This window comes from Telopea speciosissima, chromosome 6 (assembly GCF_018873765.1).
Source record: "Telopea speciosissima isolate NSW1024214 ecotype Mountain lineage chromosome 6, Tspe_v1, whole genome shotgun sequence".
NCBI lineage: Eukaryota > Viridiplantae > Streptophyta > Magnoliopsida > Proteales > Proteaceae > Telopea > Telopea speciosissima.
The window spans coordinates 46,619,317-46,763,495 of NC_057921.1; the positions used below are offsets into that span (position 1 = coordinate 46,619,317).

General features: G+C 40.5%; 3 protein-coding genes across 3 annotated transcripts; all 3 read left to right on the top strand.

Moving 5' to 3' along the window:
- Window positions 1-696: 696 nt before the first annotated feature.
- On the top strand, window positions 697-9,293 carry LOC122665842 (tubulin-folding cofactor E-like). The gene is given in 4 exon segments (XM_043861975.1): window positions 697-1,240; window positions 1,242-1,261; window positions 2,910-3,080; window positions 9,211-9,293. Coding segments are annotated over 4 exon segments (549 nt in total). The 5' UTR covers window positions 697-965.
- Window positions 9,294-12,757: 3,464 nt separating this feature from the next.
- LOC122665843 (tubulin-folding cofactor E-like) lies at window positions 12,758-68,348 on the top strand. Its single transcript, XM_043861976.1, has 14 exons — window positions 12,758-13,115; window positions 15,470-15,588; window positions 16,689-16,781; window positions 18,651-18,809; window positions 25,728-25,837; window positions 25,928-26,070; window positions 26,168-26,229; window positions 34,494-34,601; window positions 34,703-34,737; window positions 39,569-39,634; window positions 44,891-44,982; window positions 45,072-45,148; window positions 45,232-45,309; window positions 68,210-68,348. Exons 1-14 carry the CDS (start codon window positions 12,758-12,760, stop codon window positions 68,306-68,308), a joined length of 1,599 nt encoding a protein of 532 aa, XP_043717911.1. The 3' UTR covers window positions 68,309-68,348.
- Window positions 68,349-82,906: 14,558 nt separating this feature from the next.
- On the top strand, window positions 82,907-87,050 carry LOC122665332 (cytochrome P450 86B1-like). Its single transcript, XM_043861449.1, has 2 exons — window positions 82,907-84,171; window positions 86,598-87,050. The coding sequence occupies exons 1-2, from the start codon at window positions 82,918-82,920 to the stop codon at window positions 86,964-86,966; spliced, it is 1,623 nt and encodes a 540-aa protein (XP_043717384.1). The 5' UTR covers window positions 82,907-82,917; the 3' UTR covers window positions 86,967-87,050.
- Window positions 87,051-144,179: the final 57,129 nt, after the last annotated feature.

Sequence of the window (144,179 nt, forward strand, 5' to 3'; positions counted from 1 at the left end):
CCAGTTCTCTTACAAGCATCTGAAACTATCAAGTATCTCAAGGTCCTACATATTAATATAAATGAGGATTCTCACACTGCTAACTTTGTTAGGAAATTGGCCATTCAGGCATTCAACCTATGTTAACCTAACAAAATTTTGTTAATTGTGGGGATATTGTAATTTCTCCTGCTGATATTTAATAAATTATTTTCTTTTTTGTAGAAAAAAAAATGGTGTTGTTGTGTGCGAGAACGCTTTTCACTCACGCACACTTTGAAGCATAGCTCATAAACACTCTGAAAATAGAAGTGAATGAGTACTCTCTACTGTTTCAATCGGATCGGCTTAATCAGCTGATTTGGATCGAAATGATTGTGACTGATCCCGATTCTGTATGTCTACACACATTGGCCAATCCCCCGGCAACAGGCTACCACCACGTCCACTGTCGCACTAAATGAATAGCCGACATCCGTTTTCGTATCCGTTTACATCCCTAGTCACAGCGGCCAACTGGCTTGAGACTGAGTGATGGCTGGCCCAAGGAGGTGAGGAGAGTGGGATTCGAACTTAGGACGTCGGAGTGTACGGCTGGCCATAGCTTGCTACTGCGCCAACACCCCTTGGATTGTTTTGAAGCAATTCATTCTAGCGTTTTTCAGATCGATTCCAACCGATTTGACTGCGATTCTGAGTTTAAAATCCTTGGTCCTCTCTTCCACAGTTTTGCTAAGGCCTAAGGTATCATGGTGGAAGCCCATCGTTTTTCCCCGGCAATGGCGATCTCCAGTACCTTGTCAGGTAATGATCGATGATTTTCTCTCTCCATTCCTCGCTTCTTTATCTCCACGACATCTCACGCGAGTCATAGGTCAATAAAAGAAGCTAAAATCTATGATAATCTAATCAAAGCCCTTGTTACTTTGTTCTACGCAGTTCCCCTACTAATGTGTCATTCAAGATCGTAGTGTTCTCTACAAAAAATGCAGGACTTCACTGATAAAGTTGGCGTTTCGGAGGAATCTGTGGCTTTTGAAGAGAATATCGGGTACAAAATCAATCAAAGAGTTCATTTTGTTGGTGATTCTCGGAGAATTGGTATTGTGAAGTATGTTGGACCTGTTGAAGAGTATCCGAGAATATGGGTTGGTGTTGATTGGGACAATGGAGAAGGGAAACATGATGGTTCCATTAATGGAGTTCAGTATTTTCAGGCGAAAGGTGAAAAATCGGCTTCATTTGTCCGGCCTTAGAATTTGATCCTCCAAAGAAGAAGAAGGTATGAGTAGTGTCATATTTTTCATTCTTTATTTATTTATTTTTTGATTTGATTATTTGCATTTTTATCATTTAATCTTTAATTGGGAGTTGGATAAAGAAAACTTCATGGTTGAGTTGAAGCTTTTATTTTAGTTAGAGTATCTAGATACTTTGAGTATCCAAAGCAGGCAGATTGGAGTAAAATATTGACTGAAAAAAGAGAATTTGAAATGCAATTGAAAATTGTGTTGGATATCTGAGCAATGAAAATTTTTGATGGGGAAGTATGGGTGAGTGCAATCATTACATTGAATATTATAGCTGCAAAAATAGTACCATAATACATAAGAATAAATCATCGTGAAAGGCATACAATCGCTGTATCATCTCTAACAGTCACAGAATACTAAATGACCCCATGTACAGCCTTTCTTAGAATCCAGTAGGAAATAGCTAAGAATCTCAATCACAATTTCTCTACATTGCTAGACTGCTATTGATCTCTGTAATGTATTGGTGGGCAAGAAGTTCTCAAAAACTTTCCATCTAGCTCCATTTGAATTCTCATGCAACATGCAAGTTGGAAAACATGGAATGAGCTGTAATTATTTTGTACAATCAATAAAGCAACAAAATATAAAAAAATGGCCATTACCCAGTGCTGGTTCCGCCTATGCGGGGTCCTGGGAGGGGTGAGTTAGGAGTCAGTCCAAACCTTTGGCTTTTTTACACAAACTGGCTGCCCTCAAGATATGATAGTATAATATGTCAGAGTGTGAAGAGGGAAAAGAAAGAAACATGTGTCTTAAATTTATGCAATCGGCAAGTGGGTCTTTGAGTTGCTAGTCAATTGTCCATATTTATGGAGTGCCCGAGTTCATTGTAAAACATGCATTATCATAAATCCTAGTATGACTAGGACCAAAACTATAAATTAGACTTTCAAACTCCTAATGCTGCTGGCAAAAGACTTAAAATTTGTGTACCCTTCTGGACTGAACTTTTAGGTTTTATAGTAGAGCTCATTATCATAGTTGTCACGGTATCTAGGTAATCCCAGGTGTTGGAGGAAGGAAAAGTCAAGGTGACACCAACAAGGTGCCTAGGCGGCGTCTTGACAAGTATGCTCATCTACAACTCAAACCTATAAAAATAAATGTCCATAACCATCTAATACCCCTGTGGCTGCATCAGTCATATTGGTGCACCTCTGGGTGGGGCTTTGTTGGGGCTTTGTTTTTGAGGAGTTTCCAAACTTGGCAGATAATGCTTGTGGAGAGCATTGGAGTGCTGATAGGGGAAGACTGAAAAAATCTTTCTTCTCTTTTCGCCACTACTAACTCATGACTGAAGAGAATAATTATTGTTTCTGTTGTTGGTTAGATATTCTTTCTTTCAGAATAAGAAAAAATATAAAAAGGAATATAAAAAGTGAAATTATTGGATTGGGAGCTAAGCAGTTTACTATGGTTTATTGGGTGGAGTTTGTATTAAGGATAATCACTTTTTTGATTTGGGTTGAAAATTTTATTTCTTCTGACCATATGTTTTTGTGACATCTGTTTGATATGAATAACAATCAATAAAGCATAATGTATTTTTGAATATTCCGTTTTATAATTATGTTGAGGGTGACATATAATAATGTGCCCCTTCCTATTTTGCAGAAGAAATGTATGTTCTTTCAGCAAGAAATAGACGAGTAGCAATCCAACTTGTTGATAAACATAAAGTTCAGGATAAGCTAAGTCGATTTGAAGAGTTGGTAGGTGCATCTCTATCTTATTTAGGTGTTAGCTCAACTGTACCCCCTGGTCAGATCAATGCTGTAGTGCCAAGTAAGTCAGCTGCCTTTTCCTATTGTACTACGATAGTTTAGTTCTTTCCCTGATTTAACACTTGCTTTGAACTTTAAATATGCTTCTGTCCATTGTAGTGCTTTTATTACAACAGAGTATGTAAAAAATGATGTTAATCTTTTTCTTTTTTATTGGGGGCATAGTTATCTTTGACTAAAGCTTGAGAAGTTGAGAAAAGGATTGACTAGGGCTACATTTTTGGATACAATAAGTTGTTTTCATGTTTTGAAAAACAAAAAAGAACCCTTTCTTGTAGTAAAAGTGCATGGTAGCAAGCAATGTTTTCAAAAATTTTGAAAATAAAAAAAAACAGAGAAAAACAAATATTTTAAACAGAAAAATAATTAGTTCTTGGAAACAGTTTTTGTGTATCTTTTAGGCCATATGTGCATATAATCAGGGCATTTCTGTCATTTGCCTGTAGAGTCGACTCTGGAGAGAACCTCTCGGCTCTCTCATCACTGTCTCGCCACAGAGTTATAAGTATTCTCAGCCTTCTTCTCTCTGCTTTCCTATCAAACTAGACATTCATTAGGAACTTAAGGATTCCATTGAATACTTGCCAGTTGGGGTACCTCCTGGTGGCTGAATTTCTGCCACCTTGGAATGGATTTGAGAGTAGGGGGGCAACTGGATTTCTGCAGAGCAAGCACATTGAGTGTGGATTAGAATCACCCTCTCTCTCTCTCTCTCTCTAGTAAGAAAACGGTTTAAAAGCTAGTAACCCAGTCAAGATTCCAGTCTAATCTTCTTAAAATCCATAAAAATTCAGGATAAGCAGGTTCTAATTTTAGCTATAATCTTTCATGTTAGAGGACCAACTTAAAAGTACTTGTCAACCTCTTGATGTATTACAGTTTTGTGAGTTCACTGATCTGCTTATTAAGACCCAACCATTATGCAAATCGATAATAAGCCTGTGAAAGAATAATTTAACATGTGGTAATGGTACTACTGACCTAAGATTCATCTTATGGTCTTATTCATTCATCAACATACAAATTTTAAAAAATTCTCCCAAAATATTATGTTATCAAACAATGTTTTCTGATTTTCTATTTACAAAAACACAAGTTTGGTTATGAACCGTGTTTGCTTATTGTGACAGTTTCAGATCTAGACCAACCAACAACAATGACTAGAAGAAGAAAAGAAGAGAGAACTGAGAGGGAAAAGAGAGAAAAGATAGCAAAACAGTCCTACCGATTGAAGACAATGACTTAACCCTCAATCGATTGTAGGGTATCCCCCTTGATTTAATTGGCTTGGTTTGCTTGACTTCCTCTTATATTCATAGGGGAAGGCCAAGAGTTCAGAGAGGAATCCTATAAGGAGTTCCCAGTCTCCATTGTACACTTTCTTTTATATTAATACATACATTGCTGACCTTTAGCAAAAAAAATAGTAGTATGTATTTATAATTAAAATATGAAGAAATGACAAGTATGCCCTCACTAGTTATGTAACACATTCATAAGACACATAACACCCTAATAAGAAAAGATATTCCAGGTATACTCTTGTGGTAGTAACTCTTAACACTCCCCCTCAAGTTGAAGTATAAATATCACCATGTCCAGCTTGTAACATTCTTGAAGAAATACATTTTAAAAAAGAAGGCTTTAATAAACAGATCACCAAGCTGTTGACCAGAGCTAACAAACGGAGTGGAGATCACCTTCCTTATCACAATATTCTGTACATAATGACAATCAACTTCAATTTTCTTAGTCATTTCATAAAAAAACTGAATTATTGGCAAAAAAGACGACAAACTGATTATCACGATACATGTCTATAGGCTTATTAGTTGGAAAACGAAGGTCTTGAAGAAAAGATCTTAACCACATTAACCATTGCAGTATGAGTGATGTATTTAGGCTGTACTAAAAAAATACAGCCGCAGGTGTAAAGATTCCCCTACACCAGCAGCACCGTAGGTGTAGGGATTACCCTACATCAGCAGTAAAATTGTGGACTGTTGATAGGTTTTATTTATTAGACTTTTATTTAGTTTCCTATTTGAGTTGTAATCCTAGTATTGTTAGGTATCTTAATTAGACTTTAGTTTCTAATTTTTGTTCATCCATTAAGCTATATATATGTAACAGCTCTTGAAAGCCAGCCACGATTGAATGAATACAGAATTTGCTTGAGCAATTGTTGAAGTCGTGAGAGAGGATAGGTGAGAGGCCTAGGGTGAGATACCCATTTCATTCCCCATCCCCTTCCATCGGTTCTTGATTCCAAACCTTAATTCTGTCCTATTCGATTGCAAGAGTTCTACAAAGTTGCTGGGATTTCTTTCAACAGATTGTTCTCATTGAGTTCTGTGGATTACAACATCATATTGATTGCTACCAGGGCACAACTTCATTAGCCGAACCTGCAATAATAACCCATCATCGATTCAAGGGAATCTAGGGTTTCAAAAACCCTAAAAGCTGTTCGATCTCTTCTTTCTCCTGTTCTGATCGAGTTCTTCAATTTGGGGATTCATCCTACTGTGGAGAAGATTAGTCAGCCCTAATTGCAGCTTCAACAGGTTGCTAATTTGTGGGATTTATTTATTACTTATCTTGTGCTTACCAACTTGAGATCTCATCATTCCCTTCCGACCAATTTGAGATCCCATTGTTCTCTTTCTTGTTCGCTGGAGGTTTTCTATTTGATCCTGACTGGGATTAGACCTATTTTGGTTCAAGTCTTACATTAATGAGCCATAACTCTATGGTCAGATTCAGCACTAAACCACACCACTGTAGTTTGTTTCTAACTCCAAGTGACGAGGTTACCACCAACAAATATACAAAATCAGTGGTAGACCTGTCACCTTTAGCACTAGCCCAATCAACATATGAGTAATCGACAGGATCAACATCCCCATGAGATTTGTATATTTGACTTTTTCCTGGAGCACCTTTAAGATACCAATAAAATGCGACACACAGCCTCCCAATGATCCAATTTAGGCATCTCCATGAACTTGCTTATGACACCCACTGCGAAAGATATGTTTGACCTAGTTATAGTGAGATAAATAAGTATACCAACTAGCCTTCTATACTGATGATTGTTTGCAAATTCCTTACCACCGTAGATTGCAAGCTTTTGATGAGGATTTATTGGAGTATTAATAGGTTTAGAGGTTAACATACCAGTCTCAGATAAAAATCAAGAACATACTTTCTAAGAAAGACAAATATTTTTTCTACTCCAAAGAACCTCAATGCTCATAAAGTACCTCAGAGCACCTAGATCCTTCATTTGAAAGTGCAGCTGCAAATAAACTGACACCTTCAATTCCAGACAAATCATTATCAGAACTGATAATATCATCAACATAAAACACCAAAATGACCACCCTGGAATTCAGGTGAAGAACAAACACTATATATATTCGAGTATAGTCCTCAGCAACAAGCGAACTTTAAGCGGCTCAACAAATCCACCACGGTGATACTGATTGGTATACACCCAAGGACACTTTATGAGATCCTTACCTGGAGGAAGATCGACTAGAGACCGTGTCTAACGACTTAACAGAGCATCCATTTCCACCATAGTTGTCACGGCGTCTAGGCGACCTAAGGCATTGGAGATGGTCCAAAAGCAAGGCAACACCAACAAAGTGCCCAAGGCGCCTAGACGCCTAAGCGACTATGATTTCCACATCCACAACTGATTTCTAGCTTCCAGGATGAGATAGCGTTTCTTGATAGGTTTTTGGCACTAAATGGGAAGATATTGATATGCAAAGCCATGAATGGAAGATGGAAGATGTGAGATAGAAACAAGCTGTTCAATATGAAGAGTGACAAAGATTGTAGAGTGCAAGAACATATACCTTTACGAAGTGTATTTGGTAAGTTAGCAGTGGTGGACGGATGGGCAGGAACTACAGATAAGGTATCAGACTGTATGAGGGGCGGTAGAGAAGCAACAACAACAACTGGTGCAGATGTCTTAGGACGGCGCTAATAACATGAATCTTATCAGAGAAATATGGTGTACTTTCAAAGAAGGTAACATTGGCATTGACAAACTGTTTCCAGGTTACATGATCATAACATAGATAACCTTTTTGAGTACGAGAGCATCCAAGAAAGATACACTTGACAACCTGATGATACAATTTATCAATGCCAGGACTCATATTATAGACAAACCAAGTACAACAAAAACTCGGGATGGTAAAGGAAACAATGGTTATGTAGGAAAAATGGCAGACATAGGAAATTGATTTTGAAGAACAGGCGATGGCATTTGATTAATCAAGTAACAAGCAGTTAAAATAGCATCTTCCTAGGAAACCTTAGGAACATTAAAATGAATCAGTATTGAATGAGCAGTCTCTAAAAAGTGCTGATTTTTCTATTCAGTTGCACCATTCTGCTGAGGTCTATAAGAACTAGTTTGGTAATAATACCGTGCTCAGAATAAAAAGATGAAAATTTTATATCGAGTATATTCAAGAGCAATTTCATAATGAAAATTTTAAAGGAAACACCAAACTGAGTTTTTATTTCAATATAACATTCCTTGAAGATAGACAAGAATTGTGAACGATATTTTGATAAATACAACTAAATTAACTGAGAATGATTGTCTACAAAAGTAACAAAAAAACCATACCGGCTTTTGACACAACACGTTCCTCTAATTGCTGATCCCGGGGTGAGCTACCCATCCACCGGTTAATTTGATGAAGGAGCTTTCCATTGGGCTCAAAATGTCACTGTTAAGACAATCTTGGTTTATGCCCAAATGTAAAAGTGACTTTTCCTATATGTACATTTTAATATATAATTATCAAACTAGGCTAAGAGTACAACTTATTTATTATCTAGCTAAGTCAATGGATTTAATTGATACTGCATGAGATAAGGCATTCCAACTGTTAAAAGGGTGAGGCACAAGGCTCATGGCATTGAACGTAATGGCATAGGTTTTCAAACGATAGTATTTGTTTTTCTATATTGTGCTCTTTTTTTTTGTGTGGTGTCTATCATGTTTTTTTTTTTTTCCAAGGTACAAAATGTAACAATATGCAATATAATCTTAATGGATCTAAGTAGTTAGTAATTTAGTGCTTTCTTTTTTTTTTTTTTGGTAAGTTAGCAGAGTTTAAAAAAACTCTGGGTAAAGTAGTAAATTTAAACTGGGTTTTAAATTACTATTGGATTATGGTATAAAATTAAGCCCAAAATGTACAGACTTTTAAATCAAAACCATTTGAGCTAAGTATGCTGAATTTATTGCCTTTTAAATCAAATCCGTTTGACCCAGTGGTTGTCCCACACTCCCACCATACTCCTATTGGCCAACCTTGTGAGTAGTGATCCACCACTCACCACTGAAAATGAGTCTAGCATACCAGGTTTCAGAACATTGTGTATTCCCCTTGGATATGATACAATTTTGTATACTCATGTACATCATGCATGTCAGCCATTCTGTGCAGTCTATTTGGCTTTTTTCAAATGAAATAAAAAAGGCCATTACCCAGAATCCGGATCAGCTACCCACATGGGGATGGGTGGGGACTGATCTGACCCCTCCATGCATGGGCATCCTAGAGGTGGGTCCCACATCCTAGAGGTGGGTCCTGCAACCCCATGGAGGGTTCAGATCTGTCCCCACCCGTCCCCATGTGGGTAGCAGATCTGAACTCCATTACCAAGTGCTGGTCCCCCCCTCTGTGGGGTCCTGTGAGGGGTGAGTTTGGAGTTGGTCCTAACGTTGGCATTTTTGCGCAAAGTGGCCGCCCTTAAGACTTGAACCCGGGCATTTGCCCTGGCTGCCCGAACCTTTTACTGTTGCTCTAAGCAATGGCCCTTGCTTTTAGAAAATGAAATGAGGAATATTATAAAGTATATAAATAAAATGAGTGAGTGGTTGATCAGAATACTTCTCTAATATAATTTCTCTTTCACTATCATGATCACTGTCTTCATCATCATGTATTTGTCTACTCAATACTGAAAATCATCTTCTTAAATTAGATGATTCTGTTGTCTTCAAGTTTTAAGTCTGTTCATATTGTTCAAAGTTCATGGATTGAGCATTTATACGACATTGCATTTGACTCTCTAATGCTTTATGACAGATTTGAAGGAGCTAGATTTGACTGGAAATTTGCTTTCAGACTGGCAAGTATGTTTCTTTGGGGGTTCCATATACTTGATTTAGCCTAGAACTTAAATTTGATAAATTTTCGAAATATTCCATATTGTCTTTGTACAAATTAAAAACCTGTAGTAGAAGGGAAAGGAAGGTATTTACAGAAGAAAGGGACATTTGAATGTCATTAATGCTCAATTGAGATATTCACTTAAACGAAGTAGTAGATGAAAATAGAGGAAAATACTTATGCAATATGCTGTGTGGAAGTCAATAAAATGAGATCCTATACTCTACACTTTCCTCAGGTTGGATCTGAACTGTCACACATGCCTAGCTTCCCTTAAATTTCTTAAAGTTATGTTCAATCAATAAGCTACGACTCATTGATACATAAATGACTCATTCAAAATGTCATATGTAAGTTGCAGAATCTCAGGGCGTTTTTCCATTTGAGTGCATCATTCAAATTATTTGTTAGAGAGTATGTATCGGTTGGAAGGTCTATGGCCCCTCATTAATGTAGTCCTAGGGAGGAGTAATCTCACTAGGAGCCAGGGTAATGGGGTCACACACAAGGGCTGACCGATTGGGTTAGGGTTTACTAATTTAGGGTAAAACTAGGGTTAGGGTTGGATATTGAGAAAGGGGTTTATAGGGTATTAATGGGCAGGTCTAGAGGGCTATTATGGTATAAAAAGGTTAGGGTTTGGATGAGTATTGAAATTCTGCAATTTTGGGCAGAATTGAATTTAGGGTTTTGATGGACAGATTGGGCTACAACTGAGATCGAGTGGAGGGATAAGGCTGGACAGATTTTAGAGTGAGGCTAGGGTTATGGGAATCGATTAGGATTAATGGAGGAATGGGGCTGTGAGTGATTCAGGGTTAAGGAACTCAAATAAAATAAAAGGGGGGGGGGTGCTAGGGTTGGCTGTAGAAGGTTAGGGGAAAAAGGGAATAACTAAATTAACAAACAACTCACCGGATCTGCAAATCTGTAGTAGCAGCAAGTTTTTTTTAAGTTTTTCTGTTTTTTGGATGAATAAAAATTTAATTATGAAGAAAGGAGGGGGAATGTACAAGCCCGAGGGCCAACAACAACAGAAGCTAGAGACTAGTTATGATGCAAGATGGAGGTAGGGAGACCCCAGGAGTGTCTCCCAGGAGACAACAATGAGCCTATTCCTTCGGATGTCCATAACACTAGCCAGGGGAAGGGAACAAGCTTTAGATGAAACATCAAAGAAGATGGCCTTCCAAATCCTGTCGAAAGAGCAGGAGTTGGACGTCCATCTTCTAAGGTTGCGCTCCATCCAAATGTGGGAGATAGTGGCACAAAATGCCAGCTTGCCAACCTTGTCACAAATTGAATTGCCTCCAAAAGTCATATCAATCCAAACCCATTCTCAGGATAGGGGCAAAGGCAATCTTCGAGTAGGCCAGCAATGACGAAGGATCCGGTTCCGGATGGAGGCAGCAAAGGGGCAGGTGAAGAACAATTGGTCTACATCTTTGTGCCCATTCCAGCATAGACAACAGCTGGGGGAGACTTGTATGTGGCGATGGTTGAGGAAATCTTGGGTGGGGAGGCAGCTAGCTAGGGCATGCCAAACGGTGAAGCTCTGCCGAGGGATGTGCCCTTTGAACCAAACCATTTTATGCCAAGGACAGAGGGTCCCTCTATGTCTAACCATGTCCCAAGCGATGTGGGAACTGAAGCTGCCAGAGGGGGAGGGGAGCCCATAGGATAGTGTCACCTCTGCCTCTGTGACCAGGGGGGATGGGGGGAGGGAGCTCCAAAGTTCTGTAGGGGGGGGGGGAGGGGGGGGGACCAAAAGCCTCTGGTAATGATGGAAGCCACAAGGGTAGATCTGTCCAGGCCAGATGCATAAATGGCACGGGGGCTGACAATGGAAGCAAGGACACTTGAAGGGTGCCAATTGTCAAGCCAAAGGAAGGTTTGCATCCTGTCGTCGATCCTGCAAGATATAGCGCCTCTGGCTATATGCTTCACTTGGAGGATTCTACACCAAACCCAGGAGGAGTCTGGAGAAGAGCTGACAGTCCATATGGAGTCTCTGCGGAGAAGCCCTGCATACACCCAGGAAGTCCAAATGCTGGATTTGTTGGTGAGGAGCTTCCATAACAACTTTAAAGAATCAGTCAAGTTGACATCTTTTATCCTTTTGAGCCCAAGACCTCCTTCAGATTTGGGGGAGCAAAGGGAAGACCAGCTCTTGGGGTGGAGGAACCTAGCTAAATCCACACCTTTCCATATGAAAGCACACATAATAGATTTGATAGCCTTGATGGTGGCCTTGGGGAGGCTGAAAACACTGCTCCAATAGATGTAACAGGGCTGGAGAACTGATCTGATAAGCTCGAAGCGACCTGCATAGGATAAAAGTTTGGCTTTCCAAAGCTGCAGCCTCTTTCAGAGGAGGTCAAGGATGGGGTTGCAGTGGTGGGTTGAGAGTCTGGCAGGGATGAGAGGGAGGCCAAGGTAGCGGACAGGTAAGGTGCCAAGTGAAAAGCAAGTTGAGGAAGCTTGATTGAAGAAGAAGGACCTCCCGATCTACATGATGTAAGGAGTCGATTGGAGATCCACCAATCCCTTCACCTTGATATTATTCACAAGGCACACTCACGATGGAGCAAAGGCAGCAACAAAGGCAGCAAGCATAAAGCTGAGTTTTTATTAATCAAAATTCGTATTCAATGCTGGCCTCCCTTACAAACTTATATAGAAGACTCAAAAATAGACTTAGACACTAAAAATGAATGGCTTTAACCCTATCCCTAACCTATTAGGTAACTTAAACTGACTAGGAAATTAGAATACTAAAGAAAATAGACTCAAAACATAGCTAGACTTATAGAGTCCTAATCCAACCCTTAAGTTGTCACATGACCACTTAACCAAGGTCACATGATCACTTAAATTGAACCAATTGGATGCAACCAATTTGAACCGGTTCAATTAAAAAAACATAAAAATAAACTAAGTATTGGGCTAATCCCGTATGCAACCTATGTACCCCTAGTTTAGGCTCATTAAAGTGGTCTAATACATAGAAAACCCTTGGGAACAAAGGCCCAACATGTATATAACCCAACCCTAGGCCTATTTCTAAAGAAAAAAGCCAATTTCTATGATGAACCTGCATCACTCATGGACTTCTCTACTGTGGGATAGTTTTTGTTATTTATTCCTTATCTAAGTTAGAGTCTTAGATAAGGAATAAATAACAAAAACTATCCCACAGTTGGAGTCTTGCCGCCGACTTGGAGCAGCCTGGCCATATGGCTAGGCTGCTCCCCACCTCCCTTCTCCCTTCTCCCTTCTCCCTTCTCCCTTCCCCTTCCCTCTTCCTCTCTCTCTTCTTCTTCCTCCTCCTCCCACTTCTTCTTCCTTCGTTCGGTGACTACAACATAGATCGAAGTCACTCGAACAATAGTCCTGGGTTGCTTGCTTTGTTTGGTCACTGCCTAACAGGTTGCCTCTTTTGCTAGGCCTGATGGTCCCTTGGATGTCGGATCTCAGGCTCGTTTGGCTTCACCCGCTTGGTAGCCACTTCACTAGGCAAGCTTCTCCGGCAACTACTTGTTTGAGCCGGATTCTCTCTCGTTCGTCAACTCTTCCGCTGTCGTCGTCTACATTATCGGTGGTCGCAACCTCCTGCCGGTTCCGCTTGGCTTGCTCAGTCGTCGGCTGTTTTGCTACAAGCTACAAGGTCGCAGCCTACAAGGCTGCCTTTTTTGCTTGGCCGGCAGCCCCTTCGTCGTCTTCCTCTGAAAGGCCGGCTCTCTCCGTCATGGTGGTCTCCTTCGCTAGGCCAGCTCTCGCTTTGGCCGTGGCCCTCCGCAAGGCCAGCGCTCTCCGCCTTGGTTGCCTCTTGCCGGTGGTTCCTTGACTTCGTCGTGGCTGCTAGGAAGATGATGTTTGAGATGTGTTGTCTAGGGTTTTAGGGAACCCTACCTGGAATTGTCTTTGTTGCCCTTCTTCTTTCTTTGGGCTTCATTGCTCTTGTTTTAGTCCATGTGGGCTTTTGTGTTGCATTGGTCAAGCCCATGTGGGCTTCTGTGTTGCATTGGTTAAGCCCATGTGGGCTTTTGTCACTTTGTTTTCGTTAGCCGTATGGGCTTGTGTAGTCCTAAATGGACTTTCTCTTCCCTTTTGGGGGCTTTAATGCATTTTATAATCACCCAAAAAAAAGAAAAAAAGTTAGAGTCTTCTAGCGTCATTAGTACTTTCCTATTGTAATTGTGTTTTCCTATTGCTATTAAGATTGGTTACTTAATATAAATAAAGGGGCTGGCGATAGGTTGGTTTAATCTATCGCACATCCCCTCTCTCCTTTCTCTCTTGACTTCTCCATCTTATTTCTCTCTTCTTACCTTCTCTGCATCTTGGTTTCTTGAATTTTGATTCCAATACATGGTATCAGAGCTTCAATAAACTGGAATAGCAACTTCTCAATTTCTGTTTTGAGAGGCCCTACGTATTCTCTGATTTAAGGTGTTTAGCCACCTTGATTTGCTGCAACTATTGCTTTGAAGATCTAGTTATGTAAATGGAGAACTAGAATCTTTTATTATATGTTAATGATTTGAATGATACTGCATGGAGATGATCAATTAATTATATTCTCTACAAGAGCTGGCTGTACCCTATTCTGGGTTTATTTTCTGGGCAAATTCAGATCTAGTTCCTCCCCAGACCCCACAGTGGCGGGAGCTTTGTGCACTGGGTACACCCTTTTTTATTCAGATCTAGTTCCTATCTCGGTTCAAGTCCACATATTGACTTACTATTTTAGAAACTTATTGGGATATTTGGTAAGCATACTCGATCACTTTTGTGGACCTGATCAGAGCCTCACTGGGTCTACAATTGATCTCCATATTATACAATACTCTATTCTGATATTTTTTACCCTTCTGGAATCGACTTGCTAGTTAGTGGTTACTAGGGATCTAATCAACAGATCCATCAGAGCTTTTAGGGCATTGTTGCCCGCCTACTACGGGAGACTCGATCCAGATTTGGTATCATTCTGACATCAGGATTGCTTACTTTTGAAAATCTCTACTTCTGGTTTCTGTGTTGTTTCAGAATTATAAACTTGCACTTACGTCCAACCTGTCCATTTGATTGGTATGATTTTTAAGGCCTTATTGATCTAGCCTATTGGTCAACTCGATTGTGTTTTGGAGTCAATCAGAGCTCCTGATTGAAGGCAATAACTTTTCTCCATTATAGGTTGTGGTACTTAGTTTTTTGAGGCTGTTTTCATCACATTTGCTGCTGCTGGTTTTATTTGTTGGTTAGTTAGATCAAGTTGCTATTTTACAGCTTTGTTCCCTTTTTACTAAGGGTCATTCGATCCACATATGGAGGTTATCTGATGTCAGGTTCTGCTGCTTATATAAAAAAAAGAGGGTGTACCCAGTGCATGAGGCTCCCGCCACTACGGGGTCTGGGGAGGGTCATAATGTACGCAGCCTTACCCCTGCTTTTGCAGAGAGGCTGTTTCCAGGCTCAAACCCGTGACCACTTGATCACAATGGAGCAACCTTACCGTTGCTGATATATTTTCTCCAAATTCTGGTTTTTCCTCATATTGGTTACTACTGTTGCATGATGGCTGATTCCAAATCCACCACTGACCATGTCAATGTGCAAATTACTACCATTAAATTAAATGGAGTCTCAAATTACCTGTTATGGGCTCAGGCTGTAAAGGTTTACATTAATGCTAGAGGGTAGTTGCAATATCTCTAGTCTAATCCTCCCTCTGCTTATGCCAAAGAACCTGCTGCTGTTAAAGCATATGAGGAGTGGATGCAGGAGAATGATCCGGTGCTTATTTGGTTATGAAGCAGCATGGAACTTGCCATCGCTGCCAATGTCTGTCTTGCTCTCTCCCTCTCACTCTCTCTGTCTTCAAATTGGGTCACCAACCCTATACTTCGAAGGATTCAGCCGAAAAGGTATGGGATTTCAGAAATTTTTTGGTATGATTTGGGATTTTTGTATGATCTGTAATTTTAGGGATTTTTTTGGTGTGATTTGGGAATTTTGTATGACCTGTGACAAGGTTCATGTTTCTGTTTTTTCCCTCCTCTTTTTATTTCAATTTTATTGGTTTTTTTATTTTGAGATTTGGTTTAAGAGTTGCAGATCTGTACGGATTCATTTTTGGTTCTCACTGTTCATTTGTTTCGGTTTTTTGATGCAGATGTGTTTCGATTGCAATGCGAAGAATCCGACATGGGCGTTCGTCACGTATGGGATTTTTCTTTGCATCGATTGCTCCGCTGTTCACTGAAGCCTGGGTGTTCACATCAGCTTCGTGAGGTAATTCGATTAAAAATGGGGGATTTTTAATTTGAATTTGGTTGGTTCTCAAATTATGCCTGATGATTGGGGTTCTTTTGGCTGATTTGATCTAGAACAAACCTGTATGGTTTGCTCAACATTGATTTATTTTGTTTTCATTATTAAATATTGTCGATTGGTTGAGCTCAGGTGTTAATCAATTGGTTTCTTTGTATGGACTGATATTATGTGATTGCTGGACTATGTTCTGTAAGATGCCAGCTTAGATTGGAAGGCTTGGCATAGTAGTCAGGTCTCTAGCTAAAGGAATAATTCTTACAGAGCATTTGGTTGTACTTCAATCTCTTCCCCCCACCTCCCCCTTTCTAAATGAATAAGCACTTCAATTAAGAAGACAAAGAAACCCCACTAAGTGGGACGACAAACCAGATATTGCTCTATACAATAAAAGGTAAAGCAACATAGAAATATGGTGTCCTTGATGCATAGACTCCCTTAAAGATACATCTATCTCTAGCACATTCACTTATGAATTTGTAGAACTAGTTCTCTATGGGATGATCATGATGAGATGTTCCTACAGAAGCATGAGGATCATTATGAATGTGTTTCCTTATTTTTTTTTTTTCAATTGCACAACATAGAACAGTCTGGTTAGTAATTGGGAATTAAAGTTTGGAGCTTCAGGTTAAAGCAGAGAATCAAAGAGATTTTGCATTATGATGCTGTGCCTAATTCCTCTTCTTCTACCCCCTCCCTCCTTTTATATCCTCTTGGCTTTCATTGTTTGTGTTTTTTTTTTTTTCCAGCTTCCTCTGATTTTGGTTTAGCGTTCCAGCTAGTGTTATTGAGTTGGGTTTGGATTAGAAAGGGGAAGCAAACCCTTCTCCTTAGCTGTTTTTATGGTTCCCTTGTACATCTCTTCTAAGCTGTACTTGAACTCAAATCCAAGATCTGTAAGCTTTTTAGAGGAGAAAACGACGACTTCCAGGCTTTCACCTGGGAAGTTAAACCTGCATGACATGTACCATTTTAGTATTAATGATCAAAGGACCTCCTAAGAACCAGACCAACAAAATATATTCGGTTCCATTTTTAATTGTTAATTTTGTTGTTAGGAGATTCTGGAAGTTTACTGTAACAAAGGAAAATTCAGGAAGGCTTTAGCAGAGTGCAAATCTGGGATTTGCTTAGAATTGAAGACAAAGATTGTATAGATTGGAGATTACAGGCCACACATATAGGGTAAAAATGCTTTCCCTTTCCACAGCTTCGTTGAGTGATTTCTTTTGTGCTTCTTGGGCCATTAAAATTCATTCATTGCAAATTAATTCAAAAAAGAATGGAGAATATGATTTGGTTTAATCTGTTGTGTTAATTCATTGACAACTTGATGGGTCTTTAGCTCAAATTGGTAGAGCACTTGGAACATGAGCATGTTCCAAGAGGATGGTGGTTCGAGTCCACCAAGGCCCTCTTTATTCAACTGTTCATAGCATAGTCAGTTATGCCACTAATCCACACAAGAACCCAATTTTAATGGCATCTTTGAAATTTGACATATTTTCATACTTACTTTAGTTATGTTAATGAGATATTTTAATTTTATGCTAAGGTTGGTAAGAGAAAAGGATTTTACAAGTCTTTTTTTGGTATAATTGACAAAGAAATGACATTATTGTAATTAACATCAAATAGGGAAGAACAGGTTTTACCAAACATCATTTTTGCTCTGAACGGCGTTCTTGAGACCGTTACCAAACGGTCATTTTCAGTCTCAGGACGCCGTTCCAGACTAGAAACGCAAAAGAACGTTTCTAGTCAAGAACGGGCGTTCTTTGTTCAGACCGTTACCAAACGCGCCCTAACAGTCTATCATGGGACCCATTTGGATTCTTCCACACAGATACGATTATGAAAACTAATCATTATAGGAATGTTATCCCCAGCAGATTTATAAAGCTTGCGGTTCCTGAAAATCAGGAAAATTATCACCAAGTTCCTGCTGTAGGGGTTCTTATTTGGGTTGTAATTATTTGTTTATTCAATGTTTTAGTTGTTCATGCAGGCCGAGGCATGTCCAGTCATGGTCAAATCTGTTTCTTTTATTTTATTAAGTTTCCTAGTCAGCACATGGCTCTTTATTGCATCCTACGATTGGGAGGTTTAGATAGACTTTATTTCTGTTTTTAGTTGAGTTTGTTTAGGATTAAGATGGTCTACTAACTAATGTTTTCCAGTCATAGTTTGTTTCTGTCTGCAATTTTATTTAAAATATGTAAAAGACATAGCCTACTCACGATTTTGAATGAATGGAATAGTTTTTTGGTTGGTTTTGTCTCTCTCCTCTCTCCCCTCTTTCCCCCATCGATTTCCTTTCTTCCTCTCTCTTTTTTTTTCCAAGTTACTGTTCATGGTTACTGTTTACAGTCCCGGAACAGCCCGTTATCTTCTCTTCCTTCTATTATTCTCTGTCTTAAGCCCACCATAGCAGATCCCTCTTTGATCTGCATCACAATGTCATGTTCCATACCACTACAATTGGAGTTTGGAATGATCTCAAGCAAACATTCTCTTAGGAGACAGCTGGCACTTTTGCCAAATAGTTGTTTTTCACATTTGAATTAGATATTTAAAGTTGGTTCCAATTTGTAATGGAGTGCTAGATACCTGTTCATAGCACCATGCATGCTTGTTTTAGCATTTCAATTTGGACTAATCTGGTTGTTCTAATGACTTAGTTTTAGATTTAAGTAATAGCTAATCTGTTTGATTTTATTAGTTCTTCGAAAAATATATGGAACTCCCTAAAGAACTAAGACTTCTTGCACTTTGTGGCTACACTTTCCCCAAGATCCTTTTCCAACATTCCAGAGATCTAGAGATGTTAGATGTATCACTTTCTTGACATGTGCGTTTACTATCATTGTTTTGTATTGGTTGAGATTTGAGACTAGAGTTTCCAAAATGTAAGGGTTACAGAAATTTGTCAGAAACCCAGTCTAGGTGGTCCATGTATTTGATAATTCATATTAAAGACATGGATTTCATGGACCTGAGTTTCTATTATCTTCATACAGTATGTGTGCCAGACTGGATTTGCATGGACTCATAATCCATTTGGTTTTATAGATAAATATACGATATCTCTACTGAACTATACATGGTCCTCCACATTTTCATCTGGGTCTGCAGTTGAGGAGATCCATTTAATGGGAAACAATTTGAAGGAAATAATGGTGTGCACTATTTTCTTGTAAGATTAATATGTATTTGGATGCTTAATCATTCGTGATATGATATTTTTTTTTGTTCTTTTCTAAAATAATTACTTCATGCATGGACAGTTTTGAAATACATTTTCAAGTTTCTGATTGTATCATCAGTTATCCTCTGCACTCCGAGTGATTTCTTTCCCTATTTTATCAGAATTGTAATTTGGTTGGCCAACCATATTGTATATTGACAGATAGAGTAGTTATTTCATTCGATTGGCATGATTTTAATTTGTCTATGTAAATTTGAGCATATAATGCTAATTATTCCATTTTTATTCCTCCATATCTGCGACTCGACTCAAGTAAGCCTTATCCCAACTAAATGGGTTGGTTACGTGGATCGTGTTTTGCCATTCAACTCTATTCAAAGCCATAGACATTGTTAAACCTAATCCATGCATGTCTTTTCTCACCACTTCTTGCAAAGCCATAGACATTGTTAAACCTATCCCTTGATCTTTTAGCTCTGTCATGAGGGGGGAACTTTGCAAGTTGCTTCATGGAACTGCATGAAGTTCTAAAGATGCAGGGAGTTGGTTGTGAACAGAATTGATAAAGTTTTGATAAAGATAATATGGAGAGTATACTCGATGAATCATAACCTACAAAGTGAGAGTCAGCTCATTTTTTACTAGTCCTTTTTCTCTCATCTAAGTTTGTGTAAGTTTTTTTTTCACCCACTCCTTTCTGTGGGTGACATCCGAGGCGTAGTTTTTGTTGTACATCCATAATTTCCATTTTAAAGTCAATAAAATTCTTTTGGTGGAACGTATGGGATTAGAAACTTGCAATAAATGCAAACAACAGTACATCACCACACAGTTAAACAGTTAAATGGTAAATTGGCAATCCCTCGAGTCCAAGGCTGTGGAGTTATTCAACTGTTGAATGGTGTAGTGGTAAAACCCTTAGTCCATTTCAAAGTGTGGTGTATCTTACCAGTTCCCATTTCTGATGGTTTCAAAATAGTGGGTTTTAGTTGTGTTTTAGCTTTGGCCATGGAACCTGTGTTTATTCTGTCACCACCTTGGCACCTTTCACAAAAGTCGAGTCTCAGAGATATGCCCCAAATCATGTAGAGGACAACACCACAGCACATATAAGATGGAGCATGGAGCAGTGCCAAAGTGGGTATCCTCCTCTTCTTCTTTCTTCTTCATCTTTGTCATGTTCTGATTCTATTGCTCAAATACCCCCTTTCTCTTCTTGGCCTTTGCTTTCTTATACTTCTACCGAGACATGGCTATTGCCCCATCTTCTTCTACGTTGTCTTTGTGTTCTTCATCTTCTTCTGCAGCAGATCGATCAACCTCTTACACTGATTTGACATTTCATTTGCTGTTGGTGTCGTTAGTCAATTTATACAATCACCAAAGAAGGCTCACTGGGAGGCAGTTTGTCGTATCTTAAAGTATCTAAAGGGGGCTCCAGGAAAAGGGCTCATGTACTGTCCTCATCAGAGTGTTGAGTTGGTAGGATTCTCTGATTCTGACTGGGCTGGTTTTGATGGTGATAGAAGATCTAACACTGGGTATTGTATTTTTGTTGGTGGCATTTGGTTACCTGGCGTAGCAAGAAGCAGACAACTGTGGCTAGGTCTTGTGCTGAGGTTGAGTATTGAGCTATTGCTCATACTGCAGCTGAATTGATGTGGTTGAGATCGTTTGATGTAGATCACAAGTCCATATGTATCCGCAGGAACAAGCCCCAAAACCAGCACAGCAAGGTTGTGGATTCGACTGCTATGAGAAGTAGCCTGGTCCGATGATGTGGAAAGCTTTTGCTGGTTCGATGGAGCATGAAGAAGTTAAAAGACCAAAACACTGTTGTGACACTGTTCACTTAAACAGTATCACAGCCCATATTTTCCTTGTGTGGAGATAGTTATTTTTGAAGATTTTGTGGACCCATCAAGTGGAGAAAGATTCTCTCCTAATGCTGCCCTAGTTGTGATTCCCCGAATTTTAGTTTTCGAGATATTCTTATATATATAAATGCATTATATTAAATTTTCATAGATATATATATTTAATACATTCAAATAGGGTTTTCAACAAAAGGGGAGAATGGGTCATGTAGCTAAATAGTTGAATAGATAGATATATTAATGAATATGGTTCAAAAGTCAAGATTATCAACTGCAACATCCAAATCTAAATACACTTCTCTTTATCTACACCTGTAGTTGTCACATGGGTGTGTCCCTTCATTGTTTTCTTCTTCTCTAAAACTTCAACAATATTTCTATCGAGAAAATCTCGCAACCACGATCCTCTCCGTCGAGAGAACTTCTCCAACCACTGCGCATGATTATCTCTGCCATACTTGTCTATTCTTCGTAAATATACACTTTATACAGTAAACCCCTATTTTGGAACCAATTCTCTGCAGAACCAAAGTCATCCGGGATTCACGCGAGTTCTACACCTCATTTTTTCCCGTTTGCGTCGGCATTATGTGATAGGTACGCGGCGGGTAGGATCCCCCTGTTTTGATTTTCTTCAATCAACTGTCACTCACATTAATACCTTAGCCGTTTAAATTATGGCCGGAGCATCCTTTCTGACTTCCCATTCCGAATTCCATCATCCTCCTCCAACGTACAGGAGTAAGAGAGAGTCTATAAAGCTAAGGTAGGGAAGGGAATGATCTTCATGCCATTCGCAGAGAGAGTGGGTCGTGAGAATGAGATGGAAAGAAGAGGTAGTTTGTGAGAAAGTGAGACAAAATAGAGAGACGAAGGTGAGAGGTGGAATAGGGTCAAAGTGTAAAAGAATTTGAGGTAGCTGAGTTGCTTTTGGAATAAAAAGAGGAGGTGCTGTCGCCCACGTAGCAGCTGCGGTGCAAGACTCCACCGTCCAGAACCAGCTTCGCCATGGAAGACGAAATCACCTGTTAACGTTTCAGGTATCCTTAGCCTCTGTAGTCCTCAACCTTGAGCATGAAATACCCCTGCCCATATGATCATAATGGACTAGATATATATATATATATATATATAAACCCACTAGTTTTATTCCCATTCTTTTCACCTTGGTCATGACTCCGGTCATCTTCTCAAGCCGCGGTGACTAAGTCACCAAGCCTAAACAACCGAATGCTTTTCGTCTTGAATAGTATTGGTTTCAACATATTTTTTAATTTTATATATTATAAGGCCAGTAGTGGATACTTTTCAAATCTATTACTTTATATATATATATATATATATATATATTTATGTTGAATAGTATTACATGACCTCACTATGTTATATTTACATTGGCTTTATTTAATGTTTTGTTGGTGTCATTGATGGGTGATGACCCCATTCCTAAATAGTATACCCTAATTTTAAATTAATATAGCCCAGCACCCTGTACGTATAATACTCAATAATCCAGACCAACTTCCGTGCTAAGCACAGGCTAAACCGATCTCCGACTTGAATCCATGTTTGAACCAGAGACCCCTGATTATTCCATGTACCCCATGGTTATAAAAGGAACACTTGAGTCGCATAATCATCCTAATTAGCTTTGGCATTCCAGAAGGGTCCATGAGAAGCTTACGTCCCATCTACCACAGCACTAAGCTTTCTATTATATTATTGCTGCTCCTATCTAACTCCCTATTATGTTATTGCTTATTGCATGTCTAGTAATTATTTTATGTTAGTTGCTTTATCTAGTTATTATTTTATGTATCTTTCCTATTCTTCTTGTAATCTCGTGAGCTCAATAGCTAGTTAATGGCTATTCTATTGGATTGAGAAGACAGAGAGAATATGATATTGATTTCTATTTTGGAGAAGACTCCATTAATGAACCTTGATGAGTCCTTGGGCAAGCCTTGAAGGGCTTCTCTACTGCTTACTAGGGACCTAGGAGAGTTGCTACCCCCTTCAACCTTCTTCTCTATCGATCTTGCACTACAAGTAAACAAACAAAATAATGGTTCTTTGATTGGGTGAACCAGAGTCAAATCGAGGAAATCGATAGTATATACAATGAACCAAAAACCTAAAATTAGGACTGTCTATGTTTTTAAATCATTAAAATTGAAGTATTAAAATGTTTAGATTTTAAATTAAGGAAGGATACCCATGTAGGTGACGTGGACGAATTCACAAGAAACGAGACAGAAAGGGTTTTCATAGAACAGACAGACACAGTGCAAAGTGAGTGGAATATCATCATATTATTGAGTTTTATCGCATTTTATGATCAAATATGTTTCATTGCATCATGATTTATGTTTAAGTGAAATGTATTATGATGTATGCCTTAGAATGTTTTAAATGATATATAAATACATGATCTTATTTATGATGAGATTTTAAGACTAATATGAATTACATGAAAGAAAGATTGAAATAAATGTTAGACTCATGAAAATGAAATGAAACGAATGGAATGGTAAAGAACCCATGTGACTACCACCCCTTTCCAGTAGGGGGTTAGGTACTGGATGAGGTGTACAGATACTAGAGTGTGATCCTTCCCGGGGTTACAATGCCCGGAATCAGGAGTAGATCATGCCTAGTGTAACAGATGTCCTCCCCGGGGTTACGATGCCCTGAACCAGGAGTAGACATAGTATATTCTGAGATAGCCCTTCCCGGGGTTACGATGCCCGGAATTAGGAGTAGACTATCCCTTATACACCGATGAGATTAGTCCCTCCCAGGGTTACGATGCCTGGAACTAGGGGTAGACTATCCATTGTTCAGTGATATGGCGGTCCTCCCCAAGGTTACGATGCCTAGAATCAGGAGTAGACCTTAAGTTTATGGCAGTTATGACGACCTCACTTTCTACGTATGAGAGGTAGTTCACAATGACCAGACCAAATTGATTAAATGATTTACCTTAAGAATTAAAAGATGTATTTTATTTTCATTGAGCATGTTTTTAGTGTTATTTTCAAATGCCATGCATGATTATATATCTATGATCAAATGTATAATATGTTCAGATTCTATCATCCATGTTTCTTGCATCATAATATGACTGTATTCTTCTCACGGGCTAGTTGAGCTCACCCCTCAATATTTTACAGATGCAGAGCAGGCTCACATGGAGTGTCACTGTACGGAGTGCGTTAAGAAAGCTAGGGGAAAATACTTGATAATTCCTGAGTAGTGGATCCTTGATTTAATAACGCTTAGAGTTATTTCTTTTCTTTTTATGATTCAAGACAGTTGGTGGGTTTCAGTGTGATAGTAGGTGATCAGTAGCATTAATGTAATTTGAAGAATAGAATGGGATGTAATGCTTTATGATGATACAAGTTGTGTGATGACTCAAGTAAGAGGTTTTTAGACTATGGTTATGTGAATGAAGTTCTTTTTAGATTTCGGTCATTGACAGAATTACTTAGAATGAATAACTTCCGCTGTGCATTGAGGTGATATAGACTTAGTTTCCACTGCAATTCAATGATATTTGAGTGATTGATTATCCGCTGCCAATGAATTAAATGTAAATGAGATGGAAGATCGGCCGTTATCACACGGCGGCCCGCGAGGGCCAGCACCCATATCTCACCCGGATTTGGGGGCGCTACAATAGTTTAGTTTCTATTTTCAGTTTTAGAAAGTATATTAGGTGGCTTCTAATTTCAGTTTGTTTCTATTTCTTTTTCCTTGCTTGTTTAGAAGGCTGGATCTATAAAGCCTTAGTAGTTTTTATTTTCAGCTAGTTTCTATTTTTCATTAGTTGCTATTTTCCTACCTTCTATTTTGGTTTTAGGAAGTTTCAATTATCTACCTTCTATTTTGTAAGCTTGCCTAAGCTATTAATAGGCCCCCTATTGTAAGGAAGGATGAGAATTGCAGAATAGAATTTGTGGCCAAGCTTGCCATCGGTTATGGGAGAAATTCCATGTTTCAACAGCTGGGATAGCTGTGGGTGAGAGACCCAGGGTGAGAAGCCCATTCCCCTACCCCCATTCTCTTCTATATCCCTTTCTTCTTCTTATCCTTTTTTATGTTTTTCTTAATATGTATAAAAAAAGTAGCAATAAAAAAAAAGTTGCAGTTTAATTTGTTCTTTTCATTGTATCGATCTTGCTGCAGTAGATCTCCCACTGGTTTCACTGGCTCGAGGTCGACTCTTGCAGTATCGTTGCTCCAGGAGTTGGGTTTGCTGGTCACTTTACCTATGAAAATGTTTTGGGATAATCAAACAGCTATCTATATTGCTAGTAATCTGGTGTTTCATGTGAGAACCAAGCATATTGAGGTTAACTGTAGCTTCGTGAGGAATGCTGTCTTGAACAAGCTGATTGTTACTCCTTTTGTTTCTTCTATTGATCCACTTCGAAATGATTTTACCAAATCTTTGTTTGGTCCAACCTTTTGGAAAGTTTGTTCCAAGCTAGGCATGGCTGATTAGTATGTTCTAGCTTGAGGGGGAGTGTTAAAGAATGCATGTTGTACTGTGGGGTTCAAATACATGTCTACCATGATAGGGAGTGTCCCTATCATGGATCAGTGTTAGTGGTTAGATTTGTTTTATTGTTTCCTAATTAGATTTATCTACATTCTCTTATCTTAGCTAGGATCTTATCTTTTATAGTATTGTATCCTATCTAGGATACTTCCCTAAGTTGTAGCTATTGTTTTTGGTTATAAATACAAATCGAGGGAGACTGCTGAGACTATCGATTGCTAGTCTCTCAGCAGTCATCTCTTATTCCTCCATAGCTCTTCTCTCCTTCTCTCTCCCTCTTGTATGGTTGCTGGTTGTTAATTTCTGATATTATCACAAAGTCAATGAACAGCATATGCAAATTAATGTTTCCCAAATCAATTCTGCCAATTGTTCTTCAAATTGTTTCTTGCTAGTCTGGAACACCTTTTTTATTTTTAGTTTTATTTTTGTGTCCCTCTTTCAGCCTTCATCCTCCAATTTTGTTGAAGGATTTAATTCTTTGAGGCTTTTAAATTTGGAGGATAACTGCATAGCTACATGGGATGAAATTCTGAAGCTTTCTGAGCTAAGAAGGTAAGTTTGTTCTCAACTCATAAAGCTTCCTATATTAGTTGTGACTAGTGCAGTTCTAGAAACTGTTAAAATGTGGTGTTCTGCATTCAGCTTAGAGCAGCTTCATTTGAACAAGAACTATCTCAACCATATCTCTTACCCTGATTATGATCCAAGGCTTGATTTGCACAATGGTCTAGAAATGACAGAGCAACACTTTCAGCCTTTCGAAAACCTACGCTGCCTTCTTCTAGGTATTTACTTTTCAGTTCTCTTTATTTCATCATTTTTAATGAAGCATGCATGTGTGTATGTATTTATGTATGATTGACAGTGTCCCATATGCATCAGGGGGTAACAAGATTGAAGATCAGGCATCTGTGGATACCTTGAATTCTTTCCCTAATTTGATGGTGAGGTTATTTCATTTGAATTGCTGATTGCTTAAACTTTTCTTAATCTTATGATTGGCTATGAATAGTATGACTATTAAATTGGTGTACTTGCTATTGGAATGGAATATCTTGCAAGCTTATGCAATTGCAAACTGTGTATCATTAGAACAAAGATTGAGTGTTACGTGTACTCATATCTGCATGATCATTCGAACAGCTAGTTGGTATATTTTTCTTGCAAAAACACCTGAAAATGTAGGGGGTTTTTTTTTGTTTTTTTTTTTTTTAAATTTTTATCATTGCTCACCCAAGAGGTAGCCTGCAGTTAAAGCTTCTGGATAGTGAAACAAATCCATTTTCAAACATCAGGTGGGCACCAGAGTTGTTATGGCGACAAGGCGACCCAAGGTGGTGGCCAGGCTCCTACTTATGGTTCTCTAGTTTTAATCTTAAAAGAAGGTTTATGTGTAAAATAGAAAGTTTTTGCCCTTTACTTGTAAAAACACAAGGATTTTATCATACCTTTTATAATTTATACAAAACCCTATAGTGGCAAGGTTCAAGGTTTCGGTTACTGGTTTTGAAACTTTCACGAAATATTTCAAAACCAGGCTCAAAACTGAAATATTTTCGTGAAACTGTGAAATTTCGGATGAAACCTAGAAGGTTTCTGTTACTGGTTTTGATTGATGGTTTTGATGCCCAAATGGTGAAATTAGTTCCCGAAACTTTTAGGAAACCCTAATTTAGGCCACATTTACATTTACAAGGAAAGAAAGAACAAAGAAAGATAAAGATTTTTACAACCAGCATCTGAAGGGAGGAGTCAAGGACTGCGAAAGGCAATGGGGGAAGAACTTCTGTCTGCAATCTGTTTAAGAGAATAGACGATAGGAGGATCTCCTGGAGAGAGGAAATGGCACAACTCCTTGGTTGGCCATTTCATTGGCAGCCGCCCTCCCTTCCCTATTGTCAAGGGTTCATGGACACTTACTGCTAGACAACGGGTTTTTCATCTTCAAATTTTCTGTGGAACAACTCCTTGGTTGGCCATTTCATTGGCAGCCGCCCTCCCTTCCCTATTGTCAATGGTTCATGGACACTTGCTGCTAGACAATGGGTTCTTCTTCTTCAAATTTTTTGTGGAAGAAGATAAGATCCGGATGCTAGAAGGAGGCCCCTGGCATGTTGGCCATAAGCTGATCTTCCTTTGGCATTGGGATTGCTATTTACAACTCCAATGCATCAACCTAAGCTCCATTCCTATATGGATTATCTCACCAGGCCTTCCACTTCACTACTGGTGCAAGGATGGGCTTAACATTGTGGGTTTTGTTCTACGCAAACCTCTTTACTTTGATGGTAGAACAAAGAAAATGGATAGGCTTGCTTTCGCGAGGATATGCGTAGAAATCTCAGCGGATGACCCTCCTCCCTCCTCTATAATGGTCATCGATGATGAGGGGTTCTCATTCAAACAACAATTTTGCTTCGAATGGGTCCCTTCGATTTACCAGAAATGCAAGGTGTTCGGTCATAACTCCAGTTGTTCCCCTCACACTGCTGCTTCAATTGGAGTCTCCACTTCTACTTCTGCTGGTGTTGCTCTGGGAGATTCAACGAAATCGACTCCAGTCGTCGGTTCCATTGCTCCTTGATAACTTTGAGAATTGTGACTTGTGTCAATGAGACACAATCACATGTCTATTTATAATAAATGCAATGAGAGTACAAGGACAGAAATGCCCTTAGGGCAACACAACACCGGACCCGGATACATTATAAGTGTCCAGGTTCATTATGCACATGTGATTTGACTAGGATTTTATTTGTGATGATCTCTGATTATACATAAAGAGGTTGTGGGCACATTGTTCATAAGCCATTATTCATGAAATTCATTACTCTTTGATTAAGTGATAATCTATCTCCACATGCTTGGTGCGATCATGCTGGACAGGGTTATTACTCTGGGTATAACCAAACTTCACCATAGCACTGTGGAATCTACCAGACCATGCTCTAGGAGACTGCTTCAAACCATAGAGAGCACGTTTGAATTTGCATACCTTCCCATGAGTTTCCCTAGTAGCAAATCCCGGAGGAACATCTAGGTAAACTTCTTCTTCTAACTCCCCATTAAGAAACACATTCTTCACATCCAATTGTTGCTACTTCCAACCAAGATTGACATCACATGATGGGATAACCCGGATGGTGTTCATCTTTGCAACCGAGGCAAAGGTCTCCTGATAGTCAAGACCATATGTTTGGGTAAATCCCCTAGCAACCTATTTGGGTTTGTATCTTTCCACTGTACCATCAGAATTTTGGTTGCCAGTGAAAACCACTTGCAACTGACTATTTTTTTCGGGAGAGGAAGTGGTACTAAATCCCAAGGGCCAATTTTCGTAAGCGCATGCATTTGCTCCATCATAGCTGCCTTCTATTTAGGATCTTGAAGAGCCTCCAATTCTTAGGAATAGAAACAGAGGACAAGGAACTCACAAATGCACGATATACAGGTGAAAGAGACTCATACGACACAATTTGAGAAATGGGGTGTTGCGTACAAGTTCTAAACCCTTTGCGATGTGCAATGGGTAAGTCTAAAGAACAGTCTGAAATAATGGGTGGTGATGGATCAGAAATATTACTTGGAGGTGATGGATTTGGTGCAGAAGGAGCCATTGGGTCTAGAGCAGCTGTAGTAGTGTTAAGTTGCATCCCACGACTAGAGCGTTGGCGAGTGTAGGTTTAAATAACAGGCTGTGGGATGACAGTAGGTTGAGTTTCCTTTGGGGTAGAAGACTCCCCCTAAACCAAAGACATGGGAAGAGATGATACAGGCATATCAGGCATATCGACACTAACCAGCTCACCCCCTTGACGAGATGCCACATCATAAAAAGGGACAGCTTCATTAAAGATAATGTCCATGGTGACAAACATCTTACGAGAAGGGGGATGATAGCATCGGTAGCCCTTTTGGGTAGGGGAGTAACCTACAAAAATACACTTGAAGCCCCGTGGTTCCAATTTACTGGGGTGTTGATGGTTTCGAACATAGGACACAGCCAAAAATTTTGGGTGGAACAATAAAGGTGGTGGAGCCTTGAAGGACCTGAATGGGAGATTGAAACTCAAGGACATGGGTAGGCATGTGGTTAATTAAATAGGCAGTAGTCATAACTGCTTCACCCCAAAAATGGGGAGGGACATTCATTTTAAAGAGAAGGGCATGTGCAATCTCTAATAGGTGACGGTTCTTACGTTCAGCTACCCCATTCTGAGCTGGGGTGTCAACGTGACTGGTTTGATGCAAAATACCGTGGGATGCAACATATGCCTGGAATGCCCCATCACAATATTCTCTCCCATTATTACTGCGGAGAATTTTTATTTGAGCATCATATTGGGTCTGAACAAAAGAATGACAGTTTTGAAAATAGGAAAAAACCTCATTTTTATGATGCGTCAAATAAATCCAAGTGCAATGGTGTAGCAATTGATAAAAGAAACAAACCATTTATACCCAGAAAGAAAAGAGCAACGGGTAGGGCCCCACACATCAGAATGAATTAGCATAAAAGGTGAAGTACTTCTAGAATTTAAAGGAGAGTACAAAGAACGAGTTTGCTTGGTTAAAACACAAGCATCACAAAAAAATCCTTCAGTTTACGACTAGAAAATAAATTTGGAAAAGTTTTAACTAAAGTTCCCACAGGAGGGTGGCCTAAACGGCGATGCCAAAGTAACAACTCAGGAGAACTAGAAGACTCAACAACAGTGGGATGAGCATGTCGAAGAGAGGAAGAGGCGGCATCAAGGAAATAAAGACCTCCATCAGCTTTACTAGATCCAATCGTTTCTCCTGTTACCAAATCCTAAAACAAACAATGAGAGGGAAAAAAAGTTACTTTGCAATTAAGATCAGATGTGAGGCGACTAATGGAGAGAAGGTTGGTAGCAAAATTCGGAACATGTAAAACCGATTGCAAAGACATGGTAGAAGAACAAGTGATGGTCCCCTTCCCAGAAATGGATGAAAGAGAACCATCAGTAATACGAACTGTATCCTTACTAGAACATGGGGAATATGTAGAGAAAGGATTTGCCTTACCGGTCATATGGTTGGAGGCACCAGAGTCAAGGATCCAACAATTGGAAATGGTAGAGTGACATAAACCAGCAAAAGAAATACCTAGAGTGTTAGAAGAAGCCAAAGTAGAAGTAGAAGCGGAAGCAGGAGCAGAATTGGCATTGGAGTCCAACTTGGTAACCAAATGGTGCAGCAACTTAGTCAGTTCATCTTTAGCATTGGCGGGAGGACCAATGGAAGAAGGAGCAGTACTAATAGGTGTATCGGGTACCATAGTTTTAGTCATATGGGTAGCTGGTCTCCCATGACCACGACCCTTAGTAGAAGTAGTGATAGGGCGCCCATGAAGCTTCCAACAAAAATCCTTGGTATGCCTCTCCTTCCCACAATAATCACATTTAATAGGTTCTTTAATAGAACAATCACTGGGGTGAGAGGAGTTACCTTTAGGTGGTGCGGGAGAACTAGATACAAGAGCCGATCTCTCCTGGGAAGAAGGGGGGATCATGGCATTGTGCCGACTATCCTCCATTTGATCAGTGAATATGCCTGCTCCAAGGTGGGAAAGGGACCCCTGGTGAGAACATGGGCATGGAGTTGATCGTACTCTACAATCAGCCCAATAAGAAAATCATACACCCTAAGTTTATCCTCCCGTTTCTTGAACTTGATCACATCTTCAGGGGTAGAATCCTGGAAAGTGTCATAAAAATCTAACTCCTGCCACAGACTTCGCAACTCGGAGTAGTAATGGGACAGGTTGAGTTCTTTCTGCTTGGTCTCGTGAAGTTTCTCTCGCAACTCATAGACCTGGGCATCATTCCCAACCTGAGAGTAAGTCTCCTGAGCAGCCTTTCAAATTTTTGTAGCAGTGTCAAACAAAAAATAACCATGACTAAGTTGTGTCATGTTGGAGAGTAAATAATACATCACAAGGGAGTTGGAAGAACTCCATTTGTCTTGTTTAGGACCTGCAGTGAGGGGTTTCTCCTTTGCACCAGTGAGATAACCCACAAATCCACGAGAATCAATGTTGAGATAACAGGATCTGGACCACATCAAATAGTTGCTACCATCCAGTCGAACGGTAAAGCCAGGGAAAGTGGGAAAGTCATCGTGAGAACTACAAACAAACATCTCCAAAGTAGATGTAGGAGAAGAAGTAGCATCTCCCATCGTGACAATGTGCGGATAAAAAACTTAACCACAGGTCAAAGAAAAAACAGGGAAAAAATTAGATCATCAACATATCTGAAAAAAGGTTCTTCAAAAAAAGGAGATCGCAGCCTGTTTAGATTATGGAGAGAGGCTGGAACCAAAAAAGGAAGGAAAAAAAGCCCTCGGTGACAGAACAAGGGAGGCGCGACTCCCTGTCTCTCGGTGACGCTAGAAGGGAAATCGAGAGAGAGGGGGTCGCAAGGGAGATGGCGGCAGTAAGTGGTGGCAACGCTAGGGAAAGGAAGGAGGTGAGAGAGAGAGAGGCAGCGGCACTAGGGAAAGGAAAAAAAAGAAAGGAGAGAGAGAGAGATGGTGGTGGTGGGAAACCCTAGGTCGATTCTCCCTGCTCTGATACCATGATAACTTTGGGAATTGTGATTTGTGTCAATGAGACACAATCACATGTCTATTTATAATAAATGCAATGAGAGTACAAGGACAGAAATGCCCCTAGGGAAACACAACATTTAACACCTACGACAATTCTACTCTTATATCCCATATTACAACACTCCTGCAACCAACGATGCGTCCATTGCTTGCTTGCTCTCATCCTTCTCGCGTGCTGCTGGCATTATCCATAACCTCAGAGACTACCTTCGCTCTTCTAGCCAAGGAAGACGTCGTACTCAAATGAAGAATTCCCACTGGCGATGATACCTCCCCACCGGCTCTCTCCAAACCCATCGGTCTGAACTTCTCCTATAGTCTGACCTCTGTTTCCGCCTGTGATGCTGGTCTCGCCTGCGGTGCTACTCCTGAGGTTACTGTGGTTCACGCTTCCTCCCTGCCTCCTGAAGTTCCTCCATCTTGTCCCTCTCACCTTTCAGCCAATTCTAACCCTAATGTTCCTTCTGGTGCCCTTCCAGTTTCTTCCCTTTCCCAGTCCAATCCTACCCTTCCCCCCACTTTCCTCTCCTTCTTTGCCCTCGGGGTGGTGCCCTCCACTGGCGTAATTCTTTTTCCCCCGTCCTCTTTGGCTCATTCCCCCTCATCCTCGAGTCCCACTCATTTCCCACCCATTCGCTATCCCATCCCCCCTTTGTGGACCCTTCTTATTATAGACTAAACTCTGCTTCCCTCATCTTGGGCCACCTGGCCCAGCACTTCTTTTGTTCCCCTCCCCGGGCCCATAAGGATCCCGCTCCCCAATCCCTAACCCATTTGGCCCAAGCCACCGTCTGCCCTCCTCCCTTTGCTTCTTTGGATTCTTCAATTGGAAGGGATTCGATCCTCTCTAAGCTTATCTCCTCTTCTTCTTTGCCTGTGCCTCCATTGGCCTTATCGGTTCACCCCCTCCCTTCGTGTCTATCGTCAGTGATACTATTTTCCCCTTATCCCAAGGAGCTGCCCCCACGAAATTTTCCCTTTCCCATCAATGAGAAGATTTTTAATGAATTTTTTATTCATCCAAAAAAAAAAAAAAAAAAAAAAAGAAAAAAACACTGTGTAACCTTAGATTGTAAAAAAACACACCCAAAATGGTAGTTTGGTTTTGGACCCTAGGTTGGTAGTGCATGCTGTACGATGTTGTATACACAAAATTTAGTACTTGATCACACATAATTCAATTAAAACAACTAAAATATGATTTAGGAATGAATAAACATTAAATTAGAAACCATTTGTTTAATTATCAATGGACCGAGTTTTCCTTCAGCCACAGTGAATGGAAATCCATACATCCCGGGGCTTCAGATGCTCGGGGGAGGGTATTTTGGGGAACATACTAAAACCCTATAGGGTTTGTGAACCCTAGGATGGTGTGGTGAACCTTCACCACGTGGTTAGGGAAAACTTTCTCCACTATCAAATGTTTTTTTTTTTAAAAAAAAAACATGGTTCTTTACAAAGATATGTGATTGATTTGGCTAAGAATAACAAAACCTAAGGTTTTCTAGGAAGTTTTTCCCTCTTTGGATCGAAACTATTGAAATGACACCAAAACTCGAAACATGGTCAAAATTTCATCTAAACTGCGGAATTTCAATCGAAAACATGTTTTTTATACGACGGGTTTGACCTAAACGATACCAAATCCAAAACATGGTTGAATTTTTGCTGAAACTGCAACATTTCGACTGAAACATGGTAAGACCGAGGTATTGCACCTAGTTTTTTTCCCCCCAAGGTGTCATATTCTGGTATTCTGTATTGAAAGGAGCAAATCCTGATATGTATCGGACCGATATGCATGATATGGTGATATGTATTGAGACTTGATATTCTGACTGCAGCTTTCGGATGTATTTTCATATTCAACCAGTTAGAGGACAGTGGCCTTTCTTAGAGCATAGTTATGTGCAAGTAAGATGTCATCGAAGAAGCTTAGACTACCATTGGTAGTCTTTCTTTTTCCTTTTCACCTTATTTTTCTTCTCTTTTTTATAGGTAGGTTGTATAAGAAGTCAGCCTGTGAGGCCCTTGGTCTACTAGCATAGTCTCTTCAGTCTCGGGCTAGTTGGTTGTCATTTCCTTGCCTGAATTTGGTTATTGCTATAACTTTGAAAACATCACCATTTCCCCACTCTCGGGGTGGGAGATGCATGCAGATTTTGTTTCTAATTCAAAAGGCTACAAGATGATAGTTGTACTTCCTTTTTGGGTGTTATATTTGCTTAATGTTGATGGTAGCAAGATATCACAGTGCAGGAATAAGTACTATCATTAAAAAAGAAAAAGAAGAATTACCATCAACAACAACAACAACTCAGCCTTATCCCTACTAATGGGGTCGGCTAAATGGATCCTCACCATCACCAAATGCTAAAATGCTTGAAATAACTTTCCTAACTTTGCCGAATTATTGGAGAATGATGTTTGATGTAAACTATGCCCTTGGATAACAGGAGAAAAGAACTACTGGAATAATACTGTGATCGAGTTTTTGTGGTGTTGTCTATGAGACCTGCTAATAATTATCTTTTGTTTTGGATTGTCTTCCTGTGGGTTTTATGTGAAGGATATTAGACTTTCGGAGAATCCAATAGTTGATCCAGGAAAAGACGGTCTCCCTAGATTTATTCTGATTGCACGTTTAGCAAAAGTTGAAATGCTAAATGGAAGTGAGGTAGATAGCGTGCTCTTTTCTGTATGTTCCACCCCTGCTTTTTTTTTTCTTTTTTTAATGTTATAGTAATCTGTTACACTCTTTTCTTTTACTCCTTTCAGGTAAGTCATCGTGGAAGGAAAGAATCTGAGATCCGGTATGATTTTCTCTCTTGGGGGTATCCATTTTTCATTTGGACATTTAATCCTTACTCATCAGATGGTGTGTGCATGGAATTTCAATAGGAGTTATGCATGTTTTATTTATTCAATTTTACCATGGAATCTTTTCTTCTTTACACCATTTACTTTATGATTAGGATGGTTGCAATCTCTTCATGGCTGTTTTCTTCTGCTATCTTAGAATAAGCCATATATATTTACAAAAATATTTAATAAATCATATGGTTGCATGGTTTCATATTCTTCTAAATCTTGCTACTTCGGCTATAGTCTTTGAATTATTTCTGTTCAGAAACTTTCCATTGTTGTGTCTCTGGACAATCGCCAATGATACAATTCCTTGGAAGGCTTGACAGATTTTCTTATTTATGTTGTCTTCTTTTTGAAGCATCCTTTAATTTTCCACTTCTCAGTAAGAGTTAGTACTTAGTAGAGTAGGTGACTTGTCAGCTTATTTGTTTATTTTAAAGGGGAGGGGATTCATTCACGGCACCCCACCCATACACGATTCTTCAAATAGAGGGGGGAGGGATGGTTTAGGTCATTTCTACCCACGTTGGTCTTTGTCGCACTGTTATGTGTTCGACTATGGACATAACCTTTGGCCTATTTTAAATAGTGAAATATACTCCATCCACTAAGTTTCTCACCTGATTCTCAAGATAATGTAGAGCTAATCTAGGTTAGATTTAGCCCCAAATAACCAAGGAAACTCAGCAGTCAATCTTAGAATAACCCTCAACGGTAGGGTAAGGTATAGGCCGAAATTCAGAAATAAAGCCAAGACTAACAACCAGATACAGCCACTCAATAGGGCTAATATTAGGGTTGAGTCAGGAGAAATCAATGAGTGATCTGCTGGGTGGTTGTCAAAAGGGAAAATCAGCGGAACATCTCACCAATATGCTCCCCCTGAAGAGATGCCGACCCAGAGTAGTACGCCTCACTCTCATGAAAGACCATATCCATGGAAACCAACATATGGCGGAATGGCGGATGGTAACACTCGTAGCCCTTCTGAGTAGCAGAGTAGCCAAGGAAAATACCTCAAAGACCCCGGTGATCAAATTTCCCATTTTGATGATGATTGCGAGTGAAACATACACACCCGAACACCTTCGGTGGGAGAGTAAAAGGAGTAGAACCTTGGAGGGCATCCAAGGGAGAGAGTGGCCAGCCAAAGCACGAGAAGGCATCCGGTTGATTAGATAGGTAGCAGTAAGGACAATGTCACTCTAATACCACGGAGGCACATGCTTATCAAACATCAACGAGCGAGTCACCTCCAATAAGTGGCGATTCTTTCGTTCAGCCACCTCATTTTGGCCAATAGTATCAACACAACTTGTTTGGTGAATGATACCCTGATCAGCTAAATAAGATTGAAAAGTGCCCTCCTTGTATGCAGTACCATTATCGCTGCATAGAATCTTCAATTTTTCCTCGAACTGTGTTTTGTTCATGCTGTGGAACATCTGAAAACAGAGAAACACTTTGCTTTTGTTTGCATCAAGTAGACCCATGTAACCCAAGTATTACAGTCAATGAAAGTTACAAACCAATGACAACCTATCACAGAGACACACTGGGCACACATCAGAATGTATTATAAGAAAAGAGGTTGTACTTATATTATCTGAAAGGGGATAAACATTGCTGGTTTGCTTGGCAAAAATGCTAGCATCACAAAAAAATTTGTTCGGATTACATTGCTTGAATAAATGGGGGAAAAACATGGGGCTAAAGTCCTAAGAGGTGGATGACCCAAACATCTATGCCACCAAGGTAACTCAAATAAAGCTGTAGAAGAAGAATCCAATTGATGCGCCTGAGGAGCGATAGCAGAGGCTGTCGAACTAGCAGAGTCCTCAAGCAAGTATAAACCACCACTGAGTGTACCACTGCCAATTGTTTTCCCATCACCAAGTCCTGAAAAACACAATGAGATGGAAAGAAGGTGACTTTGCAATTCAAATCACGAGTAAGACTATTAATAGAAAGAAAGTTAGTTGAAAAATTAGGAAAATGAAGGACAGAAGATAAAGCAAGGGTGGAGGAACACTGAATGGATCCCTTCCCAGAAATAGGGGAAAGGGAGCCATCAACAACCCGAACACATTCATTACCTAAACTTGGAGAATACTTGAAAAAATTACTTGACCACTGAGTCACATGATCAGTGGCGCCTGAGTCAATAATCCAAGGAACAGAGGCCAATGATGCACTATAACCAGCAAAGGAAATACCTAAATGGACAAACTTAGAGGAGGAGGAAGCAGGAACAGAGTTGGCAGCAGTAGATGGCGGTGGCTGGTGTAGGCACTAAGCCTCTAGCCTGGTCATCAGACGCCGGAGAAGTGGTAGCTCATCCTGTGATTGAGAGTTACCCGCGGGTGCAATATTGGTGATCTCAGTATGATGTACATGGACCGAATTAGAGGAGCCACGACCTCGGCTATGACCATTAGTAGGTCGGAGATGTAATTTCCAGCAATAGTCTTTTGTGTGGCGTTCTTTTCTGCAATACTCGCACTTAATGCCTTAACAGGTTCTCTGTCAAATGTGGGATGATCACTAGAATGTGTGAAACCACCCTTAGGCTAAAAACCAGCCCCAATGAACAATGCTGATCATTCCTGAGTAATGGGCTGCAACATGGCTGCACACCTGCTTTCTTCTAATTGAACAAGAGAGTAAGATTGCCCCAGAGTAGGGAAGGGATCACGACTGAGCACCTGTACACGAATTTGGTCATATTCAATGTTGAGACTAGCCAAGAAGTCATATACCCGTAGCATGTCTTCACGCTTCTTAAAGTTAGTGGCATCAGTAGTACATGTGGCTTGAAAAGTCTCGTAAAAATCAATCTCTTGCCAGAGGCTGCGCAGTTCCAAATAGTACTGCGAAAGGGATATCTCCTTCTGTTTGATACCGTGAACCCTTTTACTTAACTCATAAACTTGAGCAGCATTCCCAACTTGAGAATATGTTTCCTTGGTAGCCTTCCAAATCTTCTCAGCAGAATCCAACAAGAGGTAACCATGGGCATATTGGGTTGCATGGAGTTTATCAAAAAAGACATGACTAGGGAGTTATCTGAACTCCACTTCTTCAAAGAGGGACCAACTATAGTAGGTTTCTCAACTTCACCTGTGAGATATCCAATGTACCCACAGGAATAATCGATAAGAAACACGAGCTCGACCATATGAGATAATTGCTCCCATCAAGCTTGATGGGGCTAATGGGGAAGGAGGGAAATACATTGTGTACTCTGACCCATTCCCTCAGTTCCAATCGACGTAGTACTGCTGTCCGACATAGCTAGAATGCAAGGAAGCAACTTCAAACAAATAGAATAACAATTCTACCAACTGCTGCATATCACAGATCAAGAGCAGCACCACAACATCCAATCATGCTCACAAAAAAATCCAGCAATCATCGTGATAACGCTGGATTTAAGGCATAGAGAAACCTACAACAAACAAAGAGGCCCTCGGTGGCTTAGGGTTGGCCTTCAATAGAAGGTGAGAAGGGAAGAGACGAGAGGAGGTGAGAGGGTGAGAGAGGCGAGAAGGTGAGAGGTAGAGAAAGAAGAGAGGCGAGAGGGATAGGAGAGGTGGTGGTGCTAGGGTTCTGTTGGCGGTGGCTGGGTTAGGGCTCTGGCGATAGCATAGGGTAGGCTGCTAGGGTGTGGATCCCGAGAAATTTCCTTGCTCTGATACCATGAAGAAAGCTCTGAGCGGCATAATGACTTGACTCTGATGAGACCCATGCTAGCTTTATTTGTAATAGAAAGGAGAAGATTCTAGAATACGTACAATGACAAATATATCCCTAGGACAATTCTACCCTTGTACCCATATTACAACAAATAGATTCTATAATTTTGAAAGAAATCAAGTTCAGTTTTTGGTTTAATGTGTACCCATGTACAGGAAACTTGTCTTATCGGTGGTCCGTGGAAAGTCTTACGCTAGCTTTGTTGGTTTGGAGTGAAACAAAATTGATTCTGATATATTATTTATGGTTTTTGGAGAGGCTACAGGACCTCTAGGTTGAGCACATTCTGCAAAACCCTGGACACCCTGAACTCCTTTGCGGACACAAGCTACTACTTTGGTCCCCAGATGTGCGCTGGGTGACTCCGGAGAGTTGTGGAGGATGGTTCCTTTCATTTTGGTGTTGGGGCTGTGAACTGGAGGATTTGGAGGGTATTTTAGGCAAAATTTTCAAAGGATTTGTTCAGATATTGGCTGGTACTTGCATGACTGGACCTGTCTGACTAGGAGTTTGAGGAGATTGATTGAGCACCCTTCGGAGCCAGCTGGACTGCCGGCCTGGAAGACGAACAATTTATTGTTCGTTTATTTTTGTATTTTTCTTCGCTGTTGAATGTGAGTGGTCTCAACACACTTACATAACAGATTTTATACTTGTACATGTCCTTTACCATATTTAAAATATTTCCCTTTGTTACTAATAAAAAGGAAGTTAACGAGATAGCCAGACAGAAAGCTAAAATAAGGTAATGAGAAAATATAGGAGTCCTTTCAGATAACATAATGAAACTGCAATAAATTTCTTTAGATGTCATTCATTGACTTGTACAATCTAAGGTCCTGTTGGATCTGGGTTACAAAATGTTTACATAGAAAACCATTTCTATTATTCTTCATCTGGCTAATTGGGACTGGTGCAGAAATCCGTTTTTTACTGTATGTGGCATGTCATGTAACTCAGATGTATAAGTAGGGTGGTGGGTGATATATTATATTATCTAACTAGGAAGTTATGTGGCAGGTTTGTTCGCATTGTAATGACTAAGATGCAAGGCAAACCAGAGGAGATTAAGAAGCTCCATCCAAGGTAATATCCAACTCGGTTTAAGACATTTCTACATTCCTTTTTAGTTCAGAACTTGTTGGACCATATCTGGGTGAGTATTTCAATTTTTTTTCTTTTAACTTGTTGACCTACTGTTGTATCACTAATGCACTCTGTAACTCGCAACACAAACCTTTGATTTGGCTGGGATTGTACAAGAAGCTCTAGAGAGCCTTAATAAGGTCCCCTTTGATGATGTCCCAACAAGATGAGAAGAAGCCCATGCTGAATCCATCCGGACCTGGAGATCGATTTAACTTGTGAGAATGAACAGCCCGAAGGATCTCTTCTTCAGTTGGGATGGACTGAAGAGAACTTTGAATGGAGTCTGGAATGAACTTATTATGAAGACCCTCCAGGATAGGATCAGATGCATCATTGGTAATGGGACAGAACAATTGCTTGAAGTACCAGACAGCATCAGCCTTAATACCATCCACAGAAGTGAGAGGGAAGCCATCAGGAGCTAAAAGCAAGGAAATGTAGTTGGCATTGATTCTGGCCTTCATGGATCTATGGAAATAAGAAATATTAGCGTCTCCAAGCCCTAACCACTTCTCCCTTGCTTTTTGTCTTAGGAAACTCTCCTCTTGGGCTATTGGACAGATCCAAGAAGGCTTGCTGTTCTTCCTCAGCCAAAATGGCGTTGAGAGGGTCATTTTAAAGCCTTACTTGAATGTCGGAGAGCTTGGTTCTGCAATCAGCAACCAGGGATGTAACATTACCAAAGGACTCAGAATTCCTTCTCTTAAGGGCTCCCTTCATATTGCGAAGCTTTTTGGTTAAGGCTAAGAGAGGGGTAGAATAAGCATGAACAGGTTTATCCCAGGCAGATTGGACAATAGAGAGAAAGTCCGACTGCGATGTCCACATTAAAAAAATTTGAAGGCATTTAGTCCAAAAGATATGTAAGGCTGGATGAGGAGAGATATACATGGTACAGGATCTCGGCAAGATCTCGCTATTATCTCGGTTTTGGTGGACCTCAAGACGAGATCACATGCGATACCTAAATACAACAATATCTCGACTAGGATCTCGGTATCTCGCTGAGATCTCACCACATATATTGGTCTCGACCAACTTAAGTCTTATAAAATTCCCCCTCTCGATGAGATTTTGACCCCAAAGTTGAAATCTCGCCTCTGTCTTGCCTATCTCGCCTGTCTCATCTCTGTTAGTCTGCTTAGAAGGGAAAACTCATACAAAGTGGAAGGTTTGTGATTGGTTTGGGCAAATCTTACCTCCAATTGAAGATTGAAGCTTCAACAACAACGTGGTCATTATGATGATCCGTCCCGACACTCGTTTCAGTACTATCTTGTATTTGTTTAATCTATGTCTCTTTCCAAGATCCAAAGCAATTAGTCAATTATTAGTAAACCGTCGATTGGAGCACCATGTATGATTATGAAATATGAATATGAGGGCTAATCCTTAAATGTTTTATGGTTTGATGTTTTTTAATTCCTAATGTTTAATTAAGTTTTTTGACACCTCTACTTTGATTATATGAATTCTAAATATTGTGTGGCTTAGCCTAGGGTAGACCTCACATATGTCGTAGACTATCAACCTAGGGTCCAAAGCATAGTTATCAAGGCGGGAAGGCGACCATGGCGTTTTAAAGGGTAAAAAATGAGGCGACACCGCCAAGGCGGCAAGGTGCCAAGGTGCCCAAGGCGTCCAAGGAGCTTGGAAGCCATGGCAACGCCTTGACAACTATGGTCTAAAGTCAAAGTACAATTTTGGGTTTGAATTTGTAAAAACTAATGATTCCACTGGGTTTAAGAAGGCCAAAAATAGGGTGAGTGTCAAGTTTCAGGACCTATCTTGGCCATATGGCGACAGAAACCAACCATCAAGTTGAGCCAGAAAAAAATGCAAGATCTCACCGAGATCTCGTTATATCTCGATTTCTTGGCCTGGTGAAACCGAGACCTAAAACCTTGGAGATATAGGGCAATGGTCGGAGATGTCAGGAGGTTGAAAGGTAGCATGAGAGGAAGGAAAAGCAAATAACCAAGCTTCATTAACCAAAATTCTGTCTAACTTGCAAGCAATCCTGGTATTACCACTTCTTTTGTTATGCTAGGAGAATTTCAGCAGAGTCCAACGAAGGTCATCAGTACCAATATTAGCAAGACAGTCATTAAAGGCCTCAACTGAGGGGCTATCCAGATAATCCCCTCCTTTTTCATACCCATATCGAACACAGTTGAGATCACCACCTTGAACCCAAAGAAGGGATCCCACCTGACGGCCAATATTATAGAGATCTTCCCAAAGAAGAACACACTCTGAGGAGCTATTAGAAGCATAAATGGATGAGAATAAAAATGGATGATTTCCTTGAGAACCACAATTTGAGATGAAGGAATTGGGAGGAAGAAGCAATAAGGGTGACTTGGATCTTAGCTGGATTCCAAAGCAGCTAGAGACGATGATTAGGATGATGGTGATAATTGGAAAGAAAAGACCAGGATGGGGCAATTGTAGAGGCAATGCGAGCAGAGTTGGCTTCAGCAACTCTAGTTTCTATGAGGCAACAACAAGCAACATGATGGGTTTTAATGTGGTTTCTATCTTCCTCTTGTTTGATCAAGGAGTTTAAGCCTTGAGAGTTCCAAAGAAGAGCTTGATTCATTTGGAAATCCTGAGAGGGAACATTGAAGATTGCACAAAGCTGGCATTAAAGCGAGAGGGGATACTTTTATGGCGATGTTCAAAGGAGTGAGGAAGAATAGAAGCGACGGAGGAGGTAGGCTGGGGAGAGAGGGAGAGAAGCGAAGAAGAGTCGGGTGTGGAAGAAGGGTGCAAAGGAGAAGGGTCGGGCAGATCCATACTCGAAACCGATCCCAGTAAAGAAGACTGGGTTAAGTTAAAGAGAGAAGGTTGAACCGGAAGAGGGATAGGGGAGGTAAGGGTTGAAGAAGTGTGACTGGGGTTTGGGAGAAGGGAGTGGTTAGACCTAACAAGATTAAAGGGTGGACCCGGTCCAAGAAGGGACAATGGGAGAATACGTGTGGGCCCCCTTCTAGGAGAAGCTAAGGGAAGGGATAAAAGGGGGAATGTGAAGTAGGATTCATAGGGGTACCAGTGGAAAAGGAGCAAACACTAGAGCGATGGATGGAGGGGAAAGTTGCTCGAGGCGCAAGAGCAACAGGAGTCGCAGAAGCTGAAGCAGTAGACGAATGGCGATAGGGCGTAGGGAAAGGCAAATGACGAGAGTCAACCTCAGGGGTTTCAAAAGCGTCAAGAATGGCAGAGATTGTCGCAGTATCCATGTCAGGCTGTTCAACAACTGAAGCTTGCAAAGGAGGGAACTTCTTGGGACCTATGGTCCTTGCAGAATGATGGACCAGCGGGCTGGAAGATGTCAGATCGTTTCTATGAGGAGATTCAATGCCAGGGACACCTCAATCACGGTGTCGCCAGTGGCGGTGAAACTTTTAGCGGCCACGACTAGGCGAACGGAGGACTCCAGATGTGGAAGGGTTAAGGTGGGAAGAGGTGGGAGGGGGAAGGGGATAGATGGTATGGGGGTGGATAGAAGTGGAGTGGGCGGCAATGGAAGGAGGGTGAGGTGAGAGGTGCAGGTTTGAAGTATCAGCGGTGGAAGGCTTAGTAGAAGGTTGAGGAGGCTTTCCGGAAGGAGATGAAGGTTGGCAACGTTTAGAGTCGTGGCCAAAAACACAACAAACAAGGCATTGAGGAGAGATCCAAGCGTAGGCAACTGGTTGAATGAAGGTGTGTCTAGCGTCATCGGAGACCGTGATGAAAGAGGGAAGAGCTTCATCAGCAGAAACCTCAACACAAATCCTTGCAAAGGCTAATCTATCTTGCTTCTTAGTTCGGCCATCAGAATACAGAGGTTTTCCCAACACTGAACCAACTATGCTGAGTCCATCTTCGCACCAGAATTGCAGAGGGAGACTGGGGAGAGCAATCCACAAAGGGATCAAGTGGAGATCAACTTTCTGGAGCTGCAGGTGCCTGTCCCAATGCTAAAGGAAAATAGGGTTGTTGCCAACATGCCAGGGACAACCCTCGAGAGCTCGCTGCTATTCATCTTCGTCGTAGAAGTTCAATATGAAGAAACCATTATCTAGGAGGTACGTTTTCAAAGAACCATTAGGTCTCCATTGCTTAGATAACGATAACTTCACAATGTTGAAGGCATGGCGTGAGCCAATAAATTGGCCAACAATAGCATTTTGCCATTTAGAGGCCTCATTATCCAGAAGATTACTATGGTAGAAGGTGGTTTTTTCCGAGTAAATAATCGTGGGTGGGACAAAGTGCGGGGAGTGGCCTACATGGGAAGGGTGGGTAGTTTGAGTGAATAGGCCGGGAGTTCCAGGCCAGGCCAGCAGGGCGGGAGATATTGTGGGTCAGGGTTTCAGGCGGAGGAGGAGGAGAGATTAGGGAGGTTGGAGGGGAGGCGGAAGGAGGATCAGGGCAACTGGCGGGGGAAGGCATAAGTTCTTCTCAGGCGGCGGAAATTTCACCTGTAATAAAATTTTATTATGCATTAATCTAAAGTTTTTGATGATTTAGTTGGAGCTTTATATATGTTATATGCAAAAAGTATGAAATATCACCCCAATAGATCCTTTGTATGTATATCGTTATATATAAAAATACTGATTTAATGCATTAATTTTAGTTTTTGTAACTTGTCTTAGAATTATGTAGTTTTTGGATAATATTTTGGGAAAAAAAATATAAAATTAATACGTACAGAAAGGTTTAATACTTTAATTTACTAGTATGAATGTGTATATCAGTTCAGATCCATACTAGATAACACATACTTCATGTCGTAATGAAAAATCCTAGTGTGTTATTGACATTTAAAAAAAAAATGGAAACCAATTTTCTTCTCTTTAATATATAATGAACTGATAGATCTTCTAACTTTGCGCCACCAAATTGACTTGAAAATTATTGAAATTTGTTCAAACTCTTCAATTCCTCTTCAATTCCGCTATTATCTTTCCTTTCAGTGATATAAATTGGTTGACTATAATGGGAAATAAGGTTTTTCAATTTCCTTGGGGCTTTGTTTGTGCTGGATTATTCACTTGATTTTGATGAGGTCAATCGAAATGTTGAAAACTGTAGTTTATCTTGGACTTCTTGTCATGAGTACAAGTTATTGTTGTTTGCATCAAAAGAAAATTTTTGGTCAACAATAACTTGTGTTATCTCACAAAGGGTGGAATTCTGTTGCAGATTTGTGGAGCTTAAACAACTACATGGAATTGACGATGAGAAGCAATCAGTAGGAGCTTCAGGCCCTCAGAAAATGGCTGCAGGGCTTCTTTGTATGATACTGAGATGTTGAAGATTGTCTTTTTTGTTTTCTGGACCTATGGTTTCAAGTGTTCCTACAATTTTTTGATTCCTTATGCAGCTCTCACTCTAAAATGTGTTGGAGCATCACTTGGAGAAAAACCACTTCTTACAAAGAAATTGCCAGCCACTACTACAGTAAATTGCCAAAGAACTCTCAATTCTCTGTGTTGTTTCGTTGGAAAGAGTCCTCTAATGTTTCATTGTTTCTTTTTTAATAGGTTGGCAAGCTTAAGGTTCTTTGTGAGAGCTTTTTCAAACTGAAATCCTTCAAGCTGAAATTGTTTCTTCAAGAAGAGGTGTGTACCACAGAGGAATATTTTACTTCTATGGCCATTGGTGATTTCAGAATAATTTTATTAGGTTTGAGGACATGACCATAGCATGTATGGAAGTCTATTTATCTACCAACACATATCTGTTTTTTGGTTGAAAGAGTTGTGGTCAGATGTTAATGCTAGGTGACAAGGCACTGTGGAAAGGCCAAGGTGATAGGCCACCTTGTTTTTTTTCATCTGGTCTCCTACAGCAAATCCAGTTTAAAAGGGGAAAAAGGAGAAGAATAAGAACAAGAGGATAAAAATGGAAAAAGACAAAAGGGCAAGAATAGAAAAAGACAAAAGGGAAGAAGAATTGAAAAGCATACCTGTGAACTGACATGCAGAACTGAAGAAGCCTAGTTTTGTCGAAGAATGGTTCTTGTGTTGGTTCTCTTAGCACCAGGGTACCTTGTCACAGCCTAACCATTGGCACAACCATTACATTTGTGGAGGCATGCATGTGGATTGTGGGCTTAGAATGGACATTGGTCCTTGCACGGGCCATGTCAAAGCACCATGTCATCAGGCTAGCATTGTAGAGAAGTGTACGGGCAGTTTGAGAAACCAAAGAATCGTGATAGTCTAAAGTGTGACAGTATGTTTTGTCAGGGGGTTGATGTCTCCTGGAGGGGCGAAGGCTTAAGGTCTAACTTGAGGAAGGGTGTTTTGTTCACCCTCCTTGGCGTCCTTTCCTCAGAAGGGCCACAACCTCAGAAGGGCATTGTGGCTTGCCACAAGGCGTGGTGCGTGTGGTTGGTTTGGCCACACATGCATTGGTAGCATAGGTATTCAGGGCGGAAACCTTGAGTGACCATTTGTGAGCATAGTTTGAAAGCTTGGCAAAATTTTACCGAAATTTTGAAAACTCGGTAATTTCGAATGGCTCGAGACGAAACTATATATGAAACTTGAAACTTACATTATTTCGGCTGAAATTTCAACATTTCAGTGAAATTTTGGTACTATTTGTACTGTTTCGCCGAAATGATACAAACTAGGGTTTAAATATACCCCATTTTCGCAAGTTTAAGTGGAAACTTTGTCAAAAACTAGCTAGTTTAGACCTAGAGAAGCACCAAAGACCTAGAAACTTGGATGTTTTTGCCACATTACTCCTCCAAACACTGCTGGGGTTGCCACATCACTTCAAAGAGATCAATTTCTGCTTCCTGAGGAAGATTTGGTTACATCCAACTATTTTAGGTAAACTAAATTTTCCCGCGTTATTTTTTTTTGAAAAAAAAATTGACAAATACTTGTTTTATGGGGACATATATAGAATTGTGGGCATCTAACATATCTATTGTTCACTGTACTTGGATGTCTATGTAATATGTAATGTTCACAACTTCCTAGGGTTTTCCATACTTCTATTGGAATCTCATCTGGGCGAAGAAATTTGAGGATCTCTATATCAGCCTAAACACAAAAGAAGGACTATATATAAGATAGCTAAGATGAGAGAAAGGAAGAGTAGAGATTTCGATCAAGTGAGTTGTATCAAGGGAGAAGATGGAAGAGTTGGTAAGGATGCAGACATTGTGAAGATATGGGATGAGTATATTTGTGACCTACTAAATGGGGATAGGATGTGTGGAAATCACTTGGACGATTTCATTATCCAAAACGACACCGCACGCTATAGATACATATGAAAGGTTAGTGTGGCGGAAGTTAAAGAAGCCTTAAGAGAGATGAAAGTAGGCAAGACACCTGGCCTAAATGAGATTCCAATAGAAGTGTGGAAAGCCCCAGGAAGTTGTGGGCATGGTTCAAGAACTTTGTTTCTGACCTAGTTTCACGCAGGCCAAAAATCGAGTTGGTGCACTTTGTTTTTTGAACTCATTAGATGGTTTCGGTGGGTTTTTGACCTAGTTTGGTCATGAAACTTGATATACAGCTTATTTTGGGCCATTTAAACACAATGGCACTATTAGATTTACCAAAATCATAGTCCAAATAGGAGTTTGATTTCGGACCCTAGGTTGGTAGGCAAACCTTGGTACTAATAGGCCTTATTCTACACATAATTTAGTAATAGAAAGCAATCAAAGCATATAATTAATGTAAAACAACATAAATAAGCATTAGAAATGTAAAAATGCAAAATAGATCAATCTTAACATAGACCTCTATCAACTCCTCTTTCGATCTCACTTGAATCACTTCTCACTTATACAGTTATACATCAAATACTAATACAACATTCAAATACTAAATACTAATACATCATTCCAAATTTCCAATTCTATCATGCAAACGAGTGCCGTGCTAGATCAAAACCTCTAGACCTCGGTTGACTCTACCGAAGCAAGTTAGCTTCTCTCTGTGACACATAGGCTACCCATGTCATAGTGCTACTAAAGAATCGCACATACTCTTCCATGCAATACATAAAAGTGGAGTCATCAACAAACTGAAGGTACTCTATCTTAGGGTATGAAAAAGGCATTTGTGATGAGATCGATCCACTGCTATTGCCACCAGGCTGTCGAAGTACCATCAGCATGTTCTTTGGATTTGTTGTACTTGTTGCAAGTTTGATGTTTGCTGAAGTATCTCCATGTAACCCAACAATTTTTCCATCGAAAATGGGATCAAAAACAAGTTTTTAGTATTTTTTGGAGCTTCTTCATCAAAACCAGTGAGAAGACCGAGAGCAGTCGAGATCTCGATTGGTCTCGGTCAAGTTTAAGCTCATTTTATATAAAGATTTGGTTCAATCTCGGTCGAACTGAGATCTCGATCTCGACTAAGACAATGCAGTCCTTCTATTTTGCTCCAATCTCGTCTTGGTTGTGCAAAAAAGCAAGATATTATCGAGATCTCGGCCAGTTCTTGTTCCATGGTTGTAGGGTATATTGGTTAACCAATCTGTTTAATAGGATTATAAACACAAGGAAGATGCCAGATGAATGGAGGAGAAGCATTGTTGTCCCAATCTACAAAAATAAAGGTGATATCCAAAGCTGCATTAACTATAGAAGCATTGAGCTAATGAGTCACACTATGAAGCTTTGGGAGAAGGTTATTGAAGCCCGTTTGAGAAGAGATTCATATCTCAGTGAACCAATTTGGCTTTGCGTCAGGTGGATCCACAACAGAAGCTATCTAATTATTGAAGAGGCTCATAGAAAGTTATAGAGATAGCAAGAAGGATCTCCATATGGCATTTATTGACTTGGAAAAAGCCTATAACTGAATCCCTAGAGATTTAATCCGGCATGTTCTAGTGAAGAGCATAGTTCAAGATCTCGCCGAGTTTCTCGATTTTTTGAAATCTCGAGACGAGACTTCCTGCGAGTCTCAAAATGTCAATATCTCTCCGAGATCTCGATGAGATCTCGATTTGACATAGGAAAATGCTCATATAGGTCCTTTATATGAATGCCAGATCTCGAGATCTTGCTAGAAATTCTTGGTATATAGACACCTATCTATGCCAAGGTGTATTTGTATTTCATTTACTTAAGATATTATTCATAAATACGCAAATACCCCCTATTTGAATCCAATAAAAATAGTTAAAAAATAAAATTTCAAAAGGAAAAAAAGTCAACCCCCCAGTTCAAGAACAAAAACTGGATTTTCGGCGGTCGGTGCAATTTTCAACTTTCTAATGTTGGGGTTTTTCGCAAATCTAAAAATTCCATAAATCTTAAAATGGTAAAACATTGCTAAAAACCAAAAGTGCGGTAAACTATTCATTTGTTTTGATGTCCAAAAATATATTTTCATTCAGAGCGATTTTGACAGCATTCGCGCACACCGAATTAAGTTTGACCGGTACATAACTCCTTCAATATAAATCAGATTTAAGCAATCTTGGACTTGTTGGAAAGCTTTCAAAACAAAGCTTTCCAACAAGTCCAAGATTGCTAAAATCTGATTTATACTGAAAGAGTTATGTATCGGTCAAACTTAATTCGGTGTGCACGAATGCTGTCAAAATCACTCTGAATGAAAATATATTTTTGAACATCAAAACAAATGAATAGTTTACCGCATTTTTGGTTTTTAGCAATGTTTTACCATATTAAGATTTATGAAATTTTTAGATTTGAGAAAAACCCCAACATTAAAAAATTGAAAATTGCACCGACCGCCGAAAATCCAGTTTTTGTTCTTGAACTGGGGGGTTGACTTTTTTTCCTTTTAAAATTTTATTTTTTAACTATTTTTATTGGATTCAAATAAGGGGGTATTTGCGTATTTATGAATAATATCTTAAGTAAATGAAATACAAATACAAAAGCATTTACTTAAATGATATTAGGCATAAATAAGTGTGTTTGTCCTGTGTCTGTCCTGGTTTCTAGCATAAGTGTCTGTCCCGCTTTCCCATTAACTGAAACTATTATTTGGATTTTGTTTTTGCAAAATCTGATAGTGCCATTGTGTTTAAATGGCCTAAAATAGGCTAAATACCAAGTTTCAGACCCAAACTAGGTCTAAAACCCACCAAGATGAGGCTTTGAGTCGAGGAAAAAAAAAGTGCACCAACTCGGCGAGATCTCGGCTTGACTCGATTTTTCAAGGGTTCGAGTTGGCACCGAGACCTAAGTTTTCGAACCTTGGTGAAGAGAGGGGTATCGAGTAAATATGTAGATGTAAATAAAGATATGTATGAGGGCGTGGTGACTAGTGTGAGACTTGTGGAAGGTCAGGAAAGGAATTCCCAATTACGATTGGTTTACATCAGGGACCAGCCTTAAGCCCTTTACCTATTTGTGCTTATCATGGATGACCTAACCAAAAGCATTCAAGACAAGGTCCCGTGGTGTATGCTCTTCATGTTATGTTTTAGAGTAGAAGAAGAAGAGAGAAAAGCTTCAAGAGAGCAAACACGATTTTGGGTTGTTGAGTTGTGTCTTAAACTAGAAACAAACTAGTTTATATTGAAAAAAATAGATAATTATATAGAGGCCCCCTAGCCTTATACAAATAACATAAAGAACATATAAAAGATGTGGTTATATACAAATATACCCTTGAACCTACTATTCTTAACACTCCCCCTTAAGCTAGGTGGTATATGTCATACATGCCCAGCTTGTCCAACAAGCAGCCAAAGTGATAAGAGCTAAGTCCTTTAGTAAAGATGTCGGCCACTTGTTCATTTGTCTTTACAAAGGAGTGCATAAGGCCTTTGATTCTATCTTCTCTTTGATAAAATGTCTGTCAACCTCAACATGCTTTGTCCTGTCATGTTGAACTGGGTTGTGGGCAATACTTATGGCTATCTTGTTATCACAATATAAGCTCATAGGTTTAACAATCTCAAATTCCAATTCTTGAACAAGTTTCTTCAACCACAAGATTTCACACACTCTGTGAGCCATGGCTCTAAACTCTGCCTCTGCACTCGACCTAGCCCAACAAGTTGCTTCTTACTTCTCCAGGTGACCAAATTTCCACCAACAAAGGTACAGTATCCAGAGGTGAATCTTCTATTAGAAATAGATCCAGCCTAGCCAACATCAGTGTATGCTTCATTCCTCAAGTGACCATTTCTAGAGCAGAGAAGACCTTTTCTAGGGCATGACTTCAAATATCTGAGGATCCTGTAAACTACATCAAGATGTCCCATCTTGGGTGCATGCATAAACTGACATACCACTCCAACAACATAGGCTATGTCAGGTCAGGTAAGGGAAAGATAGATTAGCTTGCCTACTAATCTCTGATATTTTTCAGCATCCGCAAGAGGTTCACCACAATCTTTCCCTAGTTTGTGATTCTGATCAATAGGGGAAGAGACTGGTTTGCACCCTAAGTAGCCTGTCTCTGTAAGCAGATCAAGGACAAACTTCCTTTGGCAAACATTGATCCCTTGCTTGGATCTTGAAACTTCAATCCCCAGAAAATACTTCAATGGACCGAGATCTTTGATCTCAAACTATCAAGCTAAGTAATGTTTAAGCTTTGAGATTTCAGCCTCATTGTTTTCCGTGACCACAATGTCATCAACATATACAATGAGAGCTGTAATAGTGTTGTTCCTCCTTTGTATAAACAAGGGGTGATCGGCTTGACTTTGAGTATATCCATTTTGTAAGATAGCTTGCCTAAACCTCTCACACCAAGCCTTAGGAGACTGTTTGAGTCCATAAAGAGCCTTCCTAAGACGACACATTTTTCCATTGCCACTAGGATGCTTGAACCCAAGAGGAGAGTGCATATAGACCTCTTCTTCTAAGTCCACATTTAAGAATGCATTCTTTACATCAAGCTGGTACAATGGCCAATCAAGATTTGTAGCAACTGAGAGAAGTACACGAATGGAATTATGCTTGGCCACTAGAGAAAAGGTCTCCTGATAATCAATGCCATACACCTGTGTACAACCCTTGGCAACAAGTCTTGCCTTATACCTCTCCACAGTACCATCAGATTTGAACTTGATTGTGAATACCCATCTGCATCCAACAAGAACTCTCCCCTTTGAGAGTTCAACAAGATCCCAAGTGTGATTCTTCTCAGAGCCACCATCTCTATATTCATTGCTTCTCTCCATTTTGGATCAGCCATAGCCTTTGCTACATTCTTAGGAATAGATATGGAGGAGATAGTCACAGTGAAGGCAACACCTGTAGGTGAGATAGAATCAGAGGAAACAAAATTTGTAATAGAATTAGTACATGTCCGTGTTCCCTTGCGAAGAGCAATGGGAAGATCTAAGTCTGAGGATGGGAATGTAGAGGATGGTATACCTGTCTCAATGAATGGAGACTCAGGATGAGGAGACGAAGGAGGATTTTGGCAGGTCTTCTTTATGGGAAGCCATGAAGAAGGATTTTGGTTGGTCTTCTTTGTATACACCAGCAGCTCCCCCTGTTCTCCTTTCACCTATGCACTAGGAGGCACCCCCTCAACTACAGTATCCACAAAACTTTTCTTTCCCTTGTCAATCTGAAAAGGAGGAATGGGAACAATAGAGGAGGAAGGAAAGGGAATAAACTCAGGAACCTCTTAAACCTCACCACCAAGGGATGAACACTCCCCCTGAAGAGTGACTGAAAATACGATATGGTTTCAAAAAAATGGACATCTTTTGAGAGAAGCCACCGACGGATAGGAGGATGATAACATGTGTATCCTTTTGAGGTAGAGGAATACCCAAGAAAGAGGCACTTCAGGGCCTTAGGATCCAATTTAGTGCTGGCAGATTTGCTAATATGTACATAGCAAATGTAACCAAACACCCTTGGTGGAAGAGAGAAAGAAGATCGAAGAAAGTGAGGGTAAGACATCAAGAGGAACCTTGAAGTTCAAGACACTGGAGTGTATATGACTAATAAAAAATATAGCAGTGAGTAAGGCATCAGACCAAAAAGTTTTTAGAACATGTATTACAAGCCAAAGAGACCGAGCCACTTCCAGAAGGTAGCGGTTTTTCTTTCAACAACCCCATTTTATGGTGGGGTATCAACACAGCCACTTGATGGATAATGCCATAGTAAAAAAAAAAAGAGGTTACCAAACCACCATACATATACTCCCCACCTTTATTAGAACAGACAATTTGAATACAAGTTTGAAATTGGGTGTACACCAACTCATAAAATTTATAAATGCAGTATAGACATCATTCTTTTGTTTCAATAGGTAAACCCAAGTAACTCGAGAGAAGTCATCAATGAAAGAGATAAAGTAGAGGAAGCCACGCAAAGAAGTAACGAGGGAAGGTCCCCAAACATCAGTGTGAACAATGTGAAAACGTGAAATAGATCTATTAGCATTAGATGGATAAACTATCTTACAACTTTTTGCAAAAAGACAAGGTCCACAATGAAAAACATGATTGACAGGAAGAGGTAACTAAATGTAGCAACCGTTTCCTCATAACAGAAAAAGAAGGGTGTCCCAAATGACGATGCCAAAGCAAAATATCCTCCTATGTACATCCACCATCTTGCCCACACACATAAGATTGAGCTTTCGCAATATGGGAGACACAAGTGTCCAAAACATATAAGCCATCTGCTTCACGTCCACTACCAATCACCCTCTTCGTCACCAAATCCTGAAAGAGACAATGGGTAAGAAAGAAAGTGACAAAGCAGTTCAAAGATTTAGTCAATTGGCTAACTAAAAGGAGATTAGTAGCAAAGTTTGGAACATGAAAGATAGACTTCAAAGGTATAAATGGAGTGACCTGGACATCTCCCTTACCAGAAATGGAAGAAAGGGAACCATCAGTAATTTTTACCTTATCTTTCCCAGAACAAAAAAAATAGGAATCATAAAGCTGAGACCTACCAGTCATATGATCAATGGCACCTGAGTCAATGACCCAAGGAGTGGTGCCAGAGGAGGTAGAGACCTATAGAGCAGCGGAAGCAGTGGTAGTAGCAGAGGAAGAACCATCCATGTGGGCTACAATCTGGCGAAATGCAGCCATGTCCTCCTTGGAGAGAGAGGATGGATCAGACTCATGAACTCTAACATGGGCCCTCGGCCCATTCTTCTTCTGTCCTTTCTGTCCCCTAGATGAAACAAAGGATGGCTTCCCGTGAAGATCCCAGCAAAAATCCTTCTTGTGCCCAGGCTTGCCACAATAGTCATAGGAGAATCTGCCCTTACAAGCTCCCTTAGTGGAGGGAGTACAGTCCTGAGGAATGGAAGAAACAAGAGCAGAGCGCTCAACAGTGGGAGTGGTCTCCATAGCACCCCTACGGGTCTCCTCACTCTGTAGATAACCACACACCTCCTCCAGTGAGGGAAGACTAGGTGGACCAAGGATTTGCACCCCTAAAGGCTCAAACTCAAGGTTAAGACCTCCAAGAAGGAACAAGACCCTCTCCTTCTCAAACAACTGATGCACTTTGGGCTCATCATCAGGACACAACTAGAGATCTCTGTAATGATCATACTCCTCCCAAAGTTCCACAGCAAGACTATAGTATTCAGAGATACTTTTATAACCCTGTCGCAAGCTAACAATCTCTTGAAGGAGTTGATAAACCTTTGTAGAGTCTCCCATCCTATCAAAAATACGAGCAACACTATCCCAGATGTCTTTGGCACTCTCCTTGCTCATAAACCTTCTTCCAATATCCAGCTTCATCAAAAAAATAAGCCAAGTCATCACAAGGGAGTTTTCGGTTTCCCATTTTGAGTACTCTGGATCAATAGATGGGGGAGTCTTAATGCTCCAAGATATGTACCCCAACTTCCCTCGACTCCGAAGAATCAGCTTCATAGATCGTGACCAATCCAAGTAATTTTGATTGTCAAGCTTAACAATGGGAAGTTGGACATTTGGGGTATCATATGACAAAGATGGAGGCAAGGCTGGTTCAACATTTTTTTCACCCATCTTGACCTTATATCAAACACTTGGAAGACCCAAACAACAACACCTCAAGCAAAACAACTTCTTCTCAAAAAACAACAGTCAAAAATAGGAACAAACAGTGACAAAAAACTTAAAAAAGCTTGTAGAACCTCACACGATCATCAAACAGCAGCAGAGTAAAAAGGAGAAACCTTCCTTACCCAAAAGTAATACTGAGTAACCCAAAAAATCCCCCAAACAAAGCTTTATTAAAGAGATTTTTTCAATCAAGTACCCTGGCTGGCGAAAAAAATAGGCAGAATAGCCTAGCCAAAATGTAGTTCTGGCCCTTTGAATACTTCCAAGAGACTTAAGAGGATACAATGGGAAGAAAGAAGACTTTCAAATGAAACTAGAGCACTTGGTTGTTCCCCATTTGGATTTCAAACAAGGGAGAAACAGATCTGTGAAGATACCCTAAGGTTTTCTTCAAACAGCAACAAGAACCAAGAGAAGAAACTAACTCTTAGCCTTCCAAACAACCTTCTATCACCTTCAAACTCCAGGAACAATATGCTCTGATACCATTTTATGTTTTAGAGTCGAAGAAGAAGGGAGAAAATAATGTAGTCTTAGATAGGTAGGGGACCTACTAGGAGCCAGATAACAGGATCAATAGCAAAAGGGGTTGCTGATTCGAATGGACAGCACTAGGTTTTATGTTAATTCTAGGGTTTAGGATGGGAATTTGGGAATGGTTTTATATGGCTTTAATATGCAGGTCTAGGGTGCTTTTATGGCATATAAATAATAGGATTTGGGAAGGTTTTAAAATTCTGCAATTCTGGATAGATTTGAATTGCAGGTTTTAGGTTTTAATGGAGTGGAGGAATGGAGGGGTTATAGTGGAGACTAAGGGCTAGGTTTAAGGTCGAGTATAGGGAGAGGTGTGGGGGATATAGGCTGGAAGTAGGGTTCAAAACTGATGGCTAAATTTGGAGTTATAAGGGAATCCTAGTTGAGGTAGGAGTTACAGGTTTAATGGAGATTAGGGTTTGATGGAAGGAGGAGGATGTGGATTAGGTCTAAGGGAAGGGTAATGGCTAGGTGGAAGAAGGCTTTAAAATAACTTGCAGGTTTAAATTTACTATAATGCAGAAATAATGGCAGTAGCTTGATGTCTTGAAGCAACCTCCCAATCTTCACGATGCAAGGAGTCGCAGGAGTCCACCCACCCTATCCACCTTGAGATCTACAAGGATATACACTCACAAAGAGCAGCAGTAATGGCAGCAAACATAAAGCTAATTTTTATTAATCAAAATTTGTATCCAATGCTGGCCTCCCTTATAAACTTATATAGAAGACTCAAAAATAGACTTAGACACTAAAAAGGAAAGGCCTAACCCTATCCCTAACCTATTAGGTAACTTAAACTGACTAGGAAACTAGAATACTAAAGGAAATAGACTCAAAATATGGCTGGACTTATAGAGTCCTAATCTAGCCCAACTTACATCACATGACCACTTAACCAAGTCACATGATCACTTAAATTGAACCAATTGGATGCAACCAATTTGAACCGGTTCAATTACAAAACATAAATATAAACTAAGTATTGGGCTAATCCCGTATGCAACCTATATACCCATAGTTTAGGCTCATTAAAGTGGCCTATTACATAGAAAACCCTTGGGATCAAAGGCCCAACATATATATATATATCCCAACCTTAGACTTATTCCTAATAAAAGAAGCCCAATTTGGTGATAATTTAGCATAAAAAAAGCTCCAAGAGAGCAAACACGATTTTGGGTTGTTGAGTTGTGTCTCAAACTAGAGATAAACTAGTTTATATTGAAAAGAGTAGATAATTATACAAAGGTCCCTGGCCTTATACAAATAACATAAAGAACATATAAAAGATGTGGTTATATACAAATATACCCCTGAACCTACTATTCTTAACACTTCACCAATGATATTGTTCTAGTGATGAGACAAAAGCAAAGAATAATGCTAAGTTACAGCTATGGAGGTCAACCTTGGAAGCAAGAGGCCTTAAGATTAATAGAACAAAGACGGAGGTTATGATGTGTAATTTTAGTCAGACTATGATGGGCACTGACATGGTGCGAATTGGGGAAAGAGAGATTCCGCAAAGTGATTGTTTTACATATTTGGGGTCAATCATAAATAAGGAAGGTAACATTGAGGATGATGTTTCACAAAGAATTAAATTGTGATGGTTGAAGTGGAGAGGTGTGTTTGAGTTAAAATAAAACCGCAAGCATACGGGTCAATCGTAGCTACGGGTCGAACACGAGGAGATATGCGCCACTCTATTTAACTAACTTAAGAGTAATGCAAAGTGAATCAAATTAATTTAAGCACTAAATTAATGATGATTAAACTAACGGATCCTAACTCACAAGCATCTAACAAATTACGCCTCTACGAGATTAAGTTGGCGTCCTAACACAAAAACATCTAACCTATCAAACTAACGCAAATTGGGAGTAATTAAAAATAAAATCCTACACTAACGCAAGTTGGAAGTAATATAAAATGCAGCCACACATCCATATCCACATAAACAAAATAATCACATAAGAAAAATAAAAGAAATAGAGGAAGAAGAATGAGATAGAGGAGAGGGAGAATGCAATTGAGAGTTTAGAGAATGCAAACCTAGATGTGCTTGAACCGGATTAATTGAATAAGCTTGAATGAATAATTGCATGAACTTACCATGGCCTCTTCTTCTAAATCTCCAAGTCTTGTCATCAACATAGGAGCTTAGACTAGGAAGCTTAAAACTGAAACTATTACAATCATATTGAAGACATTAAAGCATAAACTAATCCTATTACAACCATTAACTAATCTTATGAAAGCAAAATTAAGAACTTGAAAGAACTAATCTTATGAAATCAAACTAAGAACTAAAGCCAAAAATAGGAAAGGAAGAGAAAATTTCACTAAGTGAATGAACCAAAAATTACACTAAAAACTGAATTAAAATTGAACTAGAAACTAACTAAAAACTAAACTAAAAAACTAACTTGTTACAACCCAAAGGGCAAGGGGTATTTATAGGGGGAAGAGAGAAGAGGGAAGTGTAGGAGAAATATTTCCTAAGAAAAGAGAATATTCTCTTCTCCTTCCTCTTTTACAATGCCTTGAATCCTAAGAAAAAAGGAAAAAAAAAAATAGAAAGAAGAAGAAGAGAAGATTGTTTACATAGACCTTCTATTTCTAGAAAAGTAAACTTCCAATTCTAACAAGTGCTTCCTTTTCTTTGTAGATATCTTCTCCCAGCAATAAAATCAAAGCATCTTTGACTTTTCAACTTTCCATAGGTGAGAGAATATCTTTCAAAATAAATCTATCCCAAGTAGAATTCTAGAAGTGCCCTTGGAAAGTTGGAGGAGAGAGAGAGTGATGACTAGGATTCCACTCATAATTAATGAATTACCAAATCTATCTTTTAAAAAACGTGGAGCATGGGGTGCTTATATAGGTCTCACCATTGTGTTCCTTGTGAAAAATCACCCAAAATAGACCGAAATTTCGTCCAATTTGGAGTTCGGGAGCCCAAGATATCTCAAGTTGAAGTTGGACTGTCCAGAGCCCTCCAAATGGAATCTTTCAGGTACAGGAAATATAACTTTTGGTTATTACGTGAAGGCTCCTGGAATCCGAACTTTCACTTCACTTTATCCCTGGATGACTATCAATAATTATAAATAAACCCCTATAGACCATTTTCGTGCTTCGTTATGGAAACGATCGTAACTTCTTTGTTTCAACTCGAAATCAAGTGTCATTTGAACCGTTGCGAAGATGACTCGATGGGCTACGCATCCAAGCCATTAACACCTCTAAACTACTTAAAAACATTTCTTTAGCATCATCTCCTCCATTTTCACAAGAATTCACCTAAAAGCTGAAAAGCACAAGAAAGCACCGAGTAACTCTGTCCAATGTGGTAAAATGTATGTTTTATATCCTAAGATTTCACACATAAATGTGCTCATCAGATTCCCCCACACTTGAACGTTACTTGTCCTCAAGTAAATAAAAGAAAAACTAACCTAGAATGCAAAAATTCCTAACTCACTTTCGTAGGAATCACGGTTGCACTTAGCATGTGCAACAAGCCTTTAAACTCCTAGGTTACCCCTAGTGGACGAGTTTTGTTTCGTGGGTGTTTGCAATGACTATACACCCAAAATTCCATTATAAATGAATGATGTAAATTTTAATCATGGCATAAGTAGGATAGTGCACATAATCCCAAAAAGTGTTCAACTAAAGATTAAGGAGCCAAAGGTTCCACCACACTTGGATTTTATCACCCCACATCAATTCAAGTAATAAGCATGCATCAAGTTCAAGGGATCTCCTCATATTTTCTGAACACTACTCACCTTCAAGTAAACCCCCACATAGCATCGATGGAACCAAAGACTTAGGCATTGAGTATTGTTGACCATACTTTCTTCTTTTTTTTTTCAGGCATTAAGGCAAAAGTTTTTTCTTTCTCAACCACAAACTCTATTTCTACTCCACTACTGTTCTCTGAATGACATGGTGGAGCACACACCAGACACCCAAATACTTGATAGCTTCGCTTTTTGCATATATCCATAAGACATTGAGACATTGATGCAAGTCACCCTGCTTCATGAGGCACAGAGCCCTGTCTAGTCCCAAGGAATTCCACTTTCTTTTCTGTTCCTTGTTTTTTTTCTTTTTTTTCATTCACTTCCACTTTCATGCCTTGCCTTGCCACAAACAAATTGGTCTCAACTATTAGCCAAAAGATCAAAGGGTCCATAAAACACATAGAGAAATCTAGCCATCAAATGAAATAACGCTCATATTTTTCAATTCAATCACTCTCATCGGATACATACCAATTACCGTCCTTGAAAAGGGATTTCTTTATTATTTCGCATGGCAGGGCACCTAATTCCCTGTTTCTCTTGCTTCGCAATCAAAGAACGTATGCACAATACCAAACTACTGTCACAATCAAAATTTACCAATTAAGCCCAACATCCCCCCCCCCCCACATTAATTTAACCACCTATCCCAAATTGAGGTCTCCCATAAAAAAAAGTTTAAAAAAAATAAAAGACTAGAAAAAAAATACTAAAAACAAGAGGGAGCTCAAGGTAGATAGTGCATCTATCCCTCAGAAATCGAAACAATGGTTCCAAAGCTGTAAGGTTGCCATATAGGTTGACAGCAAGGAAACCCGTGTAGTCTTCATGAGCCACCTACGGGCGACTCCAAATGGATTCTGATGTAGGGTGGAGGACTACTACACGTTTATGTTTCCAACGCTCTCACTATGTCGCTTTCCTGTTATCAAGAGTGGTCACCTCCAAAGATAAGTCACATGCCAATCCAAACCACCCAATGATTCAAGGGGCACCAAGATTGGCTGGGTTTGGGCATATGAAGGACTTTAGATTGGATGCACACTATTTGAAACAGAAGAGAAATAAGAAGAGGTTTTCAAAAACATTTTTTTTTTTTTAAAAGGAAGAGGAGAAAGAGAAGAAACTAAAGCACTTCGAATTACTTAAAAATTAGAAAAATAAAGTGGTCAATAATCTCCCCAGCAACGACACTAAAAACTTGTTTGAGTTAAAATAAAACCGCATGCGTACGGGTCAATCGTAGCTACAGGTCGAACACGAGGAGATATACGCCACTCTATTTAACTAACTTAAAAGTAATGCAAAGTGAACCAAATTAATTTAAGCACTAAATTAATGATGATTAAACTAACGGATCCTAACTCACAAGCATCTAAAAAATTACGCATCTACGGGATTAAGTTGGCTTCCTAACACATGAACATCTAACCTATCAAACTAACGCAAATTGGGAGTAATTAAAAATAAAATCCTATACTAACGCAAGTTGAAGTAATAAAAAATACAGCCACACATCCATATCCACATAAACAAAATAACCACATAAGAAAAATAAAAGAAATAGAGGGAGAAGAATGAGATAGAGGAGAGCGAGAATGCAATTGAGAGTTTAAAGAATGCAAACCTAGATGTGCTTGAACTGGATTAATTGAATAAGCTTGAATGAATAATTGCATGAACTTACCATGGCCTCCTCTTCTAAATCTCCAAGTCTTGTCATCAACATAGGAACTTAGACTAAGAAGCTTAAAACTGAAACTATTACAACCATATTGAAGATATTAAAACATAAACTAATCCTATTACAACCATTAACTAATCTTATGAAAGCAAAATTAAGAACTTGAAAGAACTAATCTTATGAAATCAAACTAAGATCTAAAGCCAAAAATAGGAAAAGAAGATAAAATTTCACTAAGTGAATGAACCAAAAATTACACTAAAAACTAAATTAAAATTGAACTAGAAACTAACTAAAAACTTAACTAAAAAACTAACTTGTTACAACCCGAAGGGCAAGGGGTATTTATAGGGGGAAGAGAGGAGAAGAGAGAAGAGGGAAGTGTAGGAGAAATATTCCCTAAGAAAAGAGAATATGCTCTTCTCCTTCCTCTTTTACAATGCCTTGAATCCTAATAAAAAAGAAAAAAAATAGAAGGAAAAAGAAGAGAAGATTATTTACATAGACCTTCTATTTCTAGAAAAGTAAACTTCCAATTCTAACAAGTGCTTCATTTTCTTTGGAGATATCTTCTCCAAGCAATAAAATTAAAGTATCTTTGACTTTTCAACTTTCCATAGGTGAGAGAATATCTTTCAAAATAAATCTATCGCAAGTAGAATTTCAGAAGTGCCCTTGGAAAGTTGGAGGAGAGAGAGAGTGATGATTAGGATTTCACTCATAATTAATGAATTGCCAAATCTATCTTTCAAAAAACGTGGAGCATGGGGTGCTTATATAGGTCTCACCATTGTGTTCCTTGTGAAAAATCACCCAAAATAGACCCAAATTTCGTCCAATTTGGAGTTCGGGAGCCCAAGATATCTCAAGTTGAAGTTGGACTGTCCAGAGCCCTCCAAATGGAATCTTTCGGGTACGGGAAATATAACTTCTAGTTATTTTGTTAAGGCCCCTGGAATCCGAACTTTCACTTCACTTTATCCCTGGACGACTATCAATAATTACAAATAAACCCCTACAGACCATTTTCGTGCTTCGTTATGGAAACGACCGTAACTTCTTCGTTTCAACTCGGAATCAAGTGCCGTTTGAACAGTTGCGAAGCTGGCTCGATGGGCTACGCATCCAAGCCATTAACACCTCTAAACTGCTTAAAAATATTTTCTTAGCACATATCCTCCATTTTCACAAGAATTCACCTAAAACCTGAAAAGCACAAGAAAGCATCGAGTAACTCTGTCCAATGTGGTAAAATGTATGTTTTATGCCCTAAGATTTCACACATAAATGTGCTCATCAAGGTGCGTCCGAAGTGTTGTGTGATCATCATATTCCTTTAAAGCTTAAAAGAAAGTTCTATAGGACTGTTGTACAACCGACTATGATGTATGTAGCAAAATGTTGGGCAGTTAAGAATTGCCATATTGAGAAGCTATATGTAGCAGAGATGCGCATGTTAAGATGGATGTGTGGAAAAACTAGGAATGATAAAATAAAAAATAATCGGATTAGAGCTGACTTAGGAGTTGCCCCGATCAATGACAAGCTCCGAGAGATTCGTTTGAGATGGTATGGTCATGTTCAATGGAGGCCTAAGGATGCCCCAGTAAGGAAGAGTGATATGATCCCGATTAAAGGGGTTAAAAGAGCTAGAGGAAGGCCTAAAATGACCATAGGTGAAGATGTGAGGACGGACTTACATAGCCAAGGTCTTCTACTAAGTCTGACCTCGAATAGAGCCTATTAGAGGGCAAGGATCCATGTAGCAGACCTATTTAGTTGGGATTCCTCTGACGTACTGGGCTGTGACTCGTTCCTCTTACTTACATCTTCCATTTTTCTTCCCATTTCTTTTTATTTCTATCTTTCATTTATCATTTTCCATTTTGGCATTTCTCATCTCATTCCCCATCCTTGTGTACCCCATCTCTTCATCCTCCCTTCTTTGTTTAAACCTCAATTTTCCCTTCTTTGTCTTGCTTGGATCCATGTAGCCTGCTTCATTTCTTGTTTGTTGTTGTTGTTGTTGTATTGTTTCAGTCGAAACCATACATTTAGTCAAAATATCGACCGAAAAACTGCAAGACTTACATTTCGTTTAATGTTTTGTTTTGACATCAGTTGGAAACAAAATCTTTCGCAAAATTTTGTGAAATTACGACAAAACCTTGAACTATGACATAGTTCCAGGTTTCGATTTTGAGCTAAAATATATCTCGAAATTATGAAATTTTTGTTAAACACCTAGAAGGTTTTGGTGTTTGGTTTCGAGTGAGGGTATCGAGGCCCAAATGAGGTCCCAAATCTTCTTGGAAACCCTATTTTAGGCGCTCTTAACATATTGAATCCTTTGATTTTTAAAAAGCACACCCAAAATAGTAGCGTGATATTAGCAAAACAAGAGGACCAGTACCAACAGAAAGGAGAAGAAAGAGAGGAGGACTATCCCTGGTTAGAGAAACAATCCATGTGATAGTCCGACTTTACCTTTACAGATAATATCCAAACCAGTTGCAATATAACTAGAAGTTTTCTAATAGAGGTAGAGAAGAAATAAAAGACTAACTTACTGACTTACACTTAAAACAAAACTCAACTTACTCCTATCGTAGGCTTGACAAATATTACTCTTGCGATATTTTACACACAACTTAACGCTCCCAGGTTGGAGCATAAAAATCACCCATGCCTAACTTGGAATAGCCCTTCTAAAAGGCAAGACTAAACGAAAAATTGGTAAACATATCACCCAACTGAACTGAAGGCGAAACAAACAGAGTAACAATTAACTTCATTATAACAACATTCCTCATAAAGTGATAGTCAACTAAAATATGTTTGCTCCTTACATGAAACCAAGGTTTAAAATTTCGTTTCGTTTTAATGTTTTGGTCTGACTGAAATTTCCGAGATACCGAAATTTGACGAAATTTCTTTGAAATATGGTATTTTTTCTTTGAGTTTTGCTTGGCCATTTGTGGGTGTAAAATGCCAAAATGACCAAAATAAACAAAATTTCCAAAACGAGATGACCGAAATTACTGAGATTTTCGAAACGAGATGATGACCGAAACTTCACCGTAATTTCCCAAAATTTTGAAATAGTGCATTTTTTAAATTCGAACTTGCGTTTCGTTTCGACTCGACCAAAATAATCGAAATATTTGAGATTTTGACCGAGACAATGATTTTTTGAACTATGCATGAAACACAAGCTTACTGGAAATGTAGATAACAACGAAAGGCAAGACTAAACAAAGGATTGGTAAACATATTACCCAACTGAGCTGAAGGCAAAATAAATAGAGTAACAATCAACTTCATCATAACAACATTCCTCACAAAGTGATAGTCAACTTCAATATGTTTGGTCCTTACATGAAACACAAGGTTACTGGCAATGTAGATAACAACTTGACTAGCACAAAACATTTTCATAGTTTGGTATTTGAAAAAACCCAACTCTTGAAGTAGAAACTTCAACCACATCAACTCGGCTACAATATGAGACATAACCCTATACTCAGTTTCAACTTTCAACATTAGATCTAGCCAGAGTTGTTTGCTTTTTACTTTTCCATGTGATAAGGTTGCCACCAATAAATGTACAATAACCTGTGGTAGACTTCCTATCACTGTCAACACCAGTTCAGTCTGCATGAGAATATCCAACCAAATCAACATGGTATGAGGTCAATAAATAAGCCCCTTTCTTGGAGCTCCCTTCAGATACCTTAATATTAGACATGCTCCCTCCCAATGAGTCTTTTTAGGTGAATCCATAAACTGACTAATAACGTCAACAACAAAAGAAATGTTAGGCAAGCTTCTATCTTATGCGGGTCGTCTGGTGCTCGTTAAGTCAGTGTTGCAAGCTTCTTACATTTACTAGTCCAGAATTTATGGGCTGCCTCACTCCATCATCAAATCCTTAGAATCCCTTATGTCTTCTTTTCTCTGGAAAGGCTTTGATTCCTCAAGGTTTCTTCGGCCCATTAGTTGGGCTTCAGTTTGCCTCCCTTTGGTGGAAGGAGGTTTGGGTATTAGAAGAATCAAGGAGGTGAATCAAGCTGGCATCATTAAGTTGATATGGAAGATTGCTTCTAGAAAGAAAAGTATCTAGGTGGATTGGATTTATTCTGGGCTTCTTCGATCGGATTCCATTTGGATAGTCTCTATCTCTTCTGATGCTTCTTGGGTCTGGCGCAAAATCCTTGCTTCTTGCTGTACTGTCCTTGGATCTATCCACTCTCGCATTGGCGATGGGAAATCCACTTCCCTGTGGCTGGATCATTGGCACCCTATGGGAATTCTTCTTCATTGAGTTAGCCCTAGAACTATTTATGGCTCTGGGCTGCCTTGAAATGCTTTGGTGGCTGATATCATTGATCCTAATGGCTGGGCTCCCCCAGACACTTCTAATCCTGTACTTATTAATATCTGGAGCTTATTGCCCTCCATTACCAGAAGACCCCACCATAGGGATGACTGTGTTACTTGATTGCCAAATTCTTCAGGTTCTTTTAGCTCCAAAGCTGCTTAGGGTCTCATTTGGACTCGTCATCCTCTTGCCCCTTAGAGGAAACTAGTTTGGTTCAAGCACCATATTCCTTGACATTGCTTTACGGTCTAGAGAGTCTTCTCCAACTGCCTTCCAACGCAGTCCTTTCTTCGCCACTAGCACATCTCTGTTCCCTGAAATTGTGGTCTTTATTGGAATGCGATCGAGGAATCCAATCATCTATTTTTTGAATGTCCTTTCTCCTGTTCCATCTGGAAAGGCATCCTTGCTAAATGCTGGCCAAGAAATTGTCGGATTCTTCCTTTTGACAGAGAATGGTTTTGGGTTGACATGACTTTTGGAGGTTCTTCCCTCTGTGATGCGATTGGAAAGCTGGCTTTTTGTGCTGTCATCAATCATATTTGGATGGAGTGTAATTTACAGAAATGGATCACCAAATCTAGATCTCTCCCACAGATTTGGGATTCCATCTCCTTTGAAATTAAAGCCAAACTTAGTTCGGGTGCTCCCTCTATTTGTAATGACACTCCAAGGAACAGGCTCATTGTTGTCTCCTATGGCCTTCCCTCTATCTCTCTTCAAGCCTCGGGCTCCGCTGTTTGAGTCTTTGGCTGTTGGTTTTTAATTTTTCACCCTCCCATTTGAGGGTTGTTGTTTTTCTTTCTTTCCTCTTTGGTAATGAATTAATTATTCACCCAAAAAAGAGTAATCTAGAAGTCTTCTATTTTATTACCTCTTTTGCTTGTGCATGAAGAATTACTGTTTTCTTGTTTTGTTGCAAGGTTATAAATAAAGGAGTAGAAGATCATACTACCGCAACAATTTGAACAGTTTATTTAGCTTATACTTACTGACTTATGTGAGATGCAGAGTGCTATTGTGTGATGCAACAGCCTTGGTGGGATGCCAAGAGGACTGGTGAGATTCTGGTTAAGTTCTAGGTGGGATGCCCAGTCCACATAGTTGTCAAAGTGGTAGGCAGGCCAAGGCATTGGAGGGAGTTAAAAACTAAGGCGACACCAACAAGGCGCCTAGCTGACCAAAGTGCCCATCCATAAAAGGGCCCATGGACGCCTAGGTGGTGCCATATCATCTCTTCTATCTTCTTTTTCTTCTCAAGGTCGGTTTCTGTTTGATCTTCTGCATGCCATCTCTGTCCACAAAATTTCTGTTGCGTTTTTCTTTTCTCAGTTTTCTAATCAGCTTCTCGCATTGATGTTGCCATCCTGCCTTCTTTCCATCGATTTCACAACTTGTTGGTAACACAACAATGCCTTCTCTAGAGTCTAGAGTTCTGCAGCAGCCCTATACCTTGTTTTGATTTCCATGTTGCTACTAGTTTCTAGTTCCGAACTCACTAATTTGTTTCCGTTACTTTTTCTAAATCTGATCTGTGGCTACTTTTTATTCTTGTTTTAGTTGCTAATTTCAAATCTGTTTCTATTTTTTGATCTGATTTCTTGTCTGGTTTATGAACTTGTGTGTTACTAATTTTGATTTCTACTTATTGAAACTTTCTGTTTTGGGCTTAAATTTCTTATTCGTGAATCTCACTACAGTATCTGAATATGAGTTGCTATTTTGGGACTACCTGCTATTTTTGAGGCCCCTTTGAAGCTCCAGATCCGACCATTGGATCCTGATCTAATTTTGAGGGTTGGTTTCCCATCTTAAACTGACCATTCGACCAAACAATCAGCTCCATCAGACTCATCTTTTCGGAGTTTTTAAGCAATTCTCTTATTCTGGTTTTAGTTCCTACACAGCGGTTGTGGTTCTCTTTTGGGATCCTCACCTTAGCCATTAGTGATCTGGGATCCCATTAAACCCCTTTTCTTTTATTTATAAAACGAAGGCTCCGTTTGGTTGCAAAGGGAATTAAAGGGAAGGGAAATGAAATTTTCATACTTCAAAAAGGAATTTTTTTAATCATTACCCCATGTGACACCATGCATGTGACAATATATCTAACTCCAAATCATTTCATATTTGGTTATTAAATTTCACTTTACTTTGCATCCATTTCCCTTTGGTTTAAAATGTTAAATAAATATTACATGTAAAATGTATCTTTTCTAGATATGATAAGAAATTTAAGTAGTTTATACAATCACATGGGGTAATGATTACAAAAGTTTCTTTTTTAGGTTTGAAAAATTTTCCTTCCCTTTCCTTCCCTTTAATTCTCTTTGCAACCAAACGGAGCCTAAGGAAAAACATAAAAAAGAAACTCTCACATACGTGGGCTAAGGAGAAGTTCCATTACAACTAAAACTCTTAAAGATAGAAAGTCTCTGGAAATTCTAAGATATAGAAATAAACACCTAATTTCGTATAGGTCATAAATCCTTCATATTTGGGCTTATAGAACTATCTCATTACAATAGAAAACCCAAAAAAGCTAAGCCCATGGCCCATACCATTGGGGACCTAATATTGAGTCTAACTTGAACCAATATTGAACTGTAGGCTCAGTTTAACCCAAAAAAAACTTAACCAAACCCAAAACAACAAGCTGCTCATCTTCTCTTTTTGCTGGAATTCTGCCTCATTTTTTGTTTCTATTTTCTGTGAGTTCTAGGTGAACTTTGAGTTTAAATATGGGTTAAAATTTCTATCTTGAGTTGCATTGGAGTGTTATGTATAGGTTTGTACCCTTGCTTGTGGAGGCATAGAAATCTGATGAAGTTACATGCTAAGGTGGTTTCTTTAGTAAACAAAGGTGGACAACCTTTATGTTACATTTTCTTTGTTACTGCCTTAAAGCTCTAGATTTAAAATTCTTAATATTAAAACAACCTTCGTGTTACATGATCTGTTTTATCAGATGGTTTGCAAGTTGCAACACATTTTGCAGTAAATAATATCGCCTTACTATATGGTCTAAGAAATCAGAGTAGAATGGTTAGTACTTCACATTTAAAAAATTTCTATTGCAGGGTTCCCCCATGCCTCGATTGCTTGATGATGAAATGGATTCTTTGATAGAGCTAGGAGCTGGCAATGAAGCAACCATTCTAATCGATGTGGACGATTAATTTTATCATCCAGAATTAAATTGAATTTTCTTTTCATGGAGAACATAAGCCATAGAACCAGCAGGTGTCTCTTATGAGGAACTTTTGTGGCTTGTATCAATTCCCTGGGAATATGTTGGTACTAGAATATGGGTTGCACAGATGTGCTTCATCAAATGACTTATGGCTGTTGTTAAAGAGCTTATATTAGGGTTTAGGGTATTTTTTTTTTTTTTTTTTTTTTTTTTTTGTGGAAATATTATGTAATATTATTTTACTTTTTGGAAACACTTGTGTAGTTACAAAAAGCTTCATGCCTGATGGGAGTACGAAATTTCCATTTTCACATGTATGAAAACAATATTCAGTTTTTTTTTTTTTTTTTTCTGTTGGGGGTGGGGGGTAGGGGGGGGTGGGGGGAGGGAGGTGGGTTGTTTGCTGAGCACAATTTCTTGTAAGTTAAATGGCAGTTTATCAAAAAAAAAGGGGAAAAAGTTATATAGGGATCAGTCCCAGCCAATGCGGTACATTTTCCATTGGAAGTCTAGAGGAAACTTGATATCCAGATTCTAGATTCGAAGCTGAGATTTTTCTGCTAATTTCCCTTGGGGGGCAGGTATCCATGTTGCCCACCCGATCTAATTGAGATTTTCTTGACTTCTTGGGCTTTACCTTTTTCCTCTTACTGTCTTTTCTTTTCTCATTTCGCCTTTTTTTTTTACTCTGTTTTGAAATGATCCATGTAACAGACTCCATTCAATTGGTATAAGGTTGTGTGAGGAAAATTAGAGGGAAAGGAAGTGAAGTTTTTCAAACTTAAAATGAAGCTTTTATAATCATCATCTAACATGACTGTATAAGCAACTTAAATTTATTACTAAGTAATGATGCTTTTTGGATATGATTTTTATTGTACTTTTAAAATTCAAGGGATTTGGATGCAAAAGTAAAGTGAAATTTAATAACCAAATGAGGAATGGTTTGGAGTCAATGACAAACTTGTGGGGCAATAATTACAAAAAAAAAATCTTTAGATTTGAAAATTTTACTTCCCTTTTCTTTAATTTCCCTTGCAACTAAATGGAACCTTAGGCTGTAAGAGGAAAAGGAAGGGGAGTGAAATTAGTTTAAAAATAGAAAATAAAAACTTCTGTAATAGAACTATCTTAAAAGTCTTATTAAGTGTGGTAATCAAAATTTTCAAATGAAACTTATATTTTTCTTCTTAAATCCAAGGAGTATGATAGTAAAATATAGTAAATAACCATATTTGGAATGTTATGGATTTAGGTACATAACCATGTTAGAAAGACATATTGTTGCAGGGGAAACTATTTTTGCCAAGTAAACCTAGGAAATTGGTTCGCATGCATCGGAACTAGTGAACTATCACTGACACTGAATCACACTCCACCCAAAGATTTGAAATTCTCAAATCCTTGGTTTTCTGCAACCCATTGATTAAAGCTAAGAACTATGCCTCGAAGTTTGATTGACTTAAGTGATTATTGGTACTGATGATCTGGTTCTTTGACTGAATCAACAACTGTTGGGTGAGAGACTGGGCCAACTTACTGTAACATCAACTTCTTAATCTAATATTGTTGATTTGAATAATTGATTGCTTCACCTAGACCTCTATTTACTTATGTTGTTAGTGATGCAATATTTGCTTATTCAACAAAACTTGTTTTATTTGATTGTACTGCCATTGATTTGAATTAACTTTTAACTGACTTAGGAACCTTTCCTTAGGGTGCATTCCTGGTGAGTAAGCCGAGTTCTTCCCCTAATAGAAGGACTTGGTTAACGAATTTCAATGATTTATTTCTTAGCTTAGTTCTCCCTGCTTTATTAGATCTTTTAAGCTTAAGCTTCCCTACTCTAAAAAAGCAGTCTGGTTTAAGCACATGGTCTGCTAGTAGTGAAAAATCCCTCTTTACTTGCTTATCTGAGTTGACTGATGCAGGTAGCGAAGCTCACTTTAGGTTAGGTTCTTGATTCCCTAATCAACTGCTCAGGTGTATGAACTGCAAAATTAGTCAAGTAGTTCTATCCAACTTTTTTATACTAATAGGCAGTGCTTGTTAGATGATTCCTTACTCTTGCTTGGGTCCCTTGCTCTTTTACTACTAGTGTCTTCCAATGCAATTTTCTTCTCTAGTGCTGGCCAAATAGTATTTGCATATTCATAAGGAGTATAAAGATTCTATAATTTATTAGACAACGAATTCAGAATTGCTTGTATCTAAGCTTCTCTCTTGGCTTTGAGAGTGTGATTATCACTCTCTACCAGCTCAGTTAAAGCAAATGAGATAGCCAATTAACTTAATATGAATGTAATCATTTGCTTTCACCTCTTGTAAATAAAACCATTAAATGATTCTATAATATCAAAATTAGAGATGATTCTCTAGTTCTCCATTGCAGAACAATGGTTGGAGTGGAAGAACTTTGAATAGCCATACTCCTATAATCTCAAAATTACGATCTTAAGTCTTGTAGAATATAAGACTAGAGAATTGGGATATTGAACATTTCTTTGGATCTTTATCCCTGGCCTCTAGATCCCTGCCGGACTCAGTTCCCCAATGCCTCTAACAAAGGGCGGGGGAATGACCACCCTACCCTACCCGAACACTATCCGGGTAGAGTCCACCACCCCCCTTATTAGAGGCACTGGGGAACTGGGCCAGGCAGAGAACTGGAGGAGATAATTTTTGCATATCTTTATAATCCACCAAGTGATATATAGTGACTACTAACAGTTGGAGGGCCAAACCCATGGCCACAAACAATAAATATTGCGATCAAAACACATCACAAATATGAGACTGAAAATGGATTGAGGTGTGCCACCAGTCACTTTCCTTGAGATCATAGTCATACTAGTAGTTATTAGAGGCATTGGGGAATTGGGCCAGATAGAGAATTGGAGGAAATAATTTTCGCATATCTTTATAATCCACGAAGTGATATATAGTGACTACTAACGGTTGGAGGACCAAACACATGGCCACAAACAATAAATCTTGCGATCAAAACACATCACAAATATGAGATTGAAAATGAATTGAGGTGTGCCACCAGTCACTTTCCTTAGTCATAATAGTAGTTGTTGTACTGAAATATTGGGCCACATTGAGACTCTTTGAGTGGCACTCAATAAATCAAAAGATCAACCACCAAAATTGGAAAAAAAAATAGCAAAATGTAGAAACACAAGTAAAGGAAAGAGTTTGGAAAAGTTAAGAAAGCAAAGTGTATTCAAAGATAATGTCCAACAACCTCCAAACATTTCAAGGCAGGTGACTCCCACCATTTAATTTTAACATTTAACCATTGGCGGTCGACCACCTAGGCAGGCCAATCGACCAACCGATCAACCACCTCTTTTACGGAATTTTTTTTCGGTCTTGTTCCCTTCCTGGTACAGTGATCCAGTTCCTCTCATAGGGAGGCAGAAATGACATTTTAACCTCCCTCGGGCAGTGTGTTCGGACAGGGGGTTAGGTCGTCATTTCCCGCCCTCTATGAGAGAAACTGGACTACTGTACCGGATAGAGAACAGGAGACGATAATGATCCCTCTTCTACGTACCTTGCATTGGACACCATGCACATGAAAGAAAACTATGCATACAAGTTGTGTGGAATTAAAACCTTTACAAAAGGAAGCATGTTTTGAGGTATATTGAATCTTAAAATCATTTTAAAACTTCTAAATACAATATTTTTTTTTCCAAAAGGCAATGAATCTTCAAAGCCCATAGTCACATTGCCAACTTTGATTGAGTTTAAATTGACATGTATGCAGACTACATGGGACCTACTTGTAGAAAAAATTTGGGTGAAATAGACATGCCACCGAGAAGATATGGACAATCCACCAGATCAATTCCCATAATATCTATACAAAATAAATTATATGTAATAACCTTTATGATTAAAATATAAAATAAATATGCAATGTGTTATAATCTAGAGAAAGAATATGTGATTTATATGATTGAAAAAAAAAAAACAGATTAGTATTTTTCTATGTCATAGGTTTCAAAAAATGAAAACATATTTTTCTCTTAAAAGTTTGTCTCTGTATTACCTGCAAATTAATTAATCAAATGTAATAATACAAGATAATGTGGACCTTGGCGCAACGGTTAGATTGCTTCATTGTGATCAAGTGGTTATAGGTTTGAGACTCTAGAAACAGCCTCTTTGCGAAGAAGGGGTAAGGCTGCATACATTATGACCCTCCTCAGACCAATTAGCAACCGGGGATGTAATTATGGAGAGAGAGAGAGAGAGAGAGAGAGAGAGATTGTCTTTCAAGATTGTTGTTTCCTTTGTTAATTGATGGTTTTCGATCCCGTTGGGTTCCTTTGTAGCGCGACAGGGAGTGTAGAGCATATCCAACGGCCATAGTGCTTGGGTACGCAGCCCAACACCCTATGTTGGGCTACGTGCCAAGCACTGTGGGCTGTCGGATGGTGTGCTACACTCTCTGTTGCGCTACAGAGGACCCAAATCCTTTTCGATCGGATCCGACTCCTCTCCAAGGAGCTCAGTGCCTAGGGAGTGCCTAGGGGGCATCCAAGGGTTGGACTATGCCGCACACATCTCAACACATGCCTAGGGATGTGTGCGACACAGCCCACCGGCTGAATCCTCCTTGGGCATGCTGGGCTCCTTGGAGAGGAGCTCAATCCTTTTCGATCTTTATGAGTCCCGACATAGTGTTTATGTGGATTAGTGGTGATAATACGTGCTTTAAAGTCAATAATACTCCTAAGAAGAGGGACATTAATGATAAAAAAATTTTACCAATAAAAAATTAAACTATCTCGACATAGTATTTATGTGGATTAGTGCTGATAATTCGTGCTTTAAAGTCAATAATACTCCTAAAAAGAGAAACATTAATGATTAAAAAAAATGATAAAAAATTAAACCATCCCGACATAGTATTTATGTGGGTTAGTGGTGATAATACGTGCTTTAAAGTCAATAATACTTCTAAAAGAAGGACATTAATGATAAAAAATTAATCTAACCAAAAAATTATATAATAAAAAATTAAACTATCTCGACATAGTATTTATGTGGATTAGTGATGATAATACGAGCTTTAAAGTCAATAATATTATTCTACCCAAAAAAAAAAATCAATAATATTCCTTAAAAAAGGAGACATTAATAATAAAAAAATTAAACTATCCCGACATAGTATTTATGTGGCTAAGTGGTGATAATACATGCTTTAATAGAACTTGATATGTAGAGAAATATATTTGGATTTGGAAAGGACAACTCTTCCATCTCTTTAACATTAATTGGCATACATCTCTTGCCAATCACTTTCACTAAGTTTCTATCAATATCAACCATTTTCCATTGGTGTTATGTCTTTTTTATATGATTGATGCATTACCTACCAATTCTTATTTTTCTCCAAATCATTTATTACTAAAATTTCACTATAATGTTGGGGAATATGAATTTTTTCCACACATAGAAATATAACTTGAAAACTATTTTAGTCCACTCATTTCATTTAGAAATACATTATGAATTTGATCTTCTTAAATTATTTTTAATCATTTTTCATAAATACCTAAAACAATCCACACCCTAAAAAAATTCTATGGCTCCGTTTGGTTGCAAGGAGAATTAAAGGGAAGGGAAGGAAAAATTTTCAAACCTAAAAAAGAAACTTTTGTAATCATTACCCCATGTGAATGTATAAACTACTTCAATTTTTTACCATATATAGTAAATATACATTTTACATGTAATATTTATTTTACATTTTAAACCAAAGGGAATTGGATGCGAAGTAAAGTGGAATTAATAACCAAATATGGAATGATTTGGAGTTATTGATATTGTCATATGGTGTCACATGGGGTAATGATTATAAAAATTCTTTTTTTAAGTATGAAAATTTCCCTTCCCTTCCCTTTAATTCCCCTTGCAACCAAACAGAGCCTAAGGGATTCAAAATTCATATATGAAAAGTAAATTAATTTAAATGGAGAACTAGGATTTGTCTTATTAATATGTTGAACTGAAACATTATCCTTGTAGAAAGAATAGATTATAAATACATTTATCATTTGTTCACAAAATCCTTTTTTATCTTAACTTAAATAACTTTTGAAAATAAAATAGGTCAAAGATTTCATGCACGGTCATGTCCCCTCTCACATGGAGTCGGAAAAGACAATAATCCGCCCCCCCCCCCCTATTTAAGTCTTGAAGCTCTCGTCCTTTCATATGAATGACTTGCAAAGTTGTACATGACAATTTCTAATTTCAACACCTTGATGACAACAAGATGCACCCTTATTTATATGTCCCGCTTGTATTAATGGCTAGCTTCGAATAAGATTGAGGCATTATGAGGTAAAGTGCTTCAGATTGGTTGGATTTCAACAATAGGAGTAAAGCTACCAACCAAGGGGCACCCACCAAAGAAAGAAACCACACAAGGTTACTTTCTTGATCTTCAATTAGTGACAAAATTTTAGGTGGGCAATCTATTAGCTAGTAGAAGGACTCTTTTCAGCAAATTATGGTGAATGGTCTCAGTCAGACATGAAAGATGAATGACATGGTTAGGTTTTACATTCTTTAAAATAAATGTCTAATATTAATGCGATATGGAGCCATATAAAAGGGACTCTTCTTTTCGGGTGAATGGATAATATATTCCATAAAGTCCGAAGATCGTCAAAAAAAAAAAAGTTAAAGAAAAAAAATAGAAGAAAAATAAATAAATAAATGAAGAAAACTCCACAACAACTGACAACTTGTCCCTACAACTGGATTGAGCTATAAGGAAAATCCGAAGAGGAAACCCCAAGGAACGAGGCTTAAGGAAGCTGAAGGTCCTGCGTTCGACTCCGCCTCCCCCCCTTGGGGCCACCCGCCTGAGAGGAAACTCCCTGGTGAACATGGTGGACCCAGTATCTCCCGATTCGTGTGTGTTGTGGGGTCGTGCACGAGCCCTGAGGGATTTAGTCGGCTAAAGGCCGGATACCTACTATGCCAAAATAAAAAAAAGAGAAAATCCGAAGAGGATAAAAAAGGATAGATAGAACTCATAACCACTAGGCACTAGGACCAACTCTGAAAGGATCAAACATTCAAACTTACAATGCTAGCTACTTCTTGATCAACAGAGAGACCCCATCACTATAAAATTATGGTAAATTATACGTCACCCCCTAGTTTTCAAACGAAACTCAGATCATCCCCTGGTTTTTGAAAAAACTCAAATCACCCCCCGATTTAGACCCCAATATGATAAATTAGTCCCTACCATTAGTTTTATGCTGTTAAGTATAAATTTAAATCCCTACCTTGACTAATGTTAAAGATGAACGAAAGGTAATATTGTAAATTTAATTCTAATGTTTTAGTACAAGGGTAAAATAGTCTTTTCACACCAATAACTAACAGCAGACTAACACCATTACTGTAGAGGGGTGATTTGAGTTTTTTCAAAAACTAGGGGGTGATCTGAGTTTCGTTTAAAAACCAAGGGCTGACGTGTAATTTATCCTAAAATTATCTGCTCCATTTACCGCCCGGTCTAGATCCCCAAGTCCCTCTAATAGGGGGGTGGACCCCACCCGGGCAGTCTGTTCGGGCAGGGGTAGAGTGTTCATTTCCGTCCCTTATGAGAGGGACTTGGGGAAATGGAGCAGATAAAAGATCCCCCCATCATTATGGGGGTCACCATTTCTTAATTGCCTCAGACTTACGGCCATGACCCAATGTTGCTGCCTTGGAGGGGAGTTTTCTAACAGCTGTCCCTTGGTTTGGTCCCTTTCCACCCTTGGTCTCTCCGGAATTGGATCCTCTACTGCCGAGCTGCCTAGACACGGTGCTGTGCGCAAAGACCACCTTACCCCCACTCGGGCAAGGTGTTTGGGCAGGGGTAAGGCGGACATTGTGCGCAGCACTGTGTCTAGGCAGTACGGTCCTACCGGGCAGCTCGGCAGTAGAGGATCTAGATCAATAAATAATTCACTGCCATAACTTATGGGGTAGAAGCCTCATCAGCATCAACCCTCCCATTCTCATTCGAGATTGGTTTCTCCTGGTTCGTTCCCTCTACATCACTCCCAGTGTCAATAAATATTTCACTCACATGGTCATAAAACTATAAAGAGACTCTTCAATTGTCTTTTAACTTTCATGAGTATATTTCATACGGATTTAATGATGTACGTGGAAGAACAAGCTTCATACATTAATCTTCAAATAGCTGGTTTTTGTGGTTGGGCATCTCCTCCCTCCTTTTTTTCCACCACATCTTTCCCCTCTGATCCGCAGGATCTCTCAGATCGGGATCCTCTTCCCACATGGGTACCCTTCGATCCCCTTGAATCTCTCACAGTTTATGAGGCGTCAGCGTGGTTCCTAATCTCGGGATCGGATCGTGATCACCCAAACTCAGGTCAAATATGACACTTTTGACTCTATTTATTGTAAAAAGGTTCAATTTTTTTACCTTTTTATCCTTGTCTGCACAGGTGGATCAGTTTGGTCTCGACTGATACCGATCCAATCCGACCAACATCGGTTGATTCAATCCGATATTACAAACCTTGAGCGTGGGATCCACTTTTGAAGTACGAAACCCACATCCTATGGACGGTATGAGATCTAGGAAGAAGATACCTTCATGTGGAACTGAGCTGAACTCGAATCTCTCCGTAGTGGTATACTCTTGTAACACTATAGTCCCCTAGTTTTGTAATAAGGATGTTCCTCCACTCTAATGTCCAAAAAAAAAAAAAAAAATAGACATGGCCTACCTGGTACTCATGAGCTGGAATATTATTCACATGGTAGATGATATTGCTATCTTGAAGCAAAAGATTTGATCCCAACCAATTGGCATAAAAGAGCATCCAAAGGGTATTTTAATAACATTGGTAGACCCATAGACGGGTCTACTTGAGGCCCTGGTCCCGGCAGGGCAGGGCCAGCTCTGGCATGGCTCGCCTTGTCCCGGGGGAACAGTGCATGCACGCCTGTCCCAGGGCTTGGCTCGGGTGTGGCTGTGAGTACTCATATTTTAGTTTTTTCTTTTCTTTTCAATAAAGTTGTAATATTGCCCTCTATATATAAATAGTTTTAGTTTGTTATCTCTGGTCACTAACAATGTCCTTGTCCAAGTACCTTCCAAGGCCCTCCAGGGTCACTCACATGGAATCCATTTCTCCTGGAGGGCCTTGGACGGTACTTGTACAAGGACATAATCTGGTCTCATTAACATTATGTAGCGGCCAGGCTTTATATGTGACAGTAGAAATGTGATGTTGTTATTATTATTGTAACTAGAAGTAACTAGATGCAGTGTGTTAAGTTGGGACTCTCTCAACTAATGGGAGACACGGGTAACTAGTATTTATCAAAATCACTGTGTAATCTTTAAATGCTGTACGTACGAGGAATGAAGGGATAGGCTTTATTGCTTGGGTTCCTATAGTTTTTTTCTGGAGAAAAGAAATCGACTACCTCCCAATAAGCCAAAACGTCATGATTTCATTTTTCTTCTCGTATTAATTCCTTAATTATCTCTTCTTAATTTCCTTCTTATCTTCTTTCCCCTATTTATCTCTTCTCCTTGTCGTGCACGTAACATCTAGTATCAGAGCACTAGACATGACCTTACAATCAGATTCCCACATCCATCCTGTGTTTCAAGACACTCTTTGTCCAATACAAGATTCTTATCAACTGGAGTGGGTTGTCACCATCGAAACAACCTAGGATGACTTGGAAGCCATGTGAACTCAATTTCTAGAACTTGGTCTTGAGGAAAAGACCAAACTCAAGGGAGATGTACTTTGATGCGTGCACACCATGGAGAGGGTTGTCTACGTGCATGAGGGATGGAACCGGGCATGCATGCATGAGATTACACCACCTTAAGGGATAGTTGTTACTCAAGGATCCTCCTAGATAGAAAGAAAAGAGTCCATCCCAACTTAATATATATATATATATATGACAGAATTCCCCTCACTTGTCGGTCTCTACTGTTCACAAACAATCATATCTGCTAGTTCAATTCTTTGTCGGCTCTGGATCAAATTGGACCCCTACTTAACATTTCATAAATATTAAACCTCTCTTTTAATGCTCTTAGAATAGTAGGCAAATCATCCACCCACCATTCCCACTTAACAAACCTAGACACCTATATAGCCTTACTTGGGGCAACTGGGCATTAAATGCTCAATACTTACTGCAATACCCAATTCACCTCCTCTTGGGTTATGCCACTCGATCCTACACAAACTGATAGACAAAGGACTAAAACACATAGACTCGTCAAGCCATAACATAATTAACTCATACGTTATATTTGAAATCAAAGTTTCATGTGTCACATCCGTTATGTAGGGCTAAAATATTTTATTTCATTCATAATCCCATAATTTAAAAATAAGGGTGTTAACTATGAAACGGAGCTGCTAAATTGTGCCAAAACTAGCCTTTAAAAATCCAACTATAAATAATTGGTTTTTTTTTATTTTAAAGACTTAGCTTGATTTGGTATGATTTCTATTTCAATTTTGGATTGATTTCTTGAAATAATCAACAAATATATTTTTGGTCAAAATTTTGAAATTGTTTTGGTTGTATCAATATGAAATATTTCAAGAATAAAAAAATACATTTGGTAGTTCAATTTTTGAGAATAGATTCTCTATACTTCTTTGGGAAGGGTGGTGATAGTGGTGGTGACAGTGGCGTGGTGGCGGTGGTCGTGATGCGGTGTGGCGGCGGTGGCGGTGGTGGTGGTGGTGGTGGTGGCAGTGGTGGTGAGACCATTAGGAGAAGAAGGGTGGTGTTTTATTTATAACATGAAACTACTACTTTGCCCATCAAATTAACCATGTGCTCATTAAAGAGCAAGAGTGAAATCAAATGAAATAAAAATTCTGAAACAGCTCCTCAATTATTTGAATTAAAATCCTCTCCAATTCCTTGATCGCCAAGTGAGGTGCAATTCGGGGTTGACACTGGCAGTCGTGACATGCAACAGTCCGAGGTTAATTGAGTCAGTTTTTTTTTTGTTTTTTTCTTTCTTCTCGAGCTCGGTACCGTTGGATGTCGCATCTACCAAGTGTCAAGCTTTCAGCTCCAAACTACACCACACCGCACTTTTAGGAAATTGGACAGGATTTTTTTCCTAGTTATTTTAGAATTTCTATATCACTTGATTTCTATTTCACTAAAATAAGGTGCAAAAATCAACTCAAACAACTTCCAAAATATAAATTTCTCCCTTAAATTGAAATAAAAATCATATCAAATCAGGCCTTAATAATCGATTTGTTTTGATTTTAACAGAAAATTCGTCAATCCCAAATCAATTAAATAGTATAATATTTTTTAGAGAAAAAGAACTCTAGCCGGGAGTGTGGCCTACGTCAGCACTCCCATGAGTCGAACGAGATGGATGTTTGTTGTCCCAACCATTCTTGTTAGTCCCGATCCCGATAAGGAAAGGAGTAATTTCTAACAAAGTTTTCGTGTTGTTGATTCCTAGATGTAGTGCTTCTTCCCCCACGCCGCCTATTGGTACTATTGAAATAGGATTGACCTGTAATACAAAACCTAGAATCAACAATTGAAGCATATGAGGATGCATCAATCAGGGATACACGACAGAAGGAATTGTTCTATTTCGAAACTTCACCTTCAACAAGCATAAGTTTAGAAAAGACACCTTTGTCCCCTTGTTTTGAGGAGGAGGAAGATAGACACATGGGAGTGCTAGCGTAGACCACACTCTCGGACAGAAAACTACTTCTCTATTTTTTATCAAGAAAGAGGATCAGGATCGTCTCCAAGGAGCCCAGTGCCCAGGGTGCTGCCAAGGGCATCCAGCGGTTGAGCTGTGCCGCACATATCTCGGCACACGCCTAGGGATGTGTGTGGCACAGCCCAACGGCTGACAGCACCCTGGGTGTGCTGGGCTCCCAGGAGACGAGCTAAATTCCAAGAAAGAAGCTTCAAGACAAGGAGAGAGAGAGAGAGAGAGACGACTCTCCTTATATCTCTCATTCTCTCTCGCTCTCTCATCTCTCATTACCGTTTTGTTTTTGTTGGCTTTGTTTGGACTTCCACACTATTCTAATGACAAAATTTGCAGATTTTCTAGCACTGATGCCTCTGCGTGTGTGAGGGTGGAGGGGAATATTATAGAGTTGTTTTGCAACCCCGTTGGGAAGAGACTATAAAGGGTAAACCGATGAGGAACCGATCGAGCCCAAGTAACTACTAATCGGTTTTGGTTTGCGAAATTGGAACTGATTAACAATCGCTTCAATTTCAAATTATATTCAGTTACTTCTTGAACCGAAATGAACCTGAACAGATAAATTGAAACCAAACTGATTTACACATATGGTGCAACGGTAATGTTACTCCATTGTGATCAAGTGGTCACGTGTTCGAATGTGGAACAGCCTTTTTACAAAAGCAAGGTTAAGGCTGCATACATTATAACCCCCTCCCCAAACCCCACCGTAGCGGGAGCCTCGTGAATTGGATACACCCTTTTTGTTTAAATTGATTTACATAGTGAAGACCAATATTCTAATTACCAATATTGTATTGGTCGAGACATATCAGTATCGCCAGAGCCCAAAACAGATACGACACTGATACAGAATAATTGATATTATTAAAAAGTGTTTTTTACCAAATAAAAAAAGTTTTTGGATCTAGAATTAGACTGATTAAATCAATCGATATCGATATTGATATGCCAACAAGAGTAAGATAAGGCCCAAATATGCCTCAAGGCACTCCATCCAATTTTCTCAAAACTTGTGCTCTACTTCATCGACTCTCTACGAAGACTCGAAGGAGTGGGGGACTCATATGATACATATGGAATCTGACCTCCAATATCATGAGAACACGCGTAATAGTGTTGAACCAGTGAACGATCTAGGATTAAAGATCCATAACCCGGTCGAAACCCCAGCCACAGCATCACGCCTGAAGAATACACAAGGAACTTACATATGACTAGCCAAAGGCACAATCACTGACAACACTAACAAATTCGATTAATGGACCCCCCCCCTCCGCCTAGCTTAAAGAATACGCAACCAAAGAGGGGGAAGGGGGAAGAAGACACCGTCATATAAAAGGGCAACATAGGAAGGAGGAGGTACGGACCTAGTGACTATTTCATTGGTTGAAATCCAAAAGCTCTAGAACTAAATTTTACATTTTCGATCCCGTTAACTATTATATTGTGCTCAAAGATCTAACTTAGGCATCAGATAATCCTCCCCAAAACCCATTCCAAGGCACCTGTTTTACCTTCTAGTTTTATTGTGTGTAGGATTGGCCCATATCGTGGAAGAAAGATCTCGACTACAACAGATATTGAAATTGATCGATACAAAATTTCCTAGGAAAAAAAAACCATTAATTATGAACGCGTAAACATGAATGAGTATGACCATGACCATGATTGTGACCATACGTTGCACGGATTTTTTAGTCGCCCAAAATCCACTTAAGAGAAAACTAAACGTCTTTATCGGAAGATTCCAAACGTAAGTTATTAGAAAATTCCACATGTCATTTTTACAACACAGGAGGATGAAAAAATTCATCCTCCCATGAATACTTAATCCATATTTTAATCACCCATAGTTACTTTCTAATACTATAGTAATGGCTATTAGGAATTTAGATTATAGACTGTTGTACTTAGGTTAACTATCACACCCACTTCTCATCCTCCAAAAAAATTCCTTAAAAATGCTTCTATACCACTAAGAATGTTTCACACACAAACCCACGCCGCCATAGAATTTCAGTTTCAGCTTATTTTAGGATTAAAATCCTCTATAATACGGGCTTGAGAGTTCGACACATGGTAGAAGCTTCATGTAATAGAGCGAGTAAGGCAGTTTTGTTTTTGTCTTTCTTCTCAAATTCGACACCGTTGGAAATTGCATCTTCCACATGTCAAGCTCTCAAGTCCGCACTGTAGCATTGGGCTCATCTGTAGCGCGATAGAGAGTGTAGCGCACATCTAACGGCCCACAGTGCTTGAACACTTAGTGCAACACCCCACCTGTGTGTTGGGTTGCATGCCCGAGCACTACAGGCCGTCGGATGGTGCACTACAAACCCTGTCGCGCTACGAAGGACCCAGATTGCATACTGAAGCGCACCCCACAAGGTTAGGAATTTAACTCGTCTCCAGGGAGGCGTGCGCCCAGGATGCTGCTAGGAGGCATCCAGCGGTTGAGCTGTACCGCACACATCTCGACACATACCTAAGGATTGGAGAAAAAAAAAATTTCCCTTTATTTGAGCCATAGGAGAAGAACGGTTAAATTCCAATTTCAACTTAGAGTTACAAGTCAAGTCACATAATTTACCTTCCTTTTAGCTCACCAAATTAAAACCGGTTAGTTAAACTCACGCAGGGCAAGCAACACTTACTTAGTGTGTACCACAACCCTATATTAACACATGAACCCTCATGACTAGCTTATAAAACACTTGTGTTGCTCTTGCTTCTCCTCCTCCTCCTCCTTCTCCTACAACCAATTCCTTCTCTTCAACATGTTCAACCCTGCAGTCAACCAAACAATCCTCTCTTCCGGTGAACTCGCAAATGATGCGAGTTCCTGGCACATCTTCTTCATGCCGGAGATTCAAGGGATAGAGCTCTTCATCTCTATCACCATTTTCCTAACCATACACTCTCTTAGGCAAAGAAAACAACATGGCCTACCCATTTGGCCGGTCGTCGGTATGTTGCCTTCATTACTCTTAGCCCTTCGTGGTGACATCTACGAATGGATCTCCGGCGTACTTTGCCGTACAAACGGTACCTTTAAGTTCAAGGGTCCATGGTTTACCAACCTACAGGCTACCATCACTAGTGACCCACGTAATTTAGAGCACCTTCTCAAGAATAAATTCTCCAATTTCCCTAAAGGCCCTTATTTCCTAGAGACCATGAGAGATTTCCTCGGCGATGGAATCTTTAATGCCGATAACGAGGAATGGCGGCGACAACGAAAAACGGCGAGTCTCGAGTTTCATTCCGCCGAGTTTCGCAAATTAACGACCGATTCCTTGTTTGAACTCGTCCATTCTCGACTCTTGCCTGTTCTTGAGCTTTCTATCAAACAGTTTGTACCCATTGACCTTCAAAATGTTCTCTTAAGGCTTACATTTGATAATGTTTGCATGATAGCCTTTGGTGTCGACCCGGGTTGCCTGAGACCCGATTTACCTGAGATTCCATTTGCTCAAGCTTTTGAAGATGCAACAGAGATTACAACATTAAGATTTGTGACACCCACAAGTATATGGAAAGCTATGAGGTTTCTTAATTTGGGACCAGAGAAGAAGCTCAAGAAATCCATTAAAGAAGTTGATGAGTTCGCTAACGAGGTGATTCGTACTAGAAAGAAGGAGCTTTCTTTGTATTATAATGAAGAAAAGAAGCGTAAATCAGACCTTTTAACTGCTTTCATGAGGTTAAAAGATGATGAAGGGAAGCCATATTCCGACAAGTTCTTGAGAGATATATGTGTAAATTTCATACTTGCCGGCCGGGATACTTCTTCTGTTGCATTAAGTTGGTTTTTCTGGTTACTTGACAAGAATCCGGCGGTTGAAGAGAAAATTCTCGGCGAGATTTGCGGCATAGTTGAGAAGAGGAGTGAGACTGATGATGATAAGGGTGATCAAGGGAGGGATTCTATTGTGTTTAGGGCAGCGGAAGTGAAGAAGATGGAGTACTTACAAGCAGCTTTATCAGAAGCTCTTAGGTTATACCCTTCTGTGCCGGTGGATCAAAAAGAGGTAACATGCTTTCTCACATCATTATATACGTATGCACATATATTTATATGCATGCACATATGTATATGCATGTATTTATATGTAGATGGACCTTTTATTATGAAAAGTGGGATTCATGTCGATTTCGCATTCTTGGATGATAAAAATGAATTTTTATCGTATGCAGTTTTCTGATCGGTGCGGTTCCTTAGTGCCTCTCACAAGAGGAGGGTGGACTCCACCCGGGCAGAGTGTTCGGTCAGGTGCCTGGTCGGATCCTACCCCCTCTTGTGAGAGGCACTAGGGAACCGCACCGGTCAGAAACCGTAGACATTAACGATTCTGATAAAAATAGTGGTTTTTGTCGTCTGAGAATATGAAATCGACCTGGAATGTATTCTAAAAATACATACCAAACACAGCCTAAATTATATAGATTGTCGATTTGATTCCATTCTGATGTCTTTCATTCAAACCTTCAAGTATTCATGCATGGATTTATGTATAAATATGTGGTGTCATGTATGGTTTACTTTTCTTATCTCTTAAATAGGTAGCCTAACTAAGATTCCTTCAAGCTCTTTTTTTATTTGTTTGTTTTTTTTAGAATCTAGACCATCTATTAGACTAAAGATCATTTAAACTAATGATATAGGCCAATTATACATATATACATATATATATGGAAAAATATCCTTATCAGGCTATGTGGAGCCTACGCTCACACATTGGAGGCTCATGAAATTACCACCCATCACCCCCCCCCCATGAAATCAAAATTTGCATCCATATTGATACTTTTGTGTGTGCTCTCATTAGTCTCGTGTTAGTGCAAGGGATACATAATCTAGCAGCAATGTCTTGCCTCCATGTATAACAATGATTTGATAAATTAAGGCTTACAAGGGTGCACACGAGACGATTATTGGGTGTATAGACATATGCACGAGGGCATAGCAACAGATAGAAGGAAAATTATTGACCTTGTGACTGAAATTTGACATGTGATTTATTTAGACCATTCTATATATACTCAATGGGCGCACGTTCTCTGTCCGGGAACGCATCTGGGCACAAGCTGCACCCAAACAGATGGGATGGGACAAGGATGAGGTTTACTTCATTGAGGGACAGGCTGATCATTTTGCCCACCCCATGTGTGTCAACATACCCTAGCCAGTGTAGAGGACTTTATCCTATACTCAATATATATATTGTCAGATTTACTGCATCAGTTTCCACTTTGAAAAGTCGGATATATACTGGCCGTAGAGATTCTCTCTTAAAAAATATAAACAATCATTTTAGGTAACTTTTGTTTCTTTGTCGAGGTGATTAATCAATTTGGAATAGACAGAGAGGATGACCTTTTTAATCTAACCACATGTGTGGATTAGAGATCCTGTAGATTGGCCACATATCTTTGTATTCTATCCAGCCATGGCCCACCATACTTGATAGCTTTTTCCTTGAAACTCTGTTTGTCTCTATAAAGAAACAAAAACCATGTTTGATTGCTTTGTCCTTAACTTTGTCTCCATAAACTAAACCATGCTTGATAGCTTTCTCGTAACTTTATTTTTTTTTTTCTCTATAAAAATAGAATAAGGGGACATATTTTGTTTTTCTCTATAACAACAACTGCCTAGTGTAATTGGTGAGCCGTGGAGTGCATTATGTCTATATTCATTAGGAGGTCTCGAGTTCGAGTCTCCTAGCTGGTACCTTAATCTTTCCCTATCCACCCTAAAAGGTAGAAAAAATAATAATAATACTAATAATAATGGGACAAATAGTTGAACATAAATATCCCTTCCTTTATCATCCTTTAGATTAAACAATTTCCTGATTTATTTAATAGATATGTTCAAACTTTATAATATGTATTATTTGAGATTTAAGGTTATCTTTAAAGGTAAGAAAAGAAAACATAATAAAATAAAAATAATGATTATAATCATAATTAATTATTAATTTTTATCTGTTTATAAAATGAATTTTTTAAAATAAGAAAAAGATTAATTTATACAATTTTATAAAAGGAATTTCTTTATTAAATTATACAATTTTACATGTCTTTTTATTTATTATACTTCGATGTCAAATGTACAAATTTCATGACTTTATCATTGCAATTTTATGACCATTTCCCCTAAATTGGATTGGGTGAACCCGAACCCATTTTCTCTTAAAACACTTTTCATTTCTTTTTAAACATGTCAAATGATACATTTATCTTTATTATCAGCACATGCTCATTAAATTAGAGTGCAAAATAGCTTTGAAATTGATTCTAATTTCAATATTGAAACGGGTCCTAGGTTATTTCATTATTCCGATCAGATGAAATTGATTTCAATTTCTCATATATAAGATAAAAAAAAAATCATACCAAACACCATATTTTCAATTTATAACCTAATTACAATTGTGTCTCATATTATTAGGTTATCGAAGATGAGGTGTTCCCCGATGGAACTGTGCTACCTAAAGGAGAGAAAGTTTTCTATTCTATGCATGCAATGGGAAGAATGGAAAGCTTATGGGGAGAGGATTGCAAAGAGTTTAAACCAGAAAGATGGATGAGAGATGGGCGATTTACGAGCGAATCAGCGTACAAATTCACGGCCTTCAACGGTGGTCCGAGGCTCTGTTTGGGGAAGGATTTCGCTTATTATCAGATGAAATTTGTTGCTGCATCAATCATCTACCGTTACGAGGTTAAGGTGGTGGAGAATTACCCTGTTGTGCCAAAGTTGGCATTGACAATGTACATGAAATATGGGTTGAAGGTCACTCTAAGCAGGCGTGATTAATCTAATTAATTGTTAATTAAGCTTTAGACGACGTACTTAAAGAGGCCTAATAATCTTAAATGTGTGAAAAAGATTAATAAGTGATATTGATTAATTTTTCTTTCATCTTTAATTTTCTTCTTTTTATGTTTTCTTGTTAGTGTTCTGATCTATTTACCAAAAATTAAAAGTGTTTTGATAGGTTTATGTTACAACAGTGGCTTTGTAAAGGATTGAGAATAACATTTGATGTTGTCATTGTCTGTTACTAGATAATTAATAATATTTGAAAGTGTGATATCTCTCTCTCTCTCTCTCTCTCTCTCTCTCTCTCTCCATGAAGTACTGTTTACTTTTCCTCAAATCCAGCTGTTGCGTGTGAAAACCTTCGTCGCTCGGTTCACCCACGGATGAGCCTGCAAAAAACCGAATGAGCGCAAGAGAGCCGGTGTTGCTCCAGCCTAGGAATCTTCGACTCTCAAGTCAGGTCTCCAGTGCAACAGCGTAACAGCTTAGTAAAAGTGAGTTGAGCGTTTGAGCTCCATACCTGAGTATTTATAGAAGGAGATGAGGCGGTTGGAGGAGTCCTAGTATGGTAGGAGTTCTTCTCTTGGAAGGCTCTATCCCGTTGCGCGGAGTGGAGAGTTATTTTCGGGGTCGGACTCCCGTTAAGGTAAGAGTCCATATCTAGGTGTGATTCCGTATCGCGATAGGATTGTGTCTCAATCCTTATCCCGCGATTCTCGGATTATGCTGACGTGGCTCCGCGATTCGCAGCAAGCCGTTACAATGGCCTTTGTGGAAGGCTCGGCCTCCGACGTCGGCCTCTAAGCTCGGCCACAGTGGTTGGCCTCGGAGCTCAGCCTCGGCTGACAGCGGTGAGGTCGGCTCGGAGTCGATGGCCGATTTGGGTGTCACCCCATGGTGTGGGTGCTCGGCACACAGGAGATAGAATGCCAGATCTGTCGGTGGTCGGGTCGGCACTACTCGCACGGGTCGGTTCGGTTATCGGACTGTCCTCGGCTCGGCCACGTGGCAGCTTCCGATTGGTGATGTGATTTATGCCTTATCACAGGCCCCCCCACTCATCAGGGGTCGGCACGACACTGATGAGTGAAGTATCTCGGTCTACTCAATCGTCCCTCATTGCGGCCGAGCCGAGATTGCTTCGTCGACGATTGGATGTTGTACGGTCTGACAGTTGGGGTGTCAGTGCGACGTCAGCCGGAGTCATTATGGCAGGCTCGAGAATTCGAATCGTCTTTTGATTTGGGCCATTAGATGTTGTTGAGTTCTTCTCGACCGTTGGATCTTCTCTGCTCAGAGGCTATAAGTAGGCGACTCTTCCTCATTCATTCTTCACTGTTTCAAGTTTTCGACTACTCGGCTAGCTCGGATTCTTCAGCTCATTCAGTGCTCGGCGCTCTCAGCTTTCTAGTTCGTGCTCAGCTCATCTCTGAAGTTTCTTCAACCAGTAAGTCCCCTCTGCCCATTATGTCAGTTGGTAATAGTCACACGAGCGAGGTGTTCGCTGGGGCGGCTGAGGGTGCTAGTCCTAGCCGAGAGCTCCCTGCTCGCTCCCCCACAATAGACCTATTGGGCTCGACCTCGAACGAGCCCGCCGTAGCGGAGCCATGTCAAGCCAACATCGTCCAGCTTCCCATGCCCATGGAGTCCGACTTTGAGGCCCAGCCAATTCCTGAAGACTGAGCCGAGGGCTCGGGATCATCTTCGACAGATGACGAGGAGTCGAGTGAGGAGAGTTCTTCCCGAGGTTGGGTCAGTTTGGTTAGCTCATCCGCTGACGTTCCCAAGCCTGATAAGGGGAGTGTCGACACCGTCCAGAGCACAGTCACTGATGCCGACCTCCAACGCCTCAAGGCGACTTATGCCATCCCGGAGGATGTCCAGCTCTGAGTTCCTAACCCTGGGGAGATGGCTTGCTACATCCGGCCTAGCGAGGTGGCCTTGTACGAGATGCCCTTCAGGTATGCCTTTAAGCTTCCCGTGCTTGACCTAGTGGATCAGATCCTGGACCATTTCCACCTGTCTCCAGGTCAGCTGGTGCCAAACTCATGGCTGTCCGTGTACGGCTTCCACATCCTTTTCTGTGAGATGGGTAGAGCTGCAAGCGTGGCTCTTTTTTCTCAGCTCTATTTCCTAAAGAAGTCGCTGGAGAAGGGGTGGTACTATTTCACCTGCCGCATTGGGAAGAGTGCAGGCCTTATCCGCCACAAGTTTCTGGTCGGGACGCCATCCTCAAATAAGAACTGGAAGCCTCGGTTCTTCTTTGCTTCCATCCCGAACTGCCCCTTTCGGGCCGAGTGGAAGGAGATCCACTTGGGTTACGTCAACAGGACCTTGCCCCTGACCAAGAACGAGCTAACCTCGCTCGAGCTAATCCGCCAGCATCGGCCTTTCGATGTCCTCCAGCTCCAGGATGAGGGGTTCCTTCAAAGGTGGCATATGACCCCTGGTACGAGTCCGAGCTGAGCTGTCTTCAGTCTGCTGTGGTCAGCTGGGGCATCCGAGCCGACCCATTTACTTGGTCTTCTCTCTCTTTTGGCATGTTTTTCTAACACATTATTTTTCTTACAGTGGTCGGCCACATTCCCCCAATGGACACCACTCGGCTCAGGGTCGATACCATTGCAGAGAGAAGGACAAAAAACACGAAGAAGAAGTCTCGAGGTGAGACTTCCAAGACATTGAAGGGCAAGGCTGTGCTGTCGAGCCCAACTGACTCGGTGGTCGGCCTCGAGGTCGAGAAGAGCAGAGTCCCACTGAGCCCCTCCCGAACGGGGAAGGGTCTAAAGGACGAGCCGAGCCCACCAAGGGACATCAAAGTCCAGAAGCTCTTAGTCAATCTGACGGGTGGTGGTCCTCCGCCCATGGCCTCACCGACCGATGTCTCCCAGTACGTCCTGGGGAAGGCCTCGGCCAGTAATGTCCCGCTGAGGCCGAACTGGTGCCTCTTCCCAGGGGACTCGGCCCTGACGTCGGCCGTGCATGTAAAGGAATGGCTCGACGCAAGTCGGCTTCCTCGGGACAGGGAAATGCTAGAGAAGTTGATCGACCCCGAGCTCCTCTCCTCCCTGTTCCAAGACTTTAATATGGTAAGCTTTCTATTCGGCTTTTATTGAGTGGTCCGACCTGTTGTGCTTGGCTTTTCTAATGTTCGATTGTCTTTTTCAGGGGTTTTCCAAGGCCGTGGAGACCCTCCTCCGATTTAAACAGCTTCTGACCACGAACTTCTCTCTCGAGGCTCAGGTCGAGAAAGCCAACAGAGACGCGCATAAGGCAGCAGCAAAGCAGGAAGAAGAGGTCGAGGCCAAGGTTAAGAGCTTAGAGGAGGCGGCGACAAAGCGGGAGGAAGAGGTCGAGGCCTTGAAGGCTCAGCTTGACCAAGCCAAGAAGAAGGACAAGGATGACCTGGCATGGGCTCAAGCCGAGGCGGTTACTGACTACCTCATGTAGGAGGAATATGCCCAGGTGTGCCATGAGATAAGGAAGCCGCCGTACAGTGAGGGCCACGATGTGGGCCAAGCCGACCTCCTGAAGGAGATAAAGGCCGCCTACCCCTCCCTCAATCTTTCTCAATTCGACGACGATGCGACCACCGTGGTCGGGGAATTGGGCGACGATGTTGGGATGGAGGTTGATCAGGCCGGCCTGACCGAGACCGCTCCGGAGGATGAGGTCGACCCATTCATCGATGACGCTGCTAAGGATGTCTCTGATAAGGAGGTTACCACCGAGGACCCTACTGCAGAGGACCCCCTCAATACCGCAGAGCTCTAGGTCCCCCTTTTTCCTCTTTTGATGTACATACCCCCCAGTTCGGGGTTTTGATCAACCTTCTTTTCCCCTTTTTTTTGTAACCGGTCGAGCTGCCCACTTTGGTAATCGTGTCGAGCCGTCGGCCTTTAATGAAAGAAATGTTTTTTTTTTCTCCAAAATTGTCTAAGTGTTTGAGCTCGGCCATCGTTGGCCTTTCTTTCATTGCACGCGTTATTTCGTTCATCTTTATAGTCTTTAGTTAATTTGCTGCCTCCAGCGGTAAGTTCAGCTTGGTTACCACATGTGTGGCCATCCGGTCAAACTAACTCCATGGCCAAGCATAATGCCTTGGAAAAATTTGCTTAGTTTTAATTTTGTTCAGCTCGGTCATGGTGAGAGTTTGTGCTTGCGGGCCCGCCGGCCTATGAGGGTCAATCTTCTGACTTAGTAGCCGACCTATGAGGGTTGGTCTTGTGATCTGGCTACCTACTTATGAGTGTCGGTCATTGATGTCGACCAAGTCTATGAGGACCGGTCTTATGATCTGGTTGCCGACCTATGCGGGTCGGTCTTTGACGTCAGCCAGGTCTATGAGGACCAGTCTTATGACTTGGTTATCGACCTATGAAGGTCGGTCTTTGACATCAGCCAGGTCTATGAGGACCGGTCTTATGACTTGGTTGTCGACCTATGAGGGTTAGTCTTTGACGCCAGTCAGGTCTATGAGGACCAGTCTTATGACTTGGTTGCCGACCTGTTAGGGTCGATCTTTGACGTTAGCCAGGTCTATGAGGACCGGTCTTATAACTTAGTTGCCAACTTATTAGGGTCGGTCTTGGACATCAGCCAGGTCTATAAGGACTGGTCTTACGACTCGACATGCTTGGAGTTTGACAGTACACTAAGTAGTGGAGAAAGACTTTATTTTATTGAATCATGAATGTCGAGGCCGAAGCCTAGTATAAATATGCTAGCCATAAACTACGCGAGCAGAATACTTGAGGGAATTATTGAAAGAATTTCTTCAAATTTTTTGAGTTCCAAGGCCTCGGTACCTTCTTGCCCCCCGGAGTCTGCAAGCGATACGTCCCTGGGCAAATTTTCTTGGAGACTATGTTCGGTCCCTCCCAATTTGGTGCTAACTTTCGTTGTTGTTTTGGTTGGGACGCGCTGAGCTTTCTGAGGACGAGGTCTCCTTGGCAAAAATGTCACTCCTTCACCCTTGAGTCGTGGTACTTTGTCGTCTTTTGTTTGTAAGTTATGTTCTGAAGCAAGGCGTTCTCTTGGACTTCGTCGAGAAAGTCAAGGTTGGCTCTAAGCCCATCCTCGTAGGTCTTCTCATCAAAGTTGAGCACTCGGTATGATGACGCTTTGACCTCGACGGGAGTGAGGGCTTCGGTTCCATATGCTAGCCGAAACGGACTCTCCCTGGTCGGTGTTCTCATGGTTGTCTGATATGCTCATAGGACATTCGGTAGCTCTTACACCCATCTTCCTTTGGCTTCATCCAATCTTCTTTTGATCCCCGCAAGTAGTGTTTGGTTTGACACCTCCACTTTCCCATTGGCTTATGGATGAGCTACCGAGATCAGGTAAAAATCGATGTAGAAGTGCTTACAAAACTCTCGGAAGCTCGGATTATTGAACTGCGCACCGTTGTCAGTGTTGTGCACTTTGGGTAGTCCGAACCAATAGATCACCTTATCTCGAAAGAATTTATCCATGCTCTTCTCGGTGATGGTGGCCAGGGGCTCAGCCTCAACCCACTTAGTAAAGTAGTCGATGGCAACGACCACGTATTTCAGATTTTCGAAAGCCGGGGTGAAGTCTCCAAGTATATCCATCCCCCACATAGCTAAAGGAATTGGACTCAACATAGAGGTCAGCTTTGTTGCAGGTCGGCTCGGCAGTGGTGCGAAGAGCTGACACTTCTCACATGTCTTCATATACTTCATGGCCTCTTCTTGCATTCTCGGCCAGTAGAACCCTTGTCGAAGTATCTTATATACTAGAGCTCGGCCGCCCATGTGGCTCCCGCATATTCCTTCGTGCACCTCGGCCAAGGCGTACTCGGCTCCCTTCGGTCCGAGGCATAGGAGAAGGGGCACTGAGATGGTTTTCTTATAGAGCACTCCATCGATCATGGTGTACTTGGCAGCTCGGATTTTGACTTTTCTTGCTTCTTCCTAATTCTCTGGGAGCTGGTCATTCTCCAAGTAGTTTACAATGGGGTCCATCCAGGTCGGCCCATCCTCCTCGATGTGTTTGACGCTTTCTTCTTGCAAGGAAGGCTTCTCCAGAATCTCAATGTACACTGATCGGCTCAGATTTGGGAGGTCGGCGTCGACTAACCTAGATAGGGTGTCGGCCATGACGTTCTCTTTCCTCAGTACTTGGGTCATCTCAAAGTGCTTGAGCTCAGAAATCAACTCCCGTGCATGACTCAAGTAGGCTATCATTCTTTCATCTTTCTCCTGATAGTCTTCGTTGACCTGGTTGACCACAAGTTGCGAGTCTCCTCGTACCCTCAATTGCTTGATGCCTATGGCTTTGCTGACTCGAAGTCTGGCCAGGAGGGCCTCATATTCAGCCTCATTGTTTGAGGCTGGGAACTAGAACCTTAGGGCATATTGGATGCAAAACCCCTCGGGGCTTACCAGGATCAGTCCAGCCCCATTTCCTCTCGAGTTGCTCGAGCCATCAACATTCATGGTTCAGGTCGAGTCGGCCTTAGCTTCCGCATTGGCTTCTTCCGCTGTCTTCTCTTCCTCGACCTCGAGGTCGGGCATTGTGCACTCGGCGATGAAGTCGAAAAGTGCTTGCCCTTTTATCACGGTCCTCGGGCAATAGCTTATATCGTACTCACTCAACTCGACTGCCCAGGTGATCAGTCGTCCTGACACGTCGAGCTTCTGTAATATCTTCTTGAGAGGTTGGTCGGTCAGCACCGCGATCGGATGAGCCTGAAAGTATGGCCTTAGCTTTCTTGCGGCCGTAACAAGAGTAAATGCTACCTTCTCGAACTTGGAGTATCTCATCTCGGCGTCAACAAGAACGTGGCTGATCTAGTATATGGGCTTCTGAGCTCGGCCTTCTTCCCTAACCAACATCATGCGACCACCACCGAGGGGTAGCGGCTAAGTAAACTTGAACGGAGACCATGAAGCCGAGGAACTTTCCCGAGGTCATGCCGAATGCACACTTTACAGGGTTCAGTTTCATTTGGTTCTTCCTTAGCACGCCAAAGGCTTCTTCTAGGTCGGCCAAGTGGTGCTCAGCCTTCAAGCTCTTCACTAACATGTCGTGCACGTAGACTTCCATGTTTCTTCCGATCTGCTCGCAGAATATATAGTTCATAAGCCGTTGATATGTTGCTCCAGCGTTCTTCAACCCGAACGGCATGACCTTGTAACAAAAATTTTCCTGGTCAGTTCGGAATGCCATGTACGACTCATCCTCCTCATGCATCATGATTTGGTTATAGCTGGAGTACGCATCCATGAAGCTTAACATCTCGTGCCCTGCCACGACGTCAATCAAGAGATCAATCCGAGGTAGCAGGTACTCGTCCTTTGGCCAAGCCTTGTTAAGGTCGTTGTAGTCGACACACATCCTCCATTTTCTGTTCGGCTTGGGAATTTTTCTTCTCTGATGAACCTTGATCGGCGGAGCTTCTCCACCTCCTCTTTGATCGCGGCTTGTCGATCCAGGGCGTAGTTCCTTCTCTTCTGTTGGATCGTCTTTCGGCTCGGATCCACGTGGAGTCGGTGCTTGGCTATGTGCCTTGGTATGGCCAGCATGTCGGCAGCCGACCAGGTAAAGACATCGGCATTCGCCCTTAAGAATTTTCCCAGCTGACTCCTTTGTTCTTCGCTCAACAATGACTTGAGTTGTACTGTCTTCGTCGGATCTTCATTGCTGGGGAGAACAGGATGAGGTCTTCTACAGATCTTCCGCGCCTTTCTATGAGCTCATCCCACTGGTCTTCAGGGAGGTGTTCGACGCACATCGCCATTCCTCGGACGTTGCCTTTATTTTGCTTGACGAATGTGGCGTAACACTCCCAAGCTTTCTTTTGATCACCTCAGATTTCTTCAATGCAATGCCGTTCTCTGTAGGGAACTTCATCTTCAAGTGTGTCGGCGAGATGATGGCTTGGAGAATGGTCAATGATGGGCGGCCGAGTATGGCGTTGAAGGCTACCACCGACCGCACTACCATGAATTTGACTTGGATCGTCGCTTGACATGGAGCTTGCCCGAACGTGACCAGTAGGTCGATTGAGCCCTTGATGGTAGCGGCGGCTCTCGAGAACCCGTGAAGTGAGGTGACCTCCGGCTTGAGCTCTTCATCGTCGAAGCCAAATTATCGGTACACGTCTAGCGACATAAGGTCCACGGATGCGCCCATGTCGACCAATACGCGATGAACGGATCTCTTTGCAATTTCCACCTGCACTATCAAAGCATCATCGTGAGGTAAACTTATACCTTCCAGGTCGGCCTCGGTAAAGGAGATCATCGCCTCAGACTTCAGCCTTTTGCCTGGCATCTCAGCACCCCCTACGAATCGAGCACTTGCCTTGGCCTTCCGTGTGGATTCTTGTCCGGGCCCTCCAAGGATAGTGTATATGGGAGCTCCTTTGTCATTGCTCAGCCCAGACCTATCATCTTTCTTCTCAGCTCGGGCTTTATCTTCATCCCGCTCAGCCCGCCTATTTTTGGGCCTCGGCTCGGTTCTCCTTTGATCGTGATCTTCAGGTCGTCGACCCCCACATTCTTCTCGGCCTCCTTTGACATATCGCTTTAGGTGCCATGCCTTTATCAGCTCTTCAATTTCTCTTTTCAGCTAATAACAATCCTCGGTGTCGTGACCGGTGTCTTTGTGGAATTGACAATACTTGTTGGGATTCTGAGATGACCCGGCTTGCATCGGCCGGGGTTGGCGAATGTACCTGTCGTCCTATATTTGCATCAAAATCTTCTTGTGCGAGGTATTCAGTGGGGTGTAGTCGGGGCTCCGAGCTCGGTCCGATCTCTCAGCTCAACGATCAGTCCTGGGGCACTTTTCCTCCTTGCGGTCATCGATCGTCGGCCTTTTCTTCTCTGCTCGGCCTTTGTTCCCCTTCTGGGCTTGGAGCACCTCTGCCTTATTTACAAACTCATTGCACCTCTCCAAGAGCTCGGTCAGGTTTTTGGTCTGCTTCTGGGCCAAGTCCTTAATGAGGTCCACGTCAGCGAGCCCATTGCTCATCGCAGTATGGGCCGTGGCCTCATCCAAATCCTTGATGTCTAAGGATTCTTTGTTGAAACGTGAGACGAAGGCTCGGATTGACTCATCAGACCGTTACTTCACACTGATGAGGTTGATCGTCGTCTTCTTGTGTTTTATGCTACTCTAGAAGCACGTGATGAAGGCTCGACAGAGCTAAGTGAAGCCTGTTATGGAGTTCAATGGCAACTAGGAGAACCATGAGGTCGTCGTGCCCTTAAGAGATGCAGGGAAAGCCCGACAAGAGACAATCTCGATTCCCCCGTACATGGTCATCATCACATTGAAGTAGTTGATATGATCCATCGGGTCGATCGTCCCGTCATACCGGTCGAAGGGAGGAGGCTTGAACCCGGACAGTAGTGGCGTGGTCATGATCTTGGGAGGATAAGGGGTGTCGTTCGACCAGTGAATAGGCATCCGGGGTCGCCTGTTTCTTCAATCCCTCAACCTGCTTGGCCAAGTCTCGTAGCCGCTTTTCTAACTCGATTTCAAGTGCTCGACAGTTCGGCTCGTCCACCTAGTACAAATTGTCCCGTTCATTCGGTCGAGGTTGGCCATTTTGTCCTTCAGTTCAGGATAGGCTTGCTTGGTCGTCCTGTTGAGGTCGGCCATTGTGCTCAGCTCAACTAGCCCCACCCCTTTCGGCTCTTCCTTCTCCTTGGAAGTTTGACCCATGGGGGCTTCTCTGTTGCTCTTCTCAGAGAGGCGGGCTTCGACGCCGAGGGCTATGGCGAGATCTTTCCCCATTCCTCGCGTCTTGTCTGCCACGGAGTTGTTCCCCTCGCTCTCGATTTTCTCCGGGCTGTCCGTCCTCTCTGAGCCAACTGGAGAATATTGATCTTCTGGCCGCCGGTACCGTCGACTCAATTTCTCGTCCTACCCCCAGGCTCCGATGATGCTCTTGCTCATCTCGTCGAGCTCCCCTACTAGGGCATGGAGGAGGAGTCTTCTGACGAGATGGGTGTGATGACGTGGCCAGGCTCGACTCGGTCCAACGCCGACCACCCTACCTATGTGGGTCTTCCTCTATGAGGACCAGGGCTAGAGGGGGCGCGACCAGTGGTTGACCCATCAGCCCACCTCGAGCCATCTGGGTCATGAAAGTACGCAGCGTCTCGTTGGTGTGGAACATCCGTAGCTGCAAATCCATAACTTGTCGGTTATTCGTCGGGGCTTCGGGATCCAAATTCTCCGATAATGGCTATGGCGGTGGTAGGCTCAGCCCGTTCAAGTTTGGCTCGACCTGTGTCCGATCAGCCACTGCGGTGTCCAGCACACTTCCACCATTCCCACCCTCCGGCGGGGGAATTGGACTGGCTGCGACGCCCGTGCTGGGCTGCACACCCCCTGCCTGAGGGGGTCTTCCATTCACGCCTTGCCGCGATGGTTTAGGGGGCAGTGATTGCCTCGCCTGCCCAACCGGCTGTATCTCGTCTCCCTGGGAAGTCAAGCCATGCTATCCTGATCTCGTATGCACCATTGTTCCTGCTCTTGAAGTTGGTAGAAACGACGATGGCTTACTGACGTAGTTCCCACAGACGGCGCCAAATCTGTTGCGTGTGAAAACCTCCGTCGCCCAATTCGCCCACAAATGAGCTTGTAAAAAACTGAGTGAGCGCAAGAGAGCTGGTGTGGCTCCGGTCTAGGAATCTCCGACGCTCAAGTCAGGTCTCCAGTGCAACAGCGTAACAGCTTAGTAAAAGTGAGTTGAGCGTTTGAGCTCCATGCTTGAGTATTTATAGAAGGAGATGAGGCGATTGGAGGAGTCCTAGTATGGTAGAAGTTCTTCTCTTGGAAGGCTCTATCCCATTGCGCGCGGAGTGGAGAGTTATTTTCGGGGTCGAACTCCCGTTAAGGTAAGAGTCCATATCTAGGTGTGATTCCGTATCGCGATAGGATTGTGTCTCAATCGTTATCCCGCGATTCTCAGATTGTGCTGACGTGGCTCTGCGATTCCCGGTGAGCCGTTACACTGCCCTTTGTGGAGGGCTCGGCCTCCGAAGTCGACCTCTAAGCTCGGCCACAGTGGTCGGCCTCAGAGCTCGGCCCCGGCCTCGGCTGATAGCGGTGAGGTTGGCTCGGAGTCGATGGCCGATTTGGGTGTCGCCCCGTGGTGCGGGTGCTCGGCACATAGGAGATAGAATGACAGATCTGTCGGTGGTCGGGTCGGCACGACCCTCATGGCTCAGTTCGATTATCGGACTGTCCTTATGCCTTATCACCAGCAATCCCAATTTTTTTTAAATAGTTTTTCATGGGAGGAGAGATATTTTGTAATTACAAGAATTAGGGTTTCTCTCTATAGTAAAGTGTTTAAAATGTTATATATAGGAATGATCTCACAAGGAGGTGTGTGTGTGTAGGAGGGGATTAAAATCCTCAGCAGTGCGGGCATCTGGTGGTGCACTATAGTGCTGTTCTGAGAGCTCAACACGTGGAAGAAGCTTCATCTAACGATGCGAGCTCGATGTAAGGCAGTTTTTTTCTTTTTCTTTTCTTTCTTCTCGAGCTCAACACCTTTTAGATGTCGATTCTTCCACGTGTCGAGCTCTCAGACCCACACTGCATAGCACTATCAGATTAAGGCACTGTAGAGGTTTTTTTTTTTTTTTCCCTCCATATGTGAGACTTTGTAATTTTTTCATCATAATATTGAAAGCTCTAGCTTATCGCTCGACTATGGATGCATGTAGTCCATCTTAGATGAACCACGTAAATCATTGTGTTCTTCTATGCTTGTGTTTGATTCTCTCTCTATCTCTCTCTTTCCATACACACACAGGTATTCTTTTATCAACAGCATTAGTTATGCTTTATCTATATAGGTACCCTTGAATCTAGTAATTGGGCCATCCAAGTGGCATTATTTATTGATTTTGGGCTATAACTGATGTCATGGACCAACCCTACATATATATTTATGTTTTAATTGCTTTGTGAGAAAGTTTCCTCATAATTGGACCAGTAATTGGTGTTTGGAAATGAGCCACGTCATGTAAAGATGTCAAGTTCACAATCTATTTCAATGACCGAGTATAACCCACATAATGTCTCAACTCATAAATGAAATAAACCAAACGGGTCCACCCAGAATTGTGGTCATAACTCACCAAAGTTTGGTTAAGCTGTCGTGGTTCTACTAGAATGGGGCCATGGTTTCTGGGTTGATAAGATCGAAATGACATGAGAGGTAATGTTGGAATATAGTTGAACAAAACAAATAGTTTTGAAAGAAGAAGATATCCTAATAAAATGACTTCTTTTTTATCCTCCAAAATAGACTCCAAACAAGCCCAACATGATCGAGGGTTTGTTTGGAGTATTATGATGGACCCTACAAGAAAAGTATTTTGGTACGTGCATGTTGCGATAGGATTAGATGTGCCAACAAACATGCCTTACCCAAGCGTACATTATAACCCTTCTCAGACTCTGCATTGGCTGGAGCTTCATGTACTTAATATGCTCTTTTTTTCTATGCTGGTGGGGGCCAGTAAGTAGCCCATGTTTGATTATATCTTTGTAGTGAAACCCCAATCACAAGTCACCCCAATCACAATTCATACAGAAAAACCTAGAACACGATGTAAAGAAACATGGAGAAGGGATTCATGTGTAAACTCTCACTAACTGACTAGCCCAGTAATTAATTAAGTCTACATAAAAACTTCTAACAGCCCATCAGCAATGACGACCATAAACTGAGGTATTGGTATCGGATTGGTTGGATTGGTCGGATTATATCGGTATCGGTCGAGGTTAAGGCCGATATGGATACCTAGCCGATCCTAAATTGGGTACAGGTGTCTGGAAAATTATGATATATTAATTTTGGGAAAAAGAATGCTAACAGATCATGTGGTTAGTGTTGTTTCTGCACCTAGATACAAACCAATGCCTTTGTATGTGAAAAGACAGTTCAGTCCCGAGTGAAATCGAAATTTGCATCCGAATCAATGCTATGTGCCCACTTTCATTGACTATCACGCTGGTGCAGGGACTACACGACCGGTTAGTGTTGTTTCCGCACCTAGATACAAACCAATGCCTTTGTATGTGAAAAGACAATTCAGTCCCGAGTGAAATCAAAATTTGCATCCAAATCAATGCTATGTGCCCACTTTCATTGACTACCACGCTGGTGCAGGGACTACACGACCGGTTAGTGTTGTTTCCGCACCTAGATACCAACCAATGCCTTTGTATGTGAAAAGACAGTTCAGTCCCAAGTGAAATCAAAATTTGCATCCAAATCAATGCTATGCCCACTTTCATTGACTACAGTGATGCGGACTACACGACCGTTAGTGTTGTTTCGCACCTAGATACCAACCAATGCCTTTGTATGTGAAAAGACAGTTCAGTCCCAAGTGAAATCAAAATTTGCATCCAAATCAATGCTATGTGCCCACTTTCATTGATTACCACGCTGGTGTAGGGACTACACGACCAGTTAGTGTTGATATTTTATTTTAAAAAAGGAAAGTAGTTTTTTGTCCGGGAGTGTGGCCTACGCCAGTACTCCCATGTGTCTATCTCTCTCCTCCTCAAAACAAGGGGACAGAGGTGTCTTTTCATATGGGGAGGAGAGAGATAGACTCATGGGAGTGCTGGTGTAGGCCACACTCCCGGACAAAGAACTTTTTTCCTTTAAAAAAATAGGTAAAACTTTTGCTAGATGAATGTCAAAAAAATCTCTATGGCACTTGATAGTCATGTTAAAAAATGATATGGCAATTCCAACTTCGATTATTCTAGAAATGATCTACACTGGCCATCAAAGTTTTAATAATCAGTATTGGATATCACCCATATCAGCCCTATTGAGTGTACCAACAATTCTGATCGGTATCGTGATCTGTATCGGTCTTGGTCGATACCAATCTCAATGCCGATTACCAAACCCTGGGTGGCCATAAGAGTGGAATCATAAATTTTTGCTAGGCGCCTCTAGTATAGGTAGACCAAGCAATAAATGATAGTAGTAGTAAAATTAGTAAAAGTGAAAATGAGTCGAACTTACGGATAAAGTTTTCCAACACTGTACAAGAAGGGTTCAGCCACCATCCCGGGGTCCTAAAACATCCCCGAATTTAATTATAAAGTCGAACATACTACTAGCTGCACAATACCTTCTCCCATCAATCCAAAAACTGTGGTCAAGGGATTCTCCTTCACCGTGGCTTCAGGAAAATCGGTCCCAAACTTAATCGGCTTTAATGCTGATAATGATTTCATTTCTTAACTATTGAAAGCTCTTGCTGTTGGCATTATCGAAGGTAAAAGCTTTTGATTAACGTTGTGATTGTAATCGTCTGAGTCTATCTAGTCGTTAATCCTTATATTATTTTTTGTTCTTTCTTAATACAACCTTAATAAAAAAAAATAAAAAAAACTGACAATAACAAAAGAATGATCAACTCTAGTGTACCTAATAAGCCTAAAAGGTTGTTAATGAGTTCACATCTAGGGCAGACTTTGTGTTAGCTTTCAGCCAAAAATGTCACACAGCAAGGGAGAAAGAGTGAATTATAGATGGATTCTTTTGACTTCTAATCAGATAATTTTTTTTTGGTAGGATAATCAGATAAAAGTTGAGATGACCATTTAAAGACCACAAACTGCAGCGAAGCCCACAAATAATTCATAATTTGGTGAAGTGAAATTAAAAGGTAGGGTTGGGGACACGAGATGACCATCCTATGTAAAATATTATTATATATAATCATTTCTCTTCTCTTAGGTTCCGTTTTGAAGTAAAAGAGTCGGTAAAACAAATTTTATGGTAAAATTAGATTTTTTATTGTTTGTTTTATACATTGAAAAATTTTTATGAGGGAAATTTTACCATATACCCAAATTTTTTTTAACATGACACAATAAGGCGAAAATTCCACCCTCGACATGCACTTCATCATAGAGAATGCTCTCCCTTTTTTTTTAACCTTAGAATTTCTAAGACTTGTACTCTTCATCACTTTTAGGAATTTTATTTAGGGAAAGAGAACGTCACCCGGTCACGCAGCACAAACCGCCCCTGTGCCCAGACATCGCCCCTGTGCCCAGACATAGGAGCATGCAAAATAACCACTGCACCCTGGTCAATTCCATCTTTCCAGGGGGTGTGGCGGTCATTAGATGCACCCCTATGTCTGGGTGCAAGGGGTGGTGTGCACTGCATGACCAAATGGTGTTCTTTTCTCTTTTATTAATAAACAAAAAAGAAAAAGAAAGTTGCATAGGTCGGAGTAGTTCCTACTCCTATGCCCAGACACAAGAACACACAAATTTATCATTCCACCCTCCATGAAATAAAAAAAAAACTCATCTATGTTGATACACACCCACATGAGCTCTCATTGGTCCCCATCCCACTTTGTGCAAAAGCGACATGATCAAACAGTGATTTCTTGTCCTTAACAAAATGGTAAATTACTATTATCACCTTTCATTATATGGATACATAAAAACGAGGCATACTCAGTACACGAGGCTCACGCCACTGCGCGGTTTGGGAAGGTCATGATGTACACAGTCTTACCCCTGCTTCGGACAGAGATTATTTCCCAATTGGAACCCACGACCACTAGATCACAATCGAATTACTTCACGGTTGTGCCAAGGTTCGTCCTCTTGTTACATGGATGACTACCAAAAAAATATCCCTTACCCCTAATCCCACAAAAACGATAAAAAACCATTCGAATCCAAAAGCTTCCTTTTCAACAATACAAAATGAAATGGATTACAAATTATAGATATTGAAAATTAAAGGCAAGCCAAGATGATCATCAAAGGCAGCCCCGCAAGATGAAGCTTGGCAATATATAGAAGAAAAACTGCCAGGCAGGGAATTTTCCTATCATTTGAGGGATTCAAATGCGATCATATCCCTTTCCCTATTTTGTTGACATTTTTGTCTTATATTTTTAGTTGTCTATTTCTTTCCTATCATTTTTCAGAAGTTTCATTTTCAACTGAATTTCCAACACTAGTGTCTTGTTTTTTCCGTGGCAGAAATATTTCGCCGTCGTAAATATATATAAATCCCAGGAAATTTTTTTTTTAATTTTTATTTTCAAAATTTCTTCTCATTTTAGTATGGATATTATTCCCGACACCCAAAAAGAAAAAAAAAAAAAAATTGGTACCGGTCAATATAAACCATCCCAGATTACAATATATAAATCTTATCTATAGTAATGAGTTTTTTTTTTTTTTTTTTGTTGCAAAGAATTCTTTTAGAGATAATTTTAGTTTTCCATCAATATCGACTTCTTTTGTTACATTGTCCAAACTCGTTCGCAAGGGTATGGACACATCTAGATCAAGTTTTGCCATCCAAAAAATTTTTTGGATTAGGTAAAATGTGAGCAAAAAGAAGATCAAACTCCTCATTCATTGTATCAGCTAAATTGTGAGAAATAATCTATTTTAATTATAGTATTCTGAGGAATAGGTTTGTTATATTATATTAACTAATTTTTATTTTTTAGAAAAAAAAATATTATTAGTTGTATACACTTGTATATTTTGTATGTGCATGTGTGTGTGAGTAGATGCTTGTATATTTTTGTACAATTCTCACTCGCACGCTGCTCTAGTGTGTTTTAAATTGATGAAAAAGAAGATATAGATACTTTGTTCCAAATATTGATCTACTCCATAGATTAGAGACACTCTTTTAACCCCAGAACGCCACAACTCCAGGCAACCCTTAGAAATTTTATTAATCAGTCAAGAAAAATAAGAAATACTAAAGGGTAAACATTACCCTTAACCTGAAAAAGCCGAAATACACAACTCAAACCTCACCCCATGTATTAGTCCCAAATATTTCTACATTACTACACTTTGAGAGGAAAAAACTGTTGCAAATGCTTCTATAGTTGCGGAAATGTTAACCGTCACAAATATATAATACCCTATGGAAATTTATTTTCATCACAATTACTTCATTTTTTATGATGTATATACTTTTTTGTGCAAACCTTTAAAAAAAAAAAAAAAAAAAAAAAAGAGGCGCAAGTTAAAATAAATCAGCCCAAATTATAGAATAAATCTTATTTATAGTAGTAAGATTTTTTTTTTTGTTGCAAAAAACTCTTTTTGTTTGTGTTCAAACTCCTTCACAAGGCCATGGACATATATAGTTTCACAATTTTCCATCCAAAAACGCTTTTGGATCAGCTAAAATGTGAGCAAAAAGTTCAAACTCCTATCTCATTGGATGAAACACATCCTCATTTAATACCATTGGATTTCATTGGTTCAAGTCTAAAAACAGTCTCTTTACGAAAACAAGGATAATGCTGCGTACAATATGACTCTCCTTAGACCCTGCAATGGCGGGAGCCTTGTGCATTGGTTACGCCCTTTTTTTCCATCCAATGAATTTAAGTGATTCTAATTGAAAATTTCATTAGAGGCAGCACAAACCATCGTTCAAAGGGATCCAAAGAAACTTAGAAGAGAGTCTCACCCTCTTAGTCAAATCTGAGATATCTATTCTAAGGAGTGACTTCCTAGCCTCCTAGACTAAAGTGTGCATGACCAAAACGGCACAGCCTTCGAATATCATTTTCTTCCTGGGGCTCAATAGCGATGGTGGAAGGTGAGGCTTAAGAAATACGGTTGGGAGAGGGAGGGTGGGTAAAGAATGTGTGATGGGGAGAGAAATAAAAGATGTGAGAGGGATGGTGGAAAGAAAAATGTAAAAAAGTAGAATGTGAGAGTGACATTTGTGAGAGGGAGAATGGGAAGAGAAGGAAAGAGAGAGGGAGAGAGGGAAGGAGTCAGAGAAGAAAAGTGGAGGTAGAGAAAGTTAATATGCATAAGGAATATCTTACTGTAACCAAAATTGGTGACAATGTTATTACCTTACTATTTTTGCATTTTCAATACAACACTTTCTTTCAATGAGGGCAAAATCCCATCATTTCACATATACTTAAAAAACATGTAAGACAATAATGGACAAGTGCCTCCTCCCGCGGTGTCGCCGGGGGGGCTATCTTCCAATAATTATAATTGCCTAGTCCATAAGAAGACCGATTTTTGTTTCATTTCTCTCCCCCTTCCCCCCCTTTAAAAAGTAAAGACAGACACCAAAGTTGGGCAGAACAAGGGTTTGACAAATTAATAAACTTACATTGAAATATTCTTCTGTTCTGCTCTTCCAGAATTCCAGAGTGGAATGTGGAAACATTTCAGAAAGTATGATCTTTATTACCAAAAGTCTTTTAGGGTGATGAGGAAACAAACTTTCATATCCTTTCTGTGATTCGTGCCACTCCACCTACTAGAAGAAAGAATTCACATACCAACTTAGCTGCATCACAGTAAATTAAAAAAGACACTCTCATGTATTCTTGTTGTGGGAGGGTGGATTTTCCTATCTAGAAGGTTTTCCAGAGAGAGATTTGATCTCCTCCATCAGGATAATGAGTTCTTACTCACGTTCTAAATAACATTTTGGATTTAAATTTTAAAAGATCTAGAAAACAAGGGGGGGAAAGGCGTCAAGCCTACACATAAGAGGCATTTATCCAAAGACAATGATCTGGTAAATATAGACTGATTTAGAAGAGTGGAAAACCCACCTCACTCAAGCTCTACCATCCCATTCTTCATAGAATTCTTTTAAGAATTCTTCCATGAACACATGCCTCTTCTCCGCTCTTCTCTTTCCAGCCTGATATTATTGCCACGACACAGCCAAAGATATTTGTTAACTCATAATTTAAAATGGAAGAAGAATGACAAATAAAGGAGCAAGACAAGGCACAAACCTAGTAGAAAAATTAGGTGGAGTAGATATAGGTAACAAAATCAGTCGGTACATTTGTACCTAATGTAAGAGTGTTACCATGTTAAGTACGGACCCTACATACAAAATAAAAATGTTGTGGCAATTGACCAATAATTTTCAATTCATATTTTTGGCATCTAATCTGTTGATTGGATTAGGATAGTCACAAAAACAAATTTGGAAAATAGTACAGAAGAAAGTTCACAGAACAAATTTCAAAGTCATTCATTTGAGTCCATTTTTAGTGAGACTTTCAAAGAAGGATTATAGAATGATGGCATCTTGTTGATGTATACATTGAAGCTGCCCTTACCTAACAGTTCAAGCTTTTAGGTGAAACGGTAGCGAACATGGTATTAGAGCAGGGAGGTTCAGTGTTCAACTCCTAGGAAATGCATCGGAAGAGTTTTCCCGACATTTCTTCCCCCTCAGTGCCGTGCGAAGGAAATACCACGTGAACTCCACTTGCCAGGATTATATATACATTGATGCTGCCCTTCCCTAACAATTTGAGCTTTTAGATGATTTTACGGTAGCAAACACATCCCAGGATTATATATACATTGATGCTGCCCTTCCCTAACAATTTGAGCTTTTAGATGATTTTACGGTAGCAAACACATCCCACCATTTTCTAGTTAGTATACAATAGTAGAGGTAACCTAGGTCTCCCTCATAATGTGTTTAGCATTTGCGTATTATTATATTTAAATTTAAATTTACCCTCAGTCATACAAACAATGGGCTGCTCGAAGGTCTCCACAAATTATCTGCATCTCTCCTCAAGTGGTTTTGGCCTAGATTCCCTGTTTTCGAGGCTAGACTTGGTTGAAATTTTAAAATTACAAGGAGATACAAGAACAATAAAGGGCGTACCCAGTGCACAAGATTCCCACCACTGTGGGGTCTGGAGAGGGTCACAATGTATGCAGCCTTACCTTCGCTTCACGAAAAGGCTGTTTCCCGACTCAAACCCACGACCACTAAATCGCAATGGAGCAACCTTACTGTTCCACCGAGGTCAGCCCTCAGGTGATTCAAGAACAATCCCAAAGCAAAACCACACATAGATAACAGCAAACGGCATGTGCAAGATAGAGAAAAGATGATGGATAAGCAAATAATCGCTAACCAGCAGAGGAATCTAGAGCGGAAAATATTCAGATAGTTGACCAGGACAAGGAAAGACATAGTAATGTAGAGCCAAGCATACGTAACCATTCGAATCATCTCAAGTTTGACCTAATATTCTTGAACCTAATTCGTGAACTCGGTTTGAATTTCAGCATATTCTGACCTGCTGATTTCAAGATATTTTAGTTTTCCTTAATCTGCCCCTACTCCATCTTAGCTACTGTTTTAGGCATCATCGAGTTACTATTTTCATGATCAAAATGTTATTTGTTTATTTTTTGCTAAGGATCAGCAAAGAACTTTATTAGAAAAGAATGAATGAAATACAACAAAAAACAGCCAGAACTACTAGCATACAAATAACAAAACCAAAATCGTATTACCTATCCACCTTTGGCATTGCCATCAAGGAAAAAGAAATCTGACACAAAAAAAAATCACAGACAGAGTTCAAACAAATCTGAACCCAGGCCTGCCTTGTGCATCCCAACTGTGGCATTGCCATCAAGGAAAAAGTAATCTGACAAAAATAAAATTACTGACAGAGTTCAAACAAATCTGAACCCAGGCCTCCCTTGTGCATCCCAACTAATGTCGTCTGCAGCAAAACTGGGGGAGATATCCCACGCAGAATACACTCTTGAAGAAGCAACGTGTTTCGCTATACCATCCGCAACCGCGTTTATCTCTCGATAGCATTAAGAGATCCTCCATGAAATTCTGTCCAAATAGCTTTTACCGAACAGTTATTTCTGCTTAAAGCACTAAGGGAAAGATTGATGTTGAATACAAGACACTACTGAGTTTGAATCACATTCAATCCAGAAACATTCCAAATTAAGAGCCATGGCTATCTTAATCCCTTCAAAGAAAGCTGCAAATTCAGAGCAAAAATTTGTAGCAATACCTTCATAGCTGGAGAAGCATCTAATAGGAAAACCCAAATTTGATCTCAAGACACTACCAGCCCCAGGATTGCCAATCACACACCCATCAATGTTGATCTTAATACAACCAGCAGTTATTTGTTTATGATCTATATACAGAATCAAATACCAAGTTCAGACCTAATTTCTGAATTCTGTTTTGGTTTTGAGAAATTACTGTTTTGCCCCTACCGGTTACTGTTTGTTTTCTCTCCATCGATATACTGATTTCACAACTGTTTACTCACTCTTTCACATCAGACTTCAGTATTAATCAATTCCCTTGTTTTATATTCCTGCTTGCTGAATTTTTAAATAAATACCCTTCTCCAAGATCAGCTAGGATTGTCCCTATAATCTGGAATTATTTCTCTGTGAAAAGATCTTGTTTGACTACTGTTTTGATCATTCAAATTCGGTACTACATTACGACTAGATGACCCAAGGCGTTGGACGGGTGCTTAGGAGAGAAGGGCACCCTAGGTGTTCATTAATGACTATATGTACGTAATATAGCAATGATAATTTTATATAATTAAGTTTATATGTAACATAGAAGACATACGATATCATTATGCTAGTAATGACCTAATATGAGAAAACCCATATATAATAAACAAAGAACAGGATATAATATACTTATATTCATCAGAAAACTAAGCAATAAACATAAATCATCGTAGACTCGTACAGTGTCAACAAGGCGTGTTGTTGCCTTGGACCCAAGAAAGAATCTGGATGCCTATGCGGTGCCTTGATAACCATGGAACAGACTGAAAACTAATTCAGCAGTTAATGGCAAACATCTACTAAGAAAAATTAGGCCCAAAAAGGGTATTGCTATAGCCATTCTAGAACCAATCTGTTTGTGGAGAAAAATTGAATTTAAAGAGAAGGATTTCACCAGTAGATAGCAGCAAAACATTCAGGCCATGACCAGCGACACTGGGAATCACACCATGATGCTCACTACCAAGTTCACCCTAAACTTCAACCTATTTCATTCAGCATTCTCAAAACCGTGGGCTATTATTGTGCCAGTTACATACTTACATCCATATATAAACAGTACCTTCCCCTCATAAATCATTCTCAAAACACAACTCCAAAATACTAAAACCAGAATAGTAAAAGTAGTTCCTGTTCTAGACTTAATTGGAAATCCTAATGCAACAAGGCAAATTTTAATTAAAAATAGACTAACTACTATTTCATACAAGACTTAAAACCCCCAGTTTTGGGCTTATAGATTCTGTGATAGATAATTTTGGACTTATAGTTTAGGCCCGTTACAACCATTTGACACAAGGCCCAACACCCATATAAGCAAGCCATTAAGGACTTAAAATAAGGCTAATTCAAGCCTAGGGCCTAGGTCTTTTATTTTGAGGCCCAGGCCCATTGCTCTTAAAGTGCGGCCTCTTGTGAGGTGGAACATAGCTTCCACCAATGTCACTAATGCTCAATCTTACTTGCTCGCCTTTATCACAAAGAGTCTTAGTCCTTGCTTCAAAGGAAGAGCTCAGGTTCTCCAAAATCACAATAGAAAAGAAAATGACCTCTGAACTTCCAATTCATGTACAACAACCCCCTTATATAGAACTGGCCTTAATTTTATCCCAGCCAGGTTATTTCTTTTGAAATCTTTAACATACCTTCTAATGCAGATCTGGGGCTCAAAAGACCCAAATCAGATCGCTATGGGCCCATCCGAATAATAGAATTCAATTAAGAAAGGTTGATGGCAATTTTGTAATTAATGGAAATCCAAAAGAAAGCAAATAAGCCAAACAAAGGAATAAAACTCACGTAAGTGATGGGAGGGTACATTTGGAATCACAGAAAATAAGGGATAGTGGGAAAGTGAAGGTTTCATCTGGAAAACTAGATAAAATAATTTGAAATAATAACCTTGAGGTTGTCTTCAACCTCACGATAGACAAAACAATGGCAGAAGGCATGACTGAGGTTCAGGTACTAGATGCCTACTCATATGGCCATGGTTCGGCCAGAAATTTCACAGAGAGAATCGCTGGACACAACTCTCTTGAAACTGCAAGCAATCAATTCAGAGACTGCATGAAAAAAGAGATCCAACTTCTGAAACATATTCTAGCAGTAAAACAGAGAAACAGCTCTCTGTGATGGATTGGTTCTCACCACGGGACAGGTTTAAGGGATGAGACTCTAAGGGTTTGTTCGCCCAGGGATGGGCTGCCTTTGACTCAAACCTGAGAGGAAAAGAGAGAGAGGAAGTAGAGATCGTTGCCAACACCTGGGCTGCAAATCATGTTAGTCAAAACAGGGTAACTATAGTGAAGGTAAATAATGAGAAATAAACGAAGATGTTAACAATACAAATTAGAATGGAATACTTGAATGATCAATGAGATCAATCAAGCTCTCTATTTATAATAATGAAAGAGATTACAAAGGGAAACACTATTCATAATACTGTTCACAACATTGTTCACGTGAACAGTGTCACAGTCCTAATTACATTTATACCATTGCTCAAAATTATATAAATAAAGCACAAAGGGGGTATTCTGGTGTACATAATTCAACACTCCCCGTCAAGTTGATGCATATATATCACACATGCCCAATTTGACCAAATTAGAATGAAACATCTTTCCATTCAGCCCTTTAGTGAAGACATCAGCAAGCTGATCACCTGACTTCACAAAAGGTATACAAATTTGTCCACTTTCTAACTTCTTCTTGATGAAGTATCCGTCAATCTCCACGTTCTTGGTATGGCCATGCTGCACTAGATTGTGGGCAATGCTAATTGTTGCGTTGTTGTCACAGTACAATATCATTGGACAATGAACAGAACCACAAAGATCTTGGAGTAAACTTTGAAGCCATAATAACTCACAAATTTCTTAGGCCATAGCACAGAACTCTGCTTCAGCACTGGACCTTGCCACAACATTCTGTGTCTTACTACGCCATGTGACAAGATTACCTCCTACAAACATACAATAACATGAAGTAGATTTCCGATCAGGACTACCACCCCAGTCAGCATCAGTGTAGGCCTCAATACAAAGATGATCATACGGAGACAAGAGAATCCTTTTTCCTGGAGTTGACTTCAAGTAATGGAGAATACGAAGAACAACAATCATATGAGTGGAGTAGGGATCATGCATGAACTGACTGACCAAACGTACTGCAAATGCAATGGCCGGTCTAGTGTGGGAGAGATAAATCAATTTTCCCACCAACCGTTGATAACTTCCCTTATCAAAAGATCACCATCTTTCTCTTTAAGGCAAGTAGTAGCTTCCAAAGGAGTATCCCAAGGATGACACCCTAACAAACCAGTCTCTGAGAGTAGGTCCAGAACATACTTTCTTTCAGAGAGAAAAACGCCTTTGGAAGAACGGGCAACTTCAATCCCAAGGAAGTACTTTAGCTATCCTAGATCTTTTATTTCAAATTCTCGTCCCAAGAAAATCTTCAGGTGTGAAACTTCATCAACTTCATTACCGGTTACAACTATGTCATCGACATAGACCATAAGAAGGGTGATCTTATCTCCACGACGCTTGATGAACAAAGTGTGATCATCATTGCTCTGTTTGTACCCTACAGAGATCATGGCTTTATGGAACCTGCCAAACCAAGCCCAAGGGGACTGCTTCAGCCCATATAATGCCCGCTTCAGTCTGCAAACCTTCCCATGAGTCTTGTCACAAGAAAAACCTAGAGAAATCTCCATATAAACTTCCTCTTCCAGCTCTCCATAAAGAAAGGCATTTTTTACGTCCAATTGCTGCAAATCCTATCCCAGATTGACAGTATATAATAATAAAACTCGAACAGTATTCAACTTTGCAGCCTTGGCCACAAGTCTTGCCATGTATCTATCTACTAACCCATCCATCTTCTGCTTGACACCAAATACCCATTTACAGCCGACTGGTTTCTTGTCCGAAGGAAGAACCACTAACTCCCACGTCTCATTTTTTTATAAGGCTTTCATCTCCTCCATCATGGCTGCTTTCCACTTTGGATCTGCAATTGCCTCCTACCACTTCTGTGGAATAGAAACAGAGGAAAGAGAAGACACAAAGGCACGATAGGAAGAAGACAAAGAATCATAGGAAACAACATTGGAGATGGGATGTTGGGTACAAGACCTAATGCCTTTACGAACAGCAATAGGTAATTCAAGAGAAGGATCCCTACCAGATGGAGTAGCAGGCTCTGGATCAAGATCTGATGATTGGAGAAGAGGTATAGTAGTGGAGGTAGTCTCAACTTGCTCCTTACGCTTAGCGATCCAGGTGTAGACTTTATCAACAAGAATCTAACTCATAGGTCTACACTCCCCCTGAACAGGAACCGAACTAGAGGTTAGAATAGGGGCTGGAGGAGATGGCTCCCCCTGAATAGGAACCAGTAGTATAACAGGCACATCTTCAAAACCTAGATCATACTCCCCCTGAAGAGGTAGTTGAGAATAATACGCCAGGGACTCATGGAAGACAATGTCTATAGTAACCAGAGTACGCCGAGTGGGAGGATGATAACACTTGTATCCTTTTGGATAGCGAAGTAGCCCAAAAAGATACACCGAATGCCACGAGGATCAAGCTTGCCATAAGGATGATGGTTGCAAGCATAACAAACACAGCCAAATATTTTCGGTGGCACCACAAAGGAAGAAGAACCCTGGAGAATGTCAATAGGTGCATGGCCATCAAGAACATGGGTAGGCATATGGGTTATGAGGTAGGCAGCGGTAAGGATAGCATCACTCCAGTCTTGAGAAGGGACCTACCGTGCAACCATAATGGCCCGAGCAACCTCCAAAAGATGACAATTCTTTCTTTCAGCCACTCCATTCTAGACAGGAGTGTCTACACAGCTAGTCTGATGAAGTATCCCACTATCATCCAAATAAGTTTGGAACTGACCCTTCATGTAATCTCTGCCATTATCACTACGCGGAATTTTTAGGGTTACATTGAACTGGGTCTTAACCATAAGATTAAAGAGCTGAAAACAATGAAAAACCCTCACTGTTGTGCTACATCATGTATACCCAGGTGGTGCGAGTATAACAGTCTATAAAGGAAACAAACCATATATGACCAAAAATGGAAGCACGACAGGTAGGGCCCCACACATCAGTATGAACTAAAGCAAATGGAGAAACACTTCTTTTATTCAAAGGAGAATAACTAGAACGAGTCTCTTTGGCCAAAACACAAGCCTCACATAAAAACTCATCCATTTTACAATCTTTGACTAACTGAGGAAATAAAAAAGTTAAAGTTCTAAGCGGAGGATGGCCAAGCCGACAATGCCATAGGCAGAGTTCATGAGACGTGGCTGAGTGTAACTGATGAGCTGGAGGAAGAGAAGTCTGACCCGTGTCGAGTAAGTAGAGACTACCATGTACCTTACCAACCCCAATCGCCGTCCCTTTCACCAGATCCTGCATGACACAGTGGGAAGGAAAAAAGGTTATTTTGCAGTTTAAATCTTTGGTAAGACTACTAAATGAAAGAAGATTAGTAGAAAAAGAGAGAGCATGCAAAACAGAAGATAATGTAAGGGTAGGAGAGTGAAGATAATGGAACCCTTTCTAGATTATAGGAGAAAGGGAACCATTAGTCACTCGAGCAGTGTCTTTCCCAAAAGAGGGAGAATATTGGTGAAAAACATGGGAGGAACCAGTCATGTGGTCAGTAGCACCGGAGTCTATAATCCAAGGACTGGAGAGAACCGATGCACAATGACTACCGACTGGAATACTTGAAGCAAAGTGAGAACCAAAAGGGGCAGCAGGTGCAGATGCCGGAGCAAGTGGAGCTGAAAAGGCCTTTAGCATGCGACGAAAATCTAGAAGTTCATCCGGAGTGAGACCAATGTCTATAGAAGGGGCAGTAACAGTAGTTTCAGTGTGATTAGCCTTGGACTTAGACTTCCCATGACTACGTTTCGCCTCAAAGTCAGCAGGTTTCCCATGTAATTTCTAGCAAATAGCATTAGTGTGATAGGGTTTGTTGCAGTGTTCACACTTTACAGGTTCCTTAGAGGCAGCATTACCACCATCAGTAATGGTAATGGAAGTAGGATTGGAACCAGCTTGTAAAGCAGATCTATCAACAGTAGTAGTGTGCAACATAGCAGCCCTACGAGTCCCCTCAATATGAACCAAAGTAAAGGACTGCTCAATAAGAGAGGGCCCGCTGGCATCTGTGGCATATCACTTGTCAAGATATTTGATAACGGATAGAAAAGAAAACCTTCATGATGAGTATTGGTTATAGTAATAGTCAAGATATTTGATGCAATGGACGAACTGAGCGTAGAGTTAATTAGAGGCACATTCCATTCCCTACCTAAAAGCAGATCCGAAACCTTAGTTCTTTTATTATTATATGATTCCTAAAGGTCCTGAGTTCGACTCTGCCACCCCCCTTGGAGACCACTCGCTTAAGAGGAAACTAACTGCCTGGCGAATATGGGGGCCCCAGTATCTCCCGGTTCATGTGTGTTGCGGGGTCGTACACGAGCCCTGGGGGATTTAGTCGGCCAAAGGCTGGATACCTCCTGTTCCAAAAAAAAAAGAAACTTTCAAAAGCAGTAGTGGTTAGTCAACTTATGTTGACCAAGCATCATCATCATTTTTTATTTTTTGATAAAAAAAGCAAAAAATTAAATTGAAAAACAGAAATACAAGTTATATCTAAAAAGATTTGACTAAGATGCTCAGCTCAAGCTCTATTCGCCATTGCGTGAGCTAGAAAAGTCATTCTCTTCTTTTTCTTAATAACATTTACAGAACCACAAACTTTAGATAATTGTTTGATATCCCATGGAATGGAAAAGAGCATTCACGGCTAAGAGTCCTTATCCCCTATTATCCAGTCCACCACATCCGGACAATCAGTTCAAATTTTGATATCTTGAATTCCTACTTCTTGAGCTCTTAGCAATCTGGTGAGGACTGCTCTTGCCTTGGATTTCCATGTGGTCCTTGCAAAACCATAGTCCAATATAGCACAATCAACCTTTTGATATGCAAAACATATGGCTGCCCAACTACCTCCTTGGAAGATTGTAGAAAACTACCATCACAAACAATTGTAAAGGGAGTTGGAAAAGAGAGACATGCAACAAAAGAGGGAGTTGGTGGGGAATCATGAGAATGATCAAGAGAGCTTCCAAGAACAGCTTCATTAGACCCCATGAGTTAAGTCCAAAGTCCATTTATATGCATTCTGCAAAATCTCTCTAGGAATTAGGTTTAGTAAAAGAGTAAACAAAATGGTTCCGATTAAACCAAAGGAAATAACAAGTGATTGCAAAGATGGTCAAGAAATTACCTTTCTCCTTTTTAGATCCATGCGTATTATGGATAAAAGATTGGAGAAATATGAAAATTGAGGGAGCAACAATAAATTCTGTTCGCAATCCCAATAGACCTGCAACCCATATTTTCTTTGTAAAGGAACAAGAAAGGATGACATGCCAAGTTATCTCGGAACATTCACCACAAAGACACAGGTGTTGTCCACATGTAAGAACCGGTTGAGTTTATCTTTAGTTGCCAAGCCTTCATGCAATAGTTTCTACAACAAAATGTTGAAACTTTAATGTCATTTAGATGTCCAAATAAAGTTCCACAAATTAAAGACGGGCATAACATTTTTTGTAGTGAGGGAATAATATGCGAGAAGCCATTGCAAAAATAAGAACTCCCTTTATGAGTTAAAATCAAATCTAAAGATGTTTGAAGGTTGAGTTACGAGACTCCATCCAAGAGTAAGTAAGAGGCCTTCATGTGGATAGAACTACATACAAAATTCCAAACCCCCTTTTGATTTAGACATGCAACAAGATTTCTAAGAATTATGGATAAATTTTTTGATGGGATATTTCTCCTCTCCAAAATTTTGTACTTATAGAGTCCAATTGGGAGCAAATTGACTTCGGAAAGGAGAAACAAGACATTAGATAAGTGGAAACAAAGTTTAAAATAGATTTGATTAGAGTTGCTCTACCAGCCTAAGATAAGAGGGCCACCTTCCTATTGGCCAATTTTGTTTGAACTCGAAGAACCCCTTAGGTAGAAATACTTTTTTTTTATTCTTTCATGCGAAGAGGCTGGCATATTTAAGATTGAAGTTTCGAAGGGGTATTTTAACTAATATAAACTTCACTTTTAGACACATTGATTTCTTCTCCAGAAAAATCACCAAAGAGGTTAAGAATAGCTTGAATGAAATGGACATCTTCTACACTAGCATGAGAAAACACAAAGGTAACATTGGCCAATAAAATAAGTGAGATTTCAAGGCATTCTTAGCAATTTTAATTCTTTTGAAAAAATTAAGAAACCTATAAGCATTCAAAAGCCTAGAAAAACATTCCATGGCCAAAACTAAAAAAAAAAGATTCTATGAGAAGATTCAAAAAATTGAAAGCAGAGCCCTTAATCCTAAGAGAGAAAGTAACCGAGGACAAAAAATAAAATGTAGCAAACTATATCATACCAATGGATAGAAAAGCCAAGTTCTTCAAAAAGACTCCTAATAAAATCCCACTCCAAACGACCGTGGAATACATCACATGATCAAACTCACTCTCTCTCTCTCTCTCTCTCTCTCTCTCTCTCTTCCCGCCATATGATTTCGCTATATAAGCACCATCGTTAGGGAATCAGAAACGGACCAATTTCAATCAATTTGGATCTAAATCTAGAGATGTAAATGGAATGAATACGAATCAGATGTGATCGGCTCCGGATATTCCATGACCGAATACGAATACGAATCAAATTCGGATTTTTAACTATCCTTTACATCCCTGACTTATGTAACCCAGCCTTTCCTCCCCCCGGCAGGTATGATTCACTCTCAATCCATGTCTCTCAGTCGTTGTAGTCTCATGATGCTCATTTATTCATTCCTTGGGAACTTGTTGAATCTTCAAAAACCCTCAAGATCATTAGTTATTTAATTTTGTATTATTAGTCGGATATCTATTTGGATCAGATAAAGTTTTTCTTGCACTATTCGATTATTTTTCCGGATATCCCTAATCAAATACGGAAGCGAATTTGGATTTTCGAATATCTGTTACATCCTAATCTAAATCAGCCAATTCTGACTGCTTCGAATCTATCAATTCATACTTTATTTTTAGAGTTCTGGACAATTCCAGACCGCTCACTTCCAACTGACTCGATATGGAGGCCTATTTTGGGATTTCAGTTCAAGGTATTGGTACCGATAACCATCGCTGGAGAAATCGATACAATCTATGTATTGGCCATATTGAATCGTTATTGGATTAAAAAATCATTTTGTTTACCAAAAATCTAGGGTATAAACTATAAACCGATACTGATATGGATCTGCCGATACACCAGATCCAAAAGGAATAAGCTTGTTCCAAACAGAACTCCTTGGTCCCTTCACTTAGTCACAGGATCTGTCTCAAGCTTGTTACAGCATTCAACCCCATAGAATCTCATACACCCATATAATCACTACAGACACGGCTTTTGATATCAATGATAGTAGTTCTGCTTGGTGTGCTTTAATGATGATACCAGGGGAAATACCATACCAAGCGTGGGTTGGACCAGGTTTTAATAATTGTCAGATAGGAGAGTGTTCTCAAGCGTGGCCCCTGCACCGGCATGAGGGCCAATTGGAGCACACGATGGTCATTACTGCCCTTCATGGGGGCAGGCACCCATTTCGCCCCGTGTCTAGGCGCAGGGGCCACACTGCCTTTCAGAGTTCTTTCTCCCTAATAAGATTTACTATGTTAATGATTATGAGATCACCATATGGGCCAAGTTCAGCGGGTACTGTTGGTCCACCTAGACATTTTTCAATCTAAAACTCCGGCCAAAGACCCAACTATTACTGAACAACTTCGTTGAAAGGAACATGGAAACGCATTCTCAAAGTCAATCACTAAGGTGTCTCATGATCTATACATCATTCTAGAATTTTGCTAGAGGGAAAAGTTTCCTGATGCCTTCTTAGAGGCAATGATCCCTGTGTGTGTCTCCAATAAATAGTTTTTCCCACAAGCATAAACTCCTACTCAAGAGTCAAAAATATCAACCATCCCCAGTTTCACAACTCAATGAGGATTTGTTGAGATTGCATTGGAGATAAATCGAATTCAATGAGGTAAATCCGTCAGACGGCCTTGAAAGGTGAGATGATGCCCATCCAAATGCTGTGGGTGGTTTAGATGGCTTAAAACTAAAGCAGCAGTAGAAAAAATGATTAAGAGAAGCTCATACAAAAAAATTAATGATGATAAGAGCCTAGACAGAAGGTTTACACCCAGAGCACTTGATTAACATGGCATGATTCTTCAGGGGAAAAGCAAGACCTGATTAACCCTTCATAAACCATATTGACATGATACATCAATGGTTACAGACCATAAAGCTCAGAGCTGTTATCCATGAACTCTGAAAGATAAGGTTACAGAATTTTTAAGACCTATAACAGAAGAACCCTCCAAGTCTAATGGTAAGGAAAAGCAAATGTACAAGTACTAAACTGTACAAAACAAGCAAAGGCTGCCTAATTCCTACTCCAGGTTAGTTTTGCCCCCCAAGAAAAATTTCTGGCAAAGACTGATTTTTTTATCAAGTTATCATGAAACTTCTGAAAAGTATACAGAAAAATTAACTACAAACCTGAAAAACTCAAGCCTACCATCACCGTCGCCGAGAGAGAAAGAACTCATAATCAGATTGCCGGTTCACAGATTTAAGATTTCCTCTATTTACTGAAGCCCTAGCCATTATAGAAGCAGTCTCTTCTAGTGTTCCCAACCGCTGTTTGAAAATCTCGGAGGGGCTGAAACTTGAAGTTTCTTTCAAATGGAACCAGCATTCACCCTGTGCATATACCACATGTCAGAAGGTTTATATTTTGGCTTGTTTTGCCTCTGTTACAAGCACAAATTTTAGTTTCTTATCTATATGCAAAAGTAGTGCCAACTAGACTCGACTTCCAGATACCCAAGGTTTTAGTACATAAAAGAGGGGGAGCTGTTTAGTGTAACCAAGGATATGAGATGGAGTTGGAATCAGAGGTGGAGCATAAAACTCTCACAAAAACACATTCATGATGAGTTCCCTTCCCCAAGAAAAAAAAAAACATTTATGAGTCAGGATTTTCAATGGCACACAACAAACGGATACCTCTGCATGCCAAATTGAAGGAACATGAAAAAGCATCCAGAGGATGTTCCATTACATGTGCACCCTGGAACCCTGCCCAGCATTCTAGCAAACCAATCCCCTTTAGACGCTTGTTTGTACTTGAATATGGACTGCAGGATATTCCTGGCAATGTGCATTACAGTGGATCCAAACTCATGAAGGCTTTAGGCTTTAATATGAAATGCATATTGGATAAGCTATGCTGAGTCCAAGAGAAACCTAGCCAACATTGACATGCCCAAATACAAAAGAGGTGCAGATTATCAGAAGCATAAGTACATACATTTGTTTATCTTCAATAACATTGAAAAAAGAAAATATGAGCTGGGGGTCTTAGACTAGTTTAAACTTTACATTTAACGAATTAATTCAATTCAAATTAAAACTAGGAATGCAGCAGAAGTAGGAAGATAACAATTTTCCTACTGATAATTTTAACCATGGTTTCAACAATTGGGATCAGATGATCTAGATTGGCTGATCCATACCAGTACTGATTCAAATCTAAATATTGGGTCAGTCAGGACGGCCTGGATTGGCCGTGAGTGATTAATCCCCAATCCCGATCTATAAAAATTGATTGAAGTAACTGAATCAAGTTTTCCAAGGGTAGATCTTATAGTTTGTCTCATTCCCGTTGTGGGATGTCCAATGATTCTTCACTTAGTCCAGTAATGTGACATATGTCAGTCAGGACAGCTCAGATTAGCCGAGACTGATTATTCCCTGTTAAAGTTTTGTACATACCGCAGGGGTATTTGTGCCAATATACCTGCAGTATATAGCTGGTGGCTAGGTAGTTTAGTAGTGATCACGATAGAGGGAGTCCCTATCGTGATATCTTCTTATATTTGCTTCCTTTTCTAGTTCTTTCTATTTTAGTTCTTTCCTTCTTTAAATTGTGTTAGAGGTATATACAGTGGGATCAAGTCTTGGCTAAGTTTAAGTTGTGTGTTTTGTTCACATGGTTTACTTGTTTTACCTTTTCTATTATACTTAAGACTTAGATTTAATCAGTTGACTTCTATTTGAAGTGTGTAGTAGAGTATTACTTTGAGTATGTAATCATTCTAACGTTATTATATAAAGAAGCTTGGATGTGGCGGTAGATTATTCTGAATCTATCGCACAGCTCTCCCATCCTCTCGGTCTACATCCTTCTTTCTCTCTTCTCTCTTCTCTCTTCTCTCTTCTATCCTCTCTCTCACTACATGCAGCTACTAGCTATAGATCCTGGATTGTTACATGGTATCAGAGCGGTGAAGAAGAAGGAAAAAAAAACAATAAAGTTTCTTATCTGGTATCGTTTGCTGCTACTGTTACTGCTTATTGCTCATGTTCATCGGTCTTCGATATCACTCTGCTGCTTCCGCCAACTGGTCACCAGACTGAACAAAGGGAATGCATATTATTGCTCCTTGCTCCAGCTTTTCCTTGATGAAATGACGATCGATTTCAATATGCTTGGTACGATCATGTTGAACAGGGTTGTGAGTAATGCTTATTGCTGATTTTCTATTACACTATAGACGCATAGGCAGCTCAACAGGAACACTTAAATCATGGAGGAGTCCTTGTAACCAAAGAAGCTCACAAATACCATGGGCCATAGCTCGGAATTATGCTTCTGCACCAGATCGGGCAACTACAGCTTGCTTCTTGCTCCACCAAGTCACTAAATTCCCACCAACAAAAGTAAAATATCCAAAGGTAGACCTCCGGTCATCTGGACATCTTGCCCATCTGCATTAGTGTAATCCTCAACTCTCAAGTGACTTTGAGGAGAAAAAAGGACACCTTTCCTAGGAGAAGACTTCAAATATCAAAGGATCTTGAAAGCTGCCTCTTGATGAGTGGAATGAGGATCATGCATATACTGACTTACAACACTAACTACAAATGCTATATCAGGACGTGTGTGTGATAAGTATATCAATCGACCAACCAATCTTTGATAGCTGCCTCTGTCCATGGGATCGCCATCTTTATTCTTTAGGTAAGTATTTGGCTCCAAGGGAGTGTCTGCAGGCTCACAACCCAACATTCCTGTTTCAGATAAAAGGTCAAGTGTATATTTTTGTTGGGAGAGATATATACCTAGAGCTTAATGAGCAACCTCAATCCAAAGAAAATATCTGAGTCTTCCCAGATCCTTGATCTCAAACTCAGTTCCCAAATAAGTCTTGAATTTACCTATTTCATCAACATCACTTCCACTGATGACAATATCGTCCACATAAACGATCAATACTGTGATAAGCTGCCCTCTCTTCTTGATAAACAAAGTAATGATGATCATTACTTTGTTTATATAGCCAATTGACACCATGGCTCTGTGGAAACGACCAAATCAAGTTCTTGGTGATTGTTTTAGTCCATATAAGGCCTTCTTGAGACAACAAACCTTGCCTTGAGTTTCTCTGGCAGCAAAGCCAGGTGGAATGTCCATGTATACCTCCTCTTCAAGCTCCCCATGAAGAGAGTGTTGGGTAATCACTTCCCTCCCCAATCATTGGTTTTGATGATAACAAACAAACCTGTTTGAAAATGGACATCAAGCCAAGAAGTCAAGAAACCAAGAAGCCCAGAACCAAAGAATCAAAGAACTTGGATGATTAAGGATGCTAAAAAGCCATACGAAGCTTCTTCAATAAGAAGATCTAATCAAGATCTTTTGAAGATTGAAGAACATCTTTGAAGATGTCAATATGAAGCTCAAGATCGAAAACTCAACCCTGTAGACATACACCACTTACACACAATGTACTGCATGATAATTTTTGTTAAATTATGTACACCAGAATACCATGGGGGTATTCTGGTCTTTTGGGTGTTTTATTTATTTTTTATTTATGTATTTATGAGCAAGGGTAGAAATGTAATTAGCGCTGTGACACTGTTCACGTGAACAGTGTTGTGAACAGTGTCGTGAATAGTGTTTCCCCTTGTAATCTCTTTTATTATTATTATAAATAGAGAGCTTGACTGATCTCATTGATAATTCAAGCATTATTCCACAAACCTGTTTTGTTAACATGGCATCAGAGCCAAAATTTCTCTGATCTAAGTTTTCAAAACCCACCCCCTTCCTATCGTTTTTTCTTTCCTCCCCTTCTGTCGATTTCTTTTCTCTCCTTTTTTCCCCTTTGCTTCTCCTCCCTTCCTAAGGGCAGCACTACAGAGGTGATCATATGATCTAGTTGCTGCCCTATTCCCACCTCTGTTTTTCCCCTTTATGAGATAATTTATTTGGTTCGATTGCTGCTGGTTCTTGTCCACGATTTTTGGAGTTTCCAGAACTTTGAAGCCCTAGCCACTACCATTGATCAAGGCTGGTTTTCTGCATATTGGACACTCATCTGCGATCTGGACTAGCTGCCCTCAAGCCTTTTTTGGTTGTTGAAGACCCCTTCTCCCAATCGATTCCTCTTTTTTAGGGTTTTCTAAAACCCTGATCATTATCGATTTTTGGGAATTGGGCTGTTTGCTGCTCTTTTTTTTATTGGAGCTTCTTCTCTTCATCAAGGACATCCTCTACAGGTTCTTGGACAGATTCGATCAAGCTTCTTCGTCAATTTTTTTTGGATCCCCATCACCACATCGATCTCCAATTTCGGGTTCTCTTCTAAAACCCTGACATTGTCGATCTCTGTGGAAGGGATCTCTCTGCTGCTGATGATTTTTTTGGAGCTATTTTGCCCTTCATATTGGCCCACTCGACCTTGATTTCAGCTCTTGGTTTGGTGTAATTGCTGGTTTTTCATTCTCCACAGCCTTGTTGCAACTATGGGTGACTCTGCTGATTCCACTGCAACTTCTAATCAACCTGCACATGAAAAATCAGATTATCATATTTTTCAGCCCAATCCCATCAAACTTGAAGGCAGCAACTACCTATTGTGGTCTCGGTCAGCCTCTTTTGCTATTGCTGGCCGTGGTCTCACTGGCCACATTGATGGCACTGTTCCCATGCCTGCTGCCCCAGGTGCTGCCCTGACTCGTTGGCTTGCCAACAATGGTGTTCTCATGTCTTATTTGATTGGTTCTATGACTTCGGACATTGCACATGGGTTCCTCCTTTTTGATACAGCTTCTCAGGTTTGGTCAGCCTGTAAGGAAACGTACAGACAGCTTGGTAATGATGCACAGGTTTATGAACTCAGGAAGAAGGTTCTTCATACTACTTAGGGGGACTTAACAGTCTCTAACTATTATACTACTCTGCGCAACCTTTGGCAACAGTTGGACCACTTCTCTGATTACCAACCTGATAATGCTACTAATCTGGCTGCCTATAAGAAACATGTGGATAAAATCAAGGTCTATGACTTCTTGGCTGGGTTGAATGTTGAGTATGACCTAATTCGTGTTCAAGTGTTGGGCCATTCCCCTTTTCCCAAACTTGAGCAGTCTTATGCCTTGGTCTCCTCTGAAGAAAATCGCCGAGCTGCTATGTTGCACCTGCTGTCACGACAGATCAGCCCTTGGACTCTGTACCAGCTCCTTTTACACCAGTTGGCACTCTCTCTGTGGGTGGTACTACTATCGGCACTATTACTTGTGAGCATTGTCATAAGCCTTATCACACCAAGGACAAATGTTGGAAACTTCATGGGAAGCCTGCCGACTTTGAGGCTAAACGGGCTGCCAGCGAAAACCAAAAACCAAGGCCAATCACTCCAGTGTCCCTCGCAGCCCTACTACACGACCTGGCCTATCTCAAGAGGATTTACAGGCATTCCTACGTGTGCTAAAGTTTTCCACCGCTGCCTCTACTACACCGCCACGCCACTTCGTCTACTCCTTCGAGTTCACACTTTGCTCGGTCAGGTATTTTTTTGGTGGTCATTGTGCCTCTGTAGCTTCCCATCCTAGGATCATTGATTCTGGAGCTACAGATCACATGACTGGGTCCTCTAGCCTCTTCCATCGTTATTCTCCTACCTCTGGGAAAGACAAAGTCAAGGTGGTGATGGTTCCCTTTCCTCCATTTTCGAAAAGGAATCATTAACTCGCACTCCTTCCCTTCCTTTGTCCAATGTTTTACATATTCCAAATTTTACTACTAACCTTCTTTCTATTAGTAGTATAACTCGTGGTCTTAACTGCAAAGTAACATTTTTTCCTTCCCATTGTGTTTTTCAGGATCTGGACTCTGGGAAGACGATTGGATTGGGTAAAGTGCATGGTGGCCTATACCTGCTTGATGATGGACGTCTCACTCCACCTCCATTACTACTACTACATCAGAATTCCTTAGTATCTTCTGAAATTTATCAGTGGCACCCTAGATTAGGTCACCCCCCCTTAAGCATCTTAACATCTTTATTTCCTACTTTGGTCAAACATTGTGATAAGACCGATTTCTTTTGTGAGGTTTGTGTTCTGGCCAAATAGACACATTCAACTTATTCTATTTCTAATAAAAGGAGTTCTTCACTTTTTCACTCAATACATTCTGATGTTTGGGGCCCCAGTTGTAAGACTTCGGTTTCTGGTCACCATTGGTTTGTCTCTTTTATTGATCGTCATTCTAGACACACATGGGTTTGTCTTTTACACACCAAAAGTCAAGTTTTTTATTATTTTCAGCATTTCCATAACAAGGTCAAAACTCAGTTCAATGCTACTCTCAAAGTCTTGAGAAGTGATAATGGGACTGAGTATACAGAGACTCAATTTCAGAAATACCTTGCTGATAATGGGATTATTCATCAAACAAGTTGTGTTGATACCCCAGCCCAAAATGGTGTGGCTGAAAGGAAGAACCGACACTTGTTGGAAGTGGCCAGGGTGTTGATGTTTTCGCGCCATGTTCCCTCCCAATATTGGGGGGATGCTATTCTTACCGCAACCTATCTTATTAATCGGTTGCCTTCCCCTGTTCTTGACTCCCGCAGTCCGGCCGATATTTTACATGGGAATTCCACCTTTGTGGTTTCTTCCAAAGTTTTCGGTTGTGTGTGTTATGCCAGAGACACTAAACCTCATGGCAAATTTGATCCTCATGGGTTAAGGTGTATTTTTTTGGGTTATTCTCCAACCCAAAAAGGTTATAAGTGTTACCACCCTCCTTCTCGTCGTAATTTGGTCAGTATGGATGTGGTCTTTCATGAAAGTCTTGCCTATTATCAGTCTACACATCTTCAGGGGGAGAATTCTGGTTCCAGTGAAGATGTGCTTGTGTTTCCTCCCCTTGAAATTCCTCCTTTGGCTGCTGTCCCTTCATCTGTAGGGACTCCTTTACAGGGGTAGTATGTAGGAAATAATGGTAGTAATGATCAGTGTCAGGGGGAGTTGACTCCAGTTCAGAGAACCATTAGTGATATGGACTATTGGGATATTGTCATATTGATATCATCTTCTTAACTTGTTATTTACTTATTGCACTTAATATTATGACTTAAGTTATGACTTATGAGTCATTCACTTTATGTTTCCAACTTCCAAGTCAATTTACTTGTTTAGATTGCTTATTAATCATTAATTTATTATGTCCTCTAGTACTTAAAGTCTTAAACAATGTGTATATGCAATTAACTAAGTTATACATTAGGATTCGACCGTACATTGCCAATCAATGGTGCTAATCCAAAACACCACTTTGGGTGACTATGTTTGCAATTCGAACATTTAAATGTTTTTATATAGCCTAAGATAGGGTTTCCATGAAGTTTCAAGCCTTAACTTGGCCTAAAACCCACCGAAATGACCTACCGAAACATAACAGAAAAATGCAAAATTTCGACCGAAATATCCAAAATTCAGCTCGAAACACCGAAACGAAACGAGTTTTCGAACTATGCTCGGTGGTCTTGGTAAGTTTTGAAGGAAAACATCTCAAAACCTCATTTCTTTTCCCCAAATCTCGCCTGGAACAAGTAAAACTTGTCTCTTAAGTCTTAACAACAACATTTGAGAGATTTTCTGCACATCAATATCATTTGAAGGAGATTTCAAGTTGAAAGTAATACATTATTCCCCAAAAGTGTTTTTTTGCCTAAAAATATGGTGTATATTTACTTCTTCTTGTTCAATATTTTATACGTTGAACATGCTCGCCTGATCTATGACTTCATGAATGAGTTTGTTCTTCTGTAATTAAAATTTTCTCCAATACTAGGTGACTCACTGACATGGTTACTTTTATTGTTCACTCTTATAGTGCTATATATGTCACTCTTTGACTCTTTGTAACAAATAATGTTTGATGGATGATTTATTTAATTGTTTATAATTTCATGTCTTTCCATTCCTAATGCTTATTTAGGTTTTTCTACTCAAGTTATATGTATTCTAGTGCTAAAGATTGTACGAGATAGGTCATATCATTGTATACATACAGCGTAGACTACCAACCATAGGTCAAAAGTCAAACTACCATTTTGAGTTAGGTTTTTTAAAATTTAAGGGTTCTATTGTTGTATAGGGTCTAAAATAGGTTATCCTGCAACTTTCATGGCCTGACTAAGTCATATGGCCACCGAAACCAGGGACCGGAAAAAAAAATTTCACAAACTCGGCCAAGATCTGAGACAACTCAGTTTCGAGCCTCACCGAAACCAGAGGCCGGAAAAAAAAAATTCACAAATTCGGCCAAGATCTGAGACAACTCAGTTTCGAGCCTGACCGAAACCAGGGCCGAAACCAAGACCTTGAACCTTGGTTCACATAGCTACTGTGGACCAAAAGTTGCCTTTATGGGGATCATTGCTTTGAGCACCCACATTGATGATTTACAACCAACTGACATTATACTCACAGAAAATAAAAACAGCATCCTAGTATCTTTATTCACTAAATATGCTTACAATGTGTGGTTAACAGTTAAAACACTTCAAGAACGCATATTCTCATAAGGAAATTGTTTACAGGAGCCCAAGGTCTCCTAGGCAACCGGCCACTTAATCCAAAGCAGGTGAACCACACATTTCAGAACATGTATTTTGCTAAGGAAAATGTTTACAGGACCCCAAGGCTCCCAAGGTAACCAACCGACCACTCGATCAGATTCTGAAATATGGATTCAAAGTAACCTGTTAAAGGTATAAGTTTGACAGTTGACACACAATATAAGTGTCAGAATCTGATATGTCATTGTGTGCTGCTTCATATCAGAGTTCTAAGAAAATGGTAAACTTGGAACAAGCAGGGACAAGTGACGTGTTATGTAGCATACAGCAGTGATTGAGCAATTACTAATGGCCACTGGTAAATTACTAAAGCCTAATGATGCAGATCATCACTGAAATGGGCTTATTTTATTAGGAATAAGTCTAGGGTTGTGTTATACACATGTTGCTTCTTTGATCCCATTTTTCTATGTAATAGACCACTTTCATGGGCCTAAAATATGGGTACTAAGGTTACATATGGGATTAGTTAGTAGTGTGAATTAATGGAGAAGAAGAAGAAGAAGAAGAAGAGAAAACGAGAGAGAAGAGAGAAGTCGAGAATGCGACTTGGGGAGCCACACAATGTGTGTGTCTCTCCTCTAAACTTCAAATATATATCTGTCCACTTAAGGGTAAAACAGGAAAACAAATAAAAATTAAAAGAAATAACTTAAACACCTAAAACTACCAATCTACCCTCTCACATCTATTCTCAGTATTAGCCATCTGCACTAATACCAAGTCAGGATAACACTCGCCCTCAAGCTGGAGCATATATGTCAATCATGCCCAGCTTGTTACAAATATAATCCACTCTTGCACTTCCCAAATACTTTGTGCACACATCTGCAAGTTGTTCTCATGTACGAACATGACCAAGAGAAATTACACCTTGTTGTAACTTTTCTCGAATAAAATGGCAGTCAACCTCAATGTGTTTCGTCCTTTCATGAAACACTGGATTTGAAGCAATATGGACAGCAGCCTGATTATCACACCACAGTTTCATTGGAGCATCATCAACAAAACCAAGTTCAGTCATTAATTGCTTTACCCACATCAACTCACAAGTAACATGTGCCATAGCCCTGTACTCTGATTCTGCACTGGACCGATCAACAACTGTCTGTTTCTTACTCTTCCAAGACACCAAATTTCCACCAACAAATACACAATAACTTGTAGTGGATCGCCTATCAACCGGAGACCCAGCCCAGTCAGCATCTAAAAAACCTGCTATCCACCCATGACCATGATCACTGTGGAGAAGACCACGTCCAGGAGCCTTTTTAAGATAGTGTAAAATATGCATAACAGCCTCCCAATGAGATGTCCGAGGAGCGGACAAGAACTGGCTCACCACACTAACAGGAAATGCTATGTCAGGTCTGGTCACTGTGAGATACTTCAATTTTCCAACAAGCCTTCGATACTTCTCTGGATCACCTAAGATTTCACCAGGCTCTAGGGGACTGTTTCAACCCATATAGAGACTTCTTCAATTTACACACCAAGCCAGACTCCCCCTGAGCAACAAACCCAGGAGGTTGCTCCATATAAACCTCTTCTTGCAAGTTACTACGCAAGAAGGCATTCTTGACATCAAGCTGATAGAGAGGCCAATGACAAGTGGCAGCCAGGGAGATCAAAATCCGAACAGAAGTAACTTTTGCCACAGGTGAAAAAGTATACAAGTAATCCACACCATACACCTGGGCATAACCCTTGGCTACTAGGCGCGCTTTCAAGCGAGCCAAAGATCCATCAGGATTCACCTTTACCACATACACCCAGCGACAACCAATAGCAGTCTTCCCCGAAGGTAAGGGAACAAGATCCCAAGTCTGATTTTCATCTAATGCCAATAATTCCTCATCCATAGCAGCCTTCCAACCTGGACTAGACAATGCCTCTGCGACAGACTTAGGAACAGGATGGTTCTCAACAGTATGTAAACAAGAAGAAAAAGTGGAAGATAAACCATCATAAGAAACAAAGTTAGAAATAGGGTGTTGGGTACAAGCCCTAACCCCTTTACGACGAGCAATAGGAATATCAAGATCAGAAGAAGATTCCAAAGGAGGAGGAAGAGTACCTATTGCAGGATCTGCCGGCAAAGAAGGAGATGGTGTAGGAGTCGATGTCGCAGGGGACCAAGCACATACCTTCCATTGGTGACGTTGCAACACACTGGGTCGAGGTGCCGGTAATGAGGCAGCTTGCGGAGCATGGTGAACAGTAGACCGAACAACAGTAATAGAAATATCATCATCCAAGTCAGACATAGCATGGGAAGAATGAACAAACGGTGTAGACTCAAAGAAAGAAACATCAGCGGTAACAAAGTATTTTTGCAAGTCAAAAGAGTAACAGCGGTAACCCTTTTGAGTGCGAGAATAACCAACAAACATGCATTTGAGAGCCTTGGGATCCAACTTGAAGACACCAGGACGATGATCATGAATAAAGCAAACCCAAACACACAACGTGGCAAAACAAACAATGGTGCAAAAGGAAACAACAAAGAAAAGGGAATACCACCACATAAAACCGAAGAAGGCATACGATTAATGAGATAGCATGAGGTTAAAACAGCATCAGCCCAAAAAGATTTAGCTACTTTCATTTCAAACAATAAACAACGAGTAACCTCCATCAAATGTCTATTTTTCCTCTCGGCCACACCATTTTGTTGTGGGGTGTAAGCATAAGAGGACTGATGAATAATGCCACGCTGAGTCATAAATTCAGCAAAAGGAGTAGAAAAGTATTCTTTAGCATTATCACTACGAAGAACACGCAAAGGATATGAAAATTGATTATTCACTTCATTCACAAATGCACAGAACATAGAAAATAACTCAGAACGCTGTTTCATTAAGTAGATCCAGGTAACCTTGGAATAGTCATCAACAAAAGTTACAAAGTAACGAAAACCCAAAGTGGAAACGACAGGACACGGACCCCAAACATCTGAATGAACTAAAGAAAGCGGTTGGTCAGACCATTTACTGACTCTAGGAGGATAACTCGCACGGTGGAGTTTCCCAAACTGACATGACTCACAGTTAAAACTAGAAATTGACCGAAAACGACCATCAAGAAGCTTCAAACTCTCCAACGAAGGATGACCCAAACGACAATGAATCTGGTGGGGTGACGCCACACCGGTACACGCCATAGATGAAGTGTCCTCAAGTATGTAAAGGCCCCCTGATGTACGACCCCTACCAATCATCCTCTTCGACGAAAGATCCTGAAAGACACAAGAGTCAGAAGAAAAGGTTACAGAACAGTTATAGGTTTTAATGAACCGACTTATAGATAAAAGATTAAAAGGAAAATCAGGGACATAAAGAACAGAAGGCAAAGAAAGAGAAGGTGTAATATGTACAGTACCAGTACCAGTCACCTTAGCCAAGGAACCATTGGCTAAAGTGACACTTGAAGAGGACTTCTAAAAGGAAGAAAGGATACTTGAAACGCCAGTCATGTGCTCGGAGGCCCCTGAATCAATAATCCAGGGACAGGAAGAGACAGTCGAAAGGCATGCAGTGGCATTACCTGTCTAAACAAATGTCGCAGTTGGAGACTGGGCGGACTAAGAAATCTGAAATTGGGTATATCGCGCATATTCATCATTAGACATCTTCACTGTTTTACCTTCAGGCTGTGGAGATACAGGAGGATCAGTTGTAGCAGAATTGGCAAACTGTTGCTGATTTGGTTTGCCATGAAGTTTCCAACAGAAACGTTGGATATGTCCTGGACGACCACAATGATGACAAGTGCGTACTGAACCTCCAGAAACATCAGAATTACCCTGAGAACCCAAGGTAGAAGTCTTATTAGACGAACCAGGCCCCACTTCCACGAGAACTAACAGTACCACCACTACCAGCCCCACCACCAGAACTAACAGTACCACCACTACCAGCCCCACTGTTGGGCCCACGGTTGGATGGAAAGGAAGCTAGGGCTGAAGTATCACCATCAGTAGTAGTCTCACGAGAAACACGAAGAACCCTAGAAAAGGTTTCAGATAACATGGCAACCTTGTCACCCCTAAGAATCTGGGACCGAACATAATCAAACTCTTTCCCGAGACCTCCTAAAAATCCCATAACAGCTAGTTGTTCCCGCTGGTTCTGCATCTGTTCCACATCAGCAGTGATAGGAAGTAATGAATTGAGCTCTTCATACATCCTCTTAAAATCAGCAAAGTATTGGGTCAAAGAACGACCCTTTCGATCAACCCTGTAGAACTCCTGGGACAAGTCATAAATGCGGGACAGATTGTTTTGGCCAGAGTACAAAACATGAAGATACTCCCACAATTCTTTCACTATATCAATGTGTGTTACCAAATCAACAATTTGGTGATCCATGGAATTCAACATCTGTCCCAAGATACGTGCATCAACTGTCTCCCAAGAAGAGTCATTCTCAGGCTTAGTTTTGAAGAGATGTTGATGCTGATCACGGCAATACTAGCTTAACAATTTTCTTCCATTGTAAAAAATTTGTAACTCCTTCCAACTTCTTCTCGGTAATCCGATTTGAAGAGGAAGAAAAGATTTTAGTTGTGACTGATTTGGAACCTTTGGCAGACTTTATTTCATCACCCATTGTGTGCGTGATGAAGTGAAGGATGAAAAGAATAAAAAATATTGGCAGCAGGGACAGAAATCGATAAGGGATAGAAAACCCTAATAAATATAGACAAAGGCAGCAAGGGCTGCAATTAATCTCCCCAAAATATGCAGCAAAAAAAAAATTATAATCGATCCCCTCAAAGAAATCCCTGACACAGTCGATACAGATAGCAGAGACAACAGCAATCGAACCTTCAATCAAAACCCTGACAAACCCTTCACTTCATCGAAAAACCCCTTCAAATATTCTTCAGACAACGAGATAGACATAGTTCTTAATTTAAATCATGAACTAGTCTCTAAACAGTCCCACAAACAACTCCAAAATACAGCATAGGGTGCTGCACCCCTTCAAGCAGAAAATAGAAGAAACCGCAGGTCTTTAAACCCTAAAAAAATAATAGATCTGCAATTGAATGTTGCAGATAATAGAAGCAAAAATCTTCGAAGGTTGTAGCAGACCTTACAGCTTTGATACCATGTGAATTAATGGAGAAAAAGAAGAAGAAGAAGAAGAGAAAACGAGAGAGAAGAGAGAAGTCGAGAATGTGACTTGGGGAGCCACACAATGTGTGTCTCTCCTCTAAACTTCAAATATATATCTGTCCACTTAAGGGTAAAACAGGAAAACAAATAAAAATTAAAAGAAATAACTTAAACACCTAAAACTACCAATCTACCCTCTCACATCTATTCTCGGTATTAGCCATCTGCGCTAATACCAAGTCACGATAACAAGTAGATTTCTTTTTATTTGGATAGTGGTCACGTGATCACTTAAGTGATCATTTGACTATTTAATTGTTATTTAAGTTGGGCTAGATTAGGACTCTAAAAGTCCAGCCATGTTTTGAGTCTATTTCCTTAAGTATTTCAGTTTCATAGTCAGTTTAAGTTACCTAATAGGTTAAGGATTGGATTAGGCCTTTTATTTTTAGAGTAGGAGTCTATTTTTGAGTCTTTTATATAAGATTGCACGGGGGGCAAACATTGGACACGAATTTTGATTAATGAAAAGCTTTTTGTTGCTCTTCTTCTCCATTGAAGATTTTTGTCTTGTGTTTGATCAAGGCTGGTGGGATTGGTGTTTGATCCAATCGACACCTTGCAGTGTGAAGCCCGGGTGGATCATTTGAAGGAATGGGTGTTTGATCCGATTGACACCTTGCGGTATAAAGCCTGGGTGGTTCGAATTGGTTTTTGTTTTCTCCATTGCTGTTATGTTCAAGTTCTACATTCAAGTTCTGATTTCAAGAGTGATTCTACATCATCAAGCACTATTCAAGTCTACAACATCACCCCAAGTCTGATCCAATCTGTTCTTCATCCCCAAGTAAGTCTAGACCTGAAAATCTGTGACTGTTCTTCTTCCCTTCTAGAAAGTCACATGCAAGGAGATTTTTGCGAGAATTCTGCCCAGCCAAATCTAACCGTTAGAACCTGCTAAATTTTATCTCGAATCTTCCTCAAACCCTAAGAGAAACTTTATCCAAATTTCATTACCATCCACCCAGCCGATTCTCTGAAATTACACATTACCCCTCTCTCCAATCTCTACTAGGGAATCTCCATAACTCCATATTTAACCATCTGATTTAGCCGTAACTTTCAGCATATATTGCCCTCCACCCTACCCACACTCAACCTAAATATTAAGCCCATTCAACTACCTGATTTCTTGTTATTATAAACCCTAGATTCCATCATCTTCCACCTTTCAAAACTCAAAACCCTAAACCTAACTTCCTGCCAATTCATTCCAGCACACATTCCTCCATCGAAACTTAACATAACCTTCACTGATAGACTCCCCTACCTCAACTTGACATAACCCATACATCAAACCCTAACCTTAACCTTAATTTGACCAAAAAAAACCTCTTTGATTGACCTAGACAATTCACCTATTCATAACAGATCCTGGTTTACTGGTTCCTAGTTGGTCTCCTACCAATCTAGGACTACATTATCTAAAGGACACTGGTCGATAAGATAATTGACCGTTGATGTCACAACTCTCAATGACGAACGTGGAGGTTCCGTTTTTTATGCTTTGGCCTTCACAATAGAATTTATTTGACATAGGCAGTGGCCAGAAGACCTCTAACATGACTTTCACTAGTTCCTAACAAGACAATCTCAGTAACTTTTGGTCATCACTGACCACCGTTATAGACACCTAAGAGGCTTGTTCGTTATTTTAGGGCCTTATGTCCTGAGTTCAGAAGTTATGGATAACGATTAGTTCTTCTCTTTTGTATTTTCCATCTTTAAGTGTCAGGCAAGACAGGTAGGCAGTATCCTATTAATTAGGTGGTCCAATCCAAAACAGGGTCAGCTAGATAAGTGACATGGAGGTCCTACAAGGATTGCTGTTTCGCAGAAAAAATGGAGCAATATCAACAAAGTCTCTAAATCTTGAATCCGTTCTAATATCAGCGCTTCAGTCAGTCAGCCAGACTGGTGGAGGCCGGTTAGGAGAAGAGAGGAAGCTGGGAAAAACCAGAGTTGCAGGGGGAGAGAAGACCGCATAAGAAGAGGGGGGGGAGAAGAGTGCACATGCACAGCCACACTGGCTTCAAACCATTACTCAACTATTCTATATTCAATCTGAGTTCTAATTGCACGGTTACATGGTATAAATAAAAGGAACCAAAACACTCCTATGCTAACTCTAAAACTAAAATAGAACTCGACTATATCTTGACTTTTAGAAATAAAAGCCTAACTCTAACTCTACCACGACTCAGCAATAAAATGAAATTATGAAATAAATCAAACTCCTAATGGACCCACTTGCAAAATAGACCATAAAGTAAAATATCCTACTGAACTATAAATAAAATTGGACCCGGTTCATCTCCGTCTGGATACCCAAATGGGTTTGGGTCGGCCCAAGATAGTGTATTTGCATCAATTCCCCCGGTGTTGAGAAAAACTCGTCCTCGAGTTTTGTAGAATGGAAGAAATAAAAGCTCACGAGCGGGGGCTATAGAATCCATGTCTGCAACATGAAGAAAATCCAAAATATGAAGCTTTAGGGTTGCATCAATGTCTAGAAAATCATGGGGAAGGACGAACTCATGATGGAGAGTCGCTTTTCACTGCACTGGATTCCGTCATTACTTGATCCACGATCTTCTCATCTTTCGTTGCCACTATTTGTTCTTTCGGTTGATGCGATTAAATATCTGGCGCATGTGAAAAAGAATTAAGGTGCACAAGTTTCTGTCACGATCAATGATGCCTTTTCGTGCTTCCAACCATTCACGACCCAATTTAATGAGTTGAGGGGAATCAAACACTTCACAATATGCACAGTCACAATAATAAAAAACGAAGAATTCGACGAGATCTCAGAAAAATGACTTATCCTGGCGTGACTTGAATAAAGTTGTTGCCATATTAGAGCCAGTAGTGGCAGTACCAACGATGGTTGATACAGAGAAGAAGCCTACCTTGCCCCACATTTATGTTGCCCTTCAGAAGATGAAGGAAATGGTCAGAGCTGCCATACCCCAGAGTGCAAGGGCACATTAACATCATTGATGATCAATGGGAGAAGCACATGAGTCATCCATTGCATAAAGCCGGTGACTTCAACACTTAAACATACTTTACACTTTATATGAGTTTTTACATTTACATATTCAAAACTCAAAAGCATTAAGTCACTAACAAGTTAGATTTGTGGTTTCCACTATACCAGCATACCATATGAATCCTAAGTATCAGTACTCGCATAATCTTAGGCTAAACATAGAATTGCTAGAGGCAGTTCAAAATGTTATTGAGAAGTTGGAGCCCAATGCATCAACACAAGTTGAAGCAAATGATGAGGTGAGAGTCTGGGACTTGATAATAAATAAAGGAATGTAATTAGTTAATTTATTGTACTGTGTACTAATTACTAAATAGAAAATACTAATGCAAGGCATGTTTGACTTTTAAAATGAAAACAGATATAATACTTCATAGAGGCTAGAGCAAGTTTCAGTCAAAAAGCTACAGTGGAGGGTAGACAAAAGTTAGACCCTGGTAGGTGGCATTACATTTAAGATATACATATTCCTAATAATCTATATTTGCAATGCAGCCAACTGGTGGGTGCTTTATGGTACAAGTTCATCCAACCTGAGGAAGATAGCAATGAGAGTGCTCGCACAGACTTGTTCATCCTACAGATGCGAGCACAACTGGAGTACATTCTCAATGATCCACACGAAGAGGCAGAATAGATTGGGTCACGAACGACAGGAGCAGCTGGTGTATGTGCATTATAATATGAGACTAAGGATGAAGCACATACGTGAAGGAATGGACACCAATGATAGAGAACCAATCAAGCTAGCAAACGTTTATCAGGAGGACTCTGATGATGATGACGATCCCCTATTCTAGTGGTTGAAGGATCGTGGTGTACCAAAAATGGATCAGGCTGGGGGTAGACCAGACCCCACCAATGTGTCCGCAGTCGGAACAGATGTTGACGAATAAATGTTGGAAGAGGGGCATGTGCATTCAAAGTCACTGAGACCTTTTAAGGCTACAACAGTAAGTGATGACCATGTTGGTGGTGCTGGTGGTAGCATGCGGAGTGGTGGTTATTATGATGATCGTCATGAGGGGATGCGCGAGCAGTATCAGTAAGGGTGTCAATTTGGAACTGAAACCATATACTGAAACCGAAACCGATCGCATAAAACTGTACCAAACTATACCGTTACAAATTCAGTACGGTATGGTATGAAAAAAATGGTACTACCCTCTGTATGGTACGGTATCGGTTTCTAAGTTGAAACCGTTGGTATGTACCGATACCGTACCATTTTACACATATGGTACCGTACAACATAGAAGGGTAAATATAAGTGAAGTTTATCAACAAAAAAAGGGTAAGAATGAGTGAATGACAGGCTAATAGTGACAGCTACTCAGCCATTACAATATCTTTCTCTTTTTTCTTTTGGTAACTCAATATCTTTCTCTCTCAGTCTCGGCCTCTCGGGGAAAAAACAAACAACATCTTATTTTAAGTTTTAACATTGATGGTTCTTAAAGCTTCTCTCTCGCTCTCGTTACAGGCGAGGGTTTTAGGGTGATATTTGTGGAGCCACAGTACAGCAGTATAGAATGCCTCCCTGTCTGACTTACCAGTTGCTCTCACACCTCTCAAGTTGTAGATAAGCTTGAGAGTGGTTGAAGAATTGTAATTCCATGCTAAATCTAACCATTCTTTCATACTCTTTGGTGGTGTATTAGGGACGACATGGAAGAAGAAGTTGAGGCAGGGATTGCCGGTAGATAAGAAGGTGCGAGAATGATTTTCCGTAAACCCCATCGGTGGTTTAGAGGGATCTGTTTTACCGGTGGAAGAAGGGGTGGAGGAGAGGTAGATTTTGGAAGGACAGAGGAGAAGAGAAGGAGATTGCTCTGAGTCTTTCGAGTTCTTGAGGCTCATCTTATTTCGGTCACTTCTCCTACGCTACACAAAAAGTGGAAAACCCTAATGCCTAATCACCATCGATTCATACAATCCTGCAGTTTTTATATCAAATAAGTACCGTTTTGAGAAGTTCTATTGAATTCAAGACAGATCTGCTCCTCTTGGCACCTACAGATTTTATACCGAATAAATACCGTTTTACAAGTCGGATTTCAATACCGAATTTGAAACCGTTTTTGCATAGAATCCATACCGTTTTCCATACCGTACCGAAACCGTACTAATTCGGTACAGTATAAAAATATGCATATTATGCGGTATGGTACAGTATCGGTATTTGGTACCTATTTTCTGTACCATACCAAAACCGTACCGGTTGACACCCTTATCAGTATGAGCTGGGGACGCAGGCAAGGCCTGTGCATTACACAGGTGAGTCTCAGTTTACGCATGCCACATAAGATCAGGACTATGGTGTCCCCACTACGTACAAGAGATGCCCGCATCGCAAACAGTCACAGGCTCATGATGATGACATGAGTATGAAGACCATGCTTGAAATTTTGGAAGCCTGAGTATGGATACAACCAGTGAGCGTCAATCATGGTATACATTTCAGCCTCATCGTGACTATGATTATGGCCAGGAGAGCATCGATTCCGCATATAGTAGCTATGGTCAGTTTGGGCAGTCAACACATGAGTTCGACAATCAAAGCACTGGGTCAGGTTTTTTGGACATATTCCTAGTCCCAACCCGGCCACACCCATAAATGCCGATGGTATTTCAACAGCCTCAGTATGACAGTAGCAATGGATTTCACGCCTCATGGCCCTCATCGCAACCGGCTCTTCTATACCCTAAGATAGGGGACTTGGAATATGTTGATAACAACACTTATATGAGTTTTGTGGCAATCTATATGCAACACTGCAGCACTATGACATGGGAAGACTTTGTGGAACGATATGGGACTGAAAACGTGCTTCGGTCCCATGGCATGGGATGATAGATGTAATATGTTAAACAGATAGATGTATTGTACACTTTAATATTTGTAATGTTTACTTAAGTTGTTTTATATCAATTGTATGAATTGATTGCTTTTAATCACTAAATTGTGCAGAATAGGGCCTATTAGTACGGCGTCGCCTACCAACCTTGGGTCCGAAGTGAAACTCCTATTTGGACTTTGTTTTTGTAAAATCTGATAGTGCCATTGTGTTTAAATGGCCAAAAATAGGCTGACTACCAAATTTCAGCCCCAAAATAGGTTTAAAACCCAGCAAAACCAGCCATCCAGTTGGAAAAAAAAATACCCCAACTCGTCGAGATCTCGCCAAGATCTCGACCCAACTCGCTATTTGGCGAGCTCGAAACCTGTACTTGAGACGAGTTCATGATCTATAAATGTTAGACTATAAATAAAGCGGTAGCCTCTGTCTCTTTGACAAGCCAAAATCATTCTCTTTCTTTCTTTCTCAACTTGGTATCAGAGCAAAAAAACTCTTTTTGGTTTTTTTTTTCCAATGTCGCAGCCAATAGAGTACCACCACCGATCTAGAGGCTCCGGCCTCACCAAGTCAGACATGGTTGATTGAACATGCACCAAAGCATGTCGTACCACGTATGAGTTTATGACAATTACTGACTACCATCACTGCCACCCACATCCACCACCACTGTTCGGCTCCAATGGCCGCTCCACCATTGCCGTTGTGCCTCCCAGGGCTCTCGCCTCCTATCTGTATCTACTAGGACCCCCCACCCTAGCCTATTAGCAATCGACCAAGGCTTCCAGCCCTGTTGAACCCAACTAGGGGTCTTCCGCCCCTGCTACATCCACCAAGGCCTTTTGCCCCTGCTGTCGTCGACCACCAGGGCCTCTCGCCCCTGCTGCCGTCGACCACCAGGGCCTCTCGCCTCTGCTGCCAACCTCCTAGGGTCTCCCGCTCTTGCTATCACTGACCGCCATGGCCTCCCACCCCTGTTGCCAACCTCCCTCGACATTCCAACACTGCGTCTGGCCCCTTTGTGGCCCCTGTTGCTCCTCTAGAAGCCTGTTGCCGCCTCTGCTGTATTCTGCAGGCTCTATCGATGACATGCCTTGCCCTTTCTGTGCTTCTGCCTCCGTGCCTAGGCTTCACTTGGCCTCCTTGTGCTTCACCTGTCTTCGGTTACACACCTCTATTGTGTATGTAGTAAATTTGTGACTGCTGCCTCTTCTTTATTGGCCTTCGGTGTTGTGAGTAACTTTCTCCTTTCAACTGAAGTGCATTTTGTTGGTCCTTTTTTTTAATGGAGGGTTCTAGCACAACAGTTGGTACTGGGAGCGGTGACCTGAGTCGCCCTACTGCCCCTCACCATCATCATTCTCTCCAACCCGGACCCACTAAGTTGAATAGATCCAATTACCTAGCATGGTCTCGTGCTTGCCTTCTTACCATTCGTGGTAACCATGTTTTGGGATATATTACTGGTGATACACCTATGACCACTGAATCTCCAGCTACGTATAACTGGTTAGCTAATGATGACCTAATCATGTCGTTCTTGTTGAACTCCATGGAGTCTTCAATCAGTTCCAGCTTTGTCCTCCTCAATTCAGCCAAGGAGAAGCCAGCAACTATGCTCAAATCTATGAAATTCGTCGTCATGCTCAAGAAACTAGACAGAAAGACCTCTCTGTATCAGCCTATTACTCTGCCTTTATGACATTATGGCAACAATTGGATTTCTATATCCTGTTACCATTACCAGCCCCATTAATGCAGCCACATTTGCAAAGGAACGTGAAATGGAACAAGTGTATGCTTTCCTCACTGGCCTTAACCCTAAGTATGATCAAATATGCATTCAAGTTCTGAACAGGAGTACAGTTCCTAATCTGCTTGAAGCCTATAATATGATTCAGCATGAGGATCACCGCCATTCTGTCATGATGCCTCCTACTGCTCCTCAGTCTGCTCTTGTTACTACACCACAGGACTTCCTACCTGGGGACCATGTTGGCTCGGTCAATAAGGCTGGTACTACTCTCCCATACAATGTGACTATTGTGGCCGTCCCCGTTACAGTCGGGAGACTTGCTGGAAATTACATGCCATCCCAAAGGGGCCGGGAAGGGAGGGAAAGCTGGTTCTACTCGTCCTCAGGATCACTTAACTGAAACTATTGAGGTCCTTGCTGGTATTCCGTCTATATCTGCAGAGCAACTTGTAGCTCAGCTCCAATATATGGTGACTCAATTTGGTTCTGCCTCTTCTACCTCCCCTGCTTCCTATTTAGCTCAGTTAGATATTTTTCTTGCGTCCACTCATTCTGACTCCTCATAGCTAATAGATTTTGGTACCTCGGATCATATGACCAACTCCTCGGACTTGTTTGCCTCTTATACCCCTTGTTCGGGTAAAGATAAGGTCCGCGTCGCTGATGGTTCTCTTTCTGCTATTTCTGGTAAAGGATCTATCTCATGCTTTCCCACTATTTCTTTATCTTCTATCTTGCATGTTCCCAACCTCTATGCCAACCTGCTTTCCATTTACCGTCTTACCACTAATCTTAATTGTTTTGTTCACTTTTTTTCCTCCTACTATGTTTTTCAAGACCAAGCGACGGGGGCAACGATTGGATATGGTAGAGTACGGGATGGTCTTTACTACCTAGATCCCAGTTTCACTGCTGGTCCCTCTCCAGTTTCAGCTCATATTACCCGTGAAGACAATGCTCTCCATTAGCTCCATTATTGGCATCGTCGTCTCAGTCACCCTTCCATTTATATTTTACGTCGTCTGTTTCCTTCTTTAGTCTAATAGTGTAATTTGGATCATTTTAATTGTAATAACTATGAACTTGCTAAGCACACCCGTTCCTCGTATTTTTCCAGTGATAATAAAATTCCTTTTCCTATTATTCACTCTAACTTGTGGGGTCTTTCTCAGACAATTGCTCGGGGTTGGTTTAAACGGTTTATCACTTCTATTGATAATTGTACTCGACTAACCTAGGTGTATCTTCTTCGGTCCAAATCTGAAGCTTTCTCTTGCTTCCAGTACTTCTACAGAATGATCCAAACCCAATTCAATACCCAGGTCAAGGTTCTCCACAGTGACAATGGAACGGAATACGTTGATAGTTCGTTTCTTCAGTATCTTGATACACATGGAATAATCTCTCAGACCTCATGTATCCATACCCCTGAGCAAAATGATATCCCAGAACGAAAGAACCACCATCTTCTGGAGGTCACTCAGTCTCTGATGTTTACCACTCAGGTTCCTGAGTACTATTGGGGTGATGCTATCCTCTCAGCTACCTTTCTTCTCAATCGAGTTCCATCTGCTTCTCTCGATTTTAAGACACCAGTCAAACAGCTTCCTGATCCCACTATTGCCTCTCATCTCCTACCCCGTATCTTTGGCTGTGTCTACTTTGCACACAACTCTTCCCCCTCTCGGTCAAAACTTGACCCACGGGCTTTCAAATGTATCTTTCTTGGATATTTTGCTTCTTAGAAGGGTTATAAGTGTTATCATCCCCCTTGTCACAAGTTGTTTATCACTATGGACGTGACTTTCACAAGGATGAACCTTATTACCAGTCTTCTCTTCAGGGGGAGACTCTAGGAGAGAGAATCCTTCACCTCCTTTTGTTATTGATACTATTCGTCTTCAAGGGGAGCAAGTGGATGAGAATGATGCTACTAAACAGAAGGATCTCATCACCTATTCTCGGCACAAGAAAAGGACTATCTCAAACATACCATATTCACCTCCGCCTCCCGAGCAGGTTCCACCAACCCAAGCACCAGGTAATGAATCTCCCCCTGATCATGATGATCATCCTATTGCTTTTAGAAAGGGGTAAGGACCTGCACCAAACACCCTATTTCTAACTTTATCTCCTATAAGTCCTTGTCCCCCTCCTATCATGCCTTTGTTTCTTCTCTATCTTCTGTGTCTACTCCACCGGGATGGAAGGAAGCTATCACTAACCCAAAATGGAAGAATGCCATAGTAGAGGAAATGCAAACCTTAAAGAAAAATGACACTTGGGAGCTTGTACCTTGTCCTAATGGAAAGAAACCAATTGGATGCAAGTGGGTATTTACTATAAAGCAAAATGCAGATGGAACCATTGCTCGCATAAGGCTAGGTTGGTTGCCAAGGGATTCATCCAGACCTATGGTATTGATTATCAGGAAACATTTGCCCTAGTGGCAAAGATGAATTTAGTTCGGGCCCTGTTATCTTGTGCTACAAACATGGGATGGAATCTTCAACAATTGGACGTGAAGAATGCCTTCCTCAATGGTGATCTTGAAGAGGAAGTCTAAATGGGCATTCCTCCAGGTTTTGAATCATCTACTACAGCTGGCAAAATGTGTCGACTCCGGAAATTTCTTTATGGGTTGAAACAGTCCCCCCAAGCTTGGTTTGGTAGGTTTCAGAAGGCTATGCAAAAGTTCGGCTTCAAACAAAGTAATGCTGATCATACCCTATTTATCATACACAGAATTGCCAAGGTCACAGCACTCATTATTTATGTGGATGATATAGTGATCATTGGAGATAATGATGAAGAAATCTCTCCTCTAAAGACTCGACTGGCAACCGAGTTCGAACTAAAGACCTAAGACATCTCAAATACTTCTTGGGAATCGAAGTAGTAGCCCGACCCAGTAAAGGGATCTTCATCTCCCAACGAAAGTACGTTCTAGATCTTCTTGAAGAAACTAGGATGCTTGATTGTAAACCAGCTGAATCTCCCATTGAAGTGAACCACCAACTCAGCAGCACTGGTAGTGATTATGTGGATAAGGAACGATATCAGCACCTCGTAAGAAGACATATATATTTGTCTCATACCAGGCAGGCCAGACATTGCCTATGCTATGGGATTTGTTAGTCGTTTCCTACATTATCCAAAGACTATTCACCCTGAGGCAATATACAGAATGCTTCCGTACTTGAAGTCAGCTCCTGGAAAAGTATTCTATTCTCAAACAATGGAAGTCTACAATTAGAATCCTATACTGATGCAGATTCGGCTGGCTCCATCAATGATCACCGCTCCACCTCAGGCTACTGCACATTCATTAGAGGAAACCTAGTCACCTCGTTGAGTAAAAAACAGTCTGTAGTTTCCAGATCCAATGCTGAGGCTGAATATAGGGCAATGGCTCAAAGAGTATGTGAAATTATTTGGCTAAAAAGGCTTCTCAGTGATCTAAAGATAACCCATGAGGGTTCTATGAGGCTCTACTGCGACAACAAAGTTGCAATCAGTATAGCCCATAACCCAGTTCAACATGACAGGACCAAACATGTTGAAATTGATCGACATTTTATCAAAGAGAAAATTGAAGATGGTCTAATTTGCACTCGGTTTGTTACTCCAGAGAACTAATTAGCAGTCAAGACTTTCCATCCTATTATTTCCAAGTTGGGCATGCATGACATCCGTGTACCAACTTGAAGGGGAGTGTTGAAGGATTTGAAATTGACCTGGTTCGATTGTTGAAGAACTTGAAATTGACCCAGTTTGGTTTGGTTAAAAAAAAGGTCGTACCCAGTGCACAAGGCTCCCACGTTTAGCAAGGTCTAGGAAGGGTCAAATGTACGCAGCCTTCTCCTGTTTGGTTTGGTTCTCCTTGTATCATGCAAGTAGTGTCTAGGTTCATTATGCACATGTAGCACATATTGATTGTGTTAAGATTTATTTTCCATATTTGTAATATTGTTAGACTATAAATAAAGTGGTGGCCTCTATCTCTTTAACAAGCCAAAATCATTCTCTTTCTTTCTCAACTATATCTACCCAGGAGAAAAGGATCACTAATTTCCGTGCCATCCGATCATATTTTTCGCCCTACAAACTTTGGTAGACAAGTGAAAGAATTTTGAATTCCTGTCACAACCAGACAACCACTTTGCTCTATACTTTTCAGCCCACAGCTTCTCATGGAGCTTCAAAGCATTTAGGTAAGCTGTCTTAGCATCTGCTTCTTGATCAAACAGCCAATCATTAACTCCCACCATTTATGGTTTCCTGAATATCCTCAAGGGCCACTTTTGCCTC

Bases quoted from the DNA above. Each gene is read 5' to 3' on its own strand.
- LOC122665332 (XM_043861449.1), top strand. From the start codon at position 82,918: ATGTTCAACCCTGCAGTCAACCAAACAATCCTCTCTTCCGGTGAACTC. The intron at 84,172-86,597 runs GTAACATGCTTT...TCATATTATTAG, and splicing joins TGCCGGTGGATCAAAAAGAG to GTTATCGAAGATGAGGTGTT.
- LOC122665843 (XM_043861976.1), top strand. From the start codon at position 12,758: ATGTCGGATCTCAGGCTCGTTTGGCTTCACCCGCTTGGTAGCCACTTC. The intron at 16,782-18,650 runs GTATAGATTGGA...ATCTTCATACAG, and splicing joins TAGAATTGAAGACAAAGATT to TATGTGTGCCAGACTGGATT. The intron at 45,310-68,209 runs GTGTGTACCACA...TTTCTATTGCAG, and splicing joins AATTGTTTCTTCAAGAAGAG to GGTTCCCCCATGCCTCGATT.